The 116,636-nt window shown below is 42.1% G+C and overlaps 1 protein-coding gene across 2 annotated transcripts; it reads left to right on the forward strand.

The window, feature by feature from the left end:
* The first annotated feature begins 43,445 nt into the window (after nucleotides 1–43,445).
* On the forward strand, nucleotides 43,446–104,094 carry znf385d (zinc finger protein 385D). Of its 2 annotated transcripts, XM_070911901.1 has the most exons (9): nucleotides 43,446–43,467; nucleotides 50,764–50,906; nucleotides 73,455–73,562; nucleotides 83,881–84,055; nucleotides 91,240–91,261; nucleotides 96,557–96,858; nucleotides 98,194–98,375; nucleotides 100,901–101,002; nucleotides 102,929–104,094. In XM_070911901.1, exons 1-9 carry the CDS (start codon nucleotides 43,446–43,448, stop codon nucleotides 103,181–103,183), a joined length of 1,311 nt encoding a protein of 436 aa, XP_070768002.1. In that variant the 3' UTR covers nucleotides 103,184–104,094. The 2 variants fall into 2 exon arrangements, with proteins under 2 accessions (XP_070768002.1, XP_070768001.1); XM_070911900.1 differs by lacking the exon at nucleotides 91,240–91,261 and having other exon boundaries at nucleotides 83,881–84,049; nucleotides 96,511–96,858.
* The last annotated feature ends 12,542 nt before the right edge of the window (nucleotides 104,095–116,636 follow it).

Consider the following 116,636-nt stretch of genomic DNA (forward strand, 5'->3'; position numbering starts at 1 on the left):
GAGGTCTGTGTCAGTTTGTTCATGCAGATGATCCTCTTTACTCTGCAACTGCAGAGATCTATGTGGTTTAATGTACAGTTCACCTGTTCATGTAAGAAACACTGCTCAGATTTAATGGAGGGCTTTCTTTATGAAAACAGTCCGTATGGATTTCCCTCTTCGTAACGACGTCCTCTCAGTTCCCCCTCGCCTTTTCATTTTATGTAAATGTTTAAACTGCAGTCTGTCAGATTCCATCACTGTGAGGTTTCTTTTAAACGGGAAACTTTTATATGAATCACAGAGGCTTATAAATATTTATATCCTCAATTGCCTTTTCATTCATTTTCTTTAGCTCTCTGTTCATTGCTGCCAACGTCACCCAGTCCCCCCCCCCCCCCCCCCCCATGGGAGGCCATTAAGTGAATCTTATTGTAGTGTATGTTACCTTAACATGGCTTGTACGGGTCTGCGCAAATGTGTCCTTACAAGAACACCACTTGTCTGTGTAAGGAAATAATAGCAGACATCTCCTGCTCACAGGAATATTGACACAGTATTCCTCCCTGGAAGATTTGAAGACTCAAGACAAAACATTTTCCTTTTTCCTAACAAACCCTCAGGAGTTACTCTGGTCTTTTTCATAATTCGAGGTGGCTCCTGCTGACAGCCGGGAGCACTGATCCCAGAAGAAATGATCTGCACTCTGGGGCTTACTGGTGATAATTGACCTGCAGGTGCCCCGAGGTTTTTATGCTCTTTTAAGTGAAGCAGGAAGGTGAGACAGCAGGGAGGTGAAGGGTCTGATTCACAGGTGCTGCTGGACGACCGGCCGCCCGTCTCTCAGCGCAGATATCATCAGGGCTCTTTGGCAGAAATGTTACGGAAACCTGTTTTGTCTTTTTCTTTTTCCACATTTTTTTTTCTTCTGTTTCCACTCAACCTGTCTTATCCACCTGCACATCAGCTGGTGGATTTCCAAGAAAGAAACTAATTTTCTGTTCCCCCATTTTTGGTTTCACGAAAATGACGATAGTGATGGCCTAGAAAGATGAAGATGGAAGAAAACTGCGGCTGCACTCTTTACTCAAAGCGCAACCTTTGGCTGCTTCGCATGCTGGTTTATTGAGGCTGCTGTCAGAGGGAAAATTGTCATCTCTGCTTCTTCTGTGATGGATTTCTGCCTTTATCATCGTTGACTGTTGGTGCAAAATTGTGAGAATGAAAAGAAAAGCAACTGACACCAAAACCTGATATTTATGTTGATATTTCAGACAGTTTACACCTGCTCTGCTATTTCACTCCACTTTAGCTGCTGGAAATACCAAAATAGCATCACATGACTCTAATACTGAATTCAGACCACATGATCCGCTGGATGTTGGTGGACAACAACTCATGTAGCATCTGGGAGCTAAAATCTGGGTATTTTTGCCATCTCGCTTGAGCCTTGAACACTGTGCACGACTGTAAACATGGTGGTGTGAAAGAGGAATTATATGCTGTGCACTTAATGGGTCCATTCAGCCCGAGTTGGACCAAACATGGTCCAAACATACTCAGAACCAGCCGTGATCACGTGGTGCATATTTGAGGAAATCAGTAGCAAAATGTGTGCTTCATTTTTTGGAACGTGATTGGCAGAAAATGAAACTCACTTATTTCTATAAATTAGTATCTGAAGCATATAAAGGACTTTCCATTCGTTCTTAGGGCATTATTATTAGATGCTATGATTGGTTGAGGTCCAACGTGTAGTCAGGCACTTCTCTAAAGTCACAACAAGAATTGATTGATTCCTAATCTGACACAAAGAACATCTGAGAAGACAAAACCATCATGTAGTCACCAAAATATACTTTGATATGAGTTTTACACAGTTTTCAAGGCCATTTTTTGATGATTTATGATATGATTTATTAAAGCTTATTTTCCTTAATCCTGAGAAAGTGGACTTTCACTCTGTTTGCACCTTCATATGATCTGGATTCAGGTGTAGTGCGCATTATTAAAACGCTGCTCCGTTCTTCAGCCCGACTTTCACCTCCACTACACAACGGCAGGCTAATCCATCCCGCAGTCCTTTCCCTTGTTCGACCGCCCGGCAGCCAAGTGTTTACTGAGGCAATAGCATTTAAGTGCTTTACTCAAGGACATCTGCACCGTCCTCTTGAGGGAAACACATTAATGCAACAATGATCTAACTGCCAAAATAACCAGCGCGCTCCCTGCTCCGTACCTCAGCTAATGCACTGTGTCTCTTCTACTGCACGCTGATTAAAACCTTAATGGTGTTTTTGTTACAGGTCCAAACTTTTATCTGGCGTTACCTTCCTCCCTTTTTTATTGATGTAATATACAGAGCTGTTTTTCTGAGACATTATATACCCTATAAATATCCCTTTTCATAAAAATAAGTACCTGAAGTTCATCATTACTACAACTTATTTAGACTTTGTGGCGCCGTTTGAGAGAACAGGTTTTCTTTTTACCAATGATGGAGATTTAGAAGAGATTTTTCTTTTCTTAAAGTGACAGAGAATCAGTCTGCTCTCCACGGAGTAGAAGTTCTAAACTAAATAACACGAAAACCCAACATTAAGTAACAGAGGAACATTTTCTGCAACTGAAAAACAACATAATGTAAAAGTATATTTGTAAAGTTAACTTTAACTTTTGCTTTTTATGTTAAAAAGTTTTTTTTTTTTTAAATAAACTGGATTAAACTGTATTAAAAAAATCCAGGTGAAACATGTCATTTAAAATATAATTTGCAACACAACCACTACTTCTTGTCAGGACCATAGCTTCTGCTGAGGACACAGAGGTCATGCCCCTCGTAATATTCTTAGGGTTTATAACGACATCAAGAGGAGTTTACATTCTATGATTTCACACAAATTATACGTTCTGGGTTTTGAAGACTCATTCTGATATTTTTTAGACAAAATGTGACTTTTTTGAAGCAGAAACCTAGATGTATAACACTTGTTTGTACCAGAGTTATATACATATCACCAAACCATAATGTAGGGAAATAGCATTTACAGAAAACATCGATCATTTTAATAAACAAAAACAAAAATGTGGCATTTTGTGATTTTCTTAAACACTCAGAAAATTGTACACAGTTTGGTTGGTGGCTTTTCAAGTATTTCCAAAATCCTGTCTACGACTCTGCTTCTGGTGCTTATTCAGCAGCTTTTTTTTTTTGCATTTCCATTTCTTCCATTTGAGCTCTGCTTATCATAAAAGGACCTTGTTTACTGTAAACTGTGGTCAGCATCTTCTCGCAGCAGGAAACAACACACACACATCCAGAAATAAAATCCAGGTGGAAATCATTTAAAGCACATCGACTCATTTGTGTATTTTTCAGTGAAAATGAATGAGTGAATGATGTAACCAACAGTTTCTCAGAGTTGCCATGGAAACAACTCCAACATTAATTGGCTTAATATAGACTGAACACATAGGAGGTGTGAGTGAAAGGCTTTATTTTAAGGCTCACACTGCTGAGGTTTTATCTTTCCTGCCAGGTGGTTAATGGAAATTAATTGCATTCACTTTGCATCCCGAGAGTGAAATAGACTCTGATTAAACAGCTAAAATGAAATCCGGCAGAGCTCTGGGTAGTGATGACCCGGCTGGAAAACGGCTGCTTTAAGAGGGCCGGCATCGCGGCTTGGTGGCTATATTGCCAATATAAAGACTTCCAGTAGAGGTTCATCTTCCTTCCCGCTCAGCCAGACAGCCAGTATAATTAGATATTGATAGAAGGGCAGTAATTAATGATGCGTCTGCCAGCAACATTATCTGCCCCGCAATTTCATCCACACGTCCTGTGCTGATTGGGCAGTCGGGTCACCGAGACATAGCCAATCATTTGTCAAGTTCTCTGACCTGAATCTGTTGTGTAATGGGATGGAGACGAGCAGTGATGGAAACCAACAAGATTCCCTGCACCTTCCACGGTCAATAGTGTCAAGATGGCAGCGAGCCCCGGGCCTTTACAGGATATATTATCCTTAATCATTATCAGATTTGTTTAAAATGAATTTTTACATGAACTTTACGTCTCCATGAAGGTCATATTTCCTGCTGCAAGAAGACTGTTCTTACTGAATTACAGTAGACAAAGTCTTCTTGCAACATTGATTGCTCACAAAATGCAGAAAAATAAGGAGAAAATGTAATTAGGCTGCTGATTAAGAACCATAATCCAAATGAACAACAATAAAACCTTTTTATAAATAATCCAACTCTATTGTTGATTTATTTATTTTTAATAATAACATCAAATAAACACAATAAAAGTCCTAATTTTCCTTTAGATCTGTAGTAGAAACACAAGTAAAAGAAAAAGTACACAGATGAACTGCAAATGGCATTTTCTCATTGTTGTTATTTCTTTTGGAAATTCTTCTTTTTTGGATTTCAACTTTTAACAGGTTAAACAGGAAATAATGAGAATAAACAGAAATATTTGCAATTTAAAAAAAGGCAAAAACTCTACAAAACAAATGTGAAACGTGACTTCATGACATGTGAAACACATTTGGTTTTCAAACATTTCATGCGATAAATCTACAGGATTTTCAGACATCTCACACGTGACCTCACATTTAAAACACACCTCCATATCTGGCTGCCTTTGAGACGTGTTCATGCACTTTAATCCTTTTACTACTCTTGTTTTGTTTGCTTTTTGGAGACATTTACAAGTGTAAGTCTAAACCACCAGACCCCTCTCTGTAAAAACAGAGAGTTATAGAGACGTTCGTATGTTTTAAGGCCTTTCACGAGTTTTTACAAGCTGCTAAAAGCAACTGAGAGAAGTAATTGCACTCCAAATGTTTTTGAGTTTTTTTGGTGGGAATGAGAATTATTTTGTCTGTTTGGATTGTGCGGATCTTTTTAGATGGATGGATGTAACAGATGTGCAGTTCTATGAAAGAAATAAAGATAGGAAAGCAGGTAAGTGGACTCATGTTGGTCTGCGTGAGGTGACAGGCAGGAAGGTGAATCACAGGCGGTTTGTCCTCTCTGCCTGCAGGAAAGTGTGTGTCTGTGTCTATGTGGCAGGTGTGTGTGTGTGTGTGTGTGTGTGAGTGATGGCTGTGTGTCTGAGCCGGGGTTATGTGTGTGCACCGGTGCGTGTAATGAACGCCACCGTCAGCCCCGACTCTCCCCTTCTCCTCCCCCCAATCCCCCAGCCTCCCACACTGCATCCTGTACATGACCACTCCCATCAGCAACACTCTCCTCCCAACACACACACACACACACACACAGATGTTTGCTGTATACAGTATTTGCTCCTAATCACGATCACAAGATCAGTTCCGGTTTCTGCACCGGTTTCGCTGCGTTTGAACCCACAGCCATTCCAGTAAGAGACGCGTAATAATAATAAATTGGATTTTAAGTAACCTCTCAGACCATCCAAGGACAGTGTGCTGTAGAAGAGGAGATGTGGCGGCGGGCAACATGCTGCTGGAGGAGAAATGTGTGCAGAAATGTGGGATTCATATCAGGCTTTGAAATCTGAGATGCTTTTAGGTGCTGAAATGGTGCAGAGAGGAGAGATATGGTTTTTTTTTTATATAAGAGGAAATCAGTGGATGACTTAAAAGAAGCACTGCCTTTGTGTCATATTATACTGATCATATAGCAAATATGACCAGCCTCTCGTCAGCCTCCTCAGAGGACATCAAGGACATACCATCCTATTTTTGTCTCCCTCGCTTTTAAGGTTTCAGTTTGATTTTCTCGCTAAAACCTCTCTCAACAGAATCTTTGTACCGTCCAGCCACCAAATTCCAGAGGAAAAGAGATGGGAAAATAGCGACATGTTCATCTAGGTAGCTCACCATGCATTCAGTAATTGTGTTTTACAAGGAACCTTTCGCTTCTTAGGCTAAAAAGAGGAAGACCTGCAGACACTACTCAGGGCTGTAAAAACCACTTCAAACTGTACGTTTTTCAGATACAAAAATAATGTAAATGTAATAAATCGTATTATTTCTCCTAGAACCACGCTATTGAACATCAGTCAGTTAAGGCAGTAAAGCACAGAAGCAAATACAACATTTATCAATCATAAAGTATCAGTTAAGTAAAATGTTTAAGCTGTGTTTGAGTTTAGCAATAATGCTGCAATTTACATGCATTTTTTTCATTAGACTGCTATTCATTTGAAAAGCCTGATAACGGAATAAACGCAGAACAAAAAACCACCAGCCCTCCCGGACATAACACCGGTCACTGAACGAAACTGTTCTTTGCTGCCACTGTCACCGTCCAGCTCGCTCACTAGCGCCACCTACCGGCGCAAAACGCACACAGCCTCCTCGCACTCTGCCCCTCGTGTCTAACACCACAAGCCTAACTCTCGTACAAGTTGTTATAACTCTGAAAGTAACAACAAGCTTGCCCTCCGCTGACTCTGGACATGTCTTATTTGACCCACATGCTTTCAAATCCAGAAATGGTCTGCGGTTTGATGCATTTAAATATCAGAAGTCTGTGTAATCAATTCTGATATCCTGGTTCTGACAGACACCTGGCTTAAACAGAGTATACAAACCTCTGAGGTTTCCTTACATGACTATAACACAGGGCCAGAATGGACAGAGTTGGAAGAGGAGGTGGTGTGGCTGTTTACGTGAAGTCATATTTATCATGTTACCGTTTTAAATACTGTCACTGTACCTCACTCTTTTGAATGCATTGCTTTGAAAGTTCACTTATCTAGTAATAATTCAATGAATGTGGTGGGTGCATACAGACCACCCTCAGCTGTCTCTAGTGCAGTTAAAAACACTAGCAGACTTACTTGCTCAGCACAGTGACTCAGAGATGCTGGTTGTTGGTGATTTTAACCTAAATTGGTAGGAAAATGAGTCTAAAAGAAATGTGTGACAACCTCAATCTGTCACAGCTGATTGATGAGCCAACCAGACGTCATTTGAAGGATCCCTCAAACAGGAGGGACAAAATGACTGCATCTGGAGTCTTTGCGCTCGGCGTTAGCGACCGCTGTCCTCTAGCCTGCGTTAGAAGTGCTAGAATGAAAAGACCCAGCTCTCAAGCAAGATTGTTATCAAAAGAAATTTCAAAAACTTTTAATGAACAGGCTTTTCTCAATGCTGACAGTAGTACACATCACATCTCTGACATACCACATGTAGAACTGGCATTGCTATCATTGACAAACATGCACATAGATCAAGCCCCTGGTTCTCCACAGAATTATCAATGATATTCAAGGATAAGAGACAAAGCAGCCCATTGGTAGACTTTTAGACAACTCAGGAATAAATGCACATCCTCCTTGAGAAAAGAAAAAGCCATTTCTTACACAGTTTTAATCTCCAGCTCCTTTACAAACCCATCAGAGTTTTGGAAGGCAGTGAATGTAAATAACAACAAATCCTCTGTTACGTTTAATGAATGAATGAATGAGACATGTCAGATTTGCCGTGCGTTCAACACACATTTTGCTGCTGCAGGGAATCTGTCTGATGCGGTGGACTCTGATTATGCTCTTCATAGTTAACCTTTGACTCATGTGGCCTCCTTATACCGTACCTCTCAGTCCACCCTACAGGCCTTCACGTCACCTGTTGTTAAGGAGGCACTTCAAGATATCGATTGCAGGAAAGCAACTGGGGAGGATAAACTACACCCTTACTTTTTAAAGCTCTGCGCCCCATTTATTGCTGAACAAATCACATATCTTTTTAATCTCTCCATTCCTCCTGGAGTCATCCCTCAGGCCTGGAAATCTGCACATGTAGTCCCACTGCATAAGGGTGGTGATAAAAATGACCTTAACAGCTATCGGCCAATTTCCAAACTGTCCCGTCTTGCTAAAGTCCTGGACTCACTAGTTAACAATCAGCTAAAATCATTCCTTCCAAGGCTTCAGTCTGATTTATCTTATATCAAGTGGGGATCAGGCAGTGTTTTCTCAGCTGCAGCAGAGGGACAGCAACACAACGAGGGAACTCCGCACTAAGAGGACCGTAACTTTGGAAGATGCCCGCTCCGACTGCTGAGGCCTCGCATTGTCTTTGGCTGCACTTTGGAATACATTTTTGCACAGAAGTGTGGATTTTGTCCCACATCGTTTATTGAAAGAAGGGATCTCTTTGCAGCAGGACAAGAATGACTCTTCCTCTGCGCAATTTAGCACACACAGCTGCACAGATGTTTGAAATGAAGCGGCCAGTCACCAAAACCAAAGAGGGGGGAGATGCAGGCCACTGTGTGTCCAGTGGTGCCCTGATGCATGCTTGTCTTATTCACGCTTAGACCATCTGGATAATTGATTGGATAAATCTCATGCTACTTCTACAGATATGTGTTGGTGTAATGTCAACACATTTCCACTCAATTAGCCCATTCTGCCACGCATGAACTCTTTTGAAGAGTTATAGCGCCGCAAGGCTACGAGGTGGAAAGCAAACTGTGTTCTCGATGCCAAACAAATGGTCACAGTGAAGCATGACATCAGTATAAATCTGAATTTCTATGCACCCGAATGTAAAGCCCACTACCTGAACGTTTGGCAGTTATCTTTGTTGTTTAGTCTCTTGTTAGCGAACAAGCCAAGAACACAAGATGAACACAATGCCTTTAAATCAAACAGTTGGCTCCAAAAACACAGCTTGAAGTCGCTCGACATACCTCAGATGTTCCAGGAAAGCGCTCGCCTGACTGATTCCCGGCGGCTCAGGCGCTAAACCCAGACGTGGACCATCAAAGCCTTTGCGCCCCTGAAGCATCACAACCTGGCCGTGACCAGCATTAACCCATTAAGTGTGACACTGGCCATGTATATGGATTCCATATGGGTCATTCTCTCGGGCTGTAACTAGCTGAGGTGATGGAAAGCCTCACTGTACCAGCAGTTCAAAACGCTCTCTCTGGTTGACCCGCTGTGACAAAGCCAGGCTGAAAAATGGAGCCAAACCACCAGTAATGCTCTGACTACGGGTCAGCTCTAATTGTTCAGGTTGAGCAAATCTGGCATAGTGTTTCTAGCTTGGAACAATACAAAGAGAAAATGGTCCAAGATTGATTTTTATAGCTTCAGGGCAAAAACCTGGGAAAATGAGCAGGATGACTGCAGGTTTTTTTTTTTTTTGTTTCATGATGTTTTGTTCTTTTATTTTAACCCATAAGAACCCATGGTGACACCAGTGTAACACACACTTCAAAGGCCCCCAGAATCTTCCTTATACAGCTTTTAGCTTGATCTTAACTCATTAAGTCCCTAAGAGACATATACGAAACATCCTGGTGTGGTGGTCATGTCACAGTCATGTGACTGTGGCAGGTCGGGACCTTTTCAAAATGGTGGTGTGACATGTAAACACAAGTGAAGGAAGCAACTCATTTCAAAAAGCCTGTATTTTGATACTAAAGGTAAGTTAAAACCCATTTAACAATTCTAGTGCTTTAATAGTGTCTCCTGTATACGGTCAACCTGTTTTGACCATATTTCTGGAACAAATTAATATAAAACAATAAAACAAGTAAATTTACCATAAACGCCCAATGTAACGTATATGTACCATCACAGATCTTTGACATTAAGTATAAAAAAAAAAATGTCTTCAATGTGGTCCACTTGGTCTGTGGTGTATTCCCCATAATTTTCCTTTGAATGCACAAGAGCTGATGTCGTAGAGTTGCTTATAATTATCACATTTATTATTTTTACGTAAGACAGTTTGGTTTTTTTGGGAGCGCATGTGATGTCAGCGGTGAATTATTGCATGCCAGTTTTAGCCTGCAGCTTGACTCGACTTTCACGGCTTCCACTTGTTTTCAAACGCTTGCTACGGGGGCCAAAGGTCTACCCCATTCATCAGTAGATGCATGCCATACAACAAAGTGCTGCATATGGAGGAAAATCTGCAAGCAAAGCAAATCAAGAGTGGAGGAGGAGGAGGAGGAGGAGGTACTCGAGCTGCAAACATGCTATGTGATCTACAATCAGTAGTGCTGTCAGAAATCTGATGATCAAAACAGATAGTGTGCTGAGTGCTTTCCAACCAGCAGCCCTGGAAACAAGGGGGGACGGGGGGGGGGGGGGGGGTACATCTGCCCCGATTAGTTTTTACCTCCATCATTCAAATTTCTTTTTCACTTTCATGCTTCATGTTCAGATCTCATATCAGAAATATGCTCCAAAACAATCTTGATGTGTGTTTTCCTACAAGGGAGAAAAACATCTTGTTTTGATGTTTAATACTGATCACGAAATCCCCCAGTAGACTTCCCCAGCGCATGGTTTATTTTTTAATTTTTTCTTAATTATTTCTAAAAGTTGTTTGTAAATGAAAGGCTTCTGAACGTCACACCTTTTACATTACACTGAGCTGTGTATTTAACGAAGGAACAATCATTAAAACAAACAAACATGCACGGAATAGTAAAGGGCTGCAAATTGGGAGGAGTTATTTTTGGTACCCCTGATTCCGGAAGTAAAAGTTGCATTAATTTTGCCCTTAGACAACTTCATGTGACTCACAGCTGGAGCACTTCTGTGGCTTGGATGGGCTCGAAATCCTCCTTATTGAATCAGTCAAGTCAAAGTCACAAGTACTTAAAAAACTTTGGGGGACAAGTTAACTGCGACTCCCGAATGTTGGGTGGTAGCTAAAAATTGCAGTGTTGAGTAGATGGACAATTTGCATCTTAAATCAATTTATTTTCAGATTCCGCTCTGCTCTTATGTGTGCCTCAGAGGGGCTTCCTCTCCATAGCAACCAAAGCCGATGCTCATGGGTATTGTAGTATTTAGAGCTGTCCACCATGCTCAAACTGACAAAATACATCAAAGAAATGATCTTTGATATAGTTGTTGATATAATTAAAACTGGACGTTATAACATAAACCTATATGATTGTAACATTATCTCCCACGTTTCTATGTTAAGTAACATTGAGGATATAATTTAAGGAACATTTTTAATGGGGATACAGAATGGGGAAAAACACTTAAGAGATCAGTGGGTCCTCCCACTTCATAAATCACTTCATAAAGCCCATGTTATGGAAAACTGGACTGTGTATAAAAGTGTAACTAACCAAATGAGTCTCCACTGTGACTTGGATGAAAAAATATTAAATTAACACACACCCAGGCCACACCCAGACAACTTCTGTTATGATATCATTTTGTTATAAACACATAATAAAACACAAATACCAATGCATTGAACACACCAGTCACCATGGCTATTACTACATGACCAGCTGATCTAAGAGCTGTGTGGGAGAACTGATCTAATTAGCGCCGCTATGTAAAAAGCTGTTTGTCAGACTGCTGTCGTAGAAAGTCCCTAATTTTCTTCCAGCTCTGGAAGTCCCTCACGCTGTACGTTATATTATAAAACTGGTCCGTTGTTCGCTAAAACGTAGGAACAAGGTCAGTCTATACATGTCAATCTACACAATGCAAAACATTCCCACTTCCTGTGCAGACAGGAAGTCAAAAGACAAAATATTGTCAAGAGTGGGAGGAGTCTCAGGTGAACATTCTGTTGCTATAACAACCGCTGACACAGTTCCATAGCCGTTACCTGACAGTCGTTAACAGACAGCAGCTAACCGGCAGCAGGTAACTGACAGCAGCTAACTAACAGCCGTTAACTGACAGCAGCTAACTGACAGCCGTTAACTAACAGTCGTTAACAGACAGCAGCTAACTGACAGCAGCTAACTGACAGCCATTAACAGACAGCAGCTAACTGACAGCCATTAACTGACAGCAGGTAACTGACAGCCATTAACAGACAGCAGCTAACTGACAGCCAATAACAGACAGCAGCTAACCGGCAGCAGGTAGCTGACAGCCATTAACTGACAGCAGCTAACTGACAGCCATTAACAGACAGCAGCTAACTGACAGCAGCTAACTAACAGCCGTTAATTGACAGCAGCTAACTGACAGCCATTAACAGACAGCAGCTAACTGACTTTGTTACCACTTGGTCACACCAAAAAGTGGCACATCATTCTGCACATCCTTGCACAACATGTGGTTGTAGATGCTTGGTGATGTAGTGACGAGTCGTAGGGCTGGTTAGTGAACTACTGTAGCTGGTGAGCTAACGAGTAACATGCTAGCAAGCTGAGAACATGCTAGCGCTAGTCAGTAGTTCTCTGAGACTCTTTATATTTACTTTATACTATGCTGTTTACTCCCTGTTGTAAATCATTTACATCAAAAACAAGTTATTAAGCTAGCTCATAAGCTTGGTCGCTAACAGTACAATAAGATAACACAGTGCATTCAAAACATGCATTTGTACAAGGCAACAAGGGAATGCAGATTTCCAGGTAGACGGGATGGGTTTGGTGATTTATTGACTAAACTGAAAATATAAAAAGCTTCCTGGCATGAATAGAAGTAGCATTGTCGCCACAGGATAGCAGGAGTGGGCGAGGGTTCAGATTTGTAGGTACAGGTTTCAAGATTCAGGATTCAGGATTCAGGTTTCGGAGACAATGACAATCTGGCAGGGAATGACTAGACATTGGCTGGTATATAAACTGCAAAGCTGATGAGGGAGGTGGGAACAGGTGAGCAGGTGGGTGGTGCAGGAGGAAAAGTCTGAGGGAATCTGGTGGATAGGTAAAGAATGACAATGTCTGGGGAAGCTGGAACAGAGAAGCAGACCACGCCTCTTTTCAGTTTATACTCTTGACAGAAGAGATTAAATACAAGTGGATGGTCCTCAGCTAATCAGCTAAGATAGCTTCCTCCATTGTGGGCCTCTCCATTCCCTCAAAGGTCACCTCTGTTCTCCCACTTACCCATAGTGGTCTGTATAAATACTGATGTTTTTATGTGCCAAGGTTGAGAGATATCTGCCAGCTCTGCCACTACCCCAACACAAGATATTTGTTATGCGCTACTGGGGCTGATTCTTTAGTAGGAAATATTTCCCAGTATTAACCGGCCCCTTTTCGCATTCTGCTCCTTTAGATTGCAAACAACGGTGAATGAGGGGAAAGAGGGCAGGGTGTGGTATGATGCAAAGGTCCTGAGCTGGATTCAAACCCTGGATGAGCCCAGAGGAGCCGTAATTGTCTGTGTGAAGTGAAAAAAACGTACAGAGAAGGTCGGAGATTTCTTTTTTTTTTTAGTTTTTTAAGGAGGAAAAACAAAACCATCTGGTTTGGTCGGTGTGCTACTTTCCACAGCTTTTCCACTTCATCCTGATTGTTGCCATTATTGTCAATTAGCTCAACATATGGCTCATGGAACATGACTAATGATGGCACATTTTGTAATCCTTATAAAGAACAGATCATTGTCAGAGATTAGTCATGAGGCTTGAGATGGAATCGCTGGGTCTCTGCCTCCCTCTCTTTGTCTCGAGGCACTGCCAGTATCAAAGAGCAGAATCTACCAAATCTAATGGATACTTGCTCCAGCTTCTGGGAAGTCTTCGAGTCTTTGATTGTTTTTGTCCTCATAAATGCCCGTTCAAAATTAAATTATTGTGCCATGAGTCATGTCACCCATTTGGGCGAGTTACTGTTGCCTGATTGCTGTCCCTCCCTCACGCAAGAGAGTCAAGATTTATTTACTACAGCTGATGTCTAATTAAATGTGTTTACATTTTAATTTTATCTGTGATTTAATCTTGTCAGACTGAGAAATGAAAACAAGTTTCCATGACAGACTTGTTGGAAAATATGCATGCAGACAATGAATGTTTTGGAGGGATAATATATTCGATTTTGCTCTCGATTGTGTGTACTCATGCATCCGTCCCTGCGACGTAATGATTTGTTTGTGTGTGTCAGTGCTTGCGGTGTGCTGACAGCTCGGGAATGTGCTGTCTGTTATGAGACTCAATGCTCTTTCTTGTCGACATTCTTTCTGAACAGAGCGAAAAAAGGACAGCGAGCACTTTCTTGTCTTGTCATATTGAAAAATGGCTCTCATTCTTGGTTGATAATGTGCCTTCCAAATCTTTATAAATCACTGAGTTCTCACCTTTCAGTGGAGTCAAGTAGGCTGCTTTATGTGAAACTGAGTTCCACGCTGTCGACCTGAGCTGACACGCTCATAAATATGATTTTCAGTGTGTGACGCGAGCCCGATTAAAGCAATTTCCTCACGTGAACGCCTTTTCCTGATTGTCTCAGTGATTATACTTGTTGACAAAGCGACACAGAGATCACTGTTGTTGTGCCCAATGTTGTATTCAAAAAGCAAACAAGAGGATCATACATAGATTTCATTAGACCTGTAGACTGATTACAGAGGCACGCTGCATTCAACAACAAATAAATAAAGATCAATTGTAATAATATATAATTATGTGAGAAAAAATATAAAAGAACGTTTTGTTTATCAGCATTAGCGATCAGTCAGAACATTGCTGACGACTATGTACCGTTTATTTGGAGGTTCGTTAGTAGAACATAGTTTGGTTTCTTCCTGCAAAACTGTAAAATGGTCTGCAGGAGCAAAAGTTAAACTTATCATGGAAATAGTTTGACCTATTTGAACTGAATGACTTAATCTACAGTATCATGTAGCAGCACCACTCAAAGATAGAGACTCCAACGCTTCCCCAATGCTGAGGGTTGAATACTTGTTATGCTAGCAAGCAATTTGTCTTAATGAATGTTTCGACAAGTACAAACAGCTCTTTACTCTTGCAAGGATATTAGAGGGGTCGACAAGGGTTACAGGCATGTAACCCTCTCAGGGTCTTGTTGGGATCGGGAGAAGAAGAAGCAGACAAGCTCTCAATTTACCGCTTGGAGGAGAATCACTGCTCCTTCGCATTGAAAGGGGTCAGTTGAGTTATTTTGGGTATTTGATTAGGGTGCCTCTTTCTGAGGGTTTTCTGGGCATGATCCCGGGGCAGACCCAGAGCACACTGGAGGGATATTGTTCAATCTGACGGGGTTTAGGAGAAAGGCCTACTACTGTGATCCAGACCCAGATGAACAGCAGGAAAAGGACGGATGGATGGATACGAAATGCTAAAAATCAGTCAAGACCAGTTGTAATGGCTAACATTTTAGCAAACAGTTTTCATTCATTTGGAGTCACGTTTCTGTCCACCTGATGAATCACTTTGCTTTGCTTTGATCTCCACCAGCTTTTTAGCTGCAAACAGCTGCCTGCTGCTGCTGCTGCTGCTGGAGACAGGGTTAATGCGAATGATGAGAATGAACCACACAGTAAATGTGCTGTAAAACCAAAACAATGAGCTAAAAGAGGCTAAAAAGCAACAGAGTTGGGTGATACTTTTGTACAGCTTCATCAATGTGACACCTTTCACATTATACACATTATTTGTATTTTACTATACTTGAATAGTGGAGCTTTGAGCATATAAATCTTTAGGTGAACGGAAGATTTGATGTGTTGCCATCTCAACCTGCCTGAGTAGATCACTACATGAAAAAACATCAGCTTCTCATCTTCATTCTTGCCCTAAATTGCGGCGTTATTCAACTTAAACATCCCACGACAACGACGAAAACTGTCTATTGAAATCCTGCCACCGCCCATTGACTCCGCCATTACTCAACCTTCAGATAAGGATCGCCGGTCAGGATAAGCGCAGATAAAGATGGAGAACGACATTATTCAGCAGTGTGAATAATTGAAGAGCCTGCAGTCAATTTCCGGAAAAGAAGAGGCAGACTGTAGCCGTGACTATCCTTATCTGCGGCGGCATGGGTCTCCACCCCAAATACAGACATCTGCCTCGTTGCAGTGCTCATGCTGGGTGAAAGAGGACAGGTGGGGCGTCCATCATCCATGCAGAAAGGACAGAGGAACCTTTAAGTCAGCAGGATCCATTGTTCAATGAAGGTCAGTGGTAAGGTGGAAATGAAATACGGCGACACTGGGGAGAGTGATAATAGCGCATCACGGTGGAGGTTTCTCATTCGCTGCCATATACTTCATCATACCCTCTCGACATGCACTCCACTTCTGCTGAAGACAAGGTGACGCGGTACCAATCTGGCAACGCATAGTCTCCGAAAAAACTAATCTAAAGGTTGTGGTAGTTGAATGAGAACGACTTCACTCGCCGCAGAGAGAAAATATGAGCTGTACCTGAGTCATCCGTCCGTCCGTCCCACCAAGAAAAACCTCCACACGCTGATTTTCCACCGCCACCTCCTTCAAGGTCAAACTTTGTTCCAGTCATGTCTTCTCTGTTCTGCTTTTGGGAAATGCAGGTTTTTTTCAATTTTAATTTTTTTGGATTTTTAACACATAACGTTCACTTCACAAAAGTTTTGTGTAATCAAAGTGGATTAAAAGACTGTTTACCGTCACGCTTTGCAGTGGGGCAAATATGGACACGCACATTATGAATCACACAACACATTTATAACATTTTTCCTGTTTGTTCACTGCACACCAAATAGGCGAATCATCGTTTCTTGCTCTGGTTTACAAAACAATTTACTGCACATTACAAATGCAACGTGCAGTAAATGTCATTGTTTGTTTTAAGAAGCAATATTAGAAGGACAGATGTGGGAATGCATACTTGTGGCTTGATCCGACCACAGTGCCATTAAAAATCATTTTTATTGTGTTTGACTAAGGCTGCAACTAATGATTATTTTCATTATAGATTAATCTCTCTGTTATTTTTCAATTTACTTGTTTAGTCTATAAACAAGTAAATGGTGGTGCAGTGGTTAGCACTGTCTCACGGGAGGTAGAGCAGGGTAGAGCGGGTTGGTGTCCTTGCGCAAAACACTGAACCCTAAGCGCCTTGCATCCATCCATCGAAGTCCAATTTATGAAATGTAAATATTAATGCCCATCATAATATTAAGGTGTTTGTAATGCCTGACCAAAACCCAAAATATATTCATTTACAATTATATAAAAAGGAATAAAAACAAATCTGCATATTTGAGAAGCAGTTTGCTTGAAAAATCAGAATCGAAATAAGAATTTGTTGTTCATCACAAAGAAACAAAAGTCTGTCTTGATGTGGCTCAGAAGTAAAAACCCACAGCCAGCAGAAATAAGCAGGTAACAGGGCTGGAAGTGAAGTATCATGACAGTTCACAGTTAAGAGCGATAACAGAGCCGAACGGTGTTGCTGACTATTGTCGTAAATATGTTTTGCGCAGTTAACTCCTGTAATTAAACTGGTTGCACAAGTCTGGACCAGGTGCTTCATTCTGAGCCTGTTACATATTCGTCCTGGCCGGAGAAGTTTTTATAAGAGCAGATGGGAGGAGGTGGAATGAAGGGGGTGTGATGAGGGTTGCTTTACGTGTCACTGACTAAGTAAGGGAAAGATCATGGCTGTGGCAAATTAAATGTGGTGAGGGTGTGGTTAGATTTAGGCAATCAAAACACCTGGTTAGGTTTAGGGGAAAGATTGTGCACTCCTTCCTGCATTGGCATACATACAGTATATATATACATGTGTATGTATGTGTATGTGTCCAAATATATATAACAACTTTTCGGAAATCGAGAAGATCTTTTGATCCACCTTAAGCTTTGTGCAGATAAGATTACTGCAGTCCGACAGTTACAGTCTGAGAAACACTTGGATGAGCCGGAGTTGAATGTTCATCACGCGTCTTATTTTTGTAACTGTAACAGTACTGCTAATCATCCAGGCTGATGAATGAAGAATTCAATGTTTGCCCTCCTTCGTTTATGCATCTTTTATAATGATGTTCAGGATCCCTAACAGGGTTTTTTTCACGATGCTTTCGCTCGTTATTTGATTTGAAAAGTCTGCTGCAGGCTGCTCTGGGATCGTGTGGCTGCTGACATTTGTTTTTGTGCTGTGGTGCATTCAGTGCTGTGGGAACCTCCAACCTCTTGACACTGATTATCAGCAGCCTTTTTATTGGAAGAGAGGCCTGAATTCATGTTGTTCAGTTATTGTTTGACTTCTGGGCTTGATGTTATATCAGAGTTTGTAAATGTAATGTTCATCAGCGGCCAACACTTAAACTGATACCCGAAGTCTTTTGAATATAAAACATGAATCCCCAGTAGGCTTGAAAGGTGGCGGTTCTTTTAGTTTTATCCGTTGTGGAGAACAGTGGCCGTGTCCAGCTTCAAACACTCATGTTTTCACCAAAATATGGCTAAATAATCATTCATTTGAGCTCAAGGGCAGGCACACGTGTTGGCTTGCCCTGGTTAAGGTACGGAGGCCACATCAGCCATCTCCTTAACCACATTTCCCCAAACTTAAGGTATCAGTATGCTTCAAATGAATTGCTTGTCAGATCATCCCCTACCTCCCTTAACTGAATTGCGGGGGGTGGGGCTTTCAGTCTTCACACAACAACTTCTGATCCTTTTCGTGACCCGTTTCATGTTTTTTTGCTTTAACTTGTAATTAAATAAAGGATGGAAGTGTAACGTGGCTCTTTCTTTAAGATGAGTTTATACTTGACGCGAGGTTCACAGCAGTCCCGCTGTAGATAGAAACAGAGCATGTTTTGATTTATAGTTCAGCATCAGATTCGATTGATAGCACTACCACAACAGTAGATGGATGTATTGTACGTGATCTGGACGTATACTGCTTTAATTATATTCTCCACATTAACTGTGTTTACTTTCTGTCATTTACTTTGTGATATACAACGACGCATGTACTCTATGACACAACCCGACTCCTAGGCCATGATCAATACAGGAATGGACACAACAGATGATGGTAAATTGAAGGTATTTATTGTAATAACATAAACCACCACATAAATAACGACAAATATGGGGCGTGTGGATGGAGTGTAAGGTGTTAAAAAGCTAAAGCAAAACAAATGTCAAAGGCAAACGCCTGCAGACGTCGGCTGGGATGAGTCCAAGTGAGAGAGAGAGCCAGCGCAACGCTGCAGGCTGGGCTTTTATCCTATGGGAGCGCTAAGCCCAGGTGCTCGGTGTCTGGCTGGCTGCCACTGTTACCTTCAAGGACACGTAGGAAAACACAGAAACTCGTACACCACATCTGCATATCAGCAGGTTAGACAGGGGTATATGCTTTGTGATATGGAGCGATGGCAGGCTATGCACGTACTGTAGAACTGGAGAGCGAAGTTCATGACGAGCAGAAGGTTTGCAGTGGAGATGTTTTTTTGCTAGATGTGTGTTACTGAAAAGGAGACTGCTGAGATTTGCTCAGTGTTGTCTTTGTAAGTCGCCACAGGCTTCGGAAACTTGTTGATGTGATCTATGGCGTATCTACAGTGGCGACGTGTGTCAGATCCAAAGCTACGCCGTGATCTTTCAATGCACAGCTATAAATCCCACATCGTGCTCTTCCGTTGGTCAAAACGTGTTGGATTTGGTTATTACTGCTCATTAAATGTGTGAACTGCCTCTGTTTGGTTCATGTCTGTGAACAGTTAGCAGTACTGGGACATACAGTAGCCTCCACATCCAGATCCAAATCCGTGTATGACATTTTCAGTTCAGGTCTTTTTCAAGCCCCGTATGATTTGAGGTCTCCAGTGTTTAACCCACTCAAAATCATCTTGATCTTGGGTCGGCTGAAAATTGGTTCATAAATCATTTAAAGTGACCTTTGTCTTCATCAACTGATAGCCTTAAGTGATTAACTCAAGTATGCTACAATTTCCCTGCCTTCCTTTTTTTCCTGAAGAAAAAGCTGGTGAGAGACTTGGACTCAGCTAAACACCACATGCTGTGCAGAAAACTAAAGTCCTAGTTTACACGCGCTGGCACGCTTCCCAGGCAAAACACACCATTTGCTGCTAATGTTTTCTTGCTCCCGGTGTTCTTTGAGCTCTGTTTCTTTTCTGATTAATACCTCCTTCCTGATTAAAACCTTGTTTCTGCTTAATAAGCAGAGGAGATAAGTGAACAGAGAATGTATCCCCGAAGAAAGCAATATCCTTTTGCATTTTCCAACAAGCAAACTACCTGATCCAAAATAATAATTAGTTTCATATTTTTGGATGAAGAGAATATCAAAGCCCTTGTGTTTCCTATCAAGACCAATTATTTTAATAGGAAATGACATCAGCTGAGGTGCAAGGTGGGCCAGTAAAGCAACAGCACAATCCTCCCCTGCCCACTGGCACGCACATACAGCAGCCACTCCACCCTCCCCCCCCTTTCTCGCTCATACTGAAATTATTTCTTGCTAGTCTGCACCAACAATGGCCAAAAAAACGATTATTGTGGGACTCGCACAGACACAGTTGGATGGTTATGGGCTGAAAAAAGAAAACAAATGAGTAGAATTCCCCAGAAAGAAGCCTGTTATTAGTTACAAAAGGGTGACGGGGATGGCTCGAATCGCCTGAGCCTCAGAAAGCAGTGGGATCAAAGAAGAAATGAGGGATGACAAATAACCTGCGGCCCAAGTCTGCTGGAATTCAAATAGTGAGCTGATACGACCCCGGAGAGAGAGAGGGAGGGGAATATATATAGAGAGATTTATACAGAGAGGGATTTTAGACACATTCATATTGATTTTATTTCTTCTGGGTCTTGTTTTTTAGCAGGTGTCATCTGCACCCTGACATTTAGAAACATAAACTTTTATAATTATAAGAAATGAATGGAAGTGTTGAACTGCAACTTATTCAGGTTAGCGCTTGCATTTCTCTTCCTGTTGCAGCATCCACACATGTAATTGCTCACAAGTCTCGCGCCCAGTTATTTTCCTCTGAATTTAAATGGCATCGCTGACAAAGGACGACTGGGGTTGCCTATTCTTCAGTTTGAGCCTCTGTTATCATGTGCCCCGGTTCAGTGTCACTAGTGTGCTGTCAATGGAGCCGTCACTTTGACAAGCTCGGGGCTTAGCTGAATGGAGCGCTGGTTAGAAACACAGGAAATAGTGTCTCCCATACCCCCCCCCCCCCCACCATCGACTTCACTTCTGAACATGTGATCTCTGCTGGCTTTGGAAAGCCTCCCAGCCCTCGACACAGCACGACGCCCGACCACCATTTAACCATAAGCACACTTGGAGATATGTGTTTTTATAATTCTGTCTTTGAAGAGGGTTTATTTCAAAAAATGCTAGTTTGAAATAAAGAAAAATCAACCTTCACGCAAACTTCCAACAATATAAACTGTTGAAGATTTAACTCTCCTCCTTTGAAGAGACCTGTAATGAGTTTTTATGTCGCCTTTTCTTGCAGTGATGTCTCAGATAGCTGAAATTTGGAGCAAAGCTCTTCGTGTGCAGACTGCCAGTGTTGTGACAAGCGGTGGAAATCTCTCATCCTGATCCACTGGCTCGTCACAGTGGCTTTTAAAGCTGAAACATACAGGATTGAATTCAGCTTAATTGTCAACCTGCTCGCACCACGTCTACATACTTTGGAAGAGGTTACAAGACTTATTGAATTATTGGGATCAAACAGTTCATTTGTTTTGCTGGGTGGCTTCATGTGTCGAACTGGGTTAAGTGGTTGGAACCTCCACTTTTAGAGGAACGCTAAACTGGAGTCATGCTGCTTTCACGAGGCTGACAGGAAATTGCATTCATCTGTCACTTCTCAGATGTCATGAGGTTTGTAAGGGGAGATACAGAAGTGACTGAAAACACACTAATATTAGTACGAAAACAATTAGCGTGTGCAGGCTGAAGCAGTGGGTTTGTTTACAATGAAGCTTTTGTTGTATACAAATCTGCAACAACATCCTAATAAAATTAACGTGGGATTGATATAAAGTCTCAACACAGATGGAATAATACAAACATTGCATTCCTGTATGAGCTTGACTGGATGTGATAATTGCAAGAATCGGACCTGCAGTTTTCTTGTGTTTATTACGTGTTAATTAGCTAACAGCTAATTTTAAGCAATGAACACAACGGTAAGCAAAACATCCAAGCTACTGAAACAGTTTGGTATAATAACACTGAATCAAATGCTAGAATCAACACCCCAGTCTGCAGCTTTTTGCATCTTTTAGCTCGCAGCTCATTGTTCCCTATGATTGAGTCCCTGTGTTTTAAAACCGCTGATTTTGTTTTGTTGTTGTTGTAAAACCACAGATGTTTTCCCAGCGTGATATGAAAATTGTGGTAAAACCCCAACCCAGTTGTTTTTCTCTGAAGTTAGTGGACCGAACCACAGCTACGTCAACACCAGTGAACACTGGACTAACATTCAACAGGTGGCAAGAAAAAGGAGTCCAATGGGATGCTCGTGTCGCTCTGTGTGTGGTCTGTTGTCGAAGAAGGAAATTGTTTGGCCACAAAAACTCAATACATTTGTTTTGGAAGCCACTTTCTGTCCTCTAGTGGTCAAAAATCAATATGGAACCAAATGGGGAACCAGCCAAACACTGAAAACTGCCAGCTTAGGAGTGGGAAACCTCCGCTCTGCTCCCCGGCTCGGCCACATAATCCTCCCCTGGTGGGAAAAGCCTTTTGTTGTGCTTGGAGTATATATTTTCAGGCATTCGTGTTCACTTGTTATGATCCAAATCTGTAAATACTTGCTTTTTTGCCGTTTGAGCATTGAACACTCGATGACTGTTGGAGACACCTGCGGTTATGTTACCATAACCACTTAGGAAACCAGAAACAGCAGTGGCCAATTAAAAGCCATAAAACAACACCAACAAACGATGGCTGGGACGAGGGAGGACAGAAGTTTGCTGAGTGAATTAATGAGCGGATTTAGAGACTTTGCTTGGTCATAAATGTGCTCAAGTCCTGTAACAAGCTCAGTAAGCCATTTAAATTAAATTAAATATTAGCATGTAAACAAAAAACAATGAAAAAGGGAAAGAAATAGAGATGCTCTTCATATAGAGGACGGTAATGTCAGTTCGTCAAGTCCAACTCTTTGGTCCAGACTGAAATATCTCAACATGCCATGAGATTTAGTACAGATGTTCAAGATGCCCAGAGGGGGAATCCTAATGACTCTGGTGATCCCCCGACTTTTTGAGTTTTCACTAATCTAATGAAATATCTCTACATCTAGATGTATTGGTACACAGTGTTGACATTCATGGTTCCCGGATGACGTATCCTCCTGGCAGTCGTGATCCCATTACTTTTCTTCTAGTGCCACCACAAGGTTGACATTTGTGGTTTTGAGTGAAATGTCTCCACAAATGTTGGATGAATTGCCTTGACATTTGGTACGAACATTCGTGTCCCCAAGTAATAACTTTGATCTCTTAACTTGCTAACATGCTAAACTAAGATGGTTAGCATGCTGACATTAGCATTTTAGCTGTGCCTTAGTACAGCCTCACAGGGCAGCTAGCACGGCCGTATACTCTTGTTTAAACTAACATGTGCTTTTCCCCTGACAACACAATTGTTTTTCAGTTTGATAGAATATCACATTTGGGTTAACTGGTTTTTATAAGGTGTTCCTGTGGGACTTTAAAGCAGATACATAATCAAATCTTGCAACAGGAAAGGAATGAGAGCGAAGGATTGTACACATACAGGATAATGTCTCCCTCCAGATCACTGGTTTTCAGCAGCACCTTTCATGCTTAATACTTTTCCTTTCTAACATAATGTATTTGGATTATCCTTCCTGCAGAGGAAAAGGTTGGCGGTTGTCACCAGGCGTGTTGTGATTGGTGGATGGATTACATCACGGCTCTGTCTGGACCACAAGACTTTGTCATACCGATGTCATCAAAACAAAATAGCTGGTGTGACGACCACAATATGCTCTTTGTAATGTTGTCTTTACCTCTGAAATCCCACAGCATCATAACAACTACCCATATCCACAAGGGTACGGACAACACAGCTCTTCATTTCCCAACACTTATTTTCCTTTTACTTCCATCCCTTGGTAATAGTCGCTAAGGCACAATTCAATCAAAAAAAACACACACCATATAATTCATTTGGTTTTAATTTGATTCACACCCTTCAGCCATTCTCAAGGGGAGCCATCTGTTCCCAAATTCATTTTTTCTCTCTTCTCAGTTTTCTCTGTATAACTGAAACGCTGTACAAAAGGCGCACAGCTCTTGCTTTAGTTGCTCAATCCGCTGACACAAAAATTGCAGCACTTCGTCAGAAAGAAAGCCTGAGGTCAAAGCTCACTTATCAGCCGCGCTAGAGGTTACGCGGCCAGATGTTTCACGTCTGGGCTGTTACGGGGGATCGCATCGCTCTCTAGATTTAGACTTTATTATTGTCCCAGAGGGAGATTTGTTATCACAGCCAGGTCAACACAAACATACATGGATATAAACACAGCAACGTAAAGATAAAGACAATGCACAAAGTCAGTTTGTTCAACGGACAAAACTCCTGCTGAAGCGAGCTCTCCTCCATCTCCTCTTGAGTTGTGTCCAATACATTTCAGTCGCAAAAATGCGAGCCTTTCTTTTTTTTTTTTTTTTCCCCTTAAAGTTACACCATCTTTGCTGTCAGTGAGCACACAGTCTCAGAGCATTAGCCAACCTGGGCCAAATTGTTTCCATCTCCAGGAACACAGTGTATTGGGTCTCCCCGGGCTCCACTGTATCTGAGGAAAATGTAATTCTAGAGGCCTTGTAATGGATTGGGCTGTCTACTTTTTTCTATTGTCTTTTCAATATCCACCTCAGTGGGCGATACAGCGTGTCCACGCCGCGTGCCAGCGCTGAAGCAATGCAGTGAAATGAGCCTGTTGTTGCCTCCTTTTGTCCTCCCTAAAATCTGGGCCAGACAGGCAGCGCACTGCTCTGAAGCCGTACAAAGAAAAAAAAAGGCTCCTTTTGGTTAATCAAAACTTTATCTCTGCAGTGCCTGCCATATTTAACAACATCCTCCATTAACACAGCGGTTCTAATTCATAATTAAAACATCATCATCAGATATTAATAATCATGAATTAATTAATTTAATGTTTAATTTCTAACCGCTAAATATATTGTATCAGCAAATGGAGGCGAGGGCTTCCCAGCTTTTGCAAATTTTACTTTGAAAATGTTATTACATAAAAGTCTGGATGTGTACATAGCCTGAGGTTTGCACCAAGAGAAAAGATGCAGCACAGGGAGAGTCATTTTACACAAATGCATGATGAGCTAAAAATATTCATGAGCTACTTTTTGCTCAATGCAACTCAGCGCACATATGGAGCGAACAACCCGTCTGCAGAGGGTTAGAGATCAGGTTTGTGATTGGAGAGTCACCAGTTCCCGAACTGACGGGGAAAATGTGGTTAGGGGAAAATAAATTAATAATGCTTCCCGCTCCCTCAACAAGCAGCGTCCTCATAAGAGCTCCATCAGAGCTGCTCAGTGAGCAGACTGAGGCTGTGCTGGGAAACAGTGGAAGTGGGTAAATGAGTCGAGAAGGGGGAAGCTGTGCTCAGCTGATATTCCCCGGATAAATAAACACTCGAAACAAACTCAGAGAGATGTTCTCCGAGATTACGTTACACCTATCAGGAAAATGAGATACAGCCCCGAAGAATGGGACGTGTCTGTGGAGTTTCTCTTGTTTGTCTTTTAAAGATATAAAGAATATAAAATCTGTTCACAGCTGAAAGTTAACTTCTACATCTGCTTGATGTGATGTAAAAATAAACCAAGCTTGAAACTTGTTGACTTGCAGGACTAAGATTTGATTTAGATTATCACAGATGTGTTTCTTTGGTGAGTGACTTTCCCATAAGGCTTTGCAATCTGTATGCAGAAAGATATCAGTTTTTTTTTTCTCCCCCCATTTTCCCTCAGTTGATAAATGAACAAGCCTCTCTGTTGTCAGCTCCTATTTGTCAGGTGAGGGGTTACCAGGCCTCCTGTATGTAAAAATGGAGCCCTATTTGTGCCTTTGCATGATTCATACGAGAGTTTAAGTCATCTATCAAGTTTCTGACGACATATTCATCTGATCAAGTGGGAAGGATTCAACGCGAAGGCAGCGGCAGTGTTTAAACACATTACCTCCTGTTTGTGTGATAACGGCTCAGACACAGTCGTGGGCTACAAGCGCTGTCACATTTGTCTGGTTATATGTTTCGCAGATATGGAAGTGGAGCGGCGCGCTGCGTGTTACCGTGTTGCTGCAGATAAGGCTTCAGGGAAATGCTGTGTTCATCACTTTGCAGGAGGGTGAAATAAGATGGTGTCTCGCTGTCTCCCTGCCGGCATGTGCACATCTCATCAAAGCAAAACGGGGGCCGTCTGGAAAAAGGATCTTTAAAAAAAAATAAAGAAAAAAGACAAAGTGTCAGCCTGGCCACTTCCGTTCGTCTCACCTCGACGTTGGCGGCGGCCTCTTTCAGGCTTCATGTCTCTGCAAATTCACCTCGATGTTTCGTCCCTGGTTTAGTTTTTCTTTTCTCGTTCTGTCTTTCTTTCCTCACTTGTTCTGATGATGTGAGAGCATGAAGCAGCAGGGCTCCTCTTTTCAGACCAGCGTTTTGTACAAATGACACTCCGCAGACTTGAGGCCTCATTGATAAGTCAGACACTGCAGCTCCCCCAAGGACCACAACAAAAAGTCTTTGTCTTTTACGTACAGTGCTTCCTTTAGTGTCCTTGCTCCCAGGCTGTGTGGAGTCTGCGTCATATTTTGTTCTATTTAATTTGATTGTATTGACCCTCCTTTTCTCTATCTATCTTGTTTCCTTGCTCTGCTGGACTGCCCACAGCTGACACCAAGTGAAAACTGTTTGGATGTTTTGCAGGTGAAAAGACGTTTAAGCCTCAAGGCTGAACCAGGGAAAACGTTCGGTTGAAATGTGGAAGCTTTTTTTTTTAGATTTGTTCTCATGTTTTTGCCTACAAATCAAGCTAAAAGAGCTCACAGGGAACCACATGAATAAACAGGAGATATGAAGATAATCACATTCGTGGAAGAATCCTCTCTAAAATCATAGACTGCATGAAAGAAGTGGATGTTGCCACCACAACAACAACAACAACAACACATCGTTTTGTTTTGAAACCTGGAATTTGGCATTTTGGCCGTCGCCATCTTGTTTTTTTTGGAGCCAGAAGTGACCATATTTGAATGAGAGGATGTGAGGCATCAGCAGGAAGACGTTGCTAATTTGGCCAGAGGTTGACTAAACTATGCAAGGCCTGGTTTTGATTAGGTTAAATGATTATCTCTTTTCTCCAAGAAAAGCAAGAACATTTAACTCACATGACCGATCAGCTGTTTCCGCTGAACCCTTCTGCATTCATTCGTCTTCGTCTCCAGACAGCATGAAACACGGCCGACACTATCTGACATGACAGAAGAATTTAAACTTGACCAATAGAAACGAATTCCTGCAGCCTACACCGCCGACTTCTGACGAAACTGCCTAGTTTATTCGCTCCAAACCAGCTGACGGAAACGCGCCTAACTTTCATCTCAAAAGTTTGCTTACAATTTGCTTGACAATTGGATTGAAACACGACTACTGTCTTGGACATTTTCTGCCATGCTTGACATGTAGTGAGTAGCATGAATCTGTGAATTTGGAGATTCATGACAGCAACTCTTCTACCACTTTTCTCTACAGTTAAATTGTCGCTGCCATAATTTATGCATCCCCTTAATCCCATCGGACATGCACCGTGGAAATCAGCACATTTGAGTACTTAACATTAATGCATGAGTAATGATTTCGTGTATGTTGTCTATGATACATCTGTACTTTTATATTGTTGTATATTCTGTTATTTGGCGGTTGTGTTGGCCGAACCAGCGCTAACCACAAACTTTAGGGTCTGTTGAACAACTGAAAATTTTAATGAACTTGCTGCTAATTTGTTTTCACCTTCATTATGTTGTTGTATTGCTGGTAATTTGCCTGCTGAGTCCAGTGTGGTTTCTGAATTGTGCTGAGTTGGCCTTGGCAGGTTGAGGCGTTGATGGAGCCAGCGGCGGACAACTTTCCTTCACTGAAGCTGAGAGCTTTGTGGCATTCCTCATAGTTAACAGAAAGTTGTAACTCTGTTTGGAAAAGTGCAACAGATTTATGAATAAATGTCTCATCATTATTAAGTTATTATTCTAATCTTCCAGCCTCTCTTCAGTCCCCCATCCTTCACCCGTCATACTATGCAGAGCTTAAAATGTCTGCTGAATAGACAATGTCGATTTTGTTCACTTAATAAGACCCATATGGCGCCACTTTTTGGTAATATCTTATTTAAAGTCCTCTTGTTCTTTTTCTGCTATTAAGTGAAGCCCTACATTACACATCATACGTAACAAGTGATAAAACCTTTGCGTGCACTCACACGGCAGCTCTGTCCTTTGGCTTTTTTGTGTTTGCTGTTTTCTTTTACTTTGCTTTAATGCTTTTTTTTTTTTCTGGCTTAAAATAAAACATTAAAGTAAGACAGCTGAAAACATATTCTACCATGAATGATCAAAAACATTTAGTAACAAACAGACAAACATCTCTTGACATGTTATGAGGATGAAAGCATTGCAGCAAAACAACACAAGCAGTTGCTAAAGGCTACACGGACAGAGGATGAAAAACATACCTGCAAGTCGGCAAGACAATAACAAATGACATGACGGTACAGCTCCAGTACATGGCAGCAAAGCTACACAGGTAAACAGCAGATTAGCAAATTATCACAAACCACGAGGGACGCGCACTACAGATTATCACCTGGTGCTCTTGACATGCATCACTTTTTGTCAAAGCCTCCGTTCCAGGACCAACAAGGTTCATCCAAACAAAATCAGCTGCTGAAACATTTCACGGAGCCAAAATAATCTGAAACCTTTCAGGAAAATCAACTATTATGAAGTGCTGTTAGTAACTAAACTAAACTGCAGTCTACAGTTGTCTTAGTAAACTAGCAGTAGCTTTTTAGCAGGTTTTGGTTAATCTTGTTAATTTAATTTCCTGACATTGATGCAAAACAAGGTTAAATCCAATATTCCCATGAAATCGACCTCCCCAGAGACTCGTGGAGCTTTGTCAGGCGCTGCTGGTTCTGCAAGTAGAAGTCATTTTCCCAGCGTTACATGACTCGCGGCTGAAGCACTTGGATGAACGTGAAGGAGTTAACTACGACTCCTGTAATGGCTGGTGGAAGCTATAGATGACAGTGTTGAGAAAACACTTCAGTCAGTTTACTTTCATTTTGGATTCATGTGACGACTATCGTGACGTGTTTAGTTCACAAATTCAACGATGAAGCATTTTGATTTGACCACTGCTCTTATTTGCGCTTCTTCTCCATGGACGGAGAGGCTCATGGGTATTGTAGTATTTAGACCGGTCCAACAACAAGACAGGATTTCTCAGAAACTAGACTGGTGGTCGTGCTGTAAACCTGTACTACTGAACATATTCTCGACTGAACAGTCCCACGTTTTGAGGATATTGTTGAAAGAAAACCAGAACCAGCAGCTTCTCCCACTTTGCAACACTACTGATGTGCCAAACCAAATTATACTTTCTGCATCCATGTGGCCGTGAGGGACCGTGCACTGTATGGATGCAGAGACTTACATGTAAGAAGAGGTAAAAGAATATGAACCTCAAAAACAGCATTACTGCAAAACCTGACGGCTGACAAACTTCTATCATCTCATATTGTCACATCGCCCAAACCTGGTGTTTACTATTCATATTTTGATTTGAAATTTAATCAGTGTTCCTTTTCCAGCGGTTGACGATTTAGCTTTCTTTGGGCTCTGAAAAAAAATTGATTTGTTGACTCTGTCTGTTGAGGTTTAACCAACCAATATGATTATTTGTGCTCCCAAATGCAGCTGTGTTTGTATAACGAAAACTCCAATCTGTGTCTGAGATATTGTGCGTGACGGGGGGGGGAATGAAAAACAAATGAATGAAAGAAAGACGGCTGATTTATTGTCATCCCTCTGATTTTAAATATTTAGTTTACAATAAAGTGAAACAATGGAGAGAGCAGAGATTAAATGACCTGGGACGTTTGCTCATATCGTGGCGTGAGCTTGGATTGGACTGCAGAGGCAGGTTGGAGACCCGACAAATCATTCTAAAACTGCCAGTTTTTAACCTCTGGCATGAAATTAATTAAACTGGAACCTGAATAAATAAATGCTCTCCCGCAGGGCAGCTGAGTCAGGTTGGCTCAGCTGTCACCCAGACGTCATGCGTTGATCCCCCACTCTTTCAGACGGGACATCCTCAACTCCAGCTGTATGGGACTCAGGACTGCGATGATGGAAAAATAAAGAGTGCTGATCCCTTGCAAAGTGCATTGCTCTGGGTAACCTTGACAGTGACTGCTGGTGGACGGGGGGGGGGGGGGGGGGGGCCTGCAGGTAGTTTGGGTGGAGGAGGTTTCCATTTATCTTGTGGTGCAGTGGCGGCAGCAGGATTTATTGGGCTTTGGGTGTCATCTTGTGACAAGGTGCACATTCTGTCCGTGCATTATGGACCCAGATGATAGTAGTTGGTAGCTCCCTGTAAATAACCTCGAGCTTATGTCTTTTATTGAGTTATACATGCTGTTAAATTTATGACTGAAGCCCTATGGAAGAAAATATAAAAGAATATATAAGTAGAATTCCCAGCGAAGCCTGAACAGAGGAGGGGGAAACACATTCGGCATGCTTTACGGGTGATAATGTTAAAATGGTGCTGAGGCTGGCGGGTATCGGGGGAACAATTCTGTCATAATTCCCTCACAAAAATGACTTACTGACTGAATTTGTGAATGAATGAATGAACTGAATGTCCCTGCAAAATGTTTATTGACAATGTATTTAATTTGCGTCCTGCAATGCAGTATTTGCTTGCAGCGATGAAAGCATGAACATTTTTTATGGTCATGTTTATGTATAAAAATACTTTGCTTTGATAATAATTTGTGTCTCATAAGGTTTTTCCACGGAAACAGTTTCTTAAGAATTTCTTAAAATTGCATCTATTGCTCTTTGAAGGATGCGCACCGGAGGCTTCAGGTTTCCACACTTGGATCTGGATTGGCCTCCGAACCAGTTGTGATGTCACTGAATCGTGCTCACATTTAAGGGGAGCGCAGAGAAACTTTTCAGCAGATTAACGTGAAAACTTCCATCTAGTGTCAAACTCAGACGTCACTCACACAGTGAAGCTCACACGTCACAGGAAAGGACGGAACAATAATAAGAACATGTTTCTGAGCGGAGGAGGACTTTCAGGTCAGGGAAAGATCGTGGTCTTGGTTTAATACTGAAGAAAATCACCAGCTACTTGAAGCACACCATCACGTGTTTACGTTGTCTTTCTCTAACTTAAACCTTTCGTTGAATAAATCCTGAGATCTCTTTGTGATGATCAGTTATTAACTCTTTATGTTGCATTGTGGGATACGTTGAGTCCACTACAAAGTGTGTAATGACCCAGTGGACATTTGGACGGTGGACAACAGTGAGTGATTTTGGACGCAGCCTAAAACACAGCTGTTATCTGGCTATTAACAGTCATTAACTGAGAAGAGTAACAACTACAACAACCTGACACTGTTAATTGAATAACTCAATTATTGTTTTTAACTGTGTATAAATAATGAAAGAGTTACTCCTGACAATAGAAATCACTCATTCTCTTTGCATGTTAATTAATACACAATGAACAAGAGGTGAGACAGATTCTTGATGCCGGCTGTAAACAAAACAACACACTTGACAATCAGATCTGAGATCTGTGAAGTAAGCGACTCGTCAGAGCGGAGGTCTCATTGCAGCTCCTCTTCTCTCTCCTCTCAGCTCGCTAATCCAGTGATGCTGGAAAATACAGCAAACATTTTCTCAGATGGTTTACAAAGGCAGCCTTTGTTGACCGGCCAAGAAAATTTTGGATCGGATCACAAATGCATTTTAAGCGCCGGCAAGTGGATGTATGACATGCTTGTATAGGCAGTGAAGTGCTTAGTCGGGCCTGTGCATTCCTGATGTCAAGGAAATTCTCGGCTTCTCGAGAAACTAATGAAGACAGATTTGATAGGAAAATTGATCTTTTAAAACCCTGGATCTGCACTACTTGTGAGGAAAACATCCACTGGATTTTGTTCCGCTATGAGATTTCCACAGTTTGAAAAATGGGACACTTACTCTGAGAAAATAAGTCTCTGTCTGTATAATTTATAGGCAACCAAGACCTCTACTCATAATTAACAGGGTAGAGGATGTTCTCATTGTGTTTCTAATGCTACTTCTAATTAGTTTCTGATATTATTCCTGCTAATAATAATAATAACCTGCTATGTCTCTCCACATACAGTTTGAATTGAAATAGATAAATGAACAAGATAAGAAAGAAAATCAAATGAAAAACACAAATTAGAATGAAGAATTTATATAATAATGAAGTTTAAAGGAGTGTGAAAGATTATGTCGACCTCATTGGGTGGATCCTTCTGAGCCACCTTTCCCGAGAAAACATAAAAAGGGATAAACTGTCTTTTGGCGAGACGTTTACTGACGATACAAACAAGCAACCAACCAAGCAACCGAACAAACATGCTGAATCTCAGGATATCTGGCTGCTGCTTCAACACTCTGAGATCCGGATGGAAACACAATCAAACAGTAAGTGCAGCAAAGACGAGTGTTGGTTTGTCTCAGCTGTCATTTCCTCCACCCTTCATAATGACCTCCATGTACACTCAGCAGCCACACCAAGCGTGCATCTGGAGATTTCGAGGGGGGGGGGGGGACTTCCAACTCAGTTTTCTGAGACGGTGATGCAAATCAGATCCGCATTGACCCGGCATCCTGAAGGCTCGGTTGAGCCTCGCAGGCTGCGATCGATACGACCGCACCAGATAGGCTTTAGTGCCACGGGTGCTGTGTGTGTGTTACTCAGTGAGCTCTCTGATTTATTCCCCGAGAAAAACGCCCCGTTCCTGGCAGGTTTAATTAAGCTCCGAGATGGCCAACAACAACAGCGGAGAGAGTCCCAGTCGGAGATCAAGCAGGATAAAGTGCAGCCTCTTGGACATTTCTTTAAAGTTTCAGTCATCGGGCTCGACTTGACGATGTCACAACAACGACACAGTTTGTCCCAAGCGCTCGTAAAGCCGTCTCCGGTGCGTAGCTAATGACATTCCACCGTTAATACCTCCTCGGCTTTCAAGATAACAAGAGTCAGATGATTGGCCACGCAGCCGGCCAGTGATATTTCATCATGTACGGCCACAGCGGAGAGAGAGAGAGAGCAATTCGATAAGTCTGCACGCCTGCTCTTTGTCTTAATTAATGTAACTATGTGTCAATGTCCTTGTTTGCAATCGTTTTGTGTTTGTATCTCCAGGGGTTACAAACAGCAGACCACGCTGCTCAAACCGCAGTTTACTCTTTCTGCTCCTTGTAAAAACAGATGTTTAGATAGTAGTTTAGTTGCCATCTCTTGCACACGTTGCTCCTTCCCTGATTTAGTACCGGCGGTGGCTTTTAAAGGGGGACTGCACGAAGGAGGAGGTCATCAGGAACACATCAGTATCCAATTAGACGCCGGTAAAACTGGGAACCTTGCGTGTAGAGTTTGGAAGAGGTGGAGGTTCAACCGTTGGTTTTTCTTTTTTTTCTGCTCTCGTGTCAAAAGGGGAGTGAATTATCCTCGCTGTAGTTTGGGGAATGACAGCCGCTGGCGGTTGAAGTGCAGACGAACAAATTTCATTTTGGACGCCTGCTGTCTTAGATCACATCATTCCTGTGTTCAACAGACATCCCATGTTTTTACAGAAAGTGCAGAGCTCTTGTTTTGACTTTCCTGTCCGGACACAGAGTGACTTTACAGCTAAAGGCCTGCACAGAGCCGGAACCTCATTACGACCCCGCGTGTCCATATTATGTCTAAACACTTTGGGAAGGAGTAAAATAGTCCACGATTAGATAAAAACACCAGAGCCGGCATTAAGATCTCAGCTCCGTTGATCTCAGAAGGCTCTTCCCTTTAAATAAATCTTTAAACTTTGATGCCTCTTTTGTCTAAGCACTTTGGTTAATCTCGTCTCTTCCGTCAGATGTCTTTGAGCGGCGGTAAACATTTATCTGAGGCAAACTTGTCTTTTAGTCGAGTGATGAGCTTTTGACACCAATTTGTGTTTGTTAGACTGCAGCAATTCTCCCTCCTCCTGAGATCAATACCTCGGCTCGTCTCTTTCAGGCCGTTCGGCTTTACAAGCTGTAAAGACAGATAAAGTGGAAAGAAAGAGGCAGAGGGAGATTGAAAAGAGAGAGGGAAATAGAGGTGGAGGGAATCACAACAGCCATGCTGCTGAGTAAATCTGGAATTGGTTTTATTGCTAGAGCATGACTTCCCTGATGTTTTCTGCTTGGCCAGCGTGATGTTTTCAGATCAAGGTTACCGGACTTTTTGCACAATTGTAATTCCATGAAATGTATTCCATGAATGTTTCTGACTAATAGGGGTTTCTGAAGCCAAATGTCTGCTTTATCTTTGAATTTAACCACTTTCATACTAAAACACTAGAAATATTCAGTGTTTTTGGTAAAAAAACAAACTCACTGAAATGCTTTGAAAGTCAGACTAATCACATTTTTCAAAGATTAGCAGCTTGTCAAAGCAGGGCGACCCATATATTGCATGAAAGGAGGCTCTGGAACAGATTAGGCCTTTAAAAAGAAAGATTCACTTACAAAACATTCAGTATAATTGAAGCCTGATAAAGGCGTTCAGTTGAAACGGAGGGGAGCGTGCCTCACTTCCTCCTTCATTTATGTATTCAGAGCATCTTCTTAACTATTTTACTCCATTTAAGCTCGGTTTCATCGCTGCGGACATTCTTCCTAATGTAATTGAACAATTAAATGAACAAATGAAACGTGTTCAGAAAATGGGATTTTCATTACAGAGTTACAGGGTGGAACCTCCGTCCTTCAGGCTGGTGACATGACAGGCTGATAAAAGGCTGATATTGACACTTCATGCTGGTCTGTTTGATCATTCAAAGTGTGCGAACTGACACACACATGGATGTGTTGAAGATGACGAGTGGAGTCGGGTCGCTCCTGAAAGAGAGGTCTTAAAGGTGGAAGCAGGAGTCAAATTACTTACAGGAATAATCCACTGAAATTCTACGTTTGGAGTATTACGCACTCAACCGCCTCAGGTTTGAAAGATGCCTCGGGAAAAAATATCTTACATTACACCTGCAACATCATCCACTTCTCCACCATTGATTCATTCAGTAAGTTACATAGTAGACTACTGAGAGTGCTGGTCCTGCATTAAAAAAGATAGAAAAATCTTCTGTAGTATCCAACGTAAAATAGACGAGTTCACTTGAAAATTCTGCAGCTCCTGATTCAACCTTGTCTCCTTAGAATGGTATATAGGATGTGTCCACTTTAACTAAAAGCACCATCTTTCCCCAAGGTTAACCAACGTGTTTTTGTAGCCTAAACCTGATCACACGTGGGATCCACAACCCTGGTCTCAGGTGGCAAGAGCCCTGAGACCAGGGTTGCCATGTTTGGGGAATTTCCAGGTTTTTGTGGGGTGCTTTTTGTTTTGTGTGTTTTACATCAGCCGACGAAGCAAAGGGTGCAAAGAAGGAGAGAAACAAGGATTGGATCTTTAATGTCTGAAAGTCATCGTGTCATCGAGATGAAACAAGGCTGTTTTCCAGTGTTACAGAAAAGTCCACATTTTCAAGATACAAGATTTTTATCAGGCGATGGTGATATTTATCTCACGTTGAAGTTAAAATCTGAAAGCTGACTGGTATTTACAGCTGTCTGATAAAATGTAGTGAAGAAAAACATTCACACACACAGAACAAAGTGTCTCAGACAAACTATTGAGCAGTCGAACTCTTTTAAACTGCTTCGTAATCATTGTTCTTTTTGGTCTCTGGTTCCTGCTCTGAAACCTCCCTGCTAATAATCACAGTACCCATGCAGGGTGCCGTAACTTATCCGTGCCGCACACTATCTGTTTCCAATTACCTCATTGGGTAAAAACGGGGGGAGGGGGGGGGGGTTGTGGTGGTGGATGTTGAAAAGCGCTGCGAGGACACTTTGATCCTCTCTGCTGAGAAACTCAAAGGCAAAAAAAAAAAAAACAGGATGAGAGACGGATCAACAGTTTGGCGAGCGGTCGAGCGTTGCAGAGTATGCAGCCACGGCATTTTCAGGCTGATTACCTGAAATCCCATTTCGATTCCATTTTCAATCTAACAGCAACTGGAAGTGTAACTGCAGTGGTTTTACGTGTCATTTTAGTTCTTAAGTGCTGCAGGCTGCCATCGAACCCGGCCTGAAACTCACAGAGGAGAAAAGGCTCATGCCATCGGTCCGTATCTCAACAACATTGATGGTGTCCCTTAAAAAATGAAACAATTCTCCACACAGAGGTCTCCGGGTGACTCATCGCCGTAACTGGAAACAGTTATGAGCTTTACTCGCATGCCAGGTTCGTTTCAAAACACTGCCACTTGTTTCAGCTGGTGTATATCGAATTTCAGAATAAAAGCTCTTCCAACTACTTTGTTTAGCCAGTGTTCTACCCTACAGGTATGAGCGGTTATCTCCCGCCTGTTCACTATTCACCCAGTGATGTAAAACACATGGAGAGGAAATGGTGGGAAACCAGATTCAATCCCAGAAGGCTTAGTGGGAGGGACGCAGGCCACAGTGCCGTCGGCACACATGTAGGCCGGTTACACACAAGCCACATTTGACATGGCGCAGTTTTATGTAGCAGTGCAGTTCGTAAACCCTCCATCAAAGTCATCAGTCATCAGCGTAATAGTCGCTCTACTTAGACGCGGGCCAGAGCGCTCTCATCTGGTGTCGAGTTTCCACTTGCGCAGTTATGATATTTCTCTCCGTGAATGACTCATGATCTCTCCTCGATCCCAAGCAAATAAAAATGAAATGCTTCAGCTTATTAAGTCAAGTCTTATTTTTTTTCTCTTCTCTGTGATGTCATGACATTTCAGCTCGGTGCTCTATAGAGAGGTGTGGTGGTAATAGATGTTACAGGGTATTACAACATCTTGCATTACACCGACTTGTCAGTGAGGACAAGCCGACATAAATATTCATCGTACAACTGCTGCATGAGAGAAAGAACTGAACCTGCGTAAACAATGTCATTCTGCCAACTCTTCTCTTCTTCACGTGTTTCTTTAGATCAAAGTAAAACTAAAGAAGGCCGTTAATAAGTGTATTGCCCTTAAAGTTGTAATTCTTAAAATTTCAGTTGCGCTTGATTGAGCAACACCCATGGTTACCGTGGTAACCTCAAGTGTGGTTTCATACTGCAGAAAACACTCGGCCAGCGGCTGCTTTTTCAGAATGACAACAGAAGAAGGTGTATCTGTTTACAGAGCAGCCAAACAAACTAATGTTGTTTGCTTGTTGGTCTGCAGCTCTTGTTCCATCGTACCCCGCGATATTTAAAACTGGTCTGTGGTCAAAAAATTGACAATGCTTTGTTTTGAGGACACTTTTCTTTACGGTATCAGCGCTACATTGCGTTTCTCGCGGCTGCTTCACAATAAAAGCCACCCCGTTTTTGCACCCCTTTTTGCCATTAGCAGTAACTTGATATGGCTGCAGGAGAGTGAACAGTAAACAGTGACGCTGACATTAGTGAGGTAGAATTACACACAGTAACACTGGATTACATGCATGCATTGTTTCCTGTGAATCGTGTGTGTGTAAAGGCAAAATAATACAGGGCAGGAGTGGCGGACCGCGCCACCTAACAATGAAAACTACCATATAGAAAGGTACACTGACTATTGCTGAACAAATGCAGACCAAAAATAGCAACAAGAGTTTTCATGAAAATCTCAACGAGTATAGATTTAAATTTGTACGTTTATTTTCATTTAAACTAGATGTAATTATTTCAACCCACTTTGCTTGTTTTTGATCTGATTGGGGATCGATTAAATAGAGTTTCAGGGTTTCAGATTGAATGTTCCAAACAAACAAATCACAACAAATAACAGACTCATGGGTTACAGTCCTCAGATATAATTTTTCACTTAGGAAAATTGTGTATCACGTAATGTTTCTGTTAAAGGGTCAGCTGGTTTCTCAGTGGCACCACATGAGTCGACCTCCCACAAGCCTTTGATTTGTTACAGGCCAAGACGAATCAGAAGTCCTCCTGATTCTCTCAGAGTCTCATTTCTCTCCTCTCGCTGTCTCTTTTCAATCCTCCAGCTCCTCTTCCCTCCTCTCTCCGGCTGCTGGTGGACGGCTTTGAAAAGTCGAGAGTTTGCCTGTTGATCAGATAGCCCTATAACTAATGAAAAGCGTCATGGAAGTGACAGCAAGATTAATGAAGTATCCCGGGCTGCACTCGCATGCGGCGCACTGGGGCTTTTCCTGCAGGGCTGCCGCCGCTGCTTAACCACTTTTTATGGTGACAAATAATGCCCCATTCTGCCACCGACACCTGCGAGTCAAGGTTAAAAAACATATTTGCCACAGCCGGTGCACGGCGGAGGACGACAGAACGGGGATAAAGGAATGGAAGATGGAAGGGAGGGGGGGGGGACAAAGAGGAAGGAGAGGAGAAAGGGAGAGCTGCCATCTCAGCTATAGAATAAACTTATTTACTGGAGCTGGACTCAGCGGTGGAGGGGCGGTGGGGGAGATAGTGGGGGGTGGACAGGGAGAATGGGATTTCAGGATTAATTGAAAACATCTGCGCTGTGCAAAATGGCCGCAGCGGAGGAGCCTGAAGGGGATGATAGCAGAGAGGAATCTCACACAGCGCTCGAGAACATTTTTTATGCTTGATTCTGGATTATTTATTTATTTTTTCACTTTTGAGGAGACAGCTGATGATGTCACCAACTGACTGGCTGCCTGGCTGGAGATATCAGTGTGTGTGTGTGTGTGTGTGTGTGTGTGTGTGTGTGTATGTGCGTGCGCAGGCCGACATCGCTTTGATCAAGAAAGCGTCTCATTCGCAGTCGATACCAGCGGGCCGGAGCTCAGGAGCGGTCAATTCTGTCTGACCTTCAGCAGCAGCGTTACAGTGGGCCAATCAGAGTGTGTGTGTGTGTGTGTGTGTGTGTGTGATCGAGCCAGGCGGAGGTTAAGCACGTGTGGGAATATCATCCAAAACACACACACACATATACACCATAACAGAGATGAACACACACGTACACACAGAGGCCGTCGGGCTGAGACCCTCGGGATCGTTTGAACTTCTGTTATCAGTGTTGTACAAACGCACACACACGTGCAAATGCTTCTTGTTCACATGCTCCATGTTTCACACACACGTTTAAAAATACTCTGTCGGCATGTTTTTAAAACATCTCGAAAAACGTTTTTCACCTGCTTCTGCTCCTTCTTCTTCTTCTTCGTGATTTGTTTTAGCATCATGTTCACACCCATGGACTCACTGGAGGCGCGATAAGATACCATCTATGTGAACTGGACCTCGAAATGACAACCTGGACCCAGCGGTGCAACTAAGGGGAAGTTGAGAAAGATTCAGCTTCATGAAAATGCCCCCTGACACGCCGGATTGACAACCAATTGTGATAGTTTTTATTCCAAAATATGAAAATATAGACCTAAACATGAGAACAAAGGCAACATAAACATACGAATATAAGCATGTGTAAAATGCAGAATCATACACCCAACATACATTAAACATACCACACAGCAACACAATGAAATGGAAACCCCCTCCCTATCACACACACACACACACACACACGCACACACACACAGTAATCATCTATAGGCCTGGGACAACAGGAAAGTTGTGAGTTTGCTTTTGAACGTTGACACAGTTGTGATGAACCTCAAGTCAGCAGGCAGCATGTTGCTGAGAGCAGGACCACGGTAAGTGAAGGCACCCTCACCGGACCTGGATCTGAGTCTGGGTACAGCTAGAAGACCTCCGCCTGATGACCTAAGAGGCCCGAGTGAATCAGCAAAAGCTACAAGTAGCAGCAGTAGCTAACAAGTTGTACTACGAAAAACGTGATTTAAAAATGAATGACGTTCGTCCATGGCATTGCTTCCCTCGACCTGGGACGCGCCATGTTTGTCGACAAGTTTGCCCACCACGCCACAGTAATTTGCAAATTCAAATGCGATCACGAATGCAGCTGTAAATAGCTGTAAAAGACGTGTATGTGAGAACAGGGAGATCCAGTGTTGCTGCCGTCCCTGATGAAAAAGCCCACACAAAGCAGACAAATCAATTCTTTACAATAACATACAGTGAATATCATACCACGTGGGAAGCAGCGATGACATCCCACGGTTTACCCAGCTCTCTGTTTGTGTTATGCAATCATCATTTTGCATTGATGATTACATTTGAGTCACAATATAAACCACAAAATAAATACAAGGCCAAACTGGAAAAACCCTGGCATGTCTGTTGTTTGACAACACTTACTGTTGCTGGAAGACGTTTCTCATCACCTAAAAGGTTCCTTTGTGCCGCTGGTCAGAAAAATATCACAGGAAAGGAGATTTATTTTCATTTTATTTTTTTGCAGGTTCACAAGGTGAGACTCTTTTCCTTCAACAAAACCAAGATGGCAGCTGGAACTTGTACGTGTTTTGCTCGTCTGGTAGCGACGAATCATCAACTGTTGTTCCTCTCAGGTTCATTTATTTATAAATTGTATGTAATTAGAAAATAGATATTTTCATATAATTCATATTTCAGTTGCATTGCACCAGATGAGGGGGCATGTGTGAATGTGACGGTGTCATTGTTTGTGTGTGTACATTTGTGTCTATCTATGTGTGTGTGTGTGTGTGTGTCAGGGACTGTGTGGGTACATGCTTGAATACTGTCTGTGTTTTTGGGTCGATGTGTGTGTCTTTAAGAGTTTTGAGCATCTTTTGGTTGCGTGTTTGCATATAATTTAGTATTTAAGAGTGTGGTTGTTTATCTGTTTCTGGAAGTGTGTGTGTGTGTGTGTGTGTGTGTGCAGCCTGTACACATATCTCTTGTTGAGCTTGTCTTCATGTGTGCATCTGTATCTGTGAGTGTGTGTGGTAGTTTTGTGCCCATGAAATCTAAAAATCCTGTGTGTGTGTGTGTGTGTGTGTGTGTGAAGGCTACAGATAGTGGGGAGCAGCAGCAGCAGTAGTGTCTCATGGCTGCAGAAGCAGAGCAGCAGCAGCAGCCTGATATCAGCTCCTGTTGAGTCTGATTACAACCAGCCAGAGAGGAAAAAAATACGAATCATGAAAGGAAAGAGAGAGAGAGAGAGAAAGGGAGTGACTAAGTGAAAGCAAAGCAAGACAGAAGGGAGCAAAATGCAAACAGTCAGGACAGTCTGGGAATGTGTGTGAGCATCAGAGAGAAAACAAAAGAGTGTCATCAACAAAGGGTGAAAAGCAAGTGTAAAAGAGGAGCCAGAGAACGACAGAAAAGGCAGAATCAATCACTGCACTTACATGCACTTAACTGTGTTACTGTCAGCTTTCTGCAGTAATCTCATTTCTGATAAACAAGAAACCTGGTTTCCATAATTGGGGTGGGCGATTAGAGAAACCTGATTACCTCGATATGTTTCTGCTGGAGAACAGACTTCAGACAGGGAAAGTATCGCTGTGACAGCAGAGCGGTGGGGGGAAAGGAAAGACCGGTACATGTGGCGATGCATCCGTGCTTCAAAATCATTTAATTCAATGTCTGACTGAAACACAAAGTAGCCTCTATGAGTAAAAATAAGGCAGATTAACAGCTGACTAGTTGTAAAACAGGAACAACTACAGAGCCTGTCCTCTCAGTGCACCATGAGTCCAAATGTTCCAACAACAAAATAAATCAAACATCATCAAACAAACTCTTAAAATAAATCAGCCATGGTTTCAAAATGAAGTTAGAAATCTGGTCACTGACCTGCTGCATGCATACTGTACATGGTTTTCACAGCTGGACACATCAAGCAAGTTACTGTAGAGCCCCATAGCCGTCTCGTAGACAGCTGTCAGACGTTCATAAGATTTGTTGAAGGGAGAAAATTGAAAATATAAACTGCAGATAAATACAAAAACAGGGGGAAAGATGAAAGTGCAAAAACAGCAACTCACCAGGTTGTAGGAAATCTTCTGAGGAAGAAAAAACATAATGAAAAATAAATAAAAAGGTCTGCACCATTAACAAGAGTTCTTTCTCAGTTTCTAACTGGAGTAGAAGCGGAAGCTATATTACAGCTAATGATTAAAGCAGTTCTGCCTCCGGTGGCAGCGCTGAGCGCTGCGCTGCTGAGCGGGAAAGAAAACCTGCACCGTGTTTGATTTGACGAGGTTTGCGTTGACGCTAATGGAAGAATAAATAATCTTTATCCTTCATTTGGGGCAGCACAACAAGCTGTAAACGCTGACATATTTACACTTTATTAAGTTGTTACGGTGAAAGTATTCACTCTCCTTTTGGCTCCGTTTTGATCTCCACCAACTCCTGAGGGAAATATCTGGCTCTTAAGCTGCTAAATGCGGCTGAAACAATTAGCTGAAAGACGGTAAAAAGCTCCGTAGAGCTGAGGGGAACTGCAGAGTTGGGTGATAATTCTTTGAGGGTTCCTCACTACAAGCGACCCCTTTCATTTAATCCATTGTTAATATAAAAATATTGATTAGTCATTAAGAAGATATCCTACCACTCAGTTAGTTCGTGTTTTCAACATTGTCATTATAACTGACTTTATCTTGACTTTGATATATAATATAATGGTCTACTTCCAATTTCCATTGTAACATTTTTCTCAGCAACCTGTTTTTCTGGTATGCATGTAAACGTGCTGAGTGAAAAGGAGAAAACGATAAGAGACAAAGAGTGTAAGTGAAGAAAGGCAGCGAGAGAGAGAGAGGGAAAACACACTGCAAAGATATTTACCGAGGTGGAAACAGAGAGAGAGAGCGATAAGGAGGAGAAAGAACCAGGGGGAGAGCGAGGGAACAGTCAGAGTAAAGAAAAAAAGAAAAAGAAAAGGAGCGAGCTGGAGATGGAAGCAGGGAAAGGGGAATAAGATCAAATAAAGGAGAGACAGCGGGGAAAAGCGAGGAGTGAGAGTGAGAGAAAGACGCTTGGTTGACACATAAAACAAAGATGAGACACCTAGAGAGGGGGGAGAGAGGGGGGGGCATCTGTGGAGAGGAGGCTGTTGCTGGAAAATGTAGATAGACACCTTGGAGAGAGAAAAGAAAGAAGCGAAGGGATCCAGTGTGTGGAGGGGCCAGAGAGGACGAGGAGGAGGAGGAGGAGGAAGACAGAGGGGGAGGAGGGAGGGGAAGAGCTAAAGAGGAGGGGAGGGGACGAGACAGACAAGGGAGGACCAGTACGAGGAGAGAGAGAGAGAGAGAGAGAGAGAGGGGGAGAGAGATACGGAGGTCCACAGACAGCAGCGGCGTGCAGCATGCAGACTGGCCGTTGACGCTGCCGCTGGATTGAACACACATGCACAGACACACACACCCCTGAGGAGTGTATGAGACATGCCCAGGCTGCTGTCCATGGACACACACACACTGGCAGGGCACCAGAGAGGAAATACAGCAGACCCCCGAGCCTGAGGAGCTATGGAGAGCAGCATGTTCTTTGGTGAGTTTTTGTATTTCTGCGTTTGTTTGGTGTTGAGGTGCATCATCTCATCCTCGTGTTTTCCGCGCAGGTTCCTTCGTAAATGTGTGCGTTCTTACTTGTTCTGGATAGTGAAACAGAAGAAGTGCTGGTTTCCATTAAAGGAAAAGAGCATGAAGTTACACACCTAGTAGACCTGTGTGTGTGTGTGTGTGTGTGTGTGTGTGTGTGTGTGTTCACTGCATGTGCTTTATTACAGTCAAATGCAGAGTATAAGTGCACCCCCCCCCCCTCTCTCCTAAATGTAAATGTGTTCCAGCCTGCCTGTTTCTTGTTCTGGAAAGATGGATAGGAGAGCTGGTTGCTGTTACAAAAGAAAGAAAGTGTGAAGTTGCACACTGAAGGCTCCTAACAATGTTGAATGGACCTGCTCACCAGGTAACAACCTTCCTCGTGCTCTGCTTTATTGGACCAAATCCCAGCTGTTGGGAATCCAAGCTTTGGATTTCACTGTGTCTGTTTGATCAGCTGACTGTCCGTAGGAATGCCATATAAGATCGGAGTTGCCGGCCTGGAGAGCCACTTGATATTCTGTGTAGGATATTTAGAGACATTTAGAGAAAGGCCCCCCTCCATTAGTTTTAATGGAAGAGACTGGAGGAGGCTTAGGAAGACTTAATGCGCGAGTGGCTTCTCGTCAAGAGCTCTTCTCACGGCTGGCTTACAGTCACATAGGAGGAATAATTACACAGGGATCCGGAGTTCTGAGGGGGTGATTTGTTAAATGAAAGACTCTTTTTTTTTTTATCCCGGGGATTAAAGCGATCTGAAGTTACAGACCATGGCTTGTAAGAGTGAGAAGGATTTTCTCTTGTTATGCCATACACAGAAGAGGAGGAGGGGGGAGGGAGGCGGGGGGGTGGGGGGGTGGAAAAGAGCGCTGGGAGCTTATAAATGAATAAGCTGTCAGGTGCAGAGACAGCTTCAGCTCTTTAAGATCCACCGTCGATGTCGGTCAGGTGTGCAGCTTCTGGAAAGCAGAGTGAAAATAAAAAGGTGACGCAGGTCTGGTTGGATGGATGAGTTTGGAATTTGGCCCCGTTTAACCCAAAATCATGAGGAGTGGAGAAGCTTGCCGGCCCTCAAACCAAAGAGGGTCCAGTTCAGGCAGGTTTCTCTGGTTGGTGATGCTTGTTTTGTCTGCGCTTTTATCAGATGAAGTACTATGAACCATCTTATCTCCACCGCTCAGTGTAAAACAACAAAAAAAAAACAAAAAAACAAGAGAGGTAAAGGTCACTGTTTGCGTACAGGATGTGCGTCGTTTTAACATTTATGAATGCGATCCTGAGTGCACAGCGCAGAGAAACTAGATGGTATCTCTTAAAAGATTAATAACACTGTTTGTTCACCAGCTTGGCATCGCTGCTATTAAACTGGAGCGTGTTTTCTGTTAAAGTGATTAATATCAGGTGACGTCTCATGAGAGAAGCCAGAGACTTTTGACCTCTCGGGAAAAACAAGACGCCGAGATGGAAAAAAACAAACAGATCTAAAGGAAACGTCCCTCTTGCATTAAAAGCTGTCCGCGTACATCGAAACCAGGCAGTGAAAAAACAACGTTGAACCCAGCAGGCTAATAGGTCTTGAGTGTGTGCTGCAATCATACAAGCTATTAGTGTTGTTGAGCCGAAGGCCCGGAGGAAATCTCTCCGGTGTGTCTGGCTTTGCGGTCGGCGTTTAGCAGCACGTAAACGTCTTTTTGGTTAACCTCAGATTACAGAGCGCATGGGAAGTGATTGTTGGATCTGATTCAGGGACAGCTGTGTTTATTAGTGAGCTACACTCATGACAGCAGCAAGAGCTACAGTATGCTAATCTGAAGGGGATGCAGGCAGCGTGTGTTATGTAGCTGGGAGCCAAAATGCACGCAGTATGCAACACGCTGGTGAGATTTATGATGTTTCATAAGAGTACAGAGCTTATCCTGTAAAGGTTAATTGGAAAATCAGTGAAAGTGTAGCTTTCAAAAAAAAAAACGAGAGAATGTTTTAAATCTAGCCTTTGTAGTCACTTTGTTCAATTTAATAAGGGTGAAATGATTTTATCCTCCTCGCTTGAAGGGAAGTGCTGATCTCAGAGCATGTTAAGGGTCACAGAATACAATCAGCAAACTCCATGAAAACACAAAGGTGTTAATCACATCCAGAGCGTCATCAGCATACGAATGACTTCTCAGATTTATCTAATAATTGGATTTTATGTTTGCTGAGGGAAAAGGAAGCGTGTGCAAGAGCCATCTTTGTATTTTGAGGCTCTCAGCCTCTCTGGACAGATCCTATCGCAGGAGCAGCCAGGTTCAGGACACTAAGAGGAGGCAGAAGGTGGAGGAGAGCGGCACAAGATGATTAATTATTAATGCCAGTCGGCGTCCTCCAGACATCATTTTTACTCTCTCCCTCTCTCGACATACTGCCGCAGGAGTAAAAACGCTTGAGCCCAGATAAGTGAATCTTTCAGGAAGGGCAATGCAGAGGACGGTCTGAAGCACGCCACGATACAGTAGCCAATACACATCCTGTCCAATGAGCTGCCCCTAATGTCTCACACTGTATGTGCTGCATCATTAAACACGGCCTCAAAGTGAATGGATAAACAAAGGCCAGTGGGTAAAAATAACTTTCATCAATTCTGATCTGTTTCAAATGTTTCCGGAAGTCAGAGCTCATCCGAGTTTTTACATCATTACGCAAAGCAGGCAAAAACGCATCCCCAAAAAGCCCCCAGGTTCAATGTGCATCAACTGGTTTGTGGTAATTTGATTAATTAAAATGATGTTTAGGAATATGCACCCCTAAAGCATAATGCCAACTGACATGATAAGGTCTTTAAGCTGCATTCGTTAGTCTTGCTCAGCCTCTTGGAGGAAGAACACTGAAAGAAACTGAAAATCAGACACTGTTCACATATTATGACTGTATAAATCTGATGTGTTAGCAAACTGTTTACACATCCAGCAGATATGGAACAACATTAGCATTCATTTGGAGTCTCTGGCGATGAGAGAAATATAAGTGCAGCTCACTTTCCTACTAGGTCTGATTTGATGTCCGCCAATTATCCGGCTCTTTAGCTGCTAAATGCTCACAAGCTAGTCGCTCACTTTGTCCGTCTGGCATGGAGCAACAAAAACAACAAGCTGAAAGATGCTAAACCGCTCTGTATTACAAAGGGGACGTGCAGAGTTGGGTATAAAAAGATTGATTAGTGCAGCTTTAAGGCCCTGCTTTCTAACTGATTTTGAGGCACTGTCCTGAAGAGTCAAAAAAATAAAACCTTCATTATTTCAGTAATACGCTAACGGTTATGTTTAAAGTGGAAGTAGAGTAAATCAAATTTCTGAAGGATTGTGCAGTAGTGTCAGTAGGGGTCAGCTGGTCTCAGGTTTGTTGCAGAAGAAGAGCAGCCTCTCTCTGCGTCTCTCTGTGTGGCCTAAAATACAAATCTGTGGCTACGTTTTACATAGACAAACATTTCACAACCTCAAACACTAAATCTCACATTTAGCCATCACATATTTGCTGTCAGCGGCCGCATGAGAGGCTCACAGTGAGAAACCTTCACTCAGCTACAAGACTTCATTCACTATGTAAACAAATCAGTACTGTGGAGATCGTATCGAGGGAGCAATACTGACATATAGCCAGGCTTTTCATTCCAAGGACATGTTGCATTTGTTTGGCTTTGACTTTGACTCCTGACAGAAAAATAGAATATAAAACCAGGCTGAAGACAAAACTGTAAATCCTTCTTTTTGCCATGGTTTTGTGCTCTAACTCCCAGGCCACTCAGACATCTTCTGTCGTGGTTTTAATGGCCGTCACCTGCTGACCTTTCAGCGTAGAGCGACTCTCCCGAGCGACTCTCGATGCAGAGTAGACGACAGTGTCAGCTGGGGAGACTCAGCCCACCTGGGCCCTGCACTCTGCCCATGGAGTCCAAATTTAGAAGCTGTCGACAGAAGTCAATTATGGACATTTTTTAGCCTAACTCAGTCAAATATTGACACTTCTAACAAAGTGATAATTACGGATGCCATCTGTGCTTTTCTGCCGGCGCCTGCTGTTACAAGCTTTTTCTGTCTCAGTGCCGGAGTGTCTTTAAGTCAGCGTGGTGCTCAAAGGTCCGGGTTAGAGTTCAGAATAGCAGCCACGGGCTCATTTTCCCCGCTCTGCTTTATATTTTGCACTTTTGCTGGTGGTGACGGATGATCACGCTTAACAGAACTGAAACACAAACCCGCTGCTGTGGGCTGGAATGTGCTTTTGTGTTCGGGCATGTTTGCAGGATCGCGATTGTTTCACAGCAGGAGACAAAAGAAAATCAATTTGCCTTATTTTACCTGAAACAATGAGAGGTTCAGGAAGGTATGTGAGGTTAGAAGAGGTTAAATCCACTTAACAGCAGACACTGTGTCCGGTGAGGGAAAGTAAGTACATTTACACCAACTCTCTACTTTATTTCCATTTTACACGGCTTTTCACAAGTACTACTATAATATAAATATACTAGCGATACTTATTTGACAGCTATAGTTACTAACTTTCCTTCCAAATTTGGATTTTTAGGCACGCTAGCAACTCGGCTCGATGGATGGCAGTCATTTTTGCTTTGGTGCACAGAAAGTGAATTTAGTGTAACAAGTTTAAAACGTTTTTTCTGCGTCTAGGAACAAGTGTTTAATGCTGATTAGCATGTTAGCATGCAGCTGCTTCAGCGCTCGTCTGTGTCGACACAGGACGCGTTCAGGAACGGTATTGAGTGTAGTAACCTGCGTTTTGGCTGGTGACGACAGCTGTATGGATTCAAATTGAAACGTATCGGTTCCATCGGACGACTGAAAAAGGCAGATAAAACTGTGTAAACATGCATTAAGATGGTGAACGCGGTAAACATCATTAGCATGTTAGCATTGTCATCGTGACCACGTTAGCATTGCTGACATTTTAGTGCTTATTACAGCCTCGCAGAGCCGCTAGCATGGACCTGTAGACTCTTGTTTATTCAAAACAGTATATAACATGTGATGCACTGTTATAGATTAAACTACCCACAATATGAAAAGCAGTTAAATTAGCTCTTCTTTGCTCAGCTGCAACATTAAAAAGTGTATCATGTAATACATACAAAAGGGCCCATTGTGTACATCTATCTATGTACTACAAAAGTAAACTTTTGAATGTAGGACTCGTACTTGGGTGTTTTTAAATGATTGTAATTCTGTTTTTACTTAAGTAACATATCTGAACGCTTTTTCCACCAGTGACTGTGTCAATAGAAAAAACTTTAAAGACTTTATTGTGATTTCTTGCTCACTGGTGGAACTAATCACCTCTGAGTGACGTTACAGAATAGAAAACTCACAGGCTTCAGCCCCGGTGACATGTCAGATTTCATCTCCTATCACTCAGCAAACCAAACACGGCCCTATCAAACAAATTCACATTTCAGTTTGTCACTCTGCAGACTAATCCCACACATCAGCCCTGGTGTGTTTGAGCGGGCTGTTTTGACCGCGCACGTCAGAGCTGTGAATGGTGGATTTGGCTGGGCACGAGGTGAGGCGCGCCTGCGGGCTGACGTCAGGCCGGCATGTCGAGAGATGGCACGGTCGGGTGATCCCTGCAGAAGGACATGCTTTGCTAAAGTTGGGACTAGGACGTGCCTCCACATGAGAGACGGCATGTGTTCTTTTTCCAACAGATGGCAGCGCTGCGGCGACTGGAGGGAGAAGACAGAAGACGGAGTGAGAGAAGGGGGGACAGTCTGTGGTTTTCCCCTCTTCTCTTCTCGTCTTTATGACTTTTGCTTTTTATTTACCCCTTACCACTGCCTGGGGACCGAAACGTGGCAAACCTTGTTTTTATTTGTCTCAAGACGGTGGTTTGATTCTGGATCTGCCAGCGCTTTAGAGCCATGCTGGCCCACAGTTCCACTGTTGTTAAATGTGCAGCGATAAAAAAAAAAAAAATCATCCCTCTGGTTCTCATTACAGCTTTGTGAAATGGCTTCTTTAATTTCTAATGTTTTGGAAGGCTGCAACGGTTTCTCTGCTTTTTTTTTTTTTTTTTGTTGATCCCGCCTTGTTGAAATCAGCCCTGTGCTGTTTCCAATTGGTGGTTTATAAAGCGCTCTGCTGGCGCGGCGCACTCATATGACAATAAAAGTGAAGTATTTACTTTTGTTTTTCCTAGAGATGTGTGGGCCAGGCCTCTCTTGCCATTGAATCATCTCATAAGACACACTGTGCCTGCCGCAGTCATTCCAAATCAGCTATTTGTGGGGACAATTTCAGAATGAGAACATCTGTTTCGGAGAGATAAACATCATCGCAGCATCACGCAGTGGTCATCTGCATGTGCAACTTGTTCTCAGTACATAATTTGGGTCTGATTGTGGATTACAAGAAGAAACTGAATTCAGAGCATTCACGAGCTTGCAGCCAGTTTATCACAGACTCGGTCTTTGAGCCAATTAACAGTAATGGAGACCGTTCTCTTAACCATGGGGGTGGTGGTGGTGGTGGTGGTGGTGGTGGTTCAAGTGTTGAATACTTAAAAAAACACAAGTAGCAACCTCAGACTGTACTCCATTACAAGTAAAAGTCTTGCAATCAAAGCGTATTGGTAAATATAGTACACAGAGGACCTGCTATTGTTGTTATAATCTTAACATACCTGGTACATGTTGCACTGATGAAGAAAATGCCCAAAATTGGAGATATGATAGGACATTTGATGAACATCTTGCACATGTGACAAACTCATCTCAACTCACTAGATATTTAGGAGCTTTCAACCAGCTCAGAAAAGCTTGCAAGTGGACCTTGAGTTGAGATTATTTTGTCTCAAATATCATACATTCGGTGGGAAAGCCTGGAAATTTGAGGTTGAAAACTTATTTTTACTTTGAAGTGATGCTGGATATTTTGGGGGATTTCCATGCTATCAGATGAGTTACAACCCGCTCTGCAAATTTAGAAAAGTTGTTTTTACTCAGGCATTAATCTAAATCAAATCAACCGGCACTGTAAGCACTGGAACAAGGAAGGGATGACTGCTTTGGCGGCGCAGGTGCTTCAGAGTTAAATAGATGACCAACACAGATAAGTGCAAAGAGACATTGTGTTACAGTCGACAGACCAAACAAACACACACTGAAGGTTCACTTGGATGTAAACCGAAGGCTTTTGGCTCAGGCGCCTGACTCTGTTGCTGTCTGCAGTTCAACATGTTGCCTTTGCTCTCCCTCCTACAGGTAACACATGTCAAAATGGCCTCATGCCTGCCCTGGTGCGTCCCACCCTGCCTGCCATCCAGACCTCACTGGGCATGAAGCAGTTTCTCCCGTTTCCATTGGATGCAGCCTCGGCGGTCCGCCTCTTCCCAGGATTCAATGCGGTGAGTCTATAGTGTGTCATGTGACCTGCTCACAGGCTGTCAGATGCTGTTTGACCCTCGCTAAGGTCATTCTGAAGGATACCGGTGTTTTTGAGAGGGAGATACGGCTGATTTTGTATGTTCAGGATTCCATATCTGTATTTCTAATCTCCACATATCTCTAAGATATTCATATTTGGAGACATATTTATTTAAAGCTGTTATCACTGACTCAGAGCTACGTACAATAAGCAACTTTTAGCTTTGACCTCATTCGTCGAGTTCATGTATCTGTCTTTTATAAAACACCTGATCCATCTCAATAAAATGATGCTTAGAAAGCTTTAATGCAAGAAGGAATAAGATAAATGGTATTGGCACTTAAGAGGAGTGCATCTCTCTGTGTTTTGTTCTGCACATTTATCAATGTTGACAAGAAAGAAACTGTTTAAGTTGATCTCTGACCTTTTTGGTGTATTTTTATTATTGAAAATCATATAATTTTGCTTTTACTAATACAAAAACGCAGAGAAGCATTCACGGTGTGATTATTGGGATACTTGCTCTCCGGATAGTTTGCATGTTCATCTCTATCTTTGGGATTTAATGACGGCTCCATCTTTAGCCTCTAAGACCAAAATTCATAAAGCGAGAGGTTATTTCTCGTGGAGGAGCTTGGCTGCCGAGTACAAGTCATCTCCTTGTTAACAAGCACATCTGTTTTTATTTTTAACTCAAACACAGAAACATAGTTTATCATAGAAAATGCTGGAAACCAGTTGGCACCCTGCTTGTCTCGCTGCAGTACACAGCAGCTCCGTCCAACACATGACAAACATTTATTTTAAATGTTCAGTGAGCGTCGGTGCTTCGAATGTCTCTTTGAAAACCTCCATTATTTGTGAGGGTTAAACTATCAGAGCAATGAAAGCGAGCAAAACATGCTCCATGTAGCACTAATGGCTAAGTTTTGTTGATTTATGTCACCTCATACTGAGATTGCAATATGGTGTGCACCATCTGGAGGAAGCAAAAGTTGAACTGCAGAAATGTTGCCAAGCAGTGCAAATAATTTGGTAATTATTCTACTGGTCTGTAATTTCTAAAATGATTTACAAATCATTTTCCAGACATTTCCTGGAGAGAACAATCGAATTATTGGAAAAACAGAGACAGTGTTTAATTGTTATACTTTAATTAAATCATTCCAATTGAAAGCTGATCTTCAGCACACAGCAGGTCAGCTGGACGAGCAGAAATGTGAAATTTGTCCACATACAGTTTCCAAAATAAATATTTACTCGGGTTTAAATCGAGTATTTATTTTAATGACTTTCCTTTTTTCCCCATAATTCGTAACAAGTAACATAGTCATTGGACGGAAACTTCCTCGGACAGACGTGTAAGAAAGCAGTTTTTAGTCTTCTCGGGTCTGTTGTTGAAAAGAATCATTGCGTTGTCTTTGTGTTTGCGTCTTTTCTGATGCCCGTCGTTACTGTTGTTGGTCTCCAAAATGAGCCCTTCATTTCTGATGTCTTTGTATCATATTTTATTAAACTAATGATCTTTGGGTTTTGGATTGTTGGCCTTTGGGAGTCGTGACGGACATCTTTTTACATTTTACTGTAGCAATTGGTTAAGGTTAATGAAAGATGGTCGCCCGGGTTTAAGAAAAACTCCACAGTGACTTCTCCTGTAGCACGACACAACGCGTTTCCAAAACCTGGACTCAAAACACAAGCATGTAGCATTTCTCTCACTCGAAAAAACCTGTGAACATCAGCAGAAATCAATCACCACAGCATAACTGGCAAGACAAATTAGTATCATATACAGTGAATGTTTTTCTAGGAGACGGGGTCGCTGGCATCGGATGTGACGGTCGTTCTCCGGGTGTCCACCGGAGTCCACTGACTTTGATCCCTTCTCGTTCTGCGTTTACTGTTCGTATATTATTTATCTGATGGTGGAAATGGTTCCATTGTGTTTGGAAAAACTGACATAATTCCTTTAGAGCTCATTGTTTTTTAGGGGTGTCACATTTCAGAGGCAAACTCTTCTCCAGTATCAATAACTGGAGTAAAGCGCCCTCTGAAATGCAACGGCAGCATGAGGTTACAAAGACCTTATTGGATTTGCGATTGGTGAAGCGCTACCTTTTAAATGGAGCACTCACCCGATGTGCACTTACTGTACCGGGACTCGTGTATACACTCGTATAGATCCACTGATTTTCTTTTTGAAAGTAGAAAGTAATTATGCGGAAATATGTGGCCTCGAATCAGCGAGGTCATCAAAAAAAATACGATGACTCCTGGAAAAAAGACGGATAAAAACCCTAAAAGCGTTTTTTTTTTTTTCAGTGTCTTCTTTTGAATTATGGGGATAGCTCAATTTAAAATCTGCTGGAACGAGAAGTTGAAATATGGAGCACAGCTGGAGTGAGAAAAAAACACGCACATGAAGGAAAAAGTGGGGACATCACGGAGAAAAGCCCAGATAACTCACGGGAAGACAGATTGTTTCTGCAAGGAGAGCTCCATGAGAAAGTTCAGCTATACTGCGTCTCTTTTTTGTCTAATCTGTATTTAACAGACTTGTCTGCAGATAATGAGTAATACACGGGGAAGCCTCCAAGAGGTGGAAAGCTGATACTAGATTAACGCAAAGTAATCACCTCTTGCTCTCTCTCGCTCGCACACACAAACACACACCGTTCTCGATCTTTCAACCCTTCGCTTTTCTCTCTCAGCCTCTTTTTGTCTCTGAAACTTTCCTCCGAGCTCCTGATTTCCTAATCAGCAGCAGAGTGTGATGCAGTTGAAAAAGCAGGAGTTGACACCCAAAGCTTTGTAAAGGAGTTCATACACAAGTTACTGTTCTACATTCTGTTGTGCTGCCGACACAAGCCCCCCCTCCCCTCTCTCTGAGCGCTTTCAACACCAGTGTAAGTTTGGTTTCAAGGGCGCAACAAAGGAGCCTGTTTGCCAGCTTGTAGGTCTGATCGGGTTTCTTTATGTGTCACACAGCCAGTTGCTTGCTGGGTGGGAAAAGATGCTTTGCAAATCATATAAACAGTGCTGGAAGAACTGAAATGTCAAACCAGCGCCACAGAGGAAAAGTCCTGGATTCAAACTGTTACTTGACTAAAAGTAAACAAAGACTGTCAGTAAATTGTATCTGAAGGAAAAGTACTCAGTGTGAAGAAAGTGAAAACCTTGAATCGCCAGGGATTTTATTTTTTGCTTTCAGATTAGCTGAAGAAGGAAAGAAATGAGGACAAATAGAAAGAAATAAGAGAAGAAGCGATAAGGACAAAATGAAGGACAGGTTGAAGGAGGCAGAAAGGAAAGTAAGAAGCACAGAAGGAAAGAAATAATAAAAGAGGAACATAATAATAAAGATATTAGCGATATTTTATGGGTTTAGCTCATGTTAAATGTAAAATATAATGTATAGAGGACAATATTTCCCTCTGAAATGAAGTGTAAGTACAAAGCTGCACAAATGGAAACACTAAAATACTTTATATTCTTAAGTAAAGTCAATAACTTTCTTAATTTTAACTAAAACTTACTTTCCACCTCCACATATGGGCGATGCGGCTTCAGTCAAGCAGTTTATTAGAAGATGCAGATCTCTGATTATAATTGTGCACAGAAACCAAACAGCTGTTCAATTGAGTGCAGCAGATTTTGTGATTTACAGATCAAGCTGAAGCTAGTTTCCATCTGCACTCCCACTGAACGCACACTCACTTTATATCTGCTGAGATGAGGTCAGATTTGCTTACGTGCCTCCGGGGCTCAATAAACATTTACGCTCCCTTATTCAAAAAAACCAAAAAAAAACCCAAATGATCCTATAGACGATGGTAACAGTTCTTCCATTAACACACTGCGGCACTTCATCCTGGGAACAGTCACATTATTGGAGGTATTTTTCAAATGTAGCACAAAAGAAAATAGAAACTAGTGACAGCGTGTGCGTGTTCACACCTGCATGAAATGGGACTAATACCAAAGCCTCCTGTTGAGCCTTTGCACAATCTTGTTTTGAGCTGAGTGACTGACACAATCAGGAAGTCCTTAGCCGGAGGGAAAGAAAAGATGTTTGTTACCCCACTCTCTTTCTCTCTTTCTTTCTTTTACGCCCTGGTGGGCCCCTTAATACAAGGAAATGTAACAGAAAAATGTGGCTTCGAGACATAAAGAAAGACTTGGAGCACGTAACCACACGTGCTCAGAGACAGCGGGGGTGAAAAGGTCTTTCAGGAGGCTCCAGTTTGAGAGGAGCTTCCAGAACAAACAACGTGACGCAGTAGAACAAGAAGATTAGGAACATGTTGTCTTGTAGCGGTCATCATGTTTTTATTACCAGGTGTTGAACAGTTTACGAGCCACTTAGTATCTACTCCTGTTTCTTCACTAATAACAACACATGGGTCGCTGATTGATTTGATTGATGTGCTTTTACAGATCTATCTATCTATCTGCTGGCTACTTACGTGAGACATAGGGTCGGGTGATATAACCACATACCTTATATGATTTGTTAGCTTCCTCATATTTGACTTTACTATTTCGACTGAGGTAGTTATCCCAATATCTGTGGCTGTATTTGGCCTTTTTAGACAATGTTGTGGATCTTTGCACCATACAAACAACAAATTTGTGCCAACAAATTACTGATTGTGATGACATATGTTTATGGGATGTCAAAGATAACACTATACATTAAATCCAAGCAACTTGTTCGTATTAGATTGATTTTCAAATTCAAAGTTGTTGTTTTTTTCTCTCCATGACACTTTCCAGGCAATCAAAATTGCAATATAAAATTCCATTATGGAGAATTTTATCTATATTTCCAACCTAGTTGAACCCGTCAGACTCAAGGCCCTGTTTCAACATGTCAAGGAGCTTTAATTAGACAGCACCTTGGCTTAGCCTGTAGATGAATATATCAGTGACACATCTAGATGAAATGAATGAAAACATATCTGGTGCAATCAGACCTTCTGGCTTTTTGTCCAACATAACATACCTCATCATCGAGGAAGAGGTTCAGCGTTTGCTTTGTTTCACTCCAGGTCCAGACTTTGGATTCAGAGCAGATAAACAACGAAGAACAACGTGTCACATTTCATTGCGTCCTCTTATCGCTGTCGGATGAAAGACTTTTCTCAGCCTGTAAAGAAGCGATTTAATCCTTTAACTGATGTGAAATCGCGAAGATGATGCTGCTGTTGACCTGTTTTGAAACTCTAGGCAAGAGAAACAGAGAGTGAGCTTTGGACAACTTTTGGGATTGCTCTGCAACTTTCAATTGATTCAGTCGTGGAGGACTTATTGAAATTGCCACCTTGAAAGAAATGGAGCAAACCAGAGAAGAAAGGGGGGGGGGGGACCTCAACAGGAGCGAGTGAGTTTTGGAGTGTAATGAAAGAGAAAAGTGAAAGGGGGGAAAAGTAGTTTTCAGTTTAACAGAGTGGAGGGGGGGGGGGGGGGGGGGGGGGTACATGTGGACGAGGAGGTGTGTGCGTGTTTGGGTTGTCTGTCTTTGGCCCTGAAAATAACATCCATCTTGCCCGGAGCCTACATTTGTCTTGGAGAAACAATACAAACTCCATTTCCCCCTGCAGAGTAATCAGGAATGTGATTTATCGATTCTGTGCGCAGATCTGCACGCTGGGAAATTGCTTGGTAGTCCTGCAGCAGCAGTGACACACAGGCCTCGGTCTGCACTCTCAGTCCATTTCAATGTGTACACGCCCTCGCTAAGTCAATGTTAGCATCAATGGCTGTAATGGAAATGTGCTCTTTGACAGGACATAACACAGTGAAGTCAGAGGAGTTCTTTAGTGCTTTTAGGGTTCTGGAGGTAAAAATCTAATTTATTCTGTGTATAGGCAACGTTAGCTGACTGACAGCTGGAGCACTTCCGAGCTAGCCTGACCTCTGAATCACCAAATCACATGTTTCTGATTCATGTAGGTCTGGTGTTCCCCTGGTTGGAGAAAACAGTCGAGGTTTGTAGGTGAGGTTAACCCTCCTGTTGTCTTAAGGGTCAAAAAACTTCCTGAACTGGAGTCACAATTCGAAAAAGTGAATCATTGCCCTTTTTTTTCTTATTTATATAAGCGCTGTACACCATCAGGGTACAGAAATAGCTGTTTTTGACCCAAACCATTTACAGATGAATTTAAGTGTAAACAAAATGATTTATAGCAACAATAAAACTCTGTGTTTTGTCCCCAAATGACGAAGCGTTGAATTTACTACAACTCTGATTTGTGAGCAGCTTCCTCTCCATGGCAACGGAAGCTGAAAAACAAACAAACAATTTCTCATGAATTTAAGCTGCACTAATCAATATATCCATATTACCAATAAATCAAATGACTGTGTGTAATGGGAAAGCTGTCGCTTGTATTAATGAACCCACTGAGAATTTATCACTCGACTTCGTGAAGCATTTTAGCATCTTTCAGCTCATTGTTTTCGTGTAATTTCCAGCAGCAGCAGGCTGTTTTCAAGGGGGAAAAAAAAAGCTCTGATGAATGAATAAATAAACTGAACGCAAACTTCCCTGAATGGCACACAGACGAAAAGACCACCTGGAACATTAGCAGCTATACAGTCAGATATTCTAACTCCAGATGAACGCTACAGTTGCTGTGTGTCTGCAGGCTGTTTGCATGTCTGTGTTGTGTTTACACCTTGTCACGTTGCCCCCAAATGACCAAAAAAACTGTTGGCAATAACATAATTTCAGAGACACTGACATTTAATCTAATCTAATCTAACCCTACATATTTATATATAGTCTAAGAGACTCCTAAGCTATTTTGGGAACATTCAGAAAACTTCAAAAAGGGGATTTATGGTTGGTATGGTCTTTTTTATTTTAGTTTTTATTGTTGAATTTCAAATGACAAGTGAAGGGATTGCTCAAAGCATGATCTGTATGACGATATAATGAAAAGAACAAAGGGTGAGTCAGGGCTGTTTTGCAGACTTACTCATTTGATTTACACATGTCCCATAAACATCTAATGGACTCTATAAATTGTATTCTCGGGGAGGGGGAGGGGAAGCACGCGAGCCAACAAAAAGGCGGGGAATGATCAAAGCTGGAGAGCGAGCTGGACCACCACGGTGCCAGCCGCCTTCCTTCAAGCGAGTCACACCTGCTGGAGTGGAGCGGAGTGCATATCTGTCTAATGTGCAGAGCAGGGGCCCTTATCATTTAGCTCGGGCTCTGGGGCTTTTTAACCCCCTGAACTGAGTGGAGGCTTTATGTTGGAGGAGCTCGTCTTGATGCGTTCTCCCACGATAATATTTCACTCTCTCTGGGTAGCTGCCAGCTCACCGCTCTCTCTCCGGTGGAATGCAGAGATAATAGTGGGGAGCTCAAGATGATTTTTTATGGAGGTGCTTAGTGCCAGCTTCCCAGGCGAAGCCGAGCTGACGCCGTAGTCCAGTGTCTCTTCCTTGTCTGAGTGACCTGCTTGTGCTGTACAGCGAAGTCGGGCTAACGGCTTTCAAAGCTCCTCTGGGTGTTTAAATTCTGTGAAATGTCAGCCACAGTGTGATAATTGATGAACACGGGGGTTTGAATCGAAGGACAGTGATGTATATTTGTGTTTCGCTCTCTGCACATCAGAGGCTTGGATGTAGGAGATAAATGGGAGCCAGAAGCAATCTGTTTTTGCTTATTTGATGGCGTTGCCATGTGCATGGGGTTCTTTGAGGCGATAACAAAAATATGTCAGCTTTAACTGCCCATCTGGTCATCTTAAAATAGGGAATACTACTCAATTTGAGAATTTAAGAAGGTATGTAGCAGTTAAAAACACTGAAGTATGTGTTAGTTTAGAGCGTGACTTAAGTAGATTTCTGTAAACGATAGTAGAAGCGCTGGATCTCGAAGACGTGCACAGAGCTTGAAGTTCATTGAAACTGTCGCCTGATTGTGGGACTGATTCATTTAAAACTGATTGCTGAAAAAGCCAGAGTCTGTTAAAAATGCTGCCTTTTCGGTTGTTTCACGCGTGACCACAGATGTTGAACACATCATCATGATGCTGACGAAGCTGGGTTGAGGTGGATATGCTCACAGCTTGGGCCCATTGTTACGTATCAGCGAGGATGTAATTAAAAGATAGATTAGATTACATTTATTATCATGAAGCCCAAACAACCTCTTTAATGTGAAATACTGGAGAGTTTTAGCTCATAGGCATATGCAGAAAAGGTTGTGAGCCAACATTGCTCTCCTTAAAAGAGTCTCAAGCCAAAAAGGTTTGGAACTATTTCCATAGATCACTATGGGAAAGCATTTCATTCACTCATAGGATAACCTAAATTACTTCATGCAGACAGGTAATATTTTAAAGCCTTATAAGAATAGTATTATCTCCTTTCTCTCTCACGTTAACGGCATGTCTCAGTCAGATGCTACTTAGCCAGAAAAGTTGTGGTTTGTCTTTTCCCAATGAGGTTCAACTCAACCAGAGATTGTTTCTGCCTCCAAGAAATGTTTGAATCACTGAAACTATAACAATCTGCACACAGCAAACATATTAGAACCGGTAAACTGAGTACTATTACCCTCGCAGACAGCTGTTTCTGAGTTTCCCAGAGCTGAACATGCTCTGTCTCTGACATCCGTCCTTCAGTAATCTCTTCCACTGTGTGTGCGTGCGTTCAGGGCTGGCGTCCTGCTGTACCATGTTTCACCGTCAAAGCAGAACCAGCTGGAACGCCAGTGCGAGCAGTTTGCACCTGCAACACCATTGTTCCCGTAATGAAAAACACACCCGTCCCAGTGGGAGAATTCGACAGTGTCTTTTTGCACGGAGACAAGGTTGACCCGGGGATTTACGAGAGTGACAGACTCTCAGGACTAAATCATCATCTTGATGAGGCGGCCTGGGGCTGGCACAGCTGCGCGTCGGTGGTATGAGGTCCTCGGACACACCCTGTTTGTCTGCAGTGATACTCCCCCTCTGTGAAGCTTTCTCATATGTGTTTTTCTCATGAGCAGTGTTTTTGTCATTGTGGGCTCACGCAAATGTGTCCCCTGTGTGACTCAAACAAGGGTCAACCGTAAATCATTTACGCTGCAAGGCCCCCGCAAGAAGGTGTCAGTCGTCTTGGAGTTGAAGAAACTGGGCTGAAAGTCAGTGGTTTGAATTCCTAGGAAAATTTATGTGGAGAAAATGCAATAACTGTCATTGTGTTGGAGTTTGAGGAGAGCACAAAACCACAAGGGAGGCCCCCCCCCCCAAATGCAGGTCCTCAGTATTTAACAGTACGAGGCTTTACTGTAGTAGAGAATATACGTAAATATGTATAACTGAGTAAATGAGAAGCAGGGAGTGTTGAAAAAGAGCATGCTCGCTCAGCAGACTTTTCCTGCATTAAGTGAAGCTAAAGAACACCAACATCAGTGATAGCAGGATTAGAAACTCGATGCCCCGCAGGGCCTGTGAGGAACGTTTCAGGGAATACGCTGCGCACGTTGCATTGTTAAGATTCAGTGTTTGCAGGTGGCTCATGCATTTTTCTATCCGAGGGCATTGATTTTGGAAATCCAATAGATGGCCACACTCCTCGGGCTCCTCTCTCATTACCACGGTATCAGGCTGGCTTGATGTTCATGGTGGAATATTATGAGAAGATAAATCATTTAATCTTAGTTTTTATTGAACCCTGTCATGAGTGAGACACTCCCCTCCATCCAGTGGGTGTAGCGGAAGCGGTTTGATAGAATGATGGATTAGAAATTAGCCTGTGAGGGAATTTAGCAAAAAACACGATCGAACTCCATCCGTTTGAGTTTCACTGCACGGACGGTGATTTATATGCAAAAAGACTTTTAATGTCCTGGCTTTGCACTATTCCAGAGCTTATTACGGTATATTCTAAAAGCCTAATACATTGTTTTTTAAGCACGTGTAACATATCGAAAACTAAATATTCCACATGCATAACGGCGATTTTTTTTGTCTGCATAAAGGTGGTTTTTCAGTGTTCGAGAGATCACCTGTCAATCAAAAGATGTGGGCGGGACTGAAAACAGCTTTTTCTTGGATTTGCTGTTGAAGTTCAGGGTTCTGTAGGTGGCGCTCTTTCTACAGCTACAGTCTCAGGGATTCATACTTTTCAGTTCAATTCTACTCTAAACGCTCCTCCCATTGGCTGTCATACATTTACTGATGACACAGCTGTGTTCGTTTTTAAAAGGCTGCAGTAAAATGCATGTTGGATTTGGACATTGAGTCCTGTAGGCCTCAGACAGTACAGACTGTATGTAGTCATGTTTTTCGTCCACTGCTGTATAAAATATGACTTGGTTTAACTACCAAACTGGTCTTCATGAAGGTCACTCAAGTAGAAACAAGAAAAAGAGTCTAAAGCCAAATGCACTGAAAGCGTTAGGAATCATCTTCTGTTTCATGGCAATCCAGTCAGTAGTTGTTGAGACATTTCAGTCTGGATCAAAGTGGTCCACCGACTGAAACTGACACCCCCTAGAGCCGCGAGCATAGCTAAAAAGTGTGTGGGAGCATGCATTGTTATTTTTAAAAAAACATAACTGTATAAAATTGAAATACATTATAAACATATTACTGATAGTCTGAACAATGTGGCCCTAAAATAACAAACAATCAAAAACACATGCAAAGATGAAAGTAGCAGAACACTCAAACTATGTTTGGTATTTTTATTTGTCAGTCAATAAAACCAAAAACAGGACAACGTTCTTGAACTTATAGGCAACATTTTAGCTTCAAATGCTTGTAGTTACACGAGTATTAAACCTGGTTCTTTCTGACCCTGAATGTCTCAGATTGGCAGATGTAAAAGCTTTAATTCACTGGACAGTGAGTAGATCAAAATGAAATGAAATAGTCTACGTGGAAGCATCGCAGCCACTTTTAGCACCATAAGAGCCGACAGTTGGAACACTATGATGGTGCTGAATGGATTGCGATGCTTTAAGGTTATGGGAGGACCTGGTGCAGAGATGGGGGGGCTGACGGTGTTACATTTTTATCTTTCATCTCAGCTGGACTGAGGACAGGCTGTGAGGCTGCCAAATGCCTTGAGGGAGCTCTCCCAGTTCAATTTTTCATACTGATGGGGTCTAGTGGTGTGAGAGGGGTCAGCGGTGAAGAGCTATGGGAAAAATCTAGAGGGAACATTCATACCTGGTAAAAAAAAAAAACAACAAACACCTTCTCTGCAAGAGAGAGAAGTGCAAAGAGAGCAGACGGAGGAAGGAAGGGAGCGCAGAAAAAAGGGTCAGGGTTACAGAAAAGTGGAGAAAGAAATTGAAAGAAGACAAACAAGAAGTTGTGTTTGGAGCGGGAGGAAGGTTGAGTGCTGGAGGGTGGAGAACATATTCACAGAGACATAAAGAAAGCAAATAGAGTGCAATGTTTGACCTTTCTCACAATAAAACGCATCCATGTGGCCCGTACAGAATCTGTCTTTTTATTTCCGTGTCTCTTCGTCCTCATTTTAAAATTGTATTCCTTCATTCCCATCACTCGGCAGCCTGGCTCTTTAAAGCACAGAGAGACGTGTTAAAAGTGAAATGAACTGAATCTATTTTACATTGTTCGTAGCTCCCCATTATTCTGTGTTAACTAATTGGACAGAAACACTTCATACATTTTAGCAAAAAAGCAAAATACACTAACCTGTTTGAGTGTGAAACAGAAACAGACTTTTTCCTCAAAGTTTGAGGAAGATCAGATAAATCTTTAGTAACTCAGTTAAAACCAATAGAACACGAAAGAAGGGTTTGAAGACAGAAAGCAGATTTTATGAATTTCATTCAAAGCACAGACTGTGTGAATTTTCCAGTCCAGTGAAGCGCTCAACAATGAAATCTCTCGCTATCCATCAGTCTTTCCTTCTTTTTGTGTATGTGCGTCTGTTAGTCATTATACCCATTATACTGCACATAATTGCACACTTAAGAATATATAGCGTCTAGTATGCTCGGAGCTAATACTTTATCTCATTCGTACATTTTATTAATTCATCCGTCTTTCAAATGATCGGCACTTCGGGCCCACCCGTCCCTACACGTAATGGTATGGAGCCCCATGAAAGCGACAAAATGTAGTAAAAAGTTGGTCAGTTGGTAGAAAAGAAGCAAAGATCTTTTTGTTTATTAACTAAAACTTCAACAACTTAATTTTCTCATTATTGGTCTTGGCACAGATTTAATAATTTATTTATTTTCTCCACACAACAATTACCTTTCCTCACCATATACATATATATATATATATATATATATATATATATATATACAATTACATGGCCGTGACTGGAGGTGAAAAGAAGAGAGTAAAGCTTTATTTTCTTTTTTACATTTGATTTATTTGTTGATGTATTTAGTTATATCTTTTGATTTTGTCAGTTTTGGGGCTCCGTAGTCTAATAATCTGAACGTATTACATGTTGACTTCTGCGGTGGGTTTTTATATTTGAAACCTCACAGCTGGACTCGACTTATTTTGGTGGCCACTCCGTTTCCCCCTCACCTTCCTCCTGTATCCTAATGTTCATGTGTTTTTGTGTCAACACCTGGAAGCCTGTTCTCGCTCGTTATAAACCAATGAAAACCCCCTTCGGAATTTGACTTGCTAATTTCTGAAGTCCTTCCCTCGTGGCAACAATCTGCGGCGTCGGCTGATGATGAACTAACGGACTGGGTCAGGCGGCGGAGGTAATTGGGAGACACATAGGGGGGAGGATTGCATATGACAGGTCATTCATCCCACTTTAGTTAATAGTAAGCGAGGCTGGCGGCGGTGAATAGAGCTTTTAGACCTCACCAGTGGAGCCCTCATTGACCAGTCATTCCCTCGTTCTCTACGTGTATTTTGATAGATGTCAATGTATATTTTAAACACCTTGTTGCCGTTACAGAAAAGATTCCTTGATACCTCCGGAGCGTGTGAGGAGAGCACGCAGTATAAACACTACATGCTTCAGTCATACGCATATTTCAAATATAGCCTACGTTGTATATAATAGACTATAACACAGGCGTCTGTTGGACAGGTATACGTATGCAGCGGCTCTGCACATTTACCAGACATCATTATAAAGCCTCCAAAAAAATCGGATATCTTTCTCTTTGGTTACTGCAAGAGGACGTTGCCTTTTGTTGCTGTGTGTGGACATAAAATCCATTAAACCCACCTGCACCTTTTAAAAAAAACTGTGTTGAGCCTTATCTTTTGTCTCGTCATAGGTAGCAACAGCCGAAGCTGACCAGTGTTTCTCTGCCAAATAAGTTGAGCTAGAATATGTCCTCAAAATGAGGCTGAACCCACCACAAAAATTACAGCTTCGCCCCCGTGAAATGGCCCTTGTTTATATTACCTATTGTGGTCGTACGCATGGATGCGATTCACGTCCCCTCTCGGTCAACAGTGGTTTCTTTTAACCATGACGGCCGTGACTTTTAACAAACGAACCAAGAGAGGTAAACGTGGAAACTCAGCACATCACCAGGATCCAGGCGGGGGAATCAAAGTCTCATGACTCTTGAGCTGCAAATCGCCCGCATGTTATCACTTTAATGCACCTAATGAACTGAAGTGCACGGAGCAGGATACAAACACAGCAGACCGACTTTTGACTGATTGATTAGGGAAAATCCCCAGACTCGTGCTGAAGTGCATAAGTGTTACCACGGTTACCAAATTATTTACATAAATATATACGTGGGATCAGCACTGAAACCATGCTAAAACCACACACCTACTATCACTTACTTTCAGACCACAAACAAACCGCACCGGAGTCTGCTTGGAAACAGACCGAGACCCTCCTTTCCAAGTGGTCTCGTTCCGGTCGTCTGGTCCACTACAGGGTTCAACTGACAGCTTTCACACCAACCAAGACGATCTGTGCTAACCGGGCAAACTGGACCTGGGTTTGTTTTAAACAGCGACAAAGCACCTTTTAGTTGCTTAATCTTAACCATAGAGGTGAAAGATCCAAGAACAAGCGTGAGGACTTGTTTCTATTTCTATCCACAAAATGGATCGGTTTAAAAACCAGAATTACTGCCTGCAGTTTTGTTCAGCGAGAGCAGATTTACACCTCCAAGGTCTTCTAAGCCCCAATCTGTAATTTGTTTGACGGCATAAATTATGTATATACATTCACATGCATAATGAAAACATTGTTTGCTGTAAACTGTGTGAACGATGCCTTATTGCAGCAGGAAACACAACACATTTTGGATGTGCGTGGACATAAAATTCAGGTGAAATTCAGTTTAAACCCACCAGCACCTTTTTTTAGCCTTATCTTTTGTCTCGTCGTAGGTCCACAGTTTGTGTATTAGATAATTAACCAAATACACACCCTGTTACGCTGCTTTACTGATGTAAACAAAGAGAAATCTTTTTGTTAATATTCATATTATGGATTGTGAATAAAGCAAATGTGCTTACATCACATTGAAAAAACACACCTCATACATGATAAACACACACGTTCCTCCCACGTTCCCAACTTACAGGTGAATAAATAACATCGTTGTTCACAGGGAAGGTAATCATCAGGTCATGTTATGTTGTTTTTATGCTGTAGGACGATAAAAATGTGACTTGCTGCTCCTTCAGAATGATTGTAATCTCCTCCAACATGTTTCAGACAGTCGAATTAAACCAAAATGTCACATAATTGATTATCTGATGCTTTGTTGTGTATTTTTAGGCCAGCTTGTTGGTTTTGACGCTAACTCTTTCTGTCACACACAAACCCGTATCAGAGAAGGTTGGCATGCAAAGCCTCGTGCAACCAAAACAGATAGCGCTCAGTGTGTGTTTTTGTCCCTTTTATCAGTCGTCTGCTGTAAAAGTCAGCCGGTCTCGACCGCCATCTCAGCTCATCACTGTCTTGTCCTGTCACATTATCCGGCAGCGCTGAGTGGGGGAGCGTCAGCGGCGGCTGCTGTGTTGAACTTTGAGACGGACAGGCCTTCTGTGGGCTGTCAGATAGTATCCGGCAAATGACCTGCTTATTCTCCCTCGCTGTCGACACGCTGCCGACGTCTCCCCTGACAGAGACACATCAGTGCGAATCACAGACAGACAGACGAATGAAAGGAGACACCCACAGACAGAGAGCAGGGGTGGGGTGGGGGGGGTTTACTTATATTGTCACGATACCTTAACCTTGATACATTCACTCAAAAAGCTCACAAATTAAATCAACGATTAAAATCATCTGCAAGCTTTAAAATCTGCTTTTAGATTTTAGACTTTATGGTCAGATTCCTCTGAAATCTGAAAAGAGAAAACAAGAAAATTGTTGTTGGTTAAAACACGAGATGTGAGATAAACAAAACTAATTTTAGAAATAAGAAAGCTTATTTAAAGCTGCATTATGCAACATCTTGTACATTAAAATAAGCTAAACCACACATTACTGGTTGTGTCTTTGACTCTGTGTGTAAGATCCAAAACCCTCCATGTTTACCTGAAATTGCCCTTTTCCATCATGCTAATGTTTATGCAAGAACAAGACCTGTTCAAAAGCACTGCAAACATTTCCTTGTCTTTAATTGCTGATTGGCTGTGTTCACCATCTGCTCTCTGATCCGTCTGCGGTGGCTTTACGTTTACCTCAGCCTCAGGCGAGAGGCTGTTTCAAGGCAGACAGCTCATCAGGAGGATTGACAGGTGTTGGCGCTGCAGCTCGACCAACTGAGGAAAAATTGCATATTAGAGCTTTAGGAAGTGATTTGAAAGATGACACTGAATTTGCTGCACTGTACGCTGCTGCGGGCTCGCAATTGGGCATATGTGATATGCTTTGGCGTGTGTGGGTGTTTGTACAGTGTGTCTGTGCGAGGGGTTATATGTTTGCGTGTGTCGCGGTACATTTGCTGCGGCAACATTTCCGTCCCCGGCAGGCGTGGCCCATGTGGGGTGGCGCGGCTCAGTGGGTGGCTGATGGGATCGGAGCTTAGGGAATAACATGTCTCTGGCACTGCAGCTGCTCTCAGCAGACGAGGCCCGAACACGTCGTGTTTCGGTGCAGCGAGGGAATGAAATGCTACATGACAGGGGGATTTCTTAAAAAGACACATGGAAAGATGCACAGGAGGTGGTGGAATTTCGGCGCTGAATTGTGGGTAAATCAGCAACGCCGCCAAGAATAGCACAGTGGAATAAATTCAGACCGAGAACTTTCAATCCCTTTTTCACCATTTAATACCCAGTGATTAATGACACTGCCACGAATACAAACTAAAATCTCTCCTGATCATTTTGCAGGAGCGTGTCATTTCTTGTGGCCTCGTCGCTACAGATCCATTTCACAGCATCTGCACCAGAGTGAAGGAGGAATAACATGTTTCTAGCCCAGTGCGTGTTTCTAGTAAGAGGTCATCCATTCTCTCGTGGCCCAGATGTTTTTAACTGGCGTTAGCTTTCCCCCGAGCTCAGGCCCCAGTTTCCCAGCAGGCCGCGGTGCGTCTGGTTCTCTGCTGTAGTGCTCCCCGTGCCAGCGAGCCTCGCCAACTTCATGTGTCTTCCACTTCTCTCTTCCCAAAAACTTGGGTGAGATTTACAGTACAAAGGTAGACTGTTGCATAACGCCTTCTTTCTCTCCAATCCTGCAACAAAGTGTGTCAGGGCGAAGGCAGAGGAGAGTCCCTGCTCTGGAAACTCTGGAAAAGCTGATCTGATGCCACATTTCACTGCATATCATCACATGCATTTCAACTGAACACGTGGGCATTCTTTGCTTCTACCTCTGTGGCATTGCCTCCACATTTACTGCGGCGTGTTACATAATGCTGATTGTGCATAGCATAGCGATCAATAGAACAAAAGAGCCGATGTAGTTGATATGAAAGTGATATGAACTTTGGTAGCCAATAGCAACCGCTTACCTCTGATTGAGGTTCCCTCCTGACATCAGCTACTTTAAAGTGCTCTGCCGTATATTTTAAACATTTCACTTTTCTGAGACACTTTCGGTAAATGTGCTCTCCATTAAAAGCCGATAATGTATCCCAATTTTTTCCCTAACTGTTGTGTGGGTGTGTTAGGTCATTGCACCTTTGAATACTGCTAAAGCTGTTAAAGCATTTATTAGCCTGGTATCTTCTCCACTCCTGTCTCTGGGCATCCACGAGCCACACAATTCAGAATAACTGCACATTTTCGAGTGTAAAAAGTTAAGTTTTAACGTGACTTTGCCACAGTTTTCTCCGCCTGAAGCACATCTGTGCCAGTTTCTGTCTTTCAGTTGACTTTAAATGCATTTCTGCTGTCTCTAACGTTCATTTCCATTCCAAATGGTCATTGTTGCTGTTAATATAAAATATTGATAAGTGCAGCTTTAATGGAACAGTTGGCATTTTTTTTCTATTTACAGTCTACTATTGTCTTCTTTTGGTCCACGGCTATTTCTGACTAAACCTTAATTTGTGCTTTGTTGACATTATATGAAGGGGAAATCGCTGATTGCAGGGCAGGTGACATCAATTTCAAATTGAGTTCTTAAAACCTGCGTAAACAAGGTTTTTTATGCTCAGTATCTTTTACGAATCAAACGAAATCACGCCGTCGGAAATGATCTTAAGACTAAGCTCAAGTATAAACCTAAGAACATTTTTATAAACGAGGCCCCTGGTTTTGGGAGTCTGTGTGCTTGATCCTGGGCCATACATTGGTACTGAAAACCACATATAACCTCCCTGCAGACCTGCACCTTGTTTGGGGTTACACATATTCTGCGTCAGCACACTCTGCGGAGACTGTAGATCTGTAGCAGGACTGAAACACAATGCCATTCCTCAAAAACCTTTCATGTTGAGTGCCAGAGCGGATCATAAGTGTCTGAAAACACCCACCAAGGACTACTTTGTGATGCCGCGTATTGTCTGTGAACACAAGCATTCATGTGAGACTCCCTCACTTCGCTGACAGCTCAATTGTTATCATTGTTTTGCTGTGAGAAGAACATTTTATTGTAGCATGATTTTGATTATAAGGGCAAGAGTATTCATTTTGGCAGAAATTATTGACTGAATCTAATCTATTAAAATCGAACGATTTAAAATCACAATGACAACTCTCTTTATTTTAGACATTTCGTATGTGAAAGAAACAGGAAGAAAAAAAAATGTGTTTTGGCTTTAAATCTTATGTCAGAGCCAGAACTATACAGCCATATTGGGAGCTCATAACTCCAACAACCCTGCAATAAATCAGAAATATGTCCTTGCTGCCCCACTTTCTGAGGCCTGAACCTGGTACTTTCTCTCAGTCCGAGCATGAATCTATCTCTCTGTCCTAGTCAGAATCTGTCGTCCTGTGAGCCTGATTCTGTTTCTGTGTCTGAGCCTCAACATTTCACTCTGCCTGAACCTGAACCTGAACCTGAACCTGTCTCTATGTCTAAAGGCACCAGTATACTTCATTAGAACAGCTTGCACGTCTTTGGAAACCTCCTCCACGCTTCTCCACACCTTGTCCGACAGTAACTTTCCGAAACCGACAATATCTGACACTAACCAGCTGTGCGGAGGTGAGGAAGGACTACTTTCTGTCACACTTCGTGTAGTGCAACACTATGAGCGCCTTCCTTGAGACTCTGCCTGAAAATGTGCACCGTTATCCCCATATTTAAACAATTATCCCACCTCGTCCCTCTCTGTGACGGCTGGCTTTTCACCTCTGTGAAATCTGTCTCTCTGTTTGATCCTGAGTCTGTCTGAGTCCAGAATCTGTCTCTTCTGCCTGAATCGGTTTCTGCTTCTCAACTCGAGCCAATTGTTCCCCGACAGACTGTTTTTGCTTCTCTGTCTAAACCTGAGCCTGAACCTGTAGTCCCAGTTAGAGCCAGTTTTTGCTTTTCATTCAGTTCCTCTTTCTTCTTCTCAGTCTCTAGCTGCTTCTCGGCCTGTGCATGTGCCAGACTCAGTCCAGGCCTGCATGTGTCCCTCTTTCAGAGTGCACACCGGTCTACCCCTTCAGACCCGTGTCATGTTTCATTACCAGAATCTATTTCTCTTTAAGAGTCTGTATCTGTTCAGCCTTTTCTCAGCTTCAGTTCCACTTTGTCTTCATCCGGCCCCGAGTCTTTTTGTCCCTGCTCTCTGCCTCAGTCAGCTAGTCTTTATTCTCCTCTGGAACCAGTCCTCCACCATCCAGTCCCTCTGAGCCAACTCATCCTGTGTCCAAGTTCTTGGTGGCACCCCGACCGGCCTGGAGGGATTTTGGGTTTCTGTCATGACTGCCTCCCTCTCTTCAGCCTCTTCTCTGAAATTTTCCACTCCATGTTTTTTTTTGCGTTAGGTGCCCTGCAGTCGCCCTCAGTGAGCTGACCTCCTCTTCAGATCACCTGAGATCACCTGAGACACGCCGTCACCTGCCTACCCAGCTGCTCCTCATTCATTCAGTCAGTCGCAGTGTAAACACAGAGACCAGTTTTCAGCCAGTCTTCGCCAGGTTGTCTAAGTTGCCAAGCTGCTGTAGCATTCCAGCCTCTGCTGTCACCTGCACCTGATTACTTGCCTTCCTGCGTCAGTCCTTTTGTAATGGTTTGCCTGATTTTACTGCCTGAGGTCAACGTGGCAGACAAGCGAGTATCAGAAATACCTTTCAGTATAGGCCGGCACCAACACTCGTTTAATCGACTTCTCTCTGACGTAAATATAAACATTATAAGCTTGATAAAAAATAGGATTTGTTGTCGTGCTACTGCATTGCATTAGACTGTACAGGTGTGCCTAATAAACCTGTAACTCCGTGATTATTCCATGTGAAGAGAGGAAGCTTTATGTATTTGTAGGTTTATTGGGAGTAAAGTGAACGTGAGGCAGATTTCTGTCAATTCAAGTATTAAAAAAATGGATGAGTAATTATGATAAAAAAACACACAAAAAAACCCAAAATTAAAATCAAAATCAATAAAGGAAAAGAAAAACACATTTGGTAACACTTTATATTATAGTACACATATTCACCATGAACTAGTTGCTTATTAGCATGCATATCAGTAGCAAATTGGCCCTTTATTAGTCATTATAAAGCATGTATTAATGCCTTATTCTGCTTGACCATATTTTACAACTTCTAGGCCATTAACTAAGAATCAATGACTGCATAATTACTGCTGATTGATAGCAAGTAAGTATAGTTGTGCATGAATCTTAATATACTTTACTCAGTATGGGCCTTATAACGTGGTAATACCACAATTCTACCTTAACAACACTGAATAAATATAATCTGTTCTTATGAAACAAAACTACTAGTGTTAATAGTGTCCAAATAACTCTAAATTAAGTCTTTCTAACTCAGAAAATGTTTAAAAATGTTGACTATTACATGATGTCAAGTTATAAATAGAGAATGAGAAAAGACGTTTATATATACATGAAACTGTCACAGATGATTACTGTGTGGTTACACTTCCACTTTTGTTCCAAATGGTGAATATCTCAGGAAACCTTTTCTACCTCTGCACACAAATACTTTTAAAATCCCAAGTAATGGAAACAGCCTCGGCTCAGCCAAACAGCGTCTGCAGAGAGCGACAGTGTAACATTACTGTTCCCACCTTCTGCAGCACAATTGTCAAGGTGGATTAATCCTCCCACACAGCACCGGCACCTTTCCTCCTTCCCCAGCCAAGTGGTGCCTATTGAGACACTTTCTCAGCGAGGCAGATGTGTTTGTTCGTTGCCCATAGCCCTGTCACCACGCAGGGGGAGGCACACACCAAACAGACAAGCGGCGTGCGGCAAGGCAGCAGCATGACCACTCCAAGCTGATGAAAATGTGTGCGCTTGTCTCGTGGCAGAGGCTTTTTTTTTGTGTGTGTGTGTGTTCTTTGTGAGTCATCTCCAGGTGAATTTGCAATAATTTCATCGAGCAAACAATGGGCCTCGTCTTCCTGTTTTTCTGTGTGGCTTGCTTGTACGAATGTTGTTGTTCCAAGCCAGATTCCACACACTCTCTTAACTGCACGACTGTAAATAGCTCGTTTCTCGTTTGTTCGTCACCAAGATGTTACCAAGGGACTAAAAAGAATAATTTCCCACCGCAGAGCTTCCTGTGCTGCCGTCGGAAATCATCAGACCAAAAAACGCCCGCAAAAACACAAAAGACACATTTTGCAGTATTGGTGGTCGTATTAGGGGACCTCAAAACAAATTATTAATACTGCAAACAATTTGTCATCAGAGCAGCGCTGCACTGTGACAGAAATAAAAAGGGAGTGTTTAAGTGTCAAGTTAAATCTAGAGAGCTGAAAAATGACAGTCATGGAGATTGTGATGTCCACAGCCACACGGCGTGCTATGATCCCAATTCACTCTCTCGCCTCATTAGTTTTGCCACCTACACGAGTTCATTTGTTAACAATTAACATCACAGCTTGTTTGATTTGGAATCCGTTATATTAATCACCGTGTTTCTTTGTCTTTGACTTACTGTGGTTGTTTGGGGGGGTGGAGCAAAAGGGGTCGCCGTCCGAGGGCTGAGGACTGAGGAATCAGCTCATCGGGCTAAACCATGTGCTGCCACGTCATGACTCACAAAACACATATGTCCGTACGAGTGGCTCATGCTTGAGAACCAGTGGATCGTTATTATCTGCGGGGCCACAGCCCTCTTCACTGCAGTCCAAACAATGAATTCATTTTATTCTGAAGCAACTCTGCGACTACATTTCATTGCCAGAGAGTAAATCAGCTCCTTACTCTCTCTCTCTCTCTCGCTCTCTTGATCCTTCCCTCGCTCATTAGCTAGGCACTTATATGTTACTTCATGGACCTGCAAGCCTTGTGGCACTTGCGTCGGGTGGAACTGAGTGTCGAGGCTCTTATTCTCGAAGGCTTCGCTTTGATCCACTGTGGTTTGGATTGTACCTCATTTGTATGTCGCTTTGGACAAAAGTGTCTGCCAAATGAATAAATGTAAATATAATCAGCGAGACGTCAGCTTCGTGTGCGTGGGGATCTGTTTTTACATCGCTTTGATATTTTAATGAGCTGCAACCAACAAACTTATCGGTGTTTCACCAAATGATGAGTATAGCTCTTTCATGTGTTTTGGACAACAATCAAACACTATGGCATTAAGACATCACCAGACTGCGGCTGCACAGAAAATGCTTGTTAGTAGTTAGTTAAATTCATCGTTGGTTTAGTCTCTTCAGGGGAATTGTTGATGATAATAAAAAAGACACATTAATGCCAGTGGTGTCCTTAAAGTGTGCACTTGAGAGACCATTACAGTAAGATCCCTACATTTAAACACTGATGGCATGTGCATCCAGTAAGCAAATGGGGGATTAATTCTTGATATGTCTGTTAATGTCTGAGCCAGAAAGCACTAGTTGAAGCAAAAGATGGATGGCTGGCTTTCTCAAAACGCTCCAGGCAACCTGTTTCCTCTTTACAGCCCAGTGAGCGATGGAGTAGTGAAGGTGATTTACAGGTCAGCTTTAGCACTGTTTTAATTAGCCTCTCTCTGCGTCTCCCTCCGTCCCCCAGATGGACCCGGTGCAGAAAGCCGTCCTCCATCACACCCTCGGCCTCCCTCCCACCGCAAAGAGGAAGCACGTCTCCTGCAGCGTTTGCCAGCTGAGGTTCAACTCACAGGTGAGCAAGTTTTCTTCTGAAGACGAGTGAAAGTTCAAAAGTCACGAGTGCTCCTGCCAGAGATACACACAGGAAATAAACAGGACATACCCCCAACCACGTTACGACCTCCGCAGACTCCTTCTGTTCGGGCTGCACACATTTTATTGAAAAGTAACAGTAAAAGAAATGGAAGAAATAAAGTAATAAAGAATGCTTAATGCCTCTTCAGCCATCGTGGCTTTGTGGATGGCCATGTCTGTTTGTCTGTCCACCGCTTTAGTCCAGACTAAAATATCTCAAAAACTGTTGGATTGACACGACATTTTGTGCAGGAATTTGTGGCCCCAAGAGGATAAATCCTCCTAACTCTGGGCGTTCCCTGACTTTTCCTCTGGCACCACCGCATTTGACATTTTGAGTGAAATATCTTGACAACTATTTGATGGATTGCTGTGAAATTTGCTGCAGATATTCGGGTTCCCAGGAGGATCAACTATAATGACTTTGGTTGTCTTGACAACTATTGGATGGTTTGATCCACTCGGCAAGTCAAAACTTTAATTTGCCTGTATCTTCCCATCCCATCAGCCTCAGCTCTACTTTGTGTTTACTGCGAATTAGCAAATATTAGCAGGCTAACAGGCTAAACTAATGGTGACGCATACTTACCCTTAGCATTTTCACTGTGAGCATGTTAGCATGCTGATGCTCAGTTGTGTACAGCCACACATTTCTTCCTCTGCAGCCAGTCTGTTGTTTGCAGGAACAAACTATATAAACTAAGCTAATATAAAACGTTAGCAAACTCTTCATCAGTGTTTTATCGGAAATTATGTGCAAGTGGAGCTTCTGCACTACGGAGCATGAATGGGAAAATGTTTCCTTGTGTGTGTGTGTGTGTATGATGCTCTGTCTTTGCAGAGTGTGAACAGCTTCTCGGTTGTTTTAGGATGGGGACACACATTATGACCAATCATGAATATGATTTGGGCGTGACGACTGAACGGTCCAGGTTGGATCAGGTCTGTTCCAGTCTGGGCCCGTCGGTGTTGACAGTGGGCAGATAAACGCATGTGTGTGATACGTAAAGAGTCTAATCTAAAGTCTTTCAGATCCGTTCGCTGCCTGTCGCTCTGACCTCTACATCCGATGAATCGTGGTACTTAAACTGATCTGTAGGCAGCAGCATCCATGTTCCCAAAGAAAGAATAAAAAAAGGTCGAAGTAGTAAATACCAACACTTTTGTTATGCAACTGTAATATTATACAACCTTTGGTGTGATTTGGTTTCTTAGGAGCCATGAACATTAGACATAATTAAGGGATGTTTTGTTTGAGACGTAATGTTTGCTTGTCTGAATCCTGCAGTTCTGCAGTTTTTTTGTAATTTATTGTGACGTTTGGAAAGTCTGCGTGCAGGAGTGGACGAGGATTTTCTCTGCAAAGTCTGTGGAGTGTTTTTTTTTTTTTTCCTGCTTTAACACATAACCGTCTTCTAACAGACTCACTTCTCATGTTTGGTCTCTCACTCGCCCACTCTCTTTCTTTAAACGCTGTTCAGGAAGTTGGCTACATAACCGTTGTTTAAGTGTCAGTAACAATATGGAGACATTTCATGTCCTCTACTATTCTGCGCCCACTGTGTCTTAGTTTTATAGATCTTCTATTTTCACTTGGTTTAGTTTAGTTGACATCACAAGGAGGAGGGCTTCAAATTAATACTCATTTTCATTCTGGTCTTTGATGTTAAGGTAGCAAATAACTCTTTTCCACTACAGGAAGTTTATGACCTGTAACCGTGAGCTTTGCCTAACTTGAACATGTAAGAACCTGTAAATGTGGCACTAATAATGATTTTTTTTTTTCATATTTACATGTGATGTCTTTTAAAGCAACTCAGGCACAGGATCAAGTGTAGGAAACACTAGCTCTGCTCTGGAGGGCGAGAGCTCCCCCAACCTTACAAAGGGGGTCTTCTGTCTTAATTTATTATGTTTTTTGTGTAGCTCGACAGTTTCTCTGTATTTTTTTTTTTTTACTGATACTGGGGACCAGTGATTGTTTTTAGTCTGAGTGAGCACTGGAGAGTGGTTATTGGCCTGACTGAGGTTGGTTTGTTCAGGCTGATATCAACATCAATATTTGGGTTGAGAGAAATCTGATATGAATATATCAGCTGATATTCATCTTTCACTCTTAGCAGATAAGGATCCTTTAAATGTGAAAAATAAACTTTGCTCTCTGGTAGACAAACTGTAACAATGACTCTGTTTAAAGTACCCCAGATTTCTGTACAGCTATTTATCATCCCCTATGAGCTTGCATATACACCGATACACCAATATATCTGCAATAAGGTAATATCGACCCTGGACCCAAAACTGGTGGTTTCCACAATCTGAAACTGAGTTTCTCAAAATGTTCCTAGTAGCTTCCCGTCGCTACACACAACTGTGGTTGTAGCGACGTGTTAAAAGACCAATTGCTCGACCTGACCTGCTGAGACCCATTCACATTGAAATAACGTGCCGTTAACGTCACAATGGTAAAACAACAGAAGGGGTTGAGTCAAGTACTCTGGGTGTGTTGTCTCGAGTTGTTGAACAGTTTCATGTCTGAAAAGAGTCCCGTTAATCACAAGTACTGTACTTAAGTACAAATATGAGGTACTTGTACCCCATTTGAGTATTTCCACTTTATGTGACTTTATACGTTATACTCTACTACTTCTTAAGGCAAATATTGTACTTTTTACTTAACATTTGTCTGACAACTTTAGTTACTTTACAGATTACATTTTCATTCCCTTCCTGTCCAGTGAAAACCATCTATCTCCGTATTTGTTGATTTTAAAGGTGATTTTTTTTCTGATAAACTGAAGGATTAATTGTACCTTTATGGGTTGAGAAAATGATCCTCCTTCTTCAGCTAAATAAAGTATTTAAAACCCGCTTAGATTAGCTGGAAAATGCAGCGTCACAAAGCTGAAAACAAGGCTGTTTTTCTGAGCTCATGAAAAGTTGACTTTTTAAGAGATCTGTGGTTCTCACAGGACAGCAATGCTACAAACACATGATGATCTTATAGAGGATGATGCATCGCTGCACATGTAGTGGAGCATTTTCACAGTGTGGTTAATACTTAAGTAAAGGATCTGAAGAGTTCTGGTTCATGGTTCTTCTAATTATCTCAGCACAGCTCGATTTGAATCTCTTGTCTTTATCTTTGGTCTCAAAATAACGCATCATATGAGCATTACATGAAGGAGGTCGTATTACAAACTCACCGCAATACCACAATACAATCTAATGAAATGCACTGCATTAATAACCAGCTTGCTAAATCTAACCGATGGACGAGCAGATGGGTTTTCGATTTCCCTCGCACCTAATTTCCATACCATTTTGAAAGTAATCAAAACATTTTGAAAGAAATTCACCGCCGCCGCTGCATGTTGTTAAATCAGTAGCATCCCTAAATAGCAATGTCATCGCTCTTTCATTAAAGGATTAATCAATTCATTTCGAACACTGAATGTGTCGGTGATTACTCAGGATGAGGTTATTATGTTTTACATTGGGAAATCTATCTCAGTATATATTCACTGTCCATCTGCTGTTAATTTGAACGCTTCATTAGAGAGATAGAGCCCGTGTTTACCTGTCAATCAACAGGTGCTGTGTTGAGCTGGGAGCTCTGAAATACCCCAAGGGCGTTTCTTCTTTTTATTTAAGCCTCGGCTACAGCAGAAGAGTGTCTTAATTGGCTCCGGTGGCAGTTTATCATAAAGTGAAACTGCAGCTTGGACTGCGAGATGATGCCGAGCAAGGAAGCCGGACCGGCTAAATGCTGATCCAGGCTGCTGAGATCATGAAGAGGAAAGAGCTTCTCTGTTTTTAAAAGAGCTTAAGATGTTTCTGCTTTACTAGATGCGGTCATGTTTATGATCGTAAACTGGACTCGAGTCTGTTATTTGTTGACAGTGAGTGAGTCACTCATCTGCTCCCTCAGCAGGGGACACTTTATAACCTGTTTACATTTGATGCATTTACAATAAGTCCTTCCGGTGACTCATGTTTTTGTAAATTGAGCTTGTTTACTTTGAAGACTTGCAGTTTTTACAAGCTGGGTTTCTTGAGATAGACATGAAGACATGTATGCATGACTTCTCTTTTTAATCTAATTTCCACAGCAGGAATTTTTCCCATGAGGCCAGGAACCGTTTTAGGAACTTGAGAACATTACAGAACTTGACAGGAAGAACCAGGGTTAGGGTTAGAGTTCAACTCCATAGTTCCAGGCACCAGTGAAGTCCCTGCTCCGGAGGTAGTACTTTCTGATGGTCCAGGAACCATCAGGGCTCACTAGTCAACCTTCCAGTTTACGGCTTCTATCGCCCAGTTTGGTCGGGTTCATACGACGTGTCATGTGACCACAATAGTGTGTTCTGATATCAGCAGAAGGATCATTTCAAATCGATGGACTAACAGCAATAAATCTACGATTAGGGATATAAAAACTGAACTGAAACTAGCATCTTACAGACTCCAGCTGCTCTGCATGTCTGATAGGTGTTGACAGTAGTTTCTAGGCAGCATTATCCCTCCCAAATGCCAAATAACTTTATTTGGATTTCTGTTTTTGGTTTGTTTGTTAATTAGATGTCTAACAGGGAGTTATACCTCTCTTGTGGCTATCTGTCACTTAGAATAAAGTACTATAATTCTCTTTCTCTGTGAATGACTTTTTGGCAAACGAAATTAACACATTTATTCATGTATAACCCGTATAAAACATGAAATATTTCAAAATATTGTGTAATGACAATGATTTATGGTCATTTCTGTATTTTTTCCACCCTCATCAAACGTGCAATAAGCTGAGTATGTGGCAAAGAGAAGGATTACCCCTCCAGTACTCGTTTGGGTTTTAATAAGGCCACAAGAAAAGAAAACAGTATTTGAAGGAAAAGAACTGGTTGATTTTGCAATAATTTTTATTATATTTACACACCCAGCAGGAGGGTCTGTGGGACCCACAACAATGAGGAAGTGAAGGCAAAGTCAACAGAACACAAGGGGTAATCCGTCATGGGACTAAGTTGCCTAATGTTCTTCATATGTGATGACAATGCAAACAGGAATGCGCAAACGTGACTTTTAGTTTCTGATTTGCTCCTTAGTACTTATTTATTTATTTATTATGTCCAAAAGAAGCATCATTTATAGTGTTCTAATACATTTTAAGCTTTTTCCCCCCCCCCCTGCATGTCACCCCGTTGTTTGAGTCACAACAGTTCTGGAGGTGTTGCCGTTGGATAGCTCCAACAACTGGGAGAGCGACTTCTCTTAACCCCCTCAGGTTTGAACAAGGTGATCCTTCACCCTCTGAAAACGCCCCCAAAAGAGTAAATGTGTTAAAAGTTCCCGCCCCCTCTGACAGTGGCCTCCTTATATTCAAGCAGTGGCACACAGTGACCTTCTCATTGGGCTTCTGGCTCGACGGTGAGGCTGAACAATGACGGTCAGCAAGGTTATCAAATACCTGCTTTTCACCTTCAACTTTTTGTTTTTTGTGGGTGGGGTCACAATTCTTAGTTTATCCATCCACGTCAGGAACAACAAAGCAGACTACCAGATCACTGATGAACGTCTCTCAGCCACCAACCTTCTGATATTTATCGGTGCCGTGACTCTGATTTTTGGCTTCCTGGGCTGCTGTGGAGCGATTAAAGAGAACCGCTGCCTGCTGGCCCTGTTCTTCCTGGGCTTGCTCGCGATGTTCCTCGTGTTGTTGGCCGTGGGAGCGTTGGGAGCCATATCAAGAACTGCAGCTGCCCGGGAGTTGGTGGAGAAACACATGAAGCAGCTGCTTCCGCTGAGCGAGCAGCCGATGGAAGTTCAGGAGTCTTTTCAGAAGGTGGAAAGGAGCGGGTTCTGTTGCGGTTTGTTTGTCGGACATCTCGATTGGGGAAATTCAACAGCGGTGCCCAACTCATGCAACTGCACGGACACCTCCAGAAACTGCACGGTTCTGGACGGGCGCGAGATATACGCCACAGGGTGTATGACGTCCATCATGACGTGGCTGGACAGAGTGTCGGACTCACTCGTGGGGACTGCGTTCACGTTTGGCCTCCTGATGCTTCTGGCCTTGATTTTCTCCCTCGTCCTGCTTTGTCAGATTAGGAATAATAAGAACAGCATCATTTGAAATGTTGATCACAAGGCCTGAGGCTCACAGGTGTTGATTGAAGCATCAGTCATCATGTTCGTCATCTGTTGGGAGCTTTGGATTGTACAGTTTGAAATGTTTCTACTCTTTTGTACCTGTGTTTGTATGTTTTGTACATTGAAAAAACGAAATTTGTTGTGTTTTTACGTACTAAATTACAGTACTTGAGTACAATTTTGATGTACTTTACTCAGGTGTTTCCATTTTATGCTACTCTTTACTTCTGATTCTGAATTCAGAGGGAAATCTTGTACTTTATTCCACTGCATTTGTCTGACAGCTGTGGTTACTAGTTACCTCAGAGATACACCATAACATAATATTCTTAAAATACATTCTCAAAGATTAAATCAGTGTTTTCCGACGGTTTTGGTTTGCAGCGTCTAGTCGAGTATTTCTTGTCACATCTCCGAGGTCTATGAGACGAGCACCCTCTAAACCTCTCAGACATTTCTATTTAACTGTTCACAGAGAAAGACACTTCAAAGAGTGGATATTAATGTTTGTAGCAGGACTTTTTTCTCATTTCGTATCCCATCAATCATTTTTATGACCTCACAGATTTATCTTGTGACCCTTCGGAGGGGCCCGACCCCAGTGTTGGGATCCGACTGTACATGAAGTAGTTCAGCCTCGACCAGCTACAGTAACATGCTGCTTACACGTTGATGCATCAGAATGACCAATCTAATAATTGTAATACATATTTTATATAGTCATTTTTCTGCACAACTCCACACAGCAACAGTCTGTTTAGGAATCATTAGATTTTGAGGGAAAATGTAAATATACTCATCAACAACCAGGTGCAGGCTGCAGCCGGTCGCCAGAGGAAAACGTATCTTAAAAATGTGTTTATTTCCGTTTTTTGTTTTAGACATCAGTCACACAACGTTTTGACTCACACAATGAATGAGACGGCGGCGTGGGCGACACGGATGTTATGGGTCAAAACAAAGACCAGCGGTTCTTTGTTACGAGCTGGGATCGTTTACTGGGGTCTTATTCACAGGAATGTGGGTGGGTGAGTTTTTGCAGTGATGTTGTGATAACGACTAGGAGGACCTCCAACTCATCATCAATATAAGATGAATATCCCCCCCCAAAATCTGCATCACTATAGGCTTTCATTTACCTTCTCTGTCGATCCTGAAGACACTGCATCCTTATGATACTATTGGCCACACTTGGTATATATAGTCTGTGAATCTAGGTCACAAAGATTTACAACTATGGCTAAAAATGGTGCATAAACTCAGCACCACAAATAAAAGTGGGAGACGACTCCATAAATAACAAAGAAAAAAGAGTAAAATCCACAGATAAAAATGGTTTTATCTGGTTTACCCTCCATTACATCAATGCCGGGCTTTGGAGATCATTTTATTTGGATGTTAAATGAACGGGCATTTGTTGGATGCCTTGAATGGGAGCAGGATTCAGTAACTGTGAGCAGCTGAAAACATAACCAGCTGCAGCGCTTGTAAACGTTCCTCCGTGTTGAGCTTTTTGGTCTGTTCTGAATAACCCTCACCACCAGAAACAGCCTGTTTATGGAAGAAATTGCTCATAGTCTTTTTTAAATCACATTGAGTTAATTTAATTATGAAGCCAGAACAACACGTTCCCCCTGAACCCCCACCGCCCATCTTGATAGCTACAATTTCCTCTCGTCTTTCAGAAAAACAATGGTCAGTTGGAGTAAATAAACGTTCAAATATGTGATTTTTCAGGGCTTTTTTTTCTCAGAATTTCCAGATTTCTGGACAATGCTTTCATTCTTTTGAACTGAACATTTCCATTTTCTTTTGTTGTCCTATTATGCCGCCTCCTCTCCTGCCTACACAGATCCTTGGATGATTGCAGTGACTCAAACCACAGAAGATAAGCTCACTACATAAAGTACTTAAAGTAGCTTTAATTGAACGTGTTGTTGAATAGACATTATCATCATCAACATGGTTATTTTGAATGTGAGGGAATGAAAATATCATTATTTTAATACAAAATAAACCACACAAGACAACCAGCTTCTGTTGAAGTATGAATGAAAGGGGCTGATTTCTGACAATAATAGAACAATATTGGTACATTCACAGGTTTAATTTCCTCGTGTACTGCTGCGTTTGTGATCATTTTCTGTGGGTTTGTCACTTCAAGCAACACCTTTCACATCACACAGTCATTCAATCAATTGCTAACACAACATCTCTTCTCTGTTATGTCCGGAGCATAACAGAGAAGGTATTTCGGTGAACCTGAAATGTATTAAAGATATTTTAAAGACATTTGTTTTAAACTTAAAGCCTGTGAAAACTTAATTTCAAGTCTCAAGTATCCTAAACATTACATTACGTAACATTAAATATTTGACTATGAAGTTAAAGTTCGGAAAAGACGGGTGTGGTTTGATCACCAGCTGATTCAAATATCGCTAAACACTGAGCCCACTTCAGACCCGTTACCGGATCCACACAGAAAAGCACAAATATAGAAATCTCTCATGTAAAATGACCAGAAGTGTTCTGGCTTTGGCAGATCATTTTGCGCTCCAGTTTGTTTGATGTCTTTTCCCCCCTCACAGAGCACCTGGAAGGAAAATGATTTCCCTCCCAGTTTTAATCATGCATGTGTCAGACTCGGAGTTCAGGCAATTCTTCCACTTCATTGCACTAATGAAAGATGAATTATTGGCGTGGTCCCATTAAACACCCATCCACATCACGCCGAGTCTCATGACAAAAAAAAAATATATATATAAGTTATGTCTTTGGTACCTGGAGAGTGATGAATGTGGGTGAAAATGAATGGTTTCATGCCAGAACAAGATGTGCACTGTGTTTGAAAAAATCCAAAAATGATTTCTACGACGAAGGGAAAACACTTAAAGCACCTCAGCAATTTCACAACCTTTGCCAACAAAACGATTCAACTATGAATTTCTGGCATCTCATACAGTGAAACCTCTTTGCTTGTGTCTTTACATTAACTTGTTGTAAGTTCACAATCAATATTGTAATTGTATTGTATCTAAAACACAAGTCTATTAGAGCCTTGCCGTGAGGTCATGAGCTTATTTTCTGACAATTAAAACAATCTGGCCCGCTGCTAAAAACAATGGGCACTATTCACTGAAGACAAAAGGAAACAGGAACAATGTTCGTGCTTATATGATAATGCAGAAAATGGTATCTGAAATGGTCTCTTTGTCCCAGCAGTCTTTAGTGAATATCCCCACCACGGCCCATAAATAAAGATGCTTACAAATGTCTTCTGGGGATGTGCGGTTGGCGCACTTATTTATTCCAAGAGGCAATTGCGTCTCTCTTGATACCCTCCTCCTCGCCACAGGCAAAGTATGCAGGGAAGTGTGCAGAGGTAAACAAGGACAGCTCAAAGTCTTTGCATATGTCCCACTTCTGTGTGTCTGGGCGAATCCGTCGTGAAGGTGAATCTTGGTGGAGCTACGTGTTTGGACTTTAAACCAAACAGCCACATAAATCACACATCACGGATTTCTCAATCACTGACATCCAGACGTTGTTTTTATTAGTGCAGAACTGAGTATTCACACTGAATGGTCATTTCATCACCACCCTTTTATAGTTTGAATAGCCAGACAACTTTATAAATCACAACAGCCATTCAGGGGCAGGATCCAGGGGGGAAATGACTGATATAATGGGCTGATTTTGCAAAACTCTTTAAATTATTTGACACCAAGGCCTTCTAAGGATAGCACAATACATTATTTTAAGTTCCAAAATGCTGCATTTACTAATATATAGCCTTTTGGGGAAGATGAAAAACAGTTCTTGATGTTATTCACTCAACACATCCAAAAAACAGAGCACCTAAATCACTCAGAAAACCAATTACCTGAGTGTATTAATCATCTTGAAAGAGAAGGCAGAAATACAATGAAAGGGTGACACTCTTTGCTGGACTGGAAGGTGTATCAACTGTCCCCTGCTAATTATGTTTAGTCTGCTTCATTGACTCTGACTGCGTTCCTCTAGTTTTCATATTTCATTTCATCCTGGCTCCGTGTTTAGCTGCTTTCCCGGCGTTAAATTGAGCCTGTTATTTGTTCTCCTCACAGAGCCAGGCCTTGGCCCACTACAAGGGGACCAAACATGCCAAGAAGCTAAAAGCCCTGGACGCTCCTAAGAGTAAGCTCAAAGGCTCAGTGGTCACCAAGGAAACCGCCAACCAGGAGATCGCCAAGGGCATCAACAGCTTGCAGGTCCCCAACGGCACCGACAGGAAAGGTTTGTGTTTTCCTGCCTGCTGCACATTCCCCAACACACAGTCTTTGTTGCTCTCTTCATGTAGCTGCTGTCCTTCTGTTGAGGATGAATGTTGGACCCAACAAACGCACATTTTTCTTTTTTGTCATTTTAGATTTGCTGCACACAACATGCAATCACTTTAGGAGTTGAATGGGCTCTCTGTTGATTATATCAACCCCCGTGTTGGCTGGTCTGCCCATGGCCGGCTGCCGACTCAGCGCTCATATATTGAATTTGTAGAGCTGTAGAGATCTCTGCAGGACACACAGGGCAGTCAGACATGAGAGGGACGAGGTGGGGTGTCTGTACGCTTCAAACAAAGTGCTTGTCGGATCATCAAGGCCGCGTGCACACACAGCACTGTGGCTCCCTCATTCATTTGAATGGGACCACTGTGTCTATGCAGCAGGGGGGGCAACAAAACAAAGGCTTGTCCTGCAAACAAGTTGAACCCGCCACAACACAACGCAGCGGCCGGTAAGGCTCTGTGCTCCCCCATCAAATATGTAACATGTAACAGCATATTTCTACTGTTCATTTAGAGAAATAATTTAGATTTAATAGATAAAACGATCTGATAGGCCTTCAGACGCATTACGCTGTTACTCCTGGATCATATTTTATTGTCTCACTGGTGCCTGAAGCAACACACAAACACATACAGCCGCTAGTTTTTTAAGACCTCAAGGCTGTTCTCAGTCTGAATAGCACTGAAGCGTCTTGAACCTCCATTTCTGACGGTGGAATTTAGGGGGATTTAACTTTCATGAAGAGGTGAAAACAGCAACTCTTTCTTGTGAGACCAAGGCGCGTCGACTCGAGGCCTTCATCAGGATCATCATACAATGCATTATAACGCCGATGAAGGCCACGGGCTGAAATTTGTTCTCACAATAAAGTTTTTCTTTATGCTACACGTGTCGCTGGAGTTTTGTCCTCCTCAGACTTTTCTCTCGACGCACCTTGGAAGTTTAATTCTCTCCTTTTCTTTTCATTCTACATACTCAACTACTTTTGTCACTTTTTGTTTGCATAAGCGAGTGCAACACCATGGATGCCTTTGAGGAGGGACTCGTTGCGTTGACACTACAAAGGGTTCTTGGGGGAGAGATCAGGGAGGCCGCCTTTTCATCCTGCCTTTAAGTTTCAGACCAGGTAGACTTTTGCCGTTAGATGTAGTTGGAAGTGGTTCATTTGAAGCATATTGGATTCTTCAGTTTGATGGCAGCTTGTGACAACACTGAAACTCATATAAACATGTGCTCCAGACCTCATGCCTCCTATATTGGATTTGCTTATTATCCCATTTTTTAATTACATTTTCGCTGGTGCACATTGTTGTGTGTGTGTGTGTAATTGAATGTTCATCACATTGGAGCCAGGTGGCCGTTTAAATCCGGTTATCCCGGCCAAGTGTCTGCCAAGAAAGATTCTTATTCTCTGTGGAACTCCTGCTTAAAAACATGTTGAAAAAGTAAACAAAAACTAACTGCAACTTCCAGCACCAGACAGGAACCAGATGCAGATTACTTTAAATCATTTTATCTGCCGTGTTTCATATTGTGGAGGATAACGTTTTTGGAAACGGCCGAGGAGCCCTGCCCTCTCTGTAATATTCTTTAAGCTGCCTGTTATTATGTCATGAAATTGGCCCAATGAAAGTCTTCCTCTTTAACTGTAACAGTAGAAGTTTTTTAAAGGAATTGGAAACACATTGAGGCCGTTGTGCTCTGGGATTAATTTTACCTCTGCCCAAGTCTTCTTCCAATGTTCCACGAGTATTTAAATTAGGAGCACATTTCTGGAGCTCTTTATTTACCGTGACCTATTTGTCGAGTCTGACCAAGTCACGCTTGAAGTTTAAAGGTTGCTTGAGGTGAAAAGGTGCCCAAACCAGGTATTCACATCGTGTCTAAGAGGGAATGTTCAGGTTTGCTACAAATGTGAATGTTCTTCTGTTGAGGTCAGAAGTAGGTGAGAAAACAGTATTAACAAGTACTTAATTTTATGTATTCAACCTAACACAGGTCATGTGCTAGTCTTTATGTTGTTTTAAGAGCTTTACACCTGGCAGCGGTCTGTCTCGCATCCCGCAGAGTAACTAAGCTGCAATACAAATGTCTAACCATTAAGTGGGAGCAATTTGCACCCAAGCTACCTCGGAGCTAACCCACGCAGCAGTTTGCCAACATTTACCGTAAGATAGCTTTCAGGTGACGTAATGCACCCTCCGGCTGCCATCTTGGAGGTCTCTAGGTCTCGTGCAACAGCGGCCATGAAATCTTAGATGCGTTTCTAAAAGCGTTACCCCAACAAATTCACAACTTGGCCCTGTCAAAATGGATATTTACAAGTATAGAGCTGAGGTGAACGGTATCTGGTACATGTTTATGTCGTCAATGGATACAAACTGCTGAGAACATATAGCTATAGTTGAGCAGAGGCTGATAGACTTTCATATTTAATGGACTGAGCCTTTTGTCACTCCCTCTGCTGCTTAATTGTTTTTTATTCACTATTCACTCTTCTTCGCTCGGCCACATGAAGGATGTGAATTGTGGGGTGTTCACGTGCCGTGGGAACCTTGAAACTTAAGACTCAATAATCATCGAAAGAAGCTTCACAATATCCTTTTTATGGGGATCATGTTTGCTAATTTATTACTGATTAATTGTTTGGAAAGAAATATAACGCAGCCCATGAGTTTGTTTTCAATCAATGCAACAAGGAAATGTGAACATATCTGACAAGTTGCAAAATGTTCATACAGAACTTTCTTGCAAAACACTGACTGACATGTTTTCCTTACAATGTTCACATTTTACATCTCAGTTGCACATTAAATAATTAATATATTACTACAAACTAATTGTAACTAAATTAATTACCTTGCTTCCAATGGTGAAGCCAGGTAAGACGACCAACGTGTTTCATATTTGATGATTAAATAAAACGTCACATAGTAAATGTTCTGATTAATAAATACAGACAAAGTATTCAGTCATAACACTATGAAATGATCCACCACATGTTTAAGATTCAGGTCATTATTAAGAAATGTTATTTCGTCCTTCCTCTTTTCAGTTTATTGCACACCATTTCTGCCTGAATTATTATTCCACAAGACAATTTTTCATATCGACTGTTTATTTTATAATTACACTTGTCATCACAGAGTGGTTGCTTAGTTGAGCAGAATCGTAACAAGCTAGCATTCTAATTATGGTTTAAGATGAGACTTTCTCACAATATCCTTCTTTCACAACAGTGTCTTTTCTTGCTTATTTGCCGTCTGTTGCTTGTTGTGTGAACGTTCAGCTCTACGTTCGACCTCCTTGATGATGCCAGGATGTATATCCTGTGTGACATGTATGACATGAGTCACGGCAGTTGAGCATCAACAGAAAGTTAGTATTGATTTTGGATGGTTAAAAAAAGATGTCAAAGCAATGTTCAAATGAATTGCAGCAATCCGAAAAAAGTATAGGTAGTTTGTTGCGTTGCATCTGTATTCCGGCACACTGGACATGAAATAAAAGGATGACTCAATACAAAGTCATGCTGTGCAGCTAACAAACCAAACCCCTATATGTTTTATTTAAATTCTAGAGGAGATCTAAATGTTTCCAAAGATACCAAATATGTCAGGGTGATTTTTAGTTGAAGAAGTCTTTTGGTTTGGATATTTGACTACAAACATCATATAGCCTTGATGGAACAAGCTAATAGAATAATATATAATATATATATATATATATATATATATATATATATATCATATATGATACCATCACAAAGTGAGGAGGAAGATCATTATTCCAATCTTAAAGCTACTTAAAGGAGACACATGTATGAGGACAAACACTAAAGATGGGATTCAGACATTGACCTCCTCCCACTCTACTTGCACTGAGACATCCATTATAATGGATTCTACACAGCCCTCATATTAAACATACAAACATACATACACATTATACACAGGTGGAGACCTCAGAGACCTTAAACAACACGCCCTCAGAACCAAACAGACAAATGGCAATGAATCATTTCAGTACCCTTAAAAAAAAAAAACAAAACACCAGCACATTTCTACACCATCTCACTATCATATCTACGGTGTGCGGGGGCGGCGGTTTGTCACAAGTGGCACTGGGTAATGAATATTAATGTGCTCAGATGTCAGAAGAATTAATTGTCGAGGCGGGTAAATGCTGCATTATCTGCAAGGCTGAAGCATTTGACGGTATATCAGTGGCACCAAACTCGCTTTAATGAAAAGCTGAGCTCAGGGAAGAGTAATGGCCGTAGTGAGAGTCGGCAGAAACAACAGGGAAACAGAGATCTGTTTGCTTTTGCAGAGTGGGCTTTCAATGGATTTGTTTTGAAATTACCTGAGAAAAACACATTTGGTCTGTAATCATTTTATTCCAAAGCACAACATATCCATGCTGGGAACAATGAAAGGTGTATGCTTATGTTTGTTTCAGAAATACACCCGATTGAGTCACTCAAGAGCTGTTTTGTAACATCAGGTCTAATTATTTATAGTAATAGTGAGGTTTTGTTTGTTTTTTTACTTAAAAAACGCTGTTAAAATGTGAATCGACTAATTAATTCAAAGTCGTCTCATGAGTTTTAAAAATAAGAAACCAACTCAATTAAGCAATAATATCTTCAGGTCACTGAACTTGAGAAAACAAGTTCTGTGACCTGAAGATATTTTTGCACTTTGAGATTCATCCATTTGTTTTCCATGTATTATTTAGTTCGAAGAGTCACTTCTTCAGTTGCAACAAAGACCTTGCAGTTGTGGCCACTTTGTGGTAGATTTTGTACAAAGACAACACGTCCTTGTTAGATTAGAAGTGTGTCGCAGTACAGCTCGATACTAACCTTCGTCGTGGTTAGCGCTGTTTTCATTATTATTACTACAGAGACTTAGCTTGACATGTATGGAACGACACACAGCAAGTTTCCATCATGTCTGTTATCTTCAAGGCTGAAGAGGTTTGTTTTCATACTTGTAGTCTTGTATATATCACACAGCTCCCTCTGGAGCCACAAAAGCCTTTAGATGCAACTTTGCATTCTCACATGTGCAGTTGTACTCCATAAGAGCTGTAAACAGATGATGATGTGCTGCTGCGAAACACTAAAACACGGACAACGTCTTACACGTAATGGAAGAAATTCATAGAGGAATGAAAATGTCCTTTTAGGTTTCATAATTCCATCTGCTCAGGGAGGCTTTTGAGTCGATGTGCAAGGAACGTAAGTGCATCGTCGAGGAATAATGAGCCTGTGTGAAAGCGTGTAATCACAGGGTAGATTTCATGAAATGCACCGAGCGTCTGTGTTTTTTACTTCATCGTTGAACTTGCTTGTGTTCTGAGATGGATGGACAGCTGGACACAGCGAGATAGTATAGATTAGCCGGATGACTCAGCGGCCGCCTGTCAAATTTGTGTGTGTGTGTGTGTGTGTGTGTGTGTGTGTTTATGTGTCCTCACACCAGCGGCAGAGAGAGGAGAGAGAGGAAGGCAAAGAGGGAGCGGGAGAGAGAGAGAGAAATGCCCACAGCACAGCCCGCCATCTCTCAGTTCCAGTCCAGCGCCTGAGGAAATGTACCCTGATATTAGCTATTAAAGAGCAGATTGTCAGGGGAGCCATGCCAGCACTGACAGCAGCTGTACAATGGAGCAGGCTGCAGGGAGGCAGGAGGCAAGCTAAGGCTTTTTCCCCTCACAGTCTTCTTCCTCAGGTCCACATCAGCTGCAGACGCCCTCCACCACTCTCCTCCACCCAAAAAAAAACTGCCTTTGTGCCCAAGTCTCCGTACATATGCGCTGAGTCGGAAAAAGCCCTGACACACAGACGTCAGAGACAGCAGCAAACCTGATGAGTGTGTGATTAGATTGGCTCCGTACCTGCGCGGTGCCGCAAAATGTTCTCATTTGTGGGGATTTCGGATGGCGGCGCGTAACCGCAGAAACTTCCCAACAGAAATTAGGTGCGGATCATTTGCTTTCGGATGAAATTGGAAAAAGATAAATCAGAGGGAATTCAAATCAATGCCTCCTGCTGCTGTTAAATATCTGAGATAGTGTCGCTTTGTTTCCCCCTTCAACAAAAAAAAAAAGATGATTGCAGGCGTCGATGCACACTTATTTGTGAATGCAAATTTTTCACCTTATCAATCTTTTATTCTCGGAGGATTCAACCGTGACTCTTTTCTCATTTACTTACTTTGAATACTGACAAGAGGTGGAGGGGGGGAAAAAAATCATAGACGTCAAATGAAATTTGACAGAACTCAAGAGCCACGAGGGATTTCTGTCCTTTAAGTTGTGACAGCATATAATAAGGCCCAATCATTTTAATTAAAGAGCTTAATCCAGCTTCATTGAGAAAGGTAATCAGATCTCTGGGGAGTCCTGTGATTGTCTGAAAGCTTAAGTAGAGTGGAAGGATTTCAGAGCGGCGGCTCTCCTCCATCGCCAAAGCAGATCTCAGGGGAGAGTCGGGAGAGGTTGAGGTACAAATGGGGGAAAGAGAAGAGGCGGTGTCCTGTCTCGAAAGGGTCGCAGCACCTGTCCTGATCTTTCCCAGGATCCTCTGTGCCTTTGTTGCCTTCACCACTCCCACCCTCTCAGTTTCTCTCTTTTTAATTGTGTCCCGTGCTCGATTACTCTCTTTTATTGTTATCTCTTTCCTCTCACCTTCTCACATCCCTTACCTACCTCCCCTCCCCCCACTCCTCTCCTCCCCCTCTTTCTGTTGTTTTGCCTCAAAGTTTGCTTGCTTTTCCTGTTTCACTTTCATTTAACTTTTTTCTTTTTCCAGCTCCATTTTACTCTATCTTCCAAATCTATCCTCTTTTGTTCTTGTCTCTTATCCTCTGCCGTCTTTTACCTGGCCTCAATCTCTCTATCTCTTTCTTTCTCTCCCTCCTCCTACTTTGCTGTCGGGGGCCCCGCTCGCCCATACCAACTTTAGATTGATCACAGTCATTACCTCCATTAATGAGAGGGGATTGAGTTCTTAACTGGGCCTCGCAGAGCCAGTTAGGTCACACTGACTGGGGATATGGATTACTAGAGGCTTCCCGGAGTGCACGGCGTCCTAGGCCAGCCAAAGTACACTTTAATCACCTGCCCTTCCAACAGCAAATGGCTCTTTAATGACACCGTCGTAGATGGGTTCACCCCAACACAAGGGCAAATACATGCATGACTTAACATGAAATGGCCTCACAACCACGCTTTGTAATAAGTGGGCAGATAAAGACAGAACCGCAACAATAAAAGAACAAAAGAGAATAAAAATGACATTGCCATGTTTGTGTGTGGAGCTGGAGCAAGGCGCGATTAGCCTAGCTTAGCATAAAGACTGGAAGCAGAGGTCGAAGCAGCTTGCCCAGCTCTGTAGAAAGGTAAAAAAAAAAATATTCCTAACAACATCTCTGTAGCTGACTAGTTATATGAGGATTTATGTGTGTATTTGTGAACTTTGGAGGGTTCCAGGCTAGCTGTTTCCCCCTTCTTGGAGTCTTTATGCTAAGCTAAGCTACCCTACTTGCTCCAGCGTCGTACCTAACACACAGGTATGACAATGGTATCAATCTTCTCATCTAACTTTGGGCAAGGAAGAGAAAAAGCATATTTCCAAAATTGGCTTATTTGTGTTTCTTTAACACACGTAGAAATAGAAAACGAGACATTATGGTTTAACGAGGACTTATCAGTGGAGCGCTTTGCTGACCAACAGAGATTGAGGCATTGCTGCCAGCTCCAACACTTCTCACATCACATTCTTTGATGTACTGTTGACAGCAAACGTACACTAAACAAACTGAGCAGACTCCATCCACTGCTGAAGTTCAGTAGATAGCTAGTAAGTGGACCCTGAGATAGGATTATGATAAAATGTCAAACTACTGTTTCCAGGGTGAGTAATCTCAATATTAGAAGTTCCTCCTTCGGAAGCGAACTAATTCCCACTGCCTGTCTTTGTGCTAAAACAATTGTCTCTCTAATGAATTCATAAAGATGAAATTAATATTGATCTTCACACTTCAGGTATCAGAGCAAACAAACAGACTGCCAAAATGTTGAAGCATTCCTTAATAATAAAACCGGAGCAATTTACTCTCCCCAACTAGTGACTGAATATATAGCAGTTCACGAAGGCTCTGGTATTTGCAGTTCAAAACACCGGGTCAGTGTAGAGTCAGTCTTTGCCACAGAAAAATGATCCTGTTGAGAGACTGATGAAGACTATGCTCCACGAAAGACGACAAATGAGGGCCATCTACAAAAAGAAACAAAAGCAATCTGTGACGTTCAGCAGAAAAAACGCCCCAAAAAATAGTCCCTAACAATCACCAGAGAATCTCTTATTACCACTTTAACATCATTCTGATGGTGCATTTATTTTTGCACGATGAGAACATCTGCTGAAAGCAGTTAAATGATGACTCGCTAGCAAAAACCATAAACACCAAAACCTTTACCTGCACTCGTCCTGGACCCGCGCTCAGTCTGGTGACCGAGCCTTTGAAAAGCTGCCCAGAGGAGCAGGTGCGATGGCAGCCTTTTGGTCGCTGCTGACCACGGTGAGGCCGAGCTAATCGCTGTGATTTCAGGTTGTTTTGATGCCTGGCACGCCGGAGCGCGCTGGGAGTAGGTGGTCGTTAATTGCAGGGAGCATAGAGGTCGCTGCCGCTCTGCTCGTGGCATAAACATTATTCATCAGGAGTGACAAGGTCAGACACTTCATAAATAGTTCACAGATTAATTATTGTTCTTGTGGTAATGGCTTGGACTTGATGGGACATGGAAATGTGAAGTTAATTTATTCGCGTTTGATCAAAACAAAAATGATTTTCAACATACCTGAAAAGGAGAGTTGCTTTAGCTGAACGTCTGTAATATGAGCACAAAAAAATATAAGAGCGTTGCAGCACTTAGATTATGTGGATTGGAAGAACTGATTTTCTGGCTCTTGCCTGCAGCGTATTCGGCCTCAACTCAAATTAAACAGAACATAAATTACGCGCAACTATTAAGTGAAGTCACCGGTCCCCTTCTTATAGTTGAGTCCACAGACTTTAAATAAATGTTCCAGTCATGGTATTGAGAGTAACGGCGTGGAATAATGGCCTTTTCATGCCAGATGTTCTTCTTTACATCAGCCCCACTGGCATCTGTGGTGTTTACTGAAACGCACACAGATATACTGGTAGAGGTCAATCAGTCATAAGGTGCACCTCGCTGCACCGCCAACGCTCAGCGCTCTGCCGGCAACAGTGATCAATAGATGTCCTTGCTTAAGGTCACCTGGTCATGTGATGGACGGATCCAATCAGGGGCGGTCTGTAAACAGCAGCAGCAACACTGACAGAGTGAAGAGAAACATCTCCGCTGCTGAACGTGGTTTCATAGTTTACTTTATATTTAAATAAAATGTAAATATTTTTTCTTTTCTTATTGGCTTTCTTCATGGCTTTTTGTAAAACCTGTGGGGTCTTGTTCACAAGTGAGGGTAAGACTGAGCCTGAGATGGACATGCGGTTTGGTGCTGCGTCTAGATTAATGCAGACAGGGCTGTCCTGGACTCTACTGGACTGTCCTGGTGGTGAAGAGGGAGCTGAGTTTAAGGCGAAGCTCTCGATTTAACCGTTCCAGCGCTCACCTATGGGTACGAGTTTTGGGTTAAAGAATGAATCGTGGATACAAGCAGCCAAAATGAGTTTCCCTCAGAGACTAGATGGACTCGCCCGTATAGTGTTTTCAGACCAAACTAGATGGCTGGATGCTACACATTACATTGAATATTTTTTTGCTGAAGGATCGAGTTACAGAAGAGACACACAAAAGGAACCTTTCCCTTCCCCACTGCACGCATGTTGCATGTTGAGGTCAGAGCGTTTAGTTGCTCTTTTGCCGCCCAACCTGGTGGAAAATCAGCGTAGTGCGTGCTGCTGTGACCCGAGAGAGCGCAGCATCTCTTTCTCTATTGGAAATAATGGCCTTGTTCCCGTGCAATGTCGAACCTGCACTGTTGCTGTGAAAGCCCTGTTAGAGATCAGCCGAGGAGCTCAGACATCCGGAAGGAGTTCACAGTAGGGGTCAGTTGAGACGGCTCAGGCATCTGGTTAGGATACCTCCTGGACGCCTCCCTCCAAGTGGGAAGTTGGATGAACACTAGAAGGATTATATATCCCAGGATGTTGCTATGGAGAAGGACGTTTGCTTGCTTTGCTTAGCTGGCTGCCGCTGTGGCCCAGACCTTATGAAGCAGCAGAAAACAATTGCATGGAGTATCTTAACAAAGCAGAAGATACATTAAAAGATAAAGGTAGATCTAAATGGAGACAAAAGATAAGAAGACTTGCTGATTCAGAGCAAATATGGTCAACACACCAGTAAAACGAGGGTGGAGCCTGACTGAAGTTCACTGTCACTGAAATGTACCGTTACTGCTGTCTTTAATAATAAACCCTACTTTTCAGGTGTAAAATGTCACACTAAAGGACACATCTTCTGCTTCTACTTTGTTGCCCACCAACCAAGCACAAAATAAGGCATTTGTTATCATATGTTTTTATGATTTTTATCATCTTATAGTCTCCTGACTTCATTTCGATGCAGATGTCCTGTGTTTTGTACATTTATCTCCCACCTGCTCCTGTTCATTACCTTAAAGATCTGCATTCAGAGCGCGCAGCGAGTTTCGTGAAATGCAGCACATTTCATAGTCGAAGTCAGTCAACTGTAAGAGGAGAGTATAAAGTAAAAATGTGCCTCAAACCCATTTCAAAGGTTAATGGACTGGATGCTCACAAACACTGAAATACTAAAAGAACCCACATTGCATACATTTACATACTTTTAGCTGAGGCTTTCATCCAGAGCGTCAGTGCAACAGTGAAATAAGCTGCAATGCCTGGCTGCCATTCAATACCTCCGCTTGAATAAATAGACGGCGTTCACCAGAAGCTCTTTCTGATTCTTAAAAGGATGTCAGCACATCTTCACCGCAGGTCATAACAGAAACATACCTGCTGCTCCAACCTCTGATGTGTTGAGGCTTTTGGCAGAAGTGAACCTGGTGACGATGTAACTTCGAGCAGTTTTGCTGCGCCGACCGCCGACACCTCCGCTGGGATAAATAAGAACCACATATATAATGGCTCACAAAAATAGCATGACATAATTCACTATTGATTTGCTCTCCCGGCTGGCTGATCTTCATTTCGTGACACCGGAGTGCGGAGAACTCCGAGGCATTGGCATCGATCAGGTGGTGCTTCTGAGGCAAAATTTCATTTTCGTAAATGTGGCAGCAGTCGTCTGTATTCCACACACTGACATGTGGTGTTGTTTTATGAGTCAGATATATTGATCCACTGCTGTCTTTATTCCTAAAAATACCAGACATTTCTCTCAGAGCGCAGCAGCTCTTTGTACAACATGTTAATGTGATCTCTCGCTCTGACACTGGATTAGAGGTCTGATTATTCTGTCTCCATAATATAGATTGCATTTCTCTGATATGCACATGTACGCCATGGCATATAATCCATTATCTCCTGAATAACTCATCTTGAGAGACTGGAATAGGTTTTTAAAACATTTTTGTCATCATGAATATAAATCAGTCTGAGCCCAGTTTGGACTGGTCTGGTCTTGTGTTGGTCTTGACTCAAGTTTCCGATCCATCTAGAAATTAAAAAAGTTTCTGGTTCTGAAAAATCATAGTGAGAGCTGCGAACAGAAAATCTATTGTGATTAATAAATTACACAAAATCAGATCAGAAACATTTCATCTTGTCAGTCAATCTGTGTGACATGTTTACAGCCGCGGAGTTCTTATCGTGAACCAGTTCATCAGTTAAAAGCTGCACATCATCACTATGTGAAAAGCAGCAGCATTAATTATGTCTATTAATGCTGGAAAAAGCAGATCTTTTTACATTGCTTTGGGCCTGTTTCTCTGAGGGTCTTGCCTCCAGTGGATGAGTCTAATTGCTGGTGTCTGAAACTGTTCGTGCCCCCTTGAAACTTTTGTTGTTTTTTTGCGTATTTTCTGCTGCTAAACTGTTTTTTTTTGTTTTCTTACGTGGCAGTGCAACCCTAACATGTGCAAATCAATCTTAACCTCACTCTTGTCGACTGTAATTGTCTCGCTGTTCTGTTTCGTTAGTATGTTTTGTCTTCTTTGTCCACATCTGAACTTTATGACACAGTATATACACTTCATGCGCTTCATATTTTGTAATTTAATATTTCGTCTTCATCAAAACAAACAAATAAAATAGGAATGATTCTCTAGTCTGAATGTTGGTTGATCATTACATGAATAAAACATCTTTGCCCCTAAATGATGGATGGTGCCATATTAATTAAAACAAATCATCTACTTCCACTCTGCAGATGCCGCTCCTGGAGCAGCGCCCCTACCGCTATCCCCCGTGCTCAGACTGGCACAACCCTTGGCACCCTTGACGACCCTCACGACGCCAACGCCAACACCTGTGGCCTCACCGATAGTCCCGAGCACCACGGCGGCCACAGCCCCAGAGACTACCTCAGCCGCTGGAGGGGACGAGAGGCCGTCAAAGCTCAGCTCACCCTCAGAACCAGACCCGGAGCCTGAGGCCGAACCCGAGGCGGAGACGGAGGACGTGGAAACAGAGGAGGAGAAAGCACGACGCCTTCTGTACTGCTCGCTGTGCAAAGTGGCGGTCAACTCTGCGTCACAGCTGGAGGCTCACAACAGCGGTGAGAGACAGGAGGCCGCATGTAGTGTGTGCACTTACCTGCTGTGTTCCTACTTTTATTGTTCCCCTCAAACGCAGTGACTTTAGCGTGATTATTCCATTTCATGTCGTGCAATTCCCATGAAAAATCCTCACCAGCGTCAGTGTTGAAATAGCTTTTGTGTCAGTGAGTCGATGCTTTTCGTGATGAAGGTTGTTTATCGGCTGGGAGTCGACACAGCACCAGTGTTGAGGCGTTCTTTGTCATCTTTGTTGACTTACATCGGCTGTTTCAACAATAACTGTCAGACCTGGAAAAACAAACAAACAAACAAACACGTTTAAATCTTTTTGTCAGCGGCTTCCATAGCAACCTTGTATCCAACTTCGATCAGGTATTGTGCGACAAGCTTGCTTTCAAAAGCAAGGATTGTATTCTGAATCACAGTCAAACTCATTTCTAATACTCCATTCACATACACACACACACACACACACACACACACACACACACACACACACACACACACACACACACACACAGTGGGGATGTGATGTGTGATTTTTTTTTTTATGTGCATTTTCATTGAAAGCTTGAACAAGTCAAATAAAAGTCTGTCATCAGAGGCACGACGGACACAAACACACATACAAGGACCAAACACCCACTGACATCTTCTCCACATGTAAGCACAAGTGACCTCAAAGTTTCACAGAGCCAGTATGTGACATTTTCATAGGCGGCCAGCTGAGCCATTGTTGATAAGGGGGTGGACATCTTTTCCCTCCAATGTCTCGGCAGTATCCTTTTAACCGTCGTAATAGACAAAATATTACATTTCCTTTCAATGAAGGAAAAGTCAGTCTTTGGTTTCGGCGGTTGAGTCCAAGAATAACAGTTCCGCAGAGATGTTGAACTTCTTCTTTAGCGTACAATATGTAGAGAAAATAACCTGCTGGATATTAAGATCTGGACATGTCCAAAGTATGTATAGAATAGAGCAGTTCCTATTTTGAGAGGGGGGTAAGGCGGACAACTTTGTCAAAAAACAAACAAACAAACAAAAAGACTTGAATTTGAATTTGTTTGGAGGGTTACGAGTTGGTTTTGGTGGACTGAGTCAAAAGTCCAGAGCCATTTTTAATTCCCAGTCCATCCCTTCACTCCAAGTAAAGACAGGATCCTCAGCTTTGACGAGGGACGTTTTGGGATAATTTACAAGTCGACCCTTTCGCGCTGAGCCTCATAATTCCCCGAGAACGGTCGTGAAACTCTCGATCTCACCTTTCCTTCAGGCAGGAATCTGTAGGGTGAAGTTCACGTACTGACCGCGCTGCTTCCTGTTTGAACCTGCAGGTACGAAGCACAAAACCATGCTCGAGGCCCGGACCGGCGTGGGCTCCATCAAGTCTTTCCCCCGGCCGGGAGTCAAAAGCAAACTGGCTGCGACCCCCAAATCATCGACGGGCCTGCAGAACAAAACGTTTTACTGTGAGACGTGTGATGTGCACGTCAACTCAGAGACTCAGCTAAAACAGGTGAGAGACAGAGGACAGACAGTCTACATTTATTCATTATTTATTTTCTATTTTTGACTCACATCTTTTTATTTCACACTTACAGCGACATCCAACTACTGATTACAACTTCATGGCATTGTTCTGGATTTTACTGGTTTATGGAGATTCATTATGTTGCAGTACAAATATTTAAATAGTACAAAAAAGAAATATTTTATTACAGTTTACGACATCATAATGTGAATTTTGTTTATTTATCATTTTGCCTTTTTAACTTTGACATAAGCTCATTTGCATTATTGACATTGAGTTAGATGAGAGGATTGTTGTGACTCTCATATCTGTCACCTCTAAATTTACTGCGTCTGGCCAAGAAAGAGTATTCCTTTAAAGCCACCGTGACTTTTTGCTCACTCTCTGCTAGCTACTAGCTTATATTTAGGACACAAAATGACTTTGTTGACATATATTAGATTTTATTATATTATTAGAAGTTGAAAGATGTATTTTATATATCACTCCTTCTTTGGCTCATTCACTGTGTTTACATGCACACCAGACACCAGTACATGCACTGTAGTAACCTGGTTACTATAAAATGTACATGTAGCGCATTAACCTGCAGCTGCTCAGTAATCGGATTCCTTCCTCACCTCCTACCATATTTTTGAAAAGAGGGTGACATGTTTGAAGTGTATTAGTGATACATGAAGCTGCAGCCTGGTTTCTTTTCTTTCTCTTTGGATGCATTTAGATTGATGACACACTGAGGCTCTGTAGCAAGAACGCACACAATTTACTGTGTGTGCTTGTGTCTGAACGTTACAAGCAGTTTGCTGTTGAAAACCTACTTATTTAAACTCATTGACTTCAGCGTCACCGCTGCTGGTGATGATGTTTCCTTTCATCCGGCCGCGCTGCTGTCACAGCAAAGCTTTCCCCCGTCTGAAGCCTTTGTCACGCACATGCACTCTCGCAAAAAAAAAAGGGGGTTATGGATATACTGTACATGGCCAAGAAATTAGGTTTCTCCGGCAGAACCGAGTTCCTCCTAATCCCTCTCCTCAGATAAGGAAAAGGGTCTCTAGTTTATAAGATGTTAAGGAAATCAGGTTACTAAGGGAAGCTGACAATAATCTGATCTCTCTGTGATATTTTCCTCAGTGTGGCTTGGCTGAAAACTCTCCCCAGGAATGTGTATCTTGGTTGCTGCTTTGGGGCACTCCACAAATCTTCTTTCCTTGTAGCTGCTGATCATTCTGTCACAGGGGGAATTTCATCTACAATACTTGAAAACCACTCGGTTTTGTCTGGGGCTAACCTTGAGCTTTCTCTCTGAAAATAGATAGGCTTTGTATGAATTTTTCATGCGGGGACTTTAACTGAGTACTTCTGAACAGCGGCGATTCTCTGTGAAAAGAATCCAGCATGACAAATTTCAGTTACAGCTTGAAACCAGAGGAAACGTGTGATTGTTAAACCCACTGCAAGGACTTGTGAAGTTTAGACGCAGCCAGAAATCTGCCTTTTGTTGTCAACGTGTACCTACACTGAATTATTTATGTGCAGAGTGCAGAGTATTTCTGTACATGCCACTCCGGATCATTGTATTTTACGTGTTTATTCAAATCCACTGTTTGTTTCTGGTCTTTTAATATCAGGAAACATTTGATATCACTTCTCAAGATGACATTCTGTATCTAACATGAAAAGACATGTGTCATTTGGTAAATGCTTTCTGCACTGTACCTCGCAGTCATTTTCATCATGAGTGGCTTCAATGAAAACCCTTAAAGCTATAAAACTTTTCGCCCTGAGACAGGAGGCATATTTTTAGCCCTGCCTCCTCCTTCTCTGCTGGTCAAGTTCCCACCTCAACACATGACAAGCTATCTGCTCTGAAATGGCATCCAGCCTGAGGTAACAGGCATCTATAAAGCATCACAGCCAATCTGTAATCATAAAAAAAAAAAAAAATATTTCACAGTTTTTTCTCTGGAATGGCTCTTGTCCAGAGAAAGACGCAGTTTCTAAACCATCAGTATTCCAGCAGATTATCGAGACCCGGACTAGATGATCAATAACTTGGAATCTGATGTGACTCCAAGACCCTTTTTGCTGATTGGGTCTGTTCGTTCGATGCTGGCGAAGAGATGTACAATGAGTGGTTCTCAGGTACCAGTAAAAATAATTCCTCTTGAGTGGTTTCGTTGGTTGCCATGGTTACACAGCAGGCCGTGGCTATTTGACAAAAACGTTCCATCATGAATGCTGCACACATGTTCACAAGACGCCTTGACGCTGTCACTGTGTCTACAGAGGAAACACAGTGGAGGCAGCAGTGGACGACACTTGACCTCCGAAAGAACCTTTGCCTCCTTCTTCAGCCTTTCTTGGCGTTGCCTTGGTAGCCACAGTCAAGCTAACCCCTGGCCACAGGAATAGTAAACTGGACAAACTCTTAACGTGAAAAAGTAAATTCTCATATTGCAGCTTTAACCACAGCAGAGTGACATGCTGAAAGTTTTCTGTCTCCTTTGCAGCACATCAGCAGCCGGCGCCATAAAGACCGAGCAGCAGGTAAACCAGCCAAACCTAAGTACAGCCCCTACAGCAAACCGCAGAAAGGCCAGACCAAGCAGCCGGTGAGTCACGCACAAGTCAGTCATCTTATCGGCAACATCTCTGACTCGGTTCTAAAAGCCTCTGAGGAGACAGACGTATCAACCCATGAAACAGTTATTGTTTGTTATCGGAAACGGTGTTCATTGTCATTCTCCTGTTCCAGACACTTCCTGTTTCAGGAGTTTGCAGGTCAAATAAAAAGCATAGGTCGGTGCCCAAACCCAATAAGCGCCGTTCTCTCTAGCTGTGTTTATATGGGAGAGAACGCTGGACAGAACTGCATGCAGAAATTTGGCAGTTTAATGTTTCTCTGCTTATCAGCAAAAAAATGCTACACACCTCTGTCTGAAAGTCTGTCCTTTGATAAGGCACATTCAATCCACTTGACGGCACCTAATTCAGTAAAATGTCAACTTTAATAACTGTTACACCTGTTATCTGGCTTTTATTAAAAATCCATGGCAGGGAACAGCGTGATTTAATTTGAAAACTTGATATTTTATAGACAAAAATGGCATGTATCTTCTGAGCCAGCTCGCTGGAGGCGGAATGCACTCGATGCAAATCGAATACTATTTATAAGTAATTGTAAATGTCGGTTTTAACTTATCCGGAGTACCTCAGCGTGTGGTCTTGTGCATTAAGGCAGTTCAGATTAGTGTCAGGCAAACCACAGAATAAAAGAAATGCTCTGATATAACTTTGCTTTCAAATACTTTCCTCAGTTGATAGTTTAACTTTCTGGTACTCACTGTTCTATGTGGCTCTCCAGGAGAGCTAAAGCAAATGCTAAAAGTCGTATTTTTCGAGTGCCACGTGACGCAGGATTAGTAGGATGCTGCATGAAGGAGCCATGTGGATTTAATGTGTGAAAGACAAAGGAGAGCCTGACTTTCCATCTTACGGAAGCCCTAGAAAACGGCATTCATCACACCCACTGTTTGCCGAGACGAAGCGTGGGGGTTACCAGTGTGGGGGAAATGACTTTTTCTGAAACCCATCATTGACTGAGTTAACGGAGAGGAGCTTCTTTGATGAGCGGAGAGTAAAGAATGCTTCCCATAGGGTTACGATGCCTGAGCCAGTGATTGATAACCCATGACAACGGCTGCCATCCTGGTGCTGTGAGACCGTAGCGTTTCCATTACTGATACAGAAGATTAAGCCAGATAACTTTGGTGACCTTTTCACCCTGCTGGGCTGTTTTTGGAGGTTGGGGGCCTTTTCTTTTTCCTTTCTTAATAAAAACGATATAAGTCCAGGAGTTTGACTTTGGAATAACTAAACCACTACTGCAGATCTGACAGATATAACGGAGGTCTGGATTCAGTGATTCGATGCACGAGGAAACCAAATTTCCCAAATGCCTCACGCTGGTTAAGCGATTCAACAATTGTTTATAATGCAACGTTTCCCACATAAACTCTGGTGTCTTGCAACACTTTCAGCAATTAGCAGCCGATTTCTGGCACCTGTTTCATCCCCTGTAAAGCTCTCTGGCCCAGACTCTCTCTGTGCCTGCAGTGCAAACAGCGAACAGTCTGGAAAATCTACAAAACAGATAAACTGCATTGACAGGCTGTAAAATGCCCGAAAGTAGTATTAAAAATTCAATTCCATTCCAAAAGTCCAAAATCCAAGATATTTAATTTACAATAATGTAAAACAGAGAAAAGCAGCAAATCCTCACATTTGAGAAACTGTTTTACGTTGTTCAACAATTACTCAACCCTCAGTACTCCTGAAAACCTAAATGTTGCTAGTTTTAGACAGATTTTATTTAGATTTTATAACAGCTTTTGTTTTAACGCCATTGAAAGGAGGGATTTCTTGTCAAAATATGTCTTTCTTTGTAGCAGAATTTGAAATGTTGATCTTTACATGATGTGTTTACATTATTTTGTACATGTAGACTGTACTGACTGTGTTTTGTCTTTCTCTGCCAGATCAAGTTGTCTCTGGGTAAAGAGCGCCAGTGTCAGCCTCTGACTGCGCAGATCATACCTGCTCACCTGGCGGCAGTGGCAGCAGCCGCCGCCGCCGCCCTCGGCAACACCTTCACACACCGCACGAACCACGCCACTAACCACGCCCCCACCCCCGCCCTCTTCCAGACACAGACCCTCCCCGCTGCACTGCTCCGCCCGGCCCCTGGGCCTGTCAGGACCTCCCACCCACAAGTCCTATTTGCCCCTTACTGACCTGTTTGACCCGGGCGGTTCTGCACCGCCTCCTGTCAAGGACCAAACCACGTGATTCACCCAGGCTTGGAGTCCAGGAGTCGTGTCAGCATCTGTTCTCCTTCTATGCATCCGGGATACTGAACATCTTCCCACCTCTCCTTGTGTGGATTATCCTAAAGCTAAACCGGACTGCAGTGAAGCATTGTGCGCTTTCTCATGATGGATTTATTTCTCTTTTCCCACTGAAAACCTGGGCTACAGTATACATGCTTTCTGTGCCATCCTGCAGCCCACGGCTCATACAGACCCAGACCCCGGACTTGGACCTACATTGTACCGCAATAATGTATAAGACTAACCCCGTGAACTATGCAGTGTCATTATTTCATGATGCAAGGCACAGTTTGAGCTAAAAATACAGTAGGGATATGCTTTTTGTAAAGATACAGCGGGGCACTAAGATCATTGCTTTAGTGGAGGATTACTGTCGCTCATAATTTAAAAGGCTGTTACTGATCATAAGAGCGAGCGAGGCCCTCCTCTGTTCCTGTATGCACTTTAAGCCCCTCCTCTGTTGATGTCTACATTAGATGGCTAGACTGTGTTAGATTGTTAGAGTACGTGTCGTAATGTGTGTTTTTGTATTTGTCCTTGCATATCTGTATGTGTGTGTGTGTGTGTGCAAGTGTGTACTTCTGCATGTGTGGGTGTGCTTGTCCATGTATGTACGAGTGTGTGTGTGTGTGAGAGAGAGAGAGAGAGAGAGAGAGAGAGCTTCCCATCCACCATAAGCCATCCTAGTCGATATCCAGCACACATTGTCACTGATCATGTCTCGGGCCAGAGGGACCACAAAGGCTTGTGTATATTAACTGTCAGTGTGTAAAAGGTGAACAATTTCAAATAAAAAGAGTCCTAATTTGTTAACATTGGTGACCCTGTGTAGTTCAGTAGGTGCTATCACATGTGGCCATCATACTGTGTACAGTAAGTGCATTATATTAACTGGAAACCAGCAGGATATGAGACTTACTGGTGAGTCACAAGATGAGTTTATAGAAACTCACCCTCTCTTTACTCACTCAAATTCAGAACAGACAATCCAAATTTAGAACACATACAGTACTATTTAATTTGATCTGTATTCATTTGGGTGGAAAAATACAAAAACACAGTATGTAAAAGACGTCTCCCGGTGTTTGCATCCAGATGTGCAGTTATAGCATCACAACATCGTCTTTCACTGATGCACAGACACATTGGGAGTGCATCATTCAAATTCAGAATACATAATCAAAATTCCTTGCACAACTCCATTTCCACTACTAACAAAATACGCTTCTGAAAGGTGCTCGCTCTCCTCGTTTGTATCACAATGTGTGTTTGTGGCACAGAGGCTAATCTATAATCCTGATGTAAATATTCTGTTAAATTATTTACAGTATTTTACTGTATTTAACTAGAATGAGCAAGCAGAGCAGATGTGTCCACATATGATGTAAATGTATTTCATTTGGGTGAATTCAACAAAACATTTATGAGACAGGCTGCTGCTGAATGACAGATGACCTACTGGAATAACAATGCAGCAGATTATTACCTGAATGTAGTCATTTTCGCAACAGCAGCGGCTGATGCTGAACAGCATGACATTTAGGATTTATAAGACTATAAACAGCATCTGTTCATTCACTTTACTTTACTTTGCAAAGGATAATTATATCCTATATTATATTCTTATTTGTCTCATTGTGAACAAATCCCATGACAAGACAAAACATCAGTGCGTTCGTACGTCTCAGTACTTTCTGATCTATAACAACATTGTAATATAATATATTTTATTTATAGAGATTATATTTCAAGATACTCAAGGGCGCTTTACATGACAACATACTAGATGACTAAAAACACACTAAAGACACAAGACAGCACAGGACATTAAATCAAACATTAACAACAGGTGAGTTTTGTTTAATGAAATCCCCTCATTCCCTACCTTGTCTGTGGCATGAAGCCTATTCGTTCCCACTGAAGATGTAAACCTGGAAACAAGTCATAAATATATAGTTTAATGTAAGTAATTTCCTAGTGCATTTGTTGGGGACTATTTTCAGCTGTGGATTAATACACATTTTGGTGCTCTAGTGAGTAGGACAGTGTCTGTGGGATTGAGTCAAAACAAACTGCAGTGTGTGTGTTCATGGTAACAAAGGAAGATGTCACTCACTTGTTATAGTTTTTGGACGACAATGGGGCTCTATGGCACAGAGGGATACGATATATCAGGCTTTGTATCAGGATACACATATTATACTTTATTAGAAGGAGAAATTCATTGTTAGTTTTGGTCTTTTCATGGGATTTGTTGACAATAAGAAAAATTATAGCATATCACCAGTCTTATTCTTCAATTATGCGGCTCTGTGGAGTTTGTGTTTGGCACAGCTACATGGTAATAAGGCCACATTCCCAGTGTCAGAAATGTCACACGTGGACATTCGTCAATATAGTTTGTTTGCGTGTTTGGTTCTGTACAGTAAGCCGGAAAAAACACAGAGCGAGCGACACATCTTCAACGGTTTTCTGCAGCCATTAAGCTGTTTGTATTTAAATAAATTTGACAAAGATCCAGTATGATGTGGTAAATACATGCAGAGGGTTTAATAAAAGACGTCAGCCCGTACACTAACTAACTGATGCATGCACACGCACACACCATAAATACATCCATGTGACGTCTTAAAGCCCAGATGGCTTTCTTCCATCCAGGAAATAACATCACTGACAAAAACAGGTCTGAGCGCCTTAACACTTTGGAGAGACCCCAATTCACCACAACGCCGTAACTCATACGATATATATTAAACTCAGTTGTTCAGTCTGTGAACTTTTCCATGAACCCTAAAGCTTATTCATCCGTCCCTCGTTTGTAGCACATCTCACCCCCAAACTCCCTGGCGCATGAAAGCTGGCCGACCAGCCAGATGAGGGAGCTTCTTTCCACCGAAGCCCCTGCTCGCTCTCCAAAACCAATACAGCGGGCCGCCTGAGGACCAGGCCGCCGCTCTGTGAGTTGAATCTCTGGCCACCATCTCTCTTCCATTTAATCTCACTGGAGCAATGATCACAAACATCTGTAAGTGGGTCGCGAAGCCTCTCTATCTGCTGAACAGGAGGGCTATCAGCAGAAAAAACACTGCCTGACTCGTCCATCAGCGGGAAACAGCTGGATGTCCAACCGAGCGAGCACTGGAATGTAGATAACGCCCGAGTGTGACTCAGAAAACTCGAACTTTTTGGCTCCGGATGACGACCAGACTAATACTGAAATCCAGTGAACCTTAGCTGAAGCATCTTTCAAGAGATGATGAAAAAACACTGACATGACGTGTTCGTCATCCAGCTGTTCAGTATAATTATCACTGTTTATTCATATTCAAGAACTATTTATTCATTTTCACGATCATCCAGCTGTGGAAGTGATTCCACCAACAGTTAGTACTTTAGCATTGATTTATTCTTTATTGAATGTCAAGAAATGCAATGTTATAAATACCACAAAACTAAAACAAGATACAAATAATAATAAAGATGAAAAGACTAATAGCTTCGACTTGTAATGTCCCAGAAACATGCCCTTAACATGCGTTCACAGTGGAGTTAAATATTTACAAAAATGATAAATAACAGTAGCATCTGATTTAGTTGCATTTTCTTTTTTTACCTTTTTTAAATTAAAATGTAAGGATCCACATGATAACATTAAAAAGAAACCAATAATAAAAGTCCCAATAATGACACAGTTACTTCTTTAACGCAAACATAAAATCATAATGTTATTATTTGCATTTGCTAACGTGAAGGTCTAAATACATTGCCTATGCCTTTGTTTGCTTACAAGTAGTCAAATTAAAACATATCGAGTCTAAAATTACTAAAAGTTAATAAAATCGGATGTAAACTCCCCTCATGTTGCTAAAACCCACACATTTAAAATCAATAAACATGGAGGACATGACCTCAGAGATCCAAATAGGTCTATTGTTGTGCAAGCATGGAGCGTGAAACATGAAAGATGAGATGAACATAATTCCCACTTTTTAAATGGCAGCTGTGATGCAGGTAATCACAGAATGAGGGTGCCAATCAAAAGGTGCAGGTAACAGCGAGAAAACCGGAGAAACTGGAGGAGAAAAGCCTCATTATTATTACTTATAGCTTAAGAGCCTGGGAAAACTGAACTGGTGCAAAAGAATCTTTTTAATTTCATTCGTTTTTAATGGGCAAAACCTGTATGTCATTATCATCAGGCCTGATGAAGCTGTAAGCAAAACACACAGCTCATTATGATCCTGAAATGTAAAAAGGATTCTCTTCCAGCGAGTCTGTTGTCACGGATCTTCGGTCATGATGACATTTTCAGCTCCTGTGATCAAAAAAAGTCCCGTCTTAGATGCATTTGACATTTCCTGACGCACAAAGAGAACAACGGATTATCTGCTTGGTTGTGACTGAATTACAACAAACGCTGTTCAACCTATAAAAAATAATAACAACACGCAGTCTGACAAAGTTATTTATGACTGTTACCGGAGTTACAAGCCCTGTTACTGAACTTACAAGCCCACGGTTTAAAGAGCATGTAGACATCTGTTTCTGAAATACTGAGCAACAGATAACTTTAAATTTCTAGTGGGATTTATAACATTTACACATAAAACTGTGAGTGACTTGTTCAACAGAATTACAGCGATGGTATTAATAGCAGTGAGCTTTGAAATAAAACACAACTTTCTGTGTTATTGGAATCAATTAAGAGACGCAATAGATTCACCTCCACGTGGTCTTCGTTCCTGCAACCCCCCTTTTGTTCACTTCACTGTACAGGGAGGTGATTTATATGCAGCTACCTGCTTGGCACAGCCCAACTGTGTGTGTTGGCAAAATTCCTCTGTCAGATTCATCATTTCGTGCTTCTCTGACACTGTAACAAGAAAGAAGTTCATTGCTTTTCATTAGTTTTATCGAGTTGTTTTTCATTTTTCATTTACAGCCGGCCGAGAAGAGAAACCCCCGAAGGCCGCAGCACTCAGGCAGGATGTTGTAACAGATACTCGACATGAGCTGCGCTGACAATGCCCTCAGGACTCCTGGCAGGGCCCGGCAGGTCCAGGCAAGAGCTTTGATTCAACATCGTGATAAATGCCTCAATTAACATTCCAGTCCATTAAGGCTTTGACGTTTTTACTTCATCCGGACGTTCACGGTTTACAAAAAGCCTCTCGCTCGCGGGCAGCGATCTTTTTGAAACACTGTCCCGCTTGTGAATTTGACACAACACCTGCATTAAAAGCGCCCTGGTTTTAGTGTCCTGCGTGTCTTTACAGAGTGCTTTTAGGCACCAGTAATGAAAGATAAAGATTTAACGAGAGGGGAGGTTTGCAGAGGAGTCACTGAAAGGTTTGCTCTCCGGTTTATCTCAAGTGACTCACTGAAGCCCAAAATAGGCTCAGAGCAAAAAGGTTGAAGACTTACTTAGAGGACACGCATCTACACACATGCACGCACACACACTGGTATGCATAATACATACACTCACAAATCTACTTATCCACCCCCCCTCCACACACTCTGTGCAGTGCAGAGGTAGATTTGTGGAGAAGACGTACAGATCCATTTTGAATTTGAAACTATCTTTATGTTGTGCGAGGTCTCCAATACTGGACCATTCGACGTGTTACGGTGTCATAATTACGGCGGAGGGGGCTTCAGCTGCAAATTGATAGTTACTGTTTTTTGGGGGGTGGAGAGAAAGAAGCTCAATATGTTTCGTTGTCCTTTAAAGAGCAACTTAACACCTCATTACAGCTGAAAGACGTCCCCTTCACAGCTTCAAAATATGCATCCAAACCCAAACACAGTCCACCCCAAAGGTGTGTTTCTTACAGTGGTTCAGAGCCATTTGAACTGCTAGCTTATTGTTAGCTTAGCTAGGCCTCCATGGACGCAGCAGAGGTGGAGGGTGACATGTTTTTTAAAATCAGTAGACAATAAAATTGCCTGGGGAAAAAAAGCTTCAAATAGTCTCATTTGTGGTTCCTGGGCTGCCTGGGCTTTAAATATTTATGTTACAAACAGGGCTAAGTAAGTTGAACTCAAAAGATAAAGCACCTCACCCTCAATTATTTATTAATAGAGTAAGAAAATCTGACCGGATTTCTTCAACATGTGGACACAATGATCAACGTTTGAGGTCCCTCACAACAAACTCATTATCTCTGAGTTCAACTTTGGTCACGAAGTCTTTAACGGTCAAGACACACAATAAAGATCAGAAACATATATAATTGGGAAAAGTGACATTAAGTGAACTTTTAAAATGAGGGCTCCTGCTAGGTTTCATGTATTTGATAAGCTGCTTCTGATGAGTCATGAGTACTCGCTCCCCGAAAGTGGAATTAATGGACTTTGCCGTAATCATTTGCCTTTAATCCAAACCGAACTGATGCTCCGTGTGTTCAACATGTTTTGTTTTTTGAAAAGCAGCAAAACTAAAAACCCGACATGATGTGCAGAGGCTCATTTCGGACCTCAGTGTGATTGTGTTTAATAACACAGCTAGTGAACGCTGGCTTGCATTTGGCTCTTGAAAATTCTGGGACTCTGCTAAGAACACAGGTACATGAACAGTACGAGTGCCATCCAAAGAAAAAAATTCAAGGACTTGTCTGACAGCTGTGTTGTCACACTGCTCATGAATATAGACAGCATTGCCTTCTCGTGTTATTATGACTCACACTAAGCAGCAGACACAGAAAATCATCTCCCAGTTTAACTGTTCATCTCTGCTTCTGATGTTCTTTGTAGTCCGATAACAGTTGACATGAACCAGAGGTGGGACAAAGTCTTTGTTTTGAAAGTGACAAGTGATCCTCAAGTCTTGGCTATTACATCCTCAGGTTAAAGACAGTTAAAGGGATACACTTACACTTCTTCGCTTTCTGGTGGAGAGTTACATGAGAAGCCCGATACCACAGACAAGGCCACAGCCAGCAGCCGGTTAGCTTAGCTTAGCACAAAGACTGGAAACAGGGGGAAACAACTAGCCTGACTGTGCTAAAGTAACAAAACATAACACCACCTCTGAAGCTAATTTATATTCATATAGGCAGAAGTGTAAAAAGCAGCTGCTAGCTGTAGCCTTACATGAAACAGACAGACTTGAGAGTGGCGTCATTCTTCATCTAACTCTCTGCCAGAAAGCGAATAAGTGTATTTCCCAAAATGTCAAACTATTCCTTCAGGTCCCAAGTCAAGTCTAAATCCTGAGTTTTGTGTTTCGAGCTCTAAATAAGTCACAGAGAGACACAGAGCAACATTCATTCGGAGTTTCAACCCCAATATTTTAGCGAGATGGCGGGATGATTTCTTTTAGTTGTTTGGGTTTATTTAGTTTGTTTTTAAGTAGTAGTACTCGTGTTTCTTTTATTTTACATCTTGTGTTTTTCCTATTTTTTTGCATACATATTAACACCAAGTACCAAAAACATCTAATTTCTCCAAAACATCAGCTGTGAGGAGAGCTTTGTCTCTGAGCTGCGTGTTAAAATTACCACTAAACATGAAGTGCAGCTCAGGCTGATTGGAACGCCATTCGTTTTGCAGGCATTTGGTTATGAACCAAAGTATTGGACAAATGATAATTTTGACTTAATGATGAGAGAAGAAAAGTTAAGGGATCACCAGAGTCAGTAGGATTCATCATCTGCGTACCATCTGTATCAAATAGTGTTGAGACGTTTCAGTCTGGACCAAAAAGACAGATTGCTGCCCCTAAATAAACAATTCTTTTCCTTTAATTTGCCTTCTCTCTTATGAAGGAGGCAGCAAGGGGGATGTCGAGGGATGTGGAGGTTAACTGAACATTGTATTTATCCGTAAAAGCAAACCTGAAATACATCAAATATCTCAGTCTAAGGTAAAATTAAAGCTATTAAATCCAAGGGGTTTACGGCGAGGAGTAAACAAATAAATGGACACGATTCATTTAGGAATTAACTGAGTGATTTCAAGGCGTAAAAACGAAATGAGTATTGAAAACACAAATACCAAAGCAAATTCAGAGAATGATTTGTAATTTCTGGGCAGCAATTATTGATTTGAGTGAATTATTATTATTTAAAATGTTCTTCCCAGACACACATACAAAGGATTACGTACATTTTCATAGCTTTTAGTCCATGAAAACTTCCAGCCGGCGCTGTAACAGAAAACAGCTTTAAAGGGTGTTTAGTGCGTTAAAGGTGACAGAGACTCTAATGATTAATCACTTCATGGGCGCCTCAGTCTGTGTACAGTATCCAGGTTGTTTGGTGACCTGTCATCAGTATGCGTTACAGACTGACCTCACCTCTCCGTAATCTCCTTGCCTACATGACGGGCACATCAATTACTGAGCCATTAATTATTGGCTCAAACAGATGTCAGTCAAGTGAGACGGACACTTTGACCCTGATGAATAACACAGAGTGAGAGTGTGTCTGACCGTCCGGCCGTGAGCACTCGCGTATGAACTCATTTCAGAGGTGCTATAAATTTCAAGGACGGGGGAACTAGTAAAAGGAGAGCTTCCACGACAATGACTGGCTCATATATCAGCCTGTATGATGGTATAAATACTTACACTGCTCCATTTCACCTCAAGGACCCGAATAAGCATCCCAGTAGAAGACATTAACGCGTTTAATTTGGGCCATATGGAGGGAAAGTAACTGTAAAAAGTGAGATACTGGATGAAAGATCCACTGGTGCTATGCAAGGTGGTGGTGACTGGAAGATCACAATCTCTTAATATAACCTTCCTGGAGCCCTGCAGAGTGGAAAAAAAAAATCCCAGCTTAGAGAATGATTTTATCTTCTGCTCAGGCTTATTGAGCTTATTTTAGTCAGTTCAGTTGGTAGAGAGCTGCACTAAAGCTCTCAGAGCTCAGGCTTTTATTCCCTCAAGGGCCACAGATGCCAACAATGTATGTTCATTTATCATACTCGTGGTACTTTGGATGAAAGTGTCTGTTAAATGGTATGTGTTGCGTAAGGTAGATATGCAAAATGAATGGATGTTACTTTTACTGTTAGATAATTCAAGGTGAAATAGGTGTCAAAGGATAAGGTGATGTCGGGTGATGTTCTCTATTTTCTTATTGTCACCAAATCCCACAAAAGGACCAAAACAACAATGAATTGATCCCATTGACAAGTACAGCCTGTGTATGTCTTATTACTCTGTGCCATAGAGCTCCATTATTGATTAAAACACATCAGTGAGTCACATCGTTACACCACACCGGACGACATGTGAAATCCCACATACACTGTCCTGCTGCCAGAAATACTCACTAGAGCATCAAATGTGTATTAATCCACGGCTAGAAATAGTCCCTAAATATACACACTTCACTCTTGTATGAGTAGTTAGTTAAAACCTAAAACTGAACCTTCAGTGGCTAATTCAAATTTGACCAAAACTATATAAAAATGAAATGAAACATTCAGTATTTCTCCTCATCATATTGTCTGTGCAGATTCTCAGTCATCCAGGTCATGTTATATCCAGAAGGCTCACATTGTTACCAGTGTGGAGACGCCGCTGAAATATAATTAGAAAGCTGAAACATCCCATGGAAAAGATGAAAAGACGCACTATAATAAATTCTGGCTGGTCCACTTCACAGTCAGACTACTGACTAGATATCATGGTGTCGGCAATTACAGGTGGACAAACTCACTCATTCACATTTAGCAGACTGCAAGATTCTCCAGAAGGGGGAGCTGTTCAGATGCATCAGATCAGTTCTACACCTGACAAACTGCACCACCTGCAGAAAAGGAAAATAACAGCAGCAGCAGTTCATACCTGCAGATGTAGACGTGTTGATGTCGCCTCCTACAGGCAAGTAAATGTACAGTTGCTGCAATTTTAACACTTGCACCACCTGCAGGCAATTTACAGCTGCTTTGTCTGCACTTGTGAGTTTGTTTTCACATTTTACACTTGTCCCACCTCTTAAATAAAAAAAAATGTCACACAAGCCTCCTGTGGATATTAAATAATCAAATACAGCTGTGTCAGCTCGTGGTTGTAAAACACCAAATGTTAGCTTGTAAATGTAATTTAATTCCACGTATAAACATCCGTGAACAAGCAGCTTCAAGCACTTCACCATCAGACAAGAAGTGTTAATTGTGTGTACATATAGTCAGAGTATTAGTATACAGCCAAACAATAATGAATATGTCAATGATTTTAGACACACCTAAAATTACAGTTCACTCATTTAGCACCAAGCACCTACATATTTTTGTCATTTGGCCTCTGCACCCCCTCATTCCTAACACTGCCCTGTTATCCTATTACTTTCATCGCCCTTATGTATATTTGAGTGGACTACGCTCTCTTTCTAAAGTGCAATATCAAACTTTAAAACTTTTATGGACGTATCACCACCACATGACCTGTTTGTTGTCAAGGTGTGAGACACTGGAGAGCTGGGTGGATTAGATAAGCATCAGCCACATAGTGATAAACCACAGGAGTTTATGAGCCCAGGCTGCTGTGTGTTGTCGCTGTGGTAACCGTTTCCTCTGCGCCTTCTTCTCGCCTGCAGGTCGTAGCCTGTACGTGGATGAAATACCTCCAAGCCTGTAGCTCAGGAGTTTAAAGTTTGCAGAAGTGTCCCCCCACCCCACCCCCCTCCCGCACATCACAACATCACGAGGAACATAACGGAAATATTTCCAGCCAGCAGAGTTATCACTGTAATGAGGCTGTCACCGTGGCGACGTCCCAGGGTTACCGGTGACAGCCAGGACAGGTGACGCATGCCGCCGGCTATGGAGATCACAGCGGGCAACAGCAGTGACTTTCAGGAGGTCTAACCTTGTGTTTTTCCTTGACATATTAAACGCAGGCAGGCAAACAGCACTTTGATGTTACCAGTCTTTCTGTTTAATTGACGGGTAAGAGTGGAAGAGGTTGTTGTCCACCTTAAATTATTGTAAATCTTCATAACATTTCCAGATAACTGTTTTGCTGTTCTCTTATATTTGGTAGCCTATAATTAAAATATTGACTCAGACTTGTCAGTTCATGAGAGCTTTTATATTATAAAACAAAAAGTCCTCTGGAGAACAGGAAGTCGTGTATTTCTTATTTCTGGCAGCACCAACACCATTGTGTTTGGAATAAATGATATCTGATAACTGCAGTGTAAACACACCACTGAAATGATCACTGGGAACCATGACTGATTTGATGTCTGTTTTCCCTCAGGCATGGTACCAAGTGGACTTGCGCTCCATATTTCCCTTTTTCCCATCTGTGCACACTAGTATTGCTTAATCTGTGCAGGAAATACATGCAATTCATTTAGTTTTAATTGTAAACAACATTATAGTAACTGTAAGCAAGAACTACACTGGGAAAAATGTCTAATTCTCTTGCAGATTAACTTTCTAACGCTGCATTACCCTTCTTGCTCAACTGAAGATTTGACATTTCATGTAGTTGGTGATGAAACTGATGAGCTGTGAAAGGTCGATATCAATCCAGCAGGTCAACATTTTAAGTGCAAATGCATCAGTTTTGTAAGAGGGTGAAGGAGGCTCTTTATTTGGGCCAACAGATCTTTTTTCCAGAGATGTTTGGACGAGTGGGAATATCATATAGTTATAGTGCACTGCTGCCCCCACATGGCAACCAGGGTGAAATGCAATAAAAAGTATTGAACCCAGAGAGGAGTTAAGCACACATGGTTAAAAGAAAGATATTTTCATTATATTTGGGAGGCCTCGTGGGTGGAGTCTGTCACAGGAAGTGATATTTTAGCACCAGACTGAATGAATCCAGTCAGAACATGCAGCGAGAAAACCACCCAAACAGGTTCTTGTGAATGACAAGTTGTTTATCAATAGAAATGGAAAAACCAGGAAGGACAAAAACAACAACAATGTTGTGTCTGAATTAGTTGATTGATCCGGGTGTGTTTACCACAAGTGTGTAATAGAAATGATTAGGCTCATGTAATAGGCCGTTTTCACAGCAGACGTTTGTGACGATCCATTAAAAAGTACTCTGGAAGAGGAAAATGCCACTTCATTTGGGAATTCTCACAGTCAAAATGACAGTTGACACCGAATCTACAGTGCATGGACGTGAAAAAGAAATTCCTTACCATGTGAGCAAACATCAGCTTCATTTTGAGACTTTTCCTTTTGCCACATAACACAGTTTCGCAGTGTTTATGATTGAGGATCCAGAAACTTGCTTCTTCTGCTGGAGCCGATCCATTAACAACAACCGAAGATATGGTCTGAGATCTGAGCTGTTTGATCAAGGTTTTAGAGCGGTGGGGATTAATAAGTAAAAGTAAAGTTAAACATCATTAAAGTTAAATGTAATTCTGACTTTGCTGCTTTTACTCTGGATTTCTATTTGGAAGACTAAAAGCCAAAGTGGGTCAAATCCACTTCAGACAAAGTGAGACCAGATATTCAGTGTTTTGCATTTCAAAAACACAGTGTTGACACCTTTTAATATACTGTTGTTGAAAGAAAGGTTTATACACAGGGTTATTTTCAGCGGCGAGTATTTTCCACTTCCACCTCAAGAGCTCTGCCAAAGACTGTGAAAGTTCCTTCCAAATTTGGAAGTTAAACAATCACCATCAATTCTAGCTTTGACAGACAGCACTGAATACTAATACGATCAGTCTCGACCACAGAGAGAGTCCACTTTGAGTTATGAAACCCTTCAGTGTGTCAAAACTCCAGAGCAGTTTTCACACTTTGCACGCGAAATCTTTAACACACCTTGTTTACGTTTCAGGCGTGTGAGCAAAATGTTAAAGCAGCCACAAAACATTTTGTTCCCACTTTACTCTCTCCTTTGGCAGGCTGCAGACAGTCACATCCTGCACAGTTCGAGAAGTGATTTTGTTGCCAGGGAAACTGTGGAAAGGTCGGCAAACAGCTGAATTCACTTTAAAAGACTTTGATATCTTCAGACAAGCAGAGATGGACTCTACCATTGTTGCTTTACATCTAGAATTATGGGCTGGTGAAGCGTCTGATACATCTGTCCATCCAAAAATACCCATCTAGAACACCTTTGATGAAAATAACTTCAGTGTGCTTCAAGTGTTTGTAAGATGGTCGAAAAGCATCTGAAACGCCTTCACACCTTTCAGACCTTGCGTCCGACAATTTCTGTAACTTTCAAACAACAAACAAATAAACAATCTGATAAGAAAGCCCACTGCAGTGGATGGCCATGTGTGCGAAGGTGAGAAAGTATTTTAAGTACAGCGAGTGCACCACTATGAATGCGTTTGAAGAGAGACTGTATGTATGTACGCCATTATCCCCGTTTGAACAATGATCACGTCTCGCTCGTCTCTATGACAGCATTTCA

This window comes from Enoplosus armatus, chromosome 9 (assembly GCF_043641665.1).
Source record: "Enoplosus armatus isolate fEnoArm2 chromosome 9, fEnoArm2.hap1, whole genome shotgun sequence".
NCBI classification, from domain to species: Eukaryota; Metazoa; Chordata; class Actinopteri; order Centrarchiformes; family Enoplosidae; genus Enoplosus; species Enoplosus armatus.

What these genes read in the sequence shown, in the direction of transcription:
- znf385d (XM_070911900.1), top strand. Translation starts at nt 43,446, where the DNA reads ATGGAGAGCAGCATGTTCTTTG. An exon ending in CAACGGCACCGACAGGAAAG is followed by an intron (nt 84,050 to 96,510) that starts GTTTGTGTTTTC and finishes TCCACTCTGCAG; the next exon opens with ATGCCGCTCCTGGAGCAGCG. An exon ending in GCTGGAGGCTCACAACAGCG is followed by an intron (nt 96,859 to 98,193) that starts GTGAGAGACAGG and finishes TTGAACCTGCAG; the next exon opens with GTACGAAGCACAAAACCATG.